At 59.3% G+C, this 138294-nt stretch overlaps 1 protein-coding gene across 9 annotated transcripts; it reads left to right on the forward strand.

Moving 5' to 3' along the window:
* The first annotated feature begins 49382 nt into the window (after positions 1-49382).
* ADGRB2 (adhesion G protein-coupled receptor B2) lies at positions 49383-121557 on the forward strand. Of its 9 annotated transcripts, none has more exons than XM_090057241.1 (31): positions 49383-49551; positions 69059-69872; positions 78250-78333; positions 80826-80990; positions 84318-84482; positions 86929-87093; positions 89978-90142; positions 90396-90497; positions 90692-90798; positions 92791-92985; positions 93898-93966; positions 94516-94624; positions 94837-94983; positions 95394-95469; positions 96320-96422; positions 97011-97054; positions 99985-100111; positions 101861-101964; positions 103558-103660; positions 105906-106056; positions 106573-106642; positions 106738-106804; positions 107083-107168; positions 114563-114734; positions 115906-116001; positions 116522-116561; positions 116913-117574; positions 119460-119495; positions 119879-119983; positions 120258-120311; positions 120600-121557. In XM_090057241.1, exons 2-31 carry the CDS (start codon positions 69074-69076, stop codon positions 120960-120962), a joined length of 4731 nt encoding a protein of 1576 aa, XP_089913367.1. In that variant the 5' UTR covers positions 49383-49551; positions 69059-69073; the 3' UTR covers positions 120963-121557. The 9 variants fall into 9 exon arrangements, with proteins under 9 accessions (XP_089913367.1, XP_089913370.1, XP_089913368.1 ...); XM_090057244.1 differs by having other exon boundaries at positions 120774-121557; XM_090057248.1 differs by lacking the exon at positions 49383-49551 and adding an exon at positions 108056-108154 and having other exon boundaries at positions 69062-69872; positions 120774-121557.
* The last annotated feature ends 16737 nt before the right edge of the window (positions 121558-138294 follow it).

Genomic DNA, 138294 nt, shown 5'->3' on the forward strand with positions numbered 1-138294 from the left:
TGTCTGCCAGGCCTCCCTGCCCAGCGAGGGGCTGGCCCTAGAGGCCTGGCTGGCTTTACAAAGGTTTAGACATCTTAATTCAGTGGCTTCCCTCTGGGCAGCGCTCAATTCGGTTTCACCTCCAGGGCTGTGAGAGTTTTTGCGGAAGAGCCTCTGAAGTGCTTCGAAGGGGATGGTGCCGCGGGGTCCAGGGGCAGGTCCAGGCCCAGGCAGCCAGGTCTAGAGGCCAGGTCCACAATGGTATTTAGGTGGCTACAGATACCCAAGAAGCTTGGCAAATGTCTAACTCCCCTGGTACACTGGCAGTCCCACTAGGTCTGTGGCTTTAAGCACCGGCATCCCCCTGTGACTCTGTCCCCAGCTTCATAGATCAAACCACGTGGGGTCTGCCTGGGTGTCTCCATCAGCATGCAAAATATACCAGTCAGATTGGGAACTTGTGTGTCCTCCCGTGGATGCATTGTGCTGAGGACTGTGCAGACACAGGGCCAGAGTCGAACCCTGCCCCAAAGAGCTTACAGTTGTGCTGGACAAAGGCAGGGGCATCTCCTGCTTATGGGGGGAGGGCTAAAGGGCAGAGAGGTGAAGGGATTTGCCCAGGGTCACCCAGGCAGGCAGTGACAGAGGAGAGACTTGAGGGCAGCTGCTCTGAGCCCCAGACCGGTGCGTAAACCAGGACGCCAGCCTCCTGCTCCAGGAAGGTTCAAAGCAGTCTTAGGCCAGGGTACAATGCACAGCGCTTAGAGCTGTATCATGGAGCCGGGCACTGGGAACATTAGAAATAACCCTTAACAGCGTGTGTGCTGGCAACAAGCGGCATCCAGCTATTAATTCAGCTGTTCTAAGCTTCGAGACAAGCCAGGCAGGGCCAAAGCTGGTGGGATAACCTGGGATCCTGGATGTGACCAAGCTATAAAGCCAGGGGCTCAGATTCTCACTGGAGAGGCTTGGGTCAGAGCCTGTAGGCCACAGGAAAACCAGGGAGAGGAGAGGTGCTGCCGGCAGCTGCTGATGGCGTGGAGCTTCCTTCAAATGCTTTCTAAGCCCATGGCACTTGACCATTTCAGCCTCAAAGCCCCCTTCCTTAGCTTCAAAGTCCCCCTTGAAACATGCCAGCTCCTTGCTTTCACTCCTTTCTCGGCTCCCACAAAGCAGCAGAGCCGTCCCTCCTGTGCGACGAGCAGCAGCCGCACAGCAGGAGGACGCGGTGGATTCCTGTTGGAAATTTCGGGGTTTATCCTGTGAATCACGGGCAGGTGTTTGCACACCTGACAGTGCGAATGCTGAGCCTCCCCCTGGAAAGGATCTCACAGCACCCTGGTGGGGAAGCCCTGCTCCAAAGCAAAGTCTTCAGCTTCACACTGGCTGCGTCGTGCCTGCGCCGTCGTTTAGCACTTGCGTACACAAGTACTAAGTGACTGCTCAGTAGCCGGCGTGAATGCACGGTAGCATCCCCGCGCGGCTTTTTGCGACGCTCACTGCGCAGTGGTGTCACGCCATGCTTCGTGCCACGCAACACTACCGCGCAGCAGCAACAGGCTACTGTGCAGTCAGTGTCTGGTGTAGATGCGGCCACTTGTGGAGGAACCCAGGCTCAGGTATGCTGGTGGGTGGATCCAGGAGATTAGCACTGCCTCCCACTCCTCCCTACTTAGCTGAAGGCTCCCGAGGCTGCTCCCCCTAAGCAGAGCCCGCTTTCCCCAGGGCAAGCCCAGGACTTCATGGAGGCTGCAGGAACCCTCTCCATGGTTGAGGCAAGTGCGAGTTGGCTCCGGCTTGTCTCTGAGCTGGGAACTGCTGTGCTCGGAGAGCAAGCATTGCTGTTGCATGTTGCAAGCAGATGCAGGGGTGTTTTTCTTCTTGCCTAGAGCAGCTTGAGCTCGAGGGGAGGTTTTCAGTGTTGGGGTTCACCTGTATGCGGCTGTTGCAACCGCAGGGTTTGTGTTACACAGCCTGGCTGGCCCCTTCTCATCTCTAAGCTGGTGGCTTCTGGCCCCAAAGGCCCCGAGTGCCTTTTAGGAGATGCCTGCCCTATTGGGAGCTGCAAAAACACATGGTGGTGTTTCACCACGGGGTGATTGTGTTTGCTGTGCCTGCCCCTCCCGGGGCTTTGCTGTAGTGCGGTGCATGCATGTGAGACACCCTGTGCGTGTTGGGAGGCAGAGGGGATATCGTGGCAGGCGGGGGGAAAACTTTCTGGTGAGAACGGACCTTTCCCATCTCCATCACACCTTGCATGGGTTCTCTCAGGAGCTGGGTCCCTTGTTGACTGTGCCATCAGCAACATAGCCCCCTCTAGCCATCCCCCTGAGCCCACGGGCAGTGGAGGGCATGACTAGCTCACATGTGGCTCGGGCCCTGTGGGATGGGGTGTGCGCTATGGCTGTAAAGACTGAGGCCTGCATGGGTGTGCAGCAGGGGAGACGAAGCCCACTGGCCTGGGCAGCAGAAGGGCTGGGTGTAGCCAGCAAGGGGGCAATGGAGTATGGCCCAGTTGGGCAGCACAGCATGTGCAAAAGGGGCCTTTGCCCCTCCTTCATATTCCCACTGCACATCCTGGGGGACAGCAGAGAGACCAATGACACCAGTGAGCCCAGTGCCCCTCACCTCTCTGCAGCCCCCGGCCTCCCCCAGCACCCTCTTGAGCCTGCCCTGCACTTGTTCCAGTTTGGAGCCAACCAAATCTGCATGTAAATGGGGATATTTAAAGGCAGCGCAGGGCGGGGAACCGAAGGAATCGATTTTCTAAGTGGGAGGGCGGTGTGTTATTTTTATATTTTATTGGATACGGAGCTTAAATCCGGTCTCTGCCAGCGGAAGGGTGGGGGAGGGAAAGCCAGGCTCAGCTTCTCCCACTCTGCCTAAATACCAGATACGGCTCCGTGCAACCAGGAGAATTATTGCAGCCTCTTTATTCCCCCACCTGGCCCCCCTATGGTAGGGAGGGCTTGTCTGCTCCACTTCCAGGCAAATGGAAACACTTCTCCGTGCCCCCCACCCAGCCTCATTCTCTGTCTGCAGACTAAAGCACGTGTCTCCTTTGCCCGTGTGGTGCAAGGCGCCATGTGTGGAGATGCCATGTGAGACGGTGGAGAAGACACTGGGCTGGGAGTCGAAGACCCGCTGGAGACCTCTCTCCTATTCTCGGCTCCTACGTGGCTTCAACGAAGTGGCTGCAATATGTCGCCTCCTATCCTTGTCTGGGTGTCAAATCTCTTTGGTCCCGGCAAAATTGTCTGGAAACAGTCCCTCACGGCAGCACCCAAGAGCAAGCTTCTTATTTAAAATGCCCAACTGGGGACCAGACAATTTTGCCGACTGGTATAATACGGGCAGGACCTGCATTAGGGTGCTGGGAGGCCAAACTCGTGTTGACACAACAGTGTTGGTCTGGAAAGGGGAATAAAGACACCAGCCAAACTGGAAAGCTTTGAGAGGACAACATGGCAATGCGGGCCTGGTCCCGCAGAAGTCGAGCCTTGCTGGGAAAACTTCCTAGTGCAGACCAGAGCTGGGTACATAGGCCGTGTTGTGGCATGGCACAGCCATGGGCTGGGGGGTTTCTGCTGCAGTAGGAGTAAGTGGCCGACCGGTGCTGGCCTGGCCAGAGGGTAATAAAGAGCACAGGGCTGTGGGGCACGGTTTGGCTGCCCCGTGCTAGGGAGAATCAGAACGGCTCAGCTGTGTCCTGTGCCCTGTACTGCCCACAAGGAGTTTGGCCTTCCTAAAAGATGCAGCTGCAGCCCTAGAGCAGCCCCGGTGGGTCGTAGCGTGTTCAGGGCAGATGAATGAGGCTCTCTGCAGCCTGCCTCTAATCTCCCGTCCAGGGAGGTGAATGAGAGCTTTCCCCAAAGCCCGAGATTAGGGCATCTGGAGCTGCTGTGGATCGGATTAAAGTTAAATAAAGTGCTGATTGCTTGGGGTGTGTCAGGGGCACGGCCAGCTGGAGAGGCAAAGCCCATTTCTCCAGCACGGGGCAGAGGGGCATAGCTATGGCAAGGTGCTGCCCTCTTCCACAGCGTGGGCAGCCTGGGAGCCGGGTTAACAGAGAGGAAGCCCTGCAGCGCTGTGCATGAGTGGGTGAGAGGTGCAACCCAGGGAGCACCGGGTAGGGCTTGCTGCGAAGGAAGGGAAAGCAACTGTGTATGAGCCTGGGGGTGGGGGGTGGTTGGTGGGGGGGAATGGGACAGGAAGAATTGATGCTGTTGCCAGCAGGGCCTTTATCACTGTCTCACAAAAGTGAGGTGCATAATCAGCTCCCAGCTCAGCCAGGATTAGCTGTTTCTTAAGGGATTCACTAAGATTTCCGGGAAAGAATTTTTTTTGGGGGGGGTGGAGGGAGAAAGATGCAGCATCAGTAGCCTCTGAGTGCTTGGAAATGGCAAGAAATATGTGTGGATGCACAGGCAGGTTCCCCCCAGTCTGAGCTGGGTGCAAACAGCCTGGCAGCATCTGGGGTGACATGTTGATTCTCATCTTCTTCTCTCCCGGAGCTAATGGGATGTTTTGGCACCTAGGTTTTCAAAGCCTGCCCTGTCTGTGCTGGCCCCGAAGCTTCTTGTAGCAGTGCCTGGTCTGTGCTGAATATCTCCTGCAGATCTCCAAAGCCTCTTTCCATATGCTGTGCTTGAACTACTCTCTCTCAAGAAGCTGGCGGCAATGCTGACACTTGAGGCGAGGAGACACGCACACGCCGTGCTCTCTCTGGGCGAGCTTTGCTTCTGTTCATTTTTGTTACGTCCTTGTCCAGAATAAGTCAGTTGGGCTGTGACTATCTGCCTGGTTTCTGCAGGAACCTTATACAAGAGCTGGGGACGTTGCTGCGGCAGTGTCCTCCAAAGCCCGGTCTAGACTATAACGATAGCCCTTCACTCGTCGCTAATTCGTTTGCTCACTCATCGCAAGCGGGTGTACCGGGGGGTCAGATGCACACTAGCAAAGCTATCCCAGTGCAGCCATGTCAGCTAGAGGCCTGACTTGGTTTTTTTTTAACCCTGATGCAGATATTCTGATATACGCCTTAGCGTGGGTGTGCTGGTTATAGTGGTCCAGTTGTTGCCTCGCACTGGTTGAATTCAAGCCAGTTCTTTGAATAGCCACTGGTTATACTGGGCTGAGCACGTCTAGAAGCGAAGCCACAGCTGGACCCACTGCATTGCATAGGTTGGGTCGGCAATGCTTTTGGGTAGTGCCAAAAATACCCACAGCCTCAACTTGTATTGGTGTGCCAGGGGCGTACAGCAGGAGAGCTGCAAGGGGCCCAAGCCTTGTTGTGGCAGTGCAGCCTTGGCCCTTTCCCCACTGCCCACCCCAAGGCGCATGTGCCAAGCAAAATGCCGTCACATGCCGTGCTCTGGCACCCATGCTGGGGGTTGCCTAGCCCGGCGTAGATCACAATCTGGAGCTGCCGAAGCGTTTGAGTGTACGCAAGCTGGGTTGCTGCAGGACCTGGGGCTCGTACCAAACCTATGTCCTCCTTCTCCTTGCTTTTAAATCCTCCTCCTTTGTTTGCTTGCTGCTCTCTGTGCCTTTGGTTCACGATCAAACAGAAGGAGCCTAAGTTGTTCTCTCAAGTGGTTCCCTCTCTGCAGGCAAATTGCAGCCCAGCCCTCTTCCCACGTCCTATTAATCTCCAAAGGGCTGAGAATAGTGCAGCCTTAGAATAACAAGGAGGGCAACCCAATGCCGTCTGCAGCTCTGCCATGGGCTGGGTGATCTAGGCCCTGGCACTGAGGATCCCTCTGCATGGGGAAGCAATGGTGCAGGAAAGGCTGGGTGGGAATTTCCAGGGCCCTCCCGCCTGCCTGGAGGCCGTAAGTAAAAGGCCCTCGATATGAAACTTATGGGCCAAAGCCGCAGCGGGAGCAAACTCCTGTGACTTTTCTCCGCAGTTGTCCTGATTTCCACCAGCTAGTGCAGATGAATTGAATATCAGGAGGCGGCAGTTTGGTTCTCTGTCTCCAGGCAGAGAGAGGTTACCACAGCAGGGCACAGGCTATGAGTTAAGTGGTGCTTCCAACCTCCCTGTTAAAACGGAGAGCATCTATTTCTTCCCTCCGTTCCTGCATGAACAGTAACAAACAGCCAGGGACGTGCATTCTAGCAGCTTTCCAGGGGTTTTTTTGTACTTAATTAATTAATGTTTGTAAAGCTCCGAGATCCTCAGCTGAAAGGCGCTATTAGAAGTGCAGAGCGGTATTATTAATAATTTGCATAAGCCCTTCTTTTGATTGCATTCAGCTGCAGCCTCCGAGCCCCATGCCACGGTCCCTGTGCCCTGAATGGGGTATGGCAACAAGTCAGGGCTCCTGAGTTTGTTCTTCGGCTGAGTTTTGAACCCGCTGGCGTGTCGCCGGGTCTGGAAGTTCAGCGGGCGAGTTTCCACAGGCAGGGGGAAGAAAAGGCGGCGGGGAGAGCCGGGAAAGCAACGACAGATAACGGCGTGGGGGATAGCAGGAGTGTGCAAGGTGGGGAGGGTCAAGTGTGCATGCACACGCGCATGCTCGCTTTGGCTCTCCGCTCTGTTTGCAGGCAGCAGCTGCTGCAGGGACAGGGCTGGAGCCTGCTGCTGACGCCCCAAGAGCAGGGACTGGTACCAGTCTCCTTTCCCATGAGGCAGCAGGGAGAGATGGCAGAGCTTAGCTGGGTCCCACATTCATGCAGGATCAGTCCCCCTGTGGGTATGAAGCAGGATAGGGAGGGCTGCAGCCTCCGCAGCATTGGTCCCCTGGTCTCTGAAGGCTAGAAGCTGTAAGGGGAAGAGGGGCCAGGCCTGGCTCAGTCTGGCTGTCCTTCCCCTTAGCATCTGCCCTGTGCCAGCGGGATGCAGGTTGGGGGCAGTACGGTGTGTCTTGGCCCCTCGGGAAACTACAAGCTTCCCGTAGTGGTTAAAGGGAGGTCCCAAACTACAGAACTGAATGCGTGGGAACAAGAGTAGGGCACTTCTCACGGGTTGATAACACGGGTGCCAAGGTGAGGTGTTGAGCAGAGGACATCTGCTGCCCCGTGAATGCACCTAAGGCACCTGGTGCCCAGTGAAATTCTGGCTGGAGACGTGCACGGATAGGTGAGTTCTTGTCTGCCTATGTCCTGAGACCAACACGGCTACAACCTACACCCCAGATGGGTGAGAGGAAGATAGCCCCACAGTCACCTGGCTTCCCCCTGGCCAGCTCCTGCTTCCTGGGCATCCTAGTAGATGGAGGGCTTGGCCAGGGCTGGGAGGGCATTGAGCAGAAGGTCCCAAGACTTGGTTGGGCTACAGATAGGGAAAGGGCTGGGGAAAAATGCTGTGTTGCGAGGCTGCTGCCTGGCACAAGGACTGGCTGACCCAGTGTGGCAGCTCTTATGTTCAGAGGGGCACGTTCACTAGCACAGTGAGGGTGACTTCTGCTGGTATCAGGGCTTCGTGCTGGGCGTTGTACAAGCTCACGCGGAGATCCCAGCTGCGTCCTCAAAAGGCACGGCATCAAATTTCGGTTCCTGAGGCCACCAGTAAAATGTTGCTAAAAGAAGAAGAAAGAATCCCCCCCCCCACCCTTCTTTGGTGCATAAAAACAGGGAAGCGCATCGGAAAGCATCCTGCTAATACCCAGTTGTGCAAACTTTGAGGCTAAACTCGTTCACGTCGTTCTAATTTCCGACGGATTAACCCCCAAGCCTTCCCGGAGGCAGGAGCTAGGAAGAGCAAGAAGAGTCACTGTAAGGAGGTTAGCTCTTTATCTGTGAAATAAAATTGTTTTACAGTGCAGCGTCTCTTCCCAGCTACTTTGCGCTTGTCTTCAGCTGCTCGGAGAACAGACCTCCGGGAAGTGGGCTGGTACCCGAGCAGCGGTACCCGAGCAGCGGTACCCCGGGAAATAAAGGGCTCGAGCTGTTGTAATGCAACCCCCAGAGTGGCCGGGGGTGCAGTGACAAGGTGCTGGGCTGCTTGATAAAGCAAAGGGCTCCTGCGATGGGTGCTGGAGGGAGAGGCTGAGCTGGCAGGGAAGGGGCTGGCCTCAGGCTCCAGAAAAGCTGGTTCAAGCCCTGGCTTGGGTGCAGGCTTGCCTTACTGTTTTAGGCAAGTTGCTTCATTTGCCTGTGCTGGAGTTTTTCCATTTGTCATTCAGAGTAATGATGCTTGCTCTCCCCCATTAGACTGTACGATTTTGGAGCAGGGGACAGCTTTTGCCTGGGTCTAGAAAATGAAAGGCGGCCTGAGTCTCTGCCACTCAGGCCCTGGGTGGGTAGAAATGGCACCCTGGGAATATCTTGCTAGCTGGCATAATGCTGGCGCTGCTCTCAGCTGCTTTCTGTGGATCATAGGAAGCAGCTTGTCATCTAGAGCAGCCCAAAAGCTGCTCTCACTGGCAGGCAGCTAGGCAGAGAGTCCCTTTAAACAGCCTTCAAAATCAGGAAGCACCAAGGTGATTTAGTCCCTCTCACCACCCAGCCCTGCTCCAGGTACCGATGGAGAACTGGGCTGGGGGTGCTGACGGCCTCCCGAGGGGGCCTCTTGTCCTTTGGCCCCTGTTATACCGCGGGGGGGAGAGCAGCATGCCGCAAGTGGCACAGGCAGCCTGCACGTGTGGTACATGGTAGACCAGGGAGGCGGCCCGCAGCACAGTGGCAGATCCAGTGCGGGGGCGGAAAGCAGAGCAGCAGATCGGGCAGAGAGCAGATCAGGCAGAGAGTATGAGGCAGGGAGCAGGCAGCAGAGCAGCAGATGGTGCAGGGGAAGGTGCTCAGATCAGCCCTTGGCAAGGGAGCAGGGCTAATTTGGAGCCCACCTGCCCAAAAGGATGACCCTTGCTGCTCTCCAGCGATCGGTGTCACTGTGACTGCTGGGGTCTGAGCTTTGCCTGGGCCCAGAGAAGCCCCCTGCCCCCGGCTTAGCCGCCAGACACACGCTCCCTGCACAGCTGCCGGCTGTTTTGTTTTTCGAGCCGGGCAGGAGCTTCCTTTGTGCTTATTGCTAATTAAATGGCTTCTTCCAAGCTGCTGGTACTGTACCGTGTATTGTCTTCTAACAGTTTAGATTCTGTCCCTGCGCCAGCGCCCATTTAGCAACACAAACCACTTATCTTGTTCTCTGCTATCTCCTCCTTTTATATTTTTATCCTCCCTTCTCCCTGCAAGCCGTTTTGGTCCCAGCACTGCAGTCATAATTCTACCCGGCATCATCTTGCTTGACAAAACGCTGTTGATGTGACAGCTCGGAGCTATGAAATCTCGGTTACCGCTCGATAATTAATTTACTAATTGCGTGCTCTTCTTCACCGGGCTTCTCCAAGAAGGAGGCACGGGCCTTGGCAGCGTGGCTTCGACATTTTGGGCCTGCATGCACGTGCCATCCTCGGGTGGAGAGCAAAGTCCCTACGTGGTCCTGGGCAGGTGTCAGCTTGTGTCGCAGGGGCTGGGATTGCTGTAGCTCTGTAGCAGGGAGGTTTTGCTCAGGGATGGGGCTGAGCTTGGAGAGGGGCAGCTGGGTAGGGAATGTCATCCTTGAGGTGTTTGGGGAGTTTGGGTTGCAGTTCTTAAAGGGTGTCCTGCATTTATGGGCATAGGACTGGAAAGGGCAGACTAGAGAGGGGACAGGCAGCACAGCAGCAGATAGGGCAGGGAGCAGAGAGCCCAGCAGCAGATTGCACAGAGAGCACGGGGCAGGGAGCAGAAAGCCGAGCAGCAGATGGAGCAGATGGATCTAAGACTTTGGCACAGGTCTCTTCTGCCTCCGGGCTTCAGGGCTGGGGACTTTGAATAGCTCTCGGCTTCTGTGAGCCTTTTAGCAGCTCCAAGGCAGAGGGAAAGGAGGTGATGGCGTTACTGGAAACCTAGGGCCTTTTGTTATGCATTAGCGAGAGCTGAAAACAAGCTGTTCCCCATGGTTCGAGCACCCCTTGTGTTACAGACTGGCTGGGAGAGGGGAGCCCTGCCGGCCAAAACCCCAAATGTCCGAGGTTTTAGCCAGCAGGGCCAAGCCCAGGCTTGTAAGCTGATGCCCGGGGGAGTTTGGCCTGTTAAGGGCACAGGATGCCTGGGCTGCACATCTAGCCCCGTGCATGCAGGGAAGCTGCTCTGGTCCTTGTTCCTCTGCCCTGGGAGAAGAACTAGGGCATGAGGTTTGGACGAGGACAGCGGTGCACTGCTGATCTTGGCAGGAGAGGCTTCGCCGGGGCTCCTTCACTCCCTTGCCGTCAGCTCTCCCCACGCCCTGCCTGCTCCTCAGCTGCTCCCGGGTGCTGTGTCCCCGCTCCAGCTCCCCTTGGGGTGCTGGGTCCGCCATAACCGGCTGCAGCCTGGGCAGGGCTCAGAGGCCCCTGGTCTGAGAGCAGGGATGCTTCCCTGCTTCTGAAGCCAAGGGGCACCCCCTATTAGCAAGGGGGAGCCCTTGTCGTGCAGTGCTAGCATAGCCAGTAGTGGGTGGTGATGTGCCTACACAGTGCCCAGCCCCTTGCGGCGCTTTAGAGGCAGCCGATGTGCCGAGAATGGGTGCATTAGAGGAACAGCTGGTCAAGGGAGCTGGGATTGTGGAGGCTATGGTTCTGCCAGGTGAGACATTGCTCTGTGCCTCAGTTTCCCCCTCCTGTCTCTTGTTTCAGAGTGCAAATCCTGCTCTGTGTATGCGTATGTGTTGGGGAGAGGAGGGTGGGGGAGTGTTTTTCCAGCAGCTACCCTGTACATAAATCCATCTGCAACTCAGCTGAATCCAGAGAAAAGCTCTCCCCGCTATGCTTGGGAAAAGCAGCCCCTCCCGCTCCTCCCCCAGGGTTTACTTTCCCTCGCTGAGGACCCCAATCCCGGCTGGCTCGCGTCTGGCTGCTGCTGCTCCTCGCAGCGCAGTCGGGGTCTCTGGAGCCAGGGCTCCTGGGAACCAGCGCTCCCCTGAGATGCAATTAGTCCATCCACAAGCCAGGCTTGGAAAGCGTGAGTGCCACACAGGCAGGGCCACCTCCTGCAGCTGCTGTGGCTTAGCGGGACTCTGCAGCGGTAGCCCCGGGATCTTCAAGCTGCAGCAGGGGAGCTTGCTCACTATTAGCCCTTGCTGACTACCAGTGGGGAGGGCCCCTGTGAAAAGGGCCAGGCCCTTGACTGGGAGCAGCTGTAGCTTGGAGGCCCTAAATGAAGGGATTTTATTAGAGGGGAAGTGACGGGCTTGCTGGCTGCACTGTCAAATGCGGTGATCCCCTTTCCTGAAGGTCTGGTAGGAGCTCAGAGGCTCCTGGCTGGAGGATCTTGCCCCTCCACTCGGGGTCAGACTGACGGTCAGGCAGGAATTGGTCCCCTCTATCAGACTGGCATGGCCCAGGGGAGTTTTGCCCACCTCTGTGGCATGGGCAGGAGCCCATGGTCATATATTAACTGACTCCTTCCCTGTTGTGAGCCCTGCCTTTGTCTCTCCTGCTTTGGCCTCTGGCATGCTGCTGACATGTCTGGTTTGGTGCCTTGCAGTTGCACATTGCTGTGGCATGTCTGGGGAGTGCTTGTGGAAATGGTTGCCTCGCTGCCAGCTTGGGCATTTGTGGTCCCCTGGCTGGTTGGCTTGGGGACCAAAAACTGTACAGACCTTGGATCAGCTTGGAGGCATGTTGCTAAGAGGAGGGGAGGCATGCGCATGCCTCTCCAGCTGTCCCAGTCCCACAGAGGGACCAAACCCTGCTCCTTCCAGGACTGCCAGTCCAGTTCCTTTCACTAGCACGGAGATGCAATCATTGTTAAGTGGCCTCACAGGCCAACTCCAGGCCAGGATCCACCAGGCTGAGAGACCCTCCTGCCCTTGGTCACAGTTGGATGACACCTTGGGCCCACCTGCCAGTGTAAGCATCAGGTGCTGGTTGCTGGTGCAAACAGTCACACCGTTGCAGTGCAGGAAGGGGCAAAAAACGTGACGTGTACAAGCGCTCCTTCTGTAGATTCCCACTAGGCTGCAGCAGCTGCAGGAGGTGGCAGTGCCCGGTGCAGTTTTCATGCTTTCCAGGTCTAGTGCCCAGCACGTGGGGGCCCTTGACCCTGACCAGGGACCTTGGGAGCCATGACAACAAGGATAAATGGTGTTTCATCATTTGCATGCTGTCATCCTGGTTTAGCTTATTAGTAGTAGGCACGGCTAATGGCATGTTTAGATGGTGTTGCCATACAACAAATGTGGACTCACTCACGTAGCTGCCACACACTGAGTTTTGGGGCAAAGCTGGGGTTTCCCAACTCTACCAAGCCTTGTCAAGATTCTGCTATTCACATTTGTTTCATCCCAGAGGGGTGTGAGGGCAGAGCGGTTCAAGGGTCAGGCCGTGGCTGTGGAGGAATGAGTTCAAGTCCTGCTCTGGATTTGTGCTGATGGCTCATCTCAGCTGATCCCACTGTCCACGGGCACTTGGCCTTGGCAAGCCTGGCGCCTGGATGTGATGCTGTGATATGTGCCATTGGCTATGAAAGCTGCTCTGCCTTTAGCCATACTTGTCCGACAGACCACTGAAGCCAGGGCAGACTGTTTGACTGCCTTGGCTTGTAGCTACCGTTTTAACCCAGGAAGTCCAGATGCCGTATACAGGATCAGGTCCCTCTTGTCTGAAGCCTTGTCCAGATCTGCAAAAACGGCTTCCCTGCCTGGCCTTGGCAGTGGGCAGACGGCACCGAGCACAGCCCGATTCTGGGAAGCAGCGGTGCAGGAGCCAGAGCTGAATGCGTCAGAGACCGTGGGAAATCAGCATGTCGAAAACAGCCCATCAAAACAGTCAGCTGGACCTTTATCTTCAAATAGACTTTCTCTGGAAATCTGTCAGGGGCTTCCCCTGCCCGCCTGGATGCCAGGAGGGAGTCCGGAGGTTTTAGGCCTCGGAAACGGAGGCAGGGAGTAGCCGCTGGGCATGTGACCTGGTGATGACCGGTGGCTGCAGAGGCAGCGGGATTTCCCCCGCGGTCTCCTGGGGCCTTGGCACTGAGGAAATCGGGCAGCGTCCCTCCCAGAGCAGCTTGCCTGAGGACTCCAGTGTACTTTTGACGCTCGTTAAGCCTGGCAGTAGCAGGGGGCAGCAGGCAGCTTGACGGGAGAGGGAGCGGCGTGGAGAAGTTACATGCCTTGCCTGCAGAGCTGGAAGGAGGAGGGGAAGAGAAAGCCCAGACATCCTGCCTCTCAGTCCGGCTGTGACAGCTGAAATAGCCAGTGGAAGGAGCTGATAAATGGGTACAGGCCCCAGAGGTGTGGTGTGTGTCCCCCCGCCCTGGTCTCTGCCAGGCTGTCATGCCATGCAACATTGCTGCCTGTTTCTCTCTGCCTCTGGGTGCCAAGGGTGGCTATCGGGTGCATTTTGACCCTGGCACCTGGCACATGGCACTCCCCAGATGTACTGAGCAGGTGGCGAGGAGGTCCCCACTTTTGCAGCTGGCACGGTCTCGTTGCAAAGTCTCTTGTCAAGCAAAACCGTAGCGCTACCAGCTCGGGCCTGCCTTGGTACATCAAGTTCTAGGCAGCTACAGATCAGTTTGTTGCTGTAGGGAACTTAATATCGCCAAGACGTTTCATCTCTGTCTTCAAAGCCCTTTCCAAACTAATTAGTTACTAATTGCAGGTTAACTAATGAATCTTCCCACGCAGGCTCCCTGATGAGGCCGGGAAATATGCATTAGCTTGGCTTTAGAGAGTGGGGAAACTGAGGCAGCGAGGGGCACGCTCAAGGCTGTAGGAGGAGAGCTGTATTGGTGCTGGGAGCTGGCGCAGGGCTTCCCGGCCTGCTCTGAGCAACTCAGTTATCCAAAGGCAAGTAGGACCCGCTCCGCGTTTTTTAAGAAAACTTTGCATGGCTTGTGTCTTTCGGAAACGAGGGGACACGGGTTTTTATGGTAAAACCAATGCGCGGTGAATTCAAGTGAGGGGGTGGATTCGAACAAAGGCCTGTCACGATTTAAATGTCAAAGCAAGGGATTAAAAAAAATGAGAGAAAAGAAAAGCCCACCCAGCTCTGTTTTTCCTGAGATGTGGATATAATGGGTGAATACTTGCGACCAGCTGAAAGCTACAGATAGGCCCATGAGGTGGAGATAAAGGGACTCAGCGGGAGACAGGGCCATGCGGAAACTGGAGTCGCTCCACTGGAGCTGAGGGCAAGGTGCTGATCAATGCCGGCTGCGGATCCGGCCCCGAGCCTTTCAGAGGGACAAAGAGGACGAAAACGGCCGCTCATTTCAGCTCACAAAACCGCAAGCGTCGCCCGCGCTCAACAGGAGAGACATTGTCCGATCCTCTCGCCTGTTAACTTTCCACTTGGGCAAGCCGCCGTTATCGGCCAGCCCCGTTTTAATACTAATATAAATACCAGGCGGCAGCTCGATGCTGAAATGTCTGAATCAGCCGCCATCCTGTCAGAGAGCAGATGCAGACGCAGCCGATAGTTTGCAAGAAAAAAGGCTCTCGCTTGCCTGTCTCCTGGCCGATAAATCTGGGTGGAGGGAGGAAAAAAAGGTGCTTTTTTTTTTTTTTTTAAATGTTTTATTAAAAAGCAGAGGTTCAGTGTTTGCCATTGTTCCAGGCGACTCTGCTGCCCGGCGAGAGATAAGGCCGGGAGAAAATAGAGGGAAACCAAAATGAAATTCTCCCAGGTTCATAACCATCAGATGCAGCCTGGCTGTTTATTCACAACATGTAAAAGGCAGGAGATAGGATTCAGTGGGGAGAGGCAGGTGTTTGAAACGTATCCAGGGAGATAGGCAAAGCTCTTGAATGCACCGTGTTTCCAAGGTGTGCGTGTGCGAGGCGGAGAGAGTGTGCGAGCAGTGTGCGTTCTGCACTGACTCATTAGTGCGAGAGTCTGTTCACAGGTAGCGTGTGTGTGTTGGGGTTGGCAGGGCAAAGGATTGTGTGCGCCCATAGACAGGGGCACGTGCCTGCAGGTGAAATGGGAGCAAGCTGCCGTTTTTGTCAAGGGGGCCCGGAGGAAACCTGCCTGCCTTCCTGCCGGTGCCGGCGGGGTCTGGGGATGGTCTAGGCAGGGGCGGGCAATTATTTCAGGCGGAGGGCCGCTTACTGAGTTTTAGCAAGCCATCGAGGGCCACATGACAGGCAGCCAGGGGCAGATAAATATTCATTTTCAAAATTTTTTAGGGGACCGCATAGAATGGCCGGGCGGGCTGCATCCGGCCCCCGGGCCGCATTTTGTCCACCCCTGCTCTAGGTCCTCGGGATGGTTTACGGTTTTTCAGGACTAGGCTGAAACCTCAGGGCTGAGAGGGAGCAGAATTCGGTACCTGCACCGTCAAACCTCTCCCAGCCCTAACGTCGTGTTACGTTGCGAGATGCAAAAAGACACGGAGAATGGGTGGACTGAAAAAAACCCCTCGCGCGTGCATGAGCACCTGCCCTGCGTAGTCTGACTCCTTCAAGCTCCTGCCTGAGATCGATCCCCGGCTGCAGGCTGCGCCACGTGGGCAGAAGGGGGTTGAGGTGGGACAAGGGGAGGCAGGAGGATCCATGAGGCTTTACAGCCAGCCACCGCGAGGGCAGGGCTTGGCACGGATACCCATGTGAGGGACGGAGCCGTGGCCAGCTGGCTGCCCTGCACCCGACGGCGCAGGTGTCGGTGAGCTGAAAGGGAGCGTCGTGATTTATTGCTCGTTGAGCGCTTTTTCTCCTGGAGGCCGAGAGCCAGCGACAGGTCTTTGGGCACGTAGAGCCCATCCCCTCTCTGTGGGGAGGAGGGATTGACCCCAGGGGCAGGGTGGCAGCCCTTCCTGACCTGCCCCTTGCTCCCCATCGGCCAGCTTGGGGTGTCCTGCTGGGCACCCCAGGCAGTCTTTAATTGCTCTTTTTCTTTACACTGGTGTCAATCTGGAGTAACGTCCCAGCTTTGCATTGCATGGACTCGGGCTGTACCGTTGCCCCTGCCCCTTGCCCGGGCCTTGACCAAACTCCATCACGGAGACTCTGAGTTTCCCTCTTCCATTTTAACAACTTTTTTTCTCTGCTTCCTCCCTGCTCGCTACATCCCTCCAGGACCGCAAGCAGCAGCGCTGCTCCCTGCACAGGTTGCCCTCGGGCGAACACAAGCACCGGTTGCCCTTGGGCTAACGCAGAGCTCACGCTGCCTTGCCAGCCTTAGCTCTGTACCCGGCAGTCTCTCTTTCTGTTCTCAGGCTGCTTCCTGAGTCCTCTTCCTCCTGCCCCTTCCTCCAGCTGGAAACTTGCCCCTACGTATTGCTGTCAGGCTGGAGTGGGGAGGGGAGGCTTCCTGGAGGCTCCCTGCCTGGGATGATTTGCAGCAAATCCTTTACTCCTGTTTCTTTTCTCCTAGTGCTGTTCAAGCCTGTGCTAGGCCACACCGGTTTCCCCCTTGCCTGTAACAGCACCATCTGTTATTTATATTTGAGACTTTGGAAATGGGAAAGGAAGAAGTTGCTTTTTTTTGGAAGCGACTTGAAGTCCCTCCATCGCATCCTGGTGCCCTGTGCTTGGACTCGAGTGCTTGCGACCTTCTAGAGGTGGCTGCAATTCTTCATGCAAAACTTCCCCATTGGCACCCGCGGCACTGTGGAAGCTGATGTTTTCTGCGGGGAAGTTTCTGTTTCGGTGAAACATTTCGATTCCCCCCCCCCCCCCCCCGGCTCTTTGGAGAAAGAACGGCATTTTGGATTGACGTGATGAAGCAACGCTTCTTGTTTTGACACCAGGAGTGATTTTGTTTTTGGAAGGGGAGTGCCAGTAGCGTTTCATTTTGACATTTCAAAAATTTCCAGGTTTTATTCGATTTTTATGTTGTGTGAAATATCAAAAATTCATTGATTCTGAATGGAAGCTAATTGGGGAGTGTCACAGTTTCTCACGAGCTGAGTATTGATGCCATTTGCAGAGCCGTTCCACTAATGGCAAGAGGCTATGCCAAGTCATTATTCATTTTCCTCAAAGTTGACTGAATCCGTCATGCCAGCTCTGTGGCAACAATGGTTTCATTTACTCGTAGCTGTAGAGGGCAGAAAGGGACCGTCGGATCAGTCTGCTGTCTTGCCTCGCATCAGATCAAATGATGGACTACCCTGCTGCGGACCAGGGCTCAGCCTTAGGGGTCAAAGAGAGTATGGTGGGAGTTGATTCAAAAAGCTGTAGCACTCCCTGCTGTCATCTGGGCTGTACCCAAGGCTGGGATGTTGCCTGGGCTATGCCGGTGCTCCTGCTGCTGGGGTGGGCAAAATGCAGCCCGCCCGGCCATTCTATCCGGCTCGCGGCGCCCCTAAAAATTTAGAAAATTAATATATATCTGCCCCTGGCTACCTGTCATGCAGCCCTTGATGGCTTGCCAAAACTCAATAAGCGGCCCTCCGCCTGAAATAATTGCCCGCCCGTCCTGCTGGGACTTAAAGGTGGGGGTTCCTGGGTCTTGCCCCTCTTCCCGGGGTTGGGCTGATCACCCCATTTGGGGTCAGGAAGGGATTTTACTCCACGGTCAGAGTGGTCTGGACTCTTGCCTTCCTCTGTAGTGGTGGACGTGGCCCTCTACCTGGGGTCTTTTGAGCATAGATTAACCTTTGCACTGGCGAGACGTTGAGCACCCGGGCGTCTGCTTTACTTAGCGCGTTACACGGTGTGTCGTGGCAGGGTTGACAGTGGTTTTACTAAGAGGTGAGATGGCAGGTTTGGCTAGGGTCCCTTCCAGCCCTACTTCTTTCTCAATCATATTCGTATAGGCAGCCCCCATTGAGGCTGTGTAGGAGAACATGATTATTGCTGTCTTGGACAGCCCAGCTTGAATGGCCAGGTGCCCACTGACGGTTGCATCAATGAGGGATGGCCTTTGGCGTGGGCCCGGCAAGGGCTTGAATTCATGCTTCCAGTCTGTAGTGAGATGCTTTTAACTGTTCAGCTGCTGTGCCCTTTACTGCTGGATGGTGAAGCTTGTGTGTGCCTCTGGCACAGCTGCTGGGAGAGGCAGGGCACGCGTTCGCCTGAGCTCCCTGGTGTTACAGCAAAGCTGCTGAGCAATGCGGCACGGTGCTGGCAGCCCCGTGAGCTACGATTAAGCCTGGGCACAAAGTCACCACGACTGTGCCACCCGGTGTGTGGAAGTACAGGCTATTTCTGTGTAGTTGAGGTGGGCGGCATGGCCGCAAATGAGCATTTCTGGCTGTTGGGATTGGGAGGTTGTCCGGGAGGGTAGGGGAAGCGCGTGGTGCTGTTCCTTGTCCCATCTCTGCAGTGGGTTTCTTTTTTTTTGTGGGTGGGTAATCAAGAGAGGCCAGAATTTCCTTCTGGTGGCTCAGGGGGCAAAAACTACACGGCAGGGTAAGCAGAAAGCCCAGCTCCATTCACGGCAGCAGGTGGAATGAAATGTTACACCTCAGTGGGCCTGTCATTTTCCAGTCGACGGCAGTGATCCCAACACAGACAAGCCAATAAATCTGGGTTTCTCCGATCAAGAGAGCCGTGCTGAGGGCTAAATGATGGGTAACGTTTTAAAAAGGTTGATGTTTTAATCCAGTGCTGAGTTACGAGCGGCAGCCAGGTGGAGGGAAGGCGGTCGGGAGACTCGGGGGTGGGGAGCCTGATTCCAGCCTTGCCACTGATTTATCTCTGCCACCTTGGGTGAATCACTTTGCCTGCCTCGGTTTCCCTTTGTGGACAGTGATGCTTGACCGGTAGGGGCTGTTTCTCTTGCGTACTTCAGTGGCCTGTTGTGTCTGAGCTCCTTGCGCTCTCTCATGCAGGACTGTCCAGCTCCTGGGTGTCTGGGGGCACCACGCTCGCACTGCCCAGGGGGCACCCTCCTCCCCCTACCCACACCGTACTGTGTGGGGTCCCCAGGTCCCCCCAAGCCAACCAGTCACAGCTCTCTCAGACCCGTGGGCTGTGCTACACCACCCTTGGGAGCCAAGGGAAGAAAGAGAGGGCGCCTGGGGTCTCTGGACCAGCAGGAGGAGCGGGGGAAGCAGATTAACCTCTCAGGGGCTGGATGGGGCCTCCAGACCACACATTGGACAGCTTTGCTCCGAGATATTCATCCTGGGGCAGAGGAGGGGGTGACTCTCCCTGTTTTACTCATGAGGGGGTTGCGGCGGGAGGGATGAAGTGACTCTGCCAAGGTCACTCAGGACACATGTGGCATAGAAGGGGGGTCGAATCCTGGGCTCCCAAGTCCATGAGATAATGCCTGGTCTCCTGCAGCCTCCCTCTTGCTCAATCCTTTCAAGTACCCAAATGATTCACGGCCCTAATGGCAATGGCAAGGCTAATGAAGAAGTCTGAACCAGCGGCAGTAGTAGAAGCTGCTCCTTTCGCTCGGGCCCTATGCCAGAGATCGTGGGGTTGAGCTCACCACCGGCGCGGGATGGGAACGGCGCGCGGCCTGCACCGGCCCGGGGCGCTCCGAGAGGGTGGCCGGCTGTGCCGGAGGGCGGAGGACATGCATGCATTGGTACTGGCAGAGCTGATGCCCCAGGGTCCCTGCCTGGCTGCTTAGGCGAGGTGAGGTGAGCCCCTCTATTGATTAGCAACCCAGGCCCAGATGGAGGGATGTGATCGGAGCTGCAGCCGGCGCGGGGAGAGGCTGGAGCTCGGATTGAATTGTCACAGGGCCACAAGCTGCGGCCGGTCCTGATAACCCTCTTCCTTGCAGATTTGGGGTCTCCCCTTGCCCCGAGAGTTTCCCAGGGCTCCTCCAGGGTTTCCTGGACCAGGCTGGGCAGCAGGTTAATGTGCAAACTGAGCCCCTTTGCCCTCCTTGCCTGATTGCACTGCCAGATATTTGTTCCCCCCTCCAGCCAGAGGACAAGGCCATGTCACATGCTCCATATCACAGCATCGCTTAGCCTGCTCAGCCCACAGCCCTGAAGGAAAAGAGGTCCTAGCTAAGGGGGATTGGGATCTACACATGGGACACTTGCCGGCTCGCACTTTACAGCAGGGAGGAACCGAGTGACTTGTTGCTTTAGCAGCCCTTCTCTCCCCCCGTTTGCTCACATCCAGGGGTTTGGGCTGGCGCTCCGAGCTCGTGCCCGTGGTGTTGCCACGCTGCCAAGCAGAAGCAGATCTCAGGCCTGTGCAGGGAAGCAGCTGGCAGCGCTGGCCATGTACAGCAGCCTTGGAGCAGCGGTGCCCGCAGACAGCTGGGGTCGGCTCGGTATCAGAGCCCCGTTCCCTGGGAGCACCTTTGCCCTGGGAATGCATCGAGTCGGAGAGAAGTAGGGCTGCAAGGGACCTTCAGAGGTCATCTAGTTGCACCTCCACTGGGGCCAAACGCCAAGAAAACTCTTCCACTGCCTTCACAGCTCCCCTTTCCCACCCCTTTGTATGACAGAACTGGCACCGCATCTCTCCCCAAGACTGAACACTTGTTCGCGCGGGAAGGACGTGTAACAGCACCGCCTGCCGACACCGGCTACAGCGGTATTTAGGACAATTATGCACCTGCTTATTCTAGCCGGGCAGCGCAGACTCCAGGAGCTCAGAGGCTGCTTCCAGCAGAAGTGTTTGCACTTGTTATTTGGGAACTCTTCGGTCCTGCGAACGCCTAGTTTTTCTCCCTGGTGCTGCCCGTGACTTCATTTTGAGGACAGGCCCATGGAGGTGCAGCGTGGCAGCCCCCGGTGCCTCTCTTGATTTGGGTGTTAAATATTGGAAACGTGGGTGCTAGGGCAGCACAGAGGACTGTTTGAAGTTGTCGAGATTGTCAAATGCATCCTGATACATCCATAGGAGGATTGCAGGTTTTCCAGCAGAAAATGGGGTTTGGACTTTAATGATTCGTCTTCACAAAAAGCGCCTGCTTCCCCCGAATTTGTTCTTTTTTCAGCAAAAACTTTCAAGCTTTTGAATTTTCACCTGAAAACTCCAGTTTCCACGGGGGGGGGGGGGGGGGGGGGGGGGGAGGGGCTCTAGTAGCCGCAGGGGCGAGAGAAGTACCCGGAGCCCCCCGCGCCGTGCTCCGTGCAGTGCAGACCCTTAGCGAGACCGTTCCTGCTCGGAAGAGGTGATGAGCTAACGAAGACAGGAGCTGGGAACATCACCCAGGCCTGTGGGCTCCTAGTCCAGCCTCCCGGCCAAAAGACCTTGCTCCCATCTCCTTGGTGAGATGGTTCATTGGCACGCGGCATCCGAAACAGCCCAGGTGATCCTACTTAGCCAGAAAAGAAAGGGCCTCCATGGCCATATTAATTGCAACTCTGCCTCCTTTGCTTTCCCTTCACAGTCTCAGCGGATGTGCCCAGCACTTTTGCTTGATGTATCTTCCTTGCCTGGGTTATTAAGGTGTAAAATTTACATGCAGCTCCGTTTTTTTCTGCTGCGCTGGGCGAAATCCCAGCCACGGATCTATAAGCTCTCTCTAAAGAGGCCCAGCTGATGTTAAGTGAGTGAGAGACAGTGTTTCAAATTAACCTTTCCATAGCTGAGATGCCAGCCCCGAGCATGCCCCAGAGGAGCGCCGCTCTCCAGATTCGTTGCCCGCAGCCGGTGGGGATGCTGGCCCCATCAATGGCATCGGTCTGGGGCAGCCCTGAAAGGGCAAGCAAAATTCCCGTGTGCCCCTCTGGCTTCCCGGCTGCGCGGTCCAGGCCGTAGCTGATCACTGGACCATTCAGGGTGCAGTCGGGTGCTGCTCAAAATGGCACTCATTAAACTCAAAGTATCATTCCTGGGAAGATGCACTTAGTTCAGTCCAGAGCATGAATAGGAAGGAGAGGGAAACAACTCGAGCACTGTCCCTATGTCTCGGCGTGTGCAAAACTGCTGCAACTTAGACCCCGCCTGACTCCGTGGCTGCCTGTCGTAGCATCTTTCTCAGCGGGGAGATGGAGGGCAGGGTGTTCATGCCCAAGTGCTCACGCCTGGGAATGGTGGGGCTTTGCGATTGCCGCCGAAGGCCCCTGCCGTGCTGCCGAGGGAATTTTCGGGGTTGCCATGTTGTTACCAGGTAAATAAATAATGTATTGTCTCCGGAGCCGCAGAGCAGGTTACGTGGTAATTACTTTTTTGGAGATGCAATTACCGGGCAATGTGGCGGAACATGTAATTTCTGTGTATTGACATAGTCCTTTTCCGACAGCCGGCTTTGTACTTAAGAAGGGTCAGATCCAGGCGTCCCTTTGAAATCTGTAGCTAGAAGAGTCCTCCCACGGATGGGGCATCCATTTGGCCATATGTTTAAGGGCCCTTCTGAGACACTTATGCCCTGTTATTGAAATCCTGGCCATGAAGCGTGATCCGAAGGCAGCCTGGCCAGCCGTGCATCCCAGCTAATGACTCGGCCGTCTGCTACCCTCCCGGTTCCTTCTTTCTCTGTGCCTTCAAGGGTCTGAAGACCGAGTCCTGACCTCATGTAGGGCCTGGGTTAGGAGGAAGGGTGGGTGAGCTTGTTCATCCAGAGGATCTAGGTATGTCCCTGGCTCTGCCGCTGACTCTTGGGTGACTTCGGCCAAATCCCTTAGCCCCTCTGCATGCTTTAATACCCTGCACTGTGAAATAGGGCTGAGAGCAGCTCCTTTCTCCCAGCATGAGTCCACTGTGGGCCAACCCCACGTGCTCAAAAATCACATGGCAAAGCCCCTAAAATAGAGACAGGCTTCAATACTGCAAAACTTCAAACAAACAAACAAACAAGCGAGCCTTCATTTAAATGAACTGCCGTCTGTTTTCAAAGCCTTCCGGATGCATTTTTTGCACGTCCTGTCTGCAAACGTGACGATTCCACAAGAAGTTTCTAGTTCTCCCACGACTCCAGGTGTCTGAGACTTGAAAAACAAAGCGGAATATGAGAAACGGTAGCGACGATGCCTCCATACTGTCCCCAGACACAAGGTGCATGGCTTTCAGTCTCTCATTGTGTGCTCTGTTGGGTTGCTAACGGTAGCCGTGGCCACCCCACCTTAGTTAGGCAGCAGTCCCACGCACTGTTTTTGTGTTGGTTTGGGAATGCAAAAATTGCCGCAGCTGCAGCAGTGGCGGATGGTGCTGCTGCAATTGGTGCTTCAGCAGCTGGTGCTACTCTGGGCATCACAGGGCTTCCCAGGGGACACAGCTGCCCCTGCCCGGGGTCTCCGGTCACTCCTGCAGTGTCAGTCCTCCCAGGGATTTTGGTGAGCTTTGTGTATGGCCCTTATGCACCACCCTGTGGCTTGTGCTGGGTTGGGGCTGTTCCAGCAAAGTGGAGTCTGGTCAAACAGCTGATTTTATGTCGGGATTTGGCAGCAGGGCAGAGGGGGGTGAGAGAGGACACAAGCTGTTATGTGGTTTGGATGTTCCAGGAGCATGAGCGATGGGTTTGAGTGGAAAGGCACTGCCCTGCTCAGCCTTTGAAGCCCTGGGAAATTTGTCTTTTTGACTCTGCAAGGTGCTCGGGCGGGCTCCGGGGGAGGGGAATTGCACTGAAAGCTGAAATGATTTTCAAAGCTGGGAGCTGGGAAATGATGCACGATTTAGTCCGTACCCCGCCAAATAAAATGAACCTGATTAATGCAATATAGAGTACTGCTTCCCTGCATTTATATGGCACATTAGTATTATTTGTTGCCATGGCCTTTAGACACCTCAAGTGAAGCCTGCTAGGTGCTGTATAAGGCATTGGACAGGAGATGTCCCTGCCCCAAAGCATGTACAGTCTAAATAAAGCAGCCCAACAAGCGGGAGAGGAAGGCTTTATCTTTGCTAGCAAGCCATTCCTGTTCTCAGCCCCCCACACATCCACTCCTCACCCCCCTTCCCCCCTCCAGTCCTGGCTCCCCTCCCCTCTTTCACCCCTTTTCCCCTCCTCTTCCTTCTCCCCATCTCCACCCACTTGCTGCCCAGCTGTTCCCAGCATTCAGTCCAGGGCCATAGGGGGCTGGATGATAGCGAGTCCACTTAGTACAGGGGCGGGCCATTATTTTGGGCAGAGGGCCGCTTACTGAGTTTTGGCAAGCCATCGAGGGCCGCATGACAGGCAGGCCAGGGCAGATAAAAGTTAATTTTCTAAACTTTTTAGGGGCCCCGCGGGCCGGATAGAATGGCCTGGCAGGCCGAATCTAGCCCTCGGGCCACATTTTGCCCACCCCTGACTTAGCAGTAGTGTCTCCTGGAGTACTAGAGGACTGCAAATTAGTAGTTTTATCTAGATGAGTACCCAGAAGTTAACTCAAGCTGTGTAGCACAGCTCAAAAATAATCCTCACCCAAAGTGGTTAACTTTAAGATGCCTAAAGAGCACTTAGCGCTTGTTAATGAGCCTCAATGTGTGATCATTCAAGTGTTAAGTGCTCTTAACATGATGTAATTGTAATGTGTAATCTCACCTTAAGTGAGGGTCTCAAACCACTTAATTAAATCTTACAGCCCTTCCATCCTTGGATGCATTTTCCCTGCCATCTCAGTGCTGGATGGTGAAACTGAGGCAGGGAGTTGAAGCCATTTGCCCAAGGTCATACAGAGAAACAGCGCGGAGACTAAAATAGCTCTGGATTGCACTCTCTTAAGTATACGCTTCCCCACTGGCTGAGTTTGGCAACCCTGCATGCCCCATAAGGAGCTGAGACTAGAATCAATGGTGGTTTGTTCACAATAATAAATAGGAGCAGATCCCTAACGGTGGGGAAATGACTGACGAACGACGGCGGGCTTAATGTCCTCACAAAAGACCCGTGTGTAAATGGGACTTTGCATGAGTAGTTCTATACATTTTTAATGGCGGACCCCGGGGGAGAATCAATCACGCTGTGCGCCTGCGTTTCCCTAATACAATATATAGAACACAACGCAATTTCGCCTGATAACGCCGTGTTCGGTACAGCTGCTTCCCAAGGTGCAGCACTAACAGCGGGGAGGAGAAGGGGTGATGGGGCGGGTGGGGGGGGCCTGGCCAGGAATGCTTTTTGACAAGAAAAATGTCCCAGGTTGTATAGGGAACAGCCTCGTCATCTCATCAGGCAAGAACATTTGGTGCGGATGTGTGTTGGGGTGGTTTTAAAGGCCCGGGTGTCCCTTTGGATTTGCTGGGAATAGGCTGGTAGTTCGGGGGAATGCATTTGTGTGCTCAAAAGGTTCAGATTCTGCACGAGCTGGAGAGAGCAGGGACCTCAATCTTGGCCTGTATCCCAGGTAAGGACTGTGAGTGCCTGGCCCCTCGCTGTTCCAGTTTAAGGTTCTGTCTATTGGCTTTTTGGGTGGGTCCTTGCCTTCCCCGTGTGGTGCCAAAGCACATGCCAAATTTCAGGGTTAGGGGTTTTTTTTGCAATATGGGATTATGCTTTCCAGTGAGGTGGGGGGGAAGCAGTGGGTAAGGCCCAGTATGCAGGCTAGGGAAGAGTGACTGAAAGAGCATGGCATTTGTGATGCATGGAGGAGGAGGAGGAGGGAGCGCAGTCACTGAGTCAGAGCAGGAACAGCTGAGGCGAGCAGAAGCTGGAAGCAGCGAGGGCAGTTCCTGGAGCGTGGAGCAGGTTCGGAGGGAGCGAGGCTGGGTTCTCCTTTCCTGCCATAACACCCTGCCAGGAGATGAGCTGTGTTTCCCCCGTGAAGTGTGGGCCTGGATGCTGGAGCTGGCACTGGAGAGGGCCCACGAGGCAGATGCTGCTGCTGGCCTCCCAACCTACCAAAGACTTGGGGTGGGGACAGGGCCGAAAGGTTTCCCAGCCAGCTGCCGTTGAAGCTCCTTGTGACCAAACACAGACGGCGGGTGGGTTTGACTGCTTTGACGTTCTGTATCACCAGGGTCCCCAGCACCGGACCCATATCTCCTTGCACTGCTGCAAGGTTAGACAGTGCCATTTCTCCCATGACATTGATAGGGAAGAAAGGCAGAGAGACAAAGTGAGGCAACCAGGGTTACACGGGAAGTCTGTGGCAGAGCTGGGACTCACACCTGGGTCTTTCAAGTCCCAGGCAAGCACCTGTGTCCCTACCCCTCTCTGACCTCATTGGCTGTCCGTATAGCAGTCTCTGTGCTGCCTAGCATAACTCTCCTCGGCGCTCTGCAATGGAGAGACTGGCAGGTATTTCTAAGAATAGCTCTGAGACGCACTTATTGGTATTCTGCACATTTCTGGCTCCATACATCTACGGGTGTCAGAGCGCTTAATAAATATTAGCCAAGCCTCACCACCAGGCCCTCGGAGGGAGATGACGGATAGGGAGCTTGTGGCTCTGCTGAGAAGTGGGCACCGCTGGGGTGCAGGGAGAGGCAGGGAGATCAGGTGTGGGCATTGAGGATGGGGAGCAGAGAGGAGGGGATCCAGCAAGCAAGTCCAGGGAGGATAACGGGCAGTTGTGGACTGGGATTTGGCTCATAGCACCTAACTGCTGTGGACAACACTGGCTTCTACATGGCCAGAAATATTGAGGACCTCGGCTTGGCAGCATCTCTGCCCACAGCCACCTAGTACCATATTGGTGTATCATGTCCTGTGATGGTGGTGGCTGGAAGAGCACAACTTCCCCTCCCAACCCCTGCACTTCCTTTGGAGGCCTTTGAACATCCCTGGGAACAAGACCCTTTATTGGCTGGCCCAGGGTCCTGCTTTGGATGTGAAGGCAGCTTGGAGACCCTCCATCCCTGCTCTTCTGCTGAGCATGCAGCCAGGTAAAGCAGGGCACTGGTGAGTACTGCATGCAGGGCAGATGCTTGCCAAATGCTGCTCTTCCTCCTCTTCTTCCCCGGGTTTTTGGCTGCATTGCTAAAAGGAGCAGCTGCTGTCTTAGGGCCCTCATCATCCATGCATCAAGTGTCCCGGCCTCGCCTGCCTTGGCTTAGGAGGTCACCTAGCAGGCAGGGCAGGTGCAGGCGAAAGTGGCTGATATCCATTTGGTAGCAGTGAGGTATGCCAGCAGGTATGACAGGCTCTTCACTGAGTGAGTGAAGGTGACAGCAAGCCTTGCACGCTCGCAACCCATCCGCGTTGGGCCACCAGTGGTCAGCACTGCTGCATCAGTGCAAGCCCCACGCTTGAGCAAGGAAAGCTCCATCTGCATGGGTTGAGCTTCCCCCAGGTTCAAACCAGTTGAGATGTCCCAGCTGTTCAACCTGGAGCTTGCATCCGCGCAGCAGCCTGGCTTGCTGACAGCGGGCGGCTGAACTCCCAGCGGAGACCTGGCTGCCTCCGCCTTTCCTGTGTGCCGTCATAACCCAAAGCATCAGGACTTGCTGCCCCCCCGTTCTGGTTATAAAGAAGAGGAGGGTGGCCGTTAGCTGCCCTGAAGCCCTTGCTGGTTGTGTCCCTCCACATTGATTTGCAAACCCACGATGGGCAAAATCACCTGTCATGGCAAGTGTTTTCAGATGCCCACCTCAAAGGAGGCCCGACTTCCCAGAGGTGGTGGCATCCAGTGATGGACTTAGGGGGTGCATTCACACTCACCCCCGCCTTTGATTCCTGCTCCACCGAGAGTTTCAAACCAACTGCCTGGAAACGACAGCAGCACGTCTAGCTAGGCAGCACTGAGGATGTCACTTGACTCCGTGCTCCTTGTCATCGACTTCTAAACCCGTCATCCCACCGGTGTTAACGATCCTCTCCTTTGTCATTGCCTTGATGCACCAATCCAGCTACCCTTTGCTCTGCCGTGCCGCAGTCTGTTGGCTGCTCCTGGTCACAAAGCTCCTATTTCACAGCCCCACAGGTCATTTTTTAACTCAATCCAGTGAAGGCCTATTTGTTTTTGCTCACTTTTAAATGGAAGACTCCAGCCCTCAGCCTCTAGCATGAGACTAAAGTGTCTCGTTTTTAGTTTTAACTGGAGGAAAAACGCATATTGTTTTATACGAGAAGATGCACCTTGCAATTGGCACCCTGCTTTTCCAAATCCCACATCCGCCCGTGCTGAGATCCTGCTAGTGGGAATCAGCCCAATTAAGGCATCTCTGGTTGGCAGCTGGGACCCCCCTTGACACCCTCTGCATCATTTGACCCAGGCGTCCAGGCTCACGTGCAGGCATGTGCTGAGAACAGCGCTGTCTCTCTCCCACCTGCCAACATGACCGAGTGTCTGCGCCTGCCACGCCGGCACTCTCCTGCGATGGCCAAAGTGGCAGAAACCTCTTTCTGCAAGGACAAGCAGAAAACATTAGCTCTTTATGATGGAAATGCTGCCCGGCAGGAGCGAAAGGCTAATGTTCTCTGGGTAGCTGCTAAAACTTCTAACGGGGATATATAGCACATCATTTAAGATGATATTTTTTTTTATGCTGAAATGGAAGAAAGCAGCTGCTATCTGTACAAACAAAATTAGGGCAAAGGAGGAAAGTAATTTTGTAAAAAGGAATGGGGAGATGCAGGAGGAGATGGATAGGAGACAGATGAATAAACACAATCTACATAGAAACAGATAAAAATTCAATTTCTCCATACACATTCCCTGTCTCGTTTTCTCCCTTGCGCTCACGCGGTACGTACCCACTCATCCCCTGTCTGCAGCTCTCATCCATCCATCTGGAATGTGGGAGGCAAATACAATGATCCTATTCTGTTGTGAGAGCACAGCAACATTTTCTTTAATTATGGTTTTAATTCCTTTAGCTTTTAAGCTTCATCTTAACTAGCATTCCTTTTTTTTTCTTTCTTCCCCCCCCCCCCCCCGGCTGGTGGGAGACGCCAGTTTAAAAGACCTGCAGAGCGAAGGCTCCGCGTAGCACAAAGTAGGGGCAGGCTCTACAGGCCCTAGCTGAGATCCCAGCCACACTGTGCGGGAAGCCGCGTGTGACGCAGGGTTTTCTGGAGTTGACACTCCAAATAGGCAGGAACGCAATGGGATACGACCTCCCATTTTTACAGAAAAGGCGAGGAGGCCTATAAAGACGGGTGCTCAGCTCTTCTGCCGAGGAACCCACATTAGGCATATGGTGGGGGTGACTTTTTCCATGAGTTTCGTGCTAACCAGCGCCTTCCCAAAAGTCCCAGCTCCTGGAGTCATGTGCTTGTTAGACTCATTTCTATTTTTTTTTTTTTAAAAGGAAATAAATCAGTAGTGTTCGCAATGGCAGGAATCTTGGAAACCTGAATCCAAAAGGATCAGAAACCAGCAGAAATAGTGGGAGGAAAAAAAATCCTTTAAATCGTATTAATATTTTATAAGCCCAGGGTTGACTATATTGCACAAAACACCCTTTCTGGCCTCAACGATGGGAGACATTCCTGTTTGACTCCCAGTCATGCCAAGAAAGCATACCCCAGGGCAAAGGCAGTGCCATTTGTTCAGGTTTTGCAGGATTGGGTTAGACGAGTTGTAAGGTGGGTCAGATTTTTTTTGTTCACTGCTTGCCAGCCTGTCACACGAAGCCAAATTAAATGGAAATTGAAATCTAATGAGACCAGGTACATGCTTTTTTTTTTTTTTTTTTAAAGAAGGAAAAAGAAAAACCTCTCTAAAAAGTGTTACATTAAAATCAGCTGACCTAGAAGTAATTCTTTGGCTCAGATGCCGTGAAATAGCAGTTGCTGGGAATAGCACAATGCCTACTGCACGTCCGGAGCATGAGCATCAAAACCGGTCACCCACAAGAGAGAGATTTCCCGACTTTGGGAGAGAACGGGCTAGAGCAAGGCTGGGTTTCTAAGCAAGGGGGATCATGCCCCTGAGATACAAGCAGGCAGGACTTTTAATAGCACTCGAGTGATTTATGAGCAGGAGTCCAGTGGAAAGACCGTAGGGTTTTTCTTGGCCTCCTTTTTAAAATGCTTTGGGATCTGCCGATGAAAAACTTAACAACAAAAGGATGCCTGCTGTTGTTATACACTCATTTAGGTGCATTAAAATCCCACCCTCTGTGCAACCAAGGGACTGAATTGCTCAGACCTCCCTTCCCCTCTCATGCAGTCGGTCAATATTGGGACTGAATGGCAATGAGAGTTAAGCCTCTAAGTCACCCAGGTGCTTTATTGTGAATCTCCCCAAGATGGTTTCCTTGCCCTCCCCCTCCACCCCCCAACTCTGTCTTCTGCATTAGTCAAGGGCTTTGAATATAGCAATTTCCACGGGTCCCAGCTGAGATCTTGGCCTTCTGGTGGTAGGCATGTAGTAAGATACGGTCCACGTGTCAGAGGACTTGTAACCCAAATGTTTGAGACACAGACAGGGGAGAAGGGAGGTATCCTTATTCTCCAGTTGTGGAGCCGAGGCCCGGAGAGCCTAAACGATCTGCCCAGGGTCACTTGTGGTAGAGCTAGAGTTGAACCCAGGTTTTCTGGTCACCGGCAAGCCTCATGCCTGTTTTATCACTCCCGGCACTCTTCTGTAGGCAGCAGTGACCATTGCTCATTAATTAGTAGCTCCCTTCCCTTAGCTCCCATCAAGGATCAGGTGTCTCCGTGTTAATCACCGTGAGCACAGCCCTGCACCTCATCAGCAGGGACTTAATGACTGACCGTAGACCAGCCTTGAGGCTAGAAGTGGCTTATATGTCATCTTTGATCCATGGCACATGGGAAATCTTTCCAGCTGACCTACTGACATTGTCCTGCCACCAGCCCCTTTATTCAAGATCCTGCCTGGATTTCCACACTACCAAATTCTCCATTTCTTCCAGCCAGTCTATGAGGTGGGGGGGAGAAATAAATCAGAAAAGGTAGAGGCATTTTTTTTTTTAAGCCTCATGTCTTTTTCCATTTATCCTCCAATCACATTTGGAAGCATTTAGCCTGCTGATGTCGGGCCTAGTCGTGTATGGACAATGGTCCATTTAGGTGTATTTTTTCAGTAGGCTGAGTGGGGCATCAGACGCGATGGGCTGTGTTTAATATTAATAGCAGTGCCTGGCCCAGCGTTGCAGAGCCGCGTGCTGGAAGTTCACTCGGCAACATCCACTCCACCAGGAGAGCGATCCTCATGGTGATGCGTTGAAAGGGAAATGAATCTCGCATTGCAATGTGTATGCAGCACGCTTTGTGCATGGGGACGGAGCAAAGGAAACAGCGATCTAGCTTGGGACCCAAGGGAGGGACTTAATTGTCAATGAGTGCAGCATTTACTCCCGATGGAAAATGGTGTGTCATTAAGTCCATCCCCCTTCCCTATCTGACCCCTACCGGAGCATCCCCTAATGCCCTTGTGAGAGAGGGAATTGCCTTTAACTGCCTGCACAGGTGGGAGCTGAACTGCTGAGAGAGGAAGAGAAGACCTGCATGGCACATCGGCACTGAATTCCCATGGAAATCAATGGGCATTTCATGCCAACATAGCTTGTGGGCTCAAAGAGGGTTAGGTGCCCAGAGCCAAGCCTAAGCAAGCTAGTGCCGTGGGCTACCACGATAAACCAGTTGGGAAGGGTCATGGAGGACTGGACCTGGATGGAAATCAGGGTGGTGGGGTGCGGGTGGGACTGGCCCAGCAGACTGTGCCACCCTGTAGCTATTTACAGGTTTTTGCTGAGCATGGAAAGAGTCGGTGCGGAGCCACGGGGTGATGCCAGCTCCCGGGGCCCCTCCTGGCATAGACGTGGGTGGCTGCTTTGGTTGTTGTGGCTTCATTCGCACGTGGGTCGCGGGCTCCTTCGCTCTTCATGGCGCGGTGGTGGGCTGGGCAGGAGACCTATTGTCTCAGAGGCTGGGCTGGAGAGAAGAGGGGGCTGTTGAGAGATCGGAGAGGCGGGGAAAAGAAGAGAAAAAGCTTGTGACAAGCAAGGGAAGAAATTCAGGGGCATGGGGGGGAGGCTCAGATGTGTCACGGCTGAGAGGGCGCTTGTTAGCGTTCTCCTCGCATGCTGGGGGAGAGGGTTGCTACATGTTGGAGCCACGTGCCATGTTTTTGCCTTTCCCTTCGCCCCCCTTGGGAAGCTCTGAAATAAAACTTGTCATTGTTCTGGGCAGAAATAAATCAATGAAACAAAAGCGACTACGTTTTCTAATCTGTTTAAAAGGCAATGGAGCATGGAAATGGGCTCCCTGGGCTCCCACTGATGGAAATGAGTGCCGTGCGCTGCTGGGAAGGGACTCGCCAGCGCTCCCACCTCGGCAGCTGGGAGGCCAGACCCGCTCTCCTGGGAGAGGAGGGAGAAGGAAATGGGGTGGAGGGGGCCGAGGTTTGGATTTGAGGGTCAAGGCTTCCCCACCCATTTGAAACCCAGGGGGATTGTGGGCTTGGTGCCGGAGATGGGTGGGGAGCAGCCACAACTCACCGGCGAGGTCTCTTGATCCTTGGGGTGTTTCCCTGGGGGCACTGGGCTTAGTGGGTGGCTCTTCCTGCAAAGCACCCTGAGCAATGAGCCGGCACAAAGAGGCTCTGGGGTCTGTGTCAGCCCAGCGTGAGCAGCTCCTGCTTTCCAGGGTTGTTTCCTCTGCTGTTGTTACAGGCCAGAGACGTGGGCAGGAACAGAACCGGGACCCCAGGGCAAGCCATGCGCACGGAGCAGAGGGGAAGGGGCTGGTGGTTCCCAGCTTTGCCAGTCTCGCAACACGTGGTGTGTCTTTTCCTAAGAGTCCCCAGCTCCCGGGGCCACTTGATTACAGGAACAATTGAGCACATGCCTAGCCATAGCAATGCCAGGGTCTCATCTGGGACACTGCATATAATGACATTTGAGAGAGGCCATTTGGGCCAGGCTGGTTGGGGCATGGACCTGGGTGCTTTAGCTTCAACTGCAGTAGCTGAGAGGGGTGCGACTGCCACCCAGAAATGCCTTGGGGGGAGATGGCATGAGGAGACAGCTGAGGGGCAGCCTTGGACCAAGAACAAGCAGTACAGATCCACTGGGAATAAGGGTCGGGGGGTGGAATTAGAGGCAGGGGTCTCCCAGCTGTCCCATTAAAAGCAACAGTGGAGTTGGGGGGAGGACGGGATTGTCCTAGTTCAGTCCTGGGCTTCCCCACAGCCCTGCCATTGCCTTCAGCTTCCCTCGGTCCCTTGCTTCAGGTCATCAAGAGGCCTCTTTGGACCAGTGCCACTGGGTGAGAGGAGCAGTCCCTACTCCTTGCATAGGCCACCTAGTCCTGGTCTGGGATTCGGGGCTCATCTGGTGCCGAAGAAGTGGGTTCATCCGCTGTGTTTCCATCCCTCCCATTGTCATCGCCCTCACGAACGCAGCCATGGCTAGCTCACCTTTCAGGAAGCTGGTGGCTTTGCAAGGTTGCGCACCGGGTTGTTATAAGAGCTAATTACAGAAAGGAGACAGACTTGAATGCCATCAGGCTTCACAAGTCTTTTATCTTCCACATTTGGAGGGGAGAAAAGGGGGGGTGGTGGAAGAAAAAGGTCTTAATTCCACCATGGCGTGTGATTATTCATGCTGTAGAACGGCCCTATGGGCGTGACGAGATTACAGCTTGCTGTACTTGCTTAAGGAGCACTTGGTCGGTAAAATTTTATTGGCAAATGCTGGAGCAGCGAAGGAGAGAGCTGCCCATGTCTGGGCCAGGCTGCAGCCTTTGCCTTTTATAGGTTCATAGATTGTGAGGCCGGAAGGGACCTCGGAAGATCATCGGGTCCAGCCCCCTGCACCAAGCAGGAAAGATAACAGGGAGCAAGTGACCCCAAGCCTTTCCTGCTTGGGGCAGCTTCAGAGAAGAACTAGGAAGAAATCATCCATTGAAACTCCCCAGCGATGGGTGATGTGGCCTTTTTTTTTGTTTTGCTATGAAAACTTTATATCCAGTCCCCTTTGGGGACTGCTCGTCTGCCAGCCCTCTGTGGGGCGGTGGTTTCTAATACAGGTCCACCAGAGCCGTGTTGTCAGGAGTCTGGGCACCAGACCCTCTCCCTGCATCTCTGTCCACAGCTTTGGGAGCAGTGCATGCTGTCTGTAAGATCTTGCCTATAGATCCGGGTTAATGGAGCTTGAGGGTCTCTATCTTATGTCACCAGCTAAGCTGGCACAAAATCAGTCTAGCATGTTGCCATTGGGCTTGCCAGTGTTTCATGTATGCTTTGTGCTGGTAAATGACTATGTGCAAGGGGATGGGACAGTGGGCAACGGAGCCCAGTGAGTCTTCACGATGACCCGTGTAAAAGGGCGGTGGAAGCGGGTTTCAAAAGTGCCTGGGAGTGTCAGGTGCTTAGCATGCCTTTGGAAGTAAGTCCCACCATATCTAGAGTTGTGTGCACATATGTATACAGATATGTAGGCATGTATGTGTGTGTGTATCACTTTCTTCCTGGACCCTGTCTCCCCAAACCCCAGGGCCACACATGGCAAAGTCGTCAGATGTCTATGCATGTGTGTGTATGTTATACATGCAACAACATATATATGCATATATTGTGTACATATTATAAGTATGCACACAATATATATATGTACATATGCATTTACTTGCATACACATACGCATATATATATTTTGTGTGTGTGTGTCTATTAGAGGGATGCTGTGGGGCTGGAATGGGGTTTGGAAAAGCCCAGATCATGCCAGGTGCTTTCCACACTCAGTGGTTATTGCTGGCTCGAAAGCAGCATGCCCACCCTACTGGGACTCCCGACTCTCTGAAGTGTTGCTCTTTCTACCAGAATTAGAGCAAACATGGCCAGTATTTCCTGGCGTGAAAAATCTGAACGGTTGCTGCTCAGAGACATAGCAACAACCCTAAGGGAAGGTTTGGGTTGGGTAGTGTAAGAATATAGTGCCCCGAGTCCAAATGAAATGGTTTTATTTATCTAACAGCAGTCAAAATCAAGAAGGTTGAATTTGCAGAAAGTGTCAAGCATTGTTGAAACTGGTGCATTCCCAAGACGCAGTTTGATTTTAATTTTTCCATTGTGCCCTGTGGAAAATCTCTGACCAGCTCTGATGCTTGAAGGGTCATTGGGTGACATCCCAGCCCCACGGATGCCCTTGACAAGGGCTTCCCATGGCCTCTCTGTCATCCCCGAGGTCTTCAGCGGGCTTACTTTGCTATCCACGGCGTCACACAGGATTGGCGCAGAGATTGCTGTGAACCCCACTGGGCTCAAAATCATTCTGTCTTTACCTCTTTTGCACTTCCTTTGTCTTATCATGGGTTAGTTCAGGGTCTTGTGCGTGCCTCTTGCCCTGGCAGTGAAGTTAGAGAGGGCAAGTTTGCATCTCTGCTCGGTCGATATCAGGACCTGATGCTAGGAGATGCCTGACCCCAGAAATTCCCACTGGCTTTGAATGAAAACGGCAGGTGTTCAGGGAGGGTCTGGATCCGGCCTTTCTACAGCAATCGGCTTGCACAGCGCTTGTCTTGGAACCACTGCAGGGCCATGTTCATGTGTTTGGGGGGGGGGGGGGGGGCGTTATTCAAAAGAAAATAGTTTCTTCTGACTTCTGAATCTCACAAATGCTTCCAGCGAGCTTAGGTTCTGTGAGAGCCTGTGCGTGTGTGTGCATGTGCGTGAGTGTGTGTGCATGTGCGTGTGTGTGTATTTCCCTTTTAGTTAACATTTATACACTGGAGGGCAAATTCCTTTGATTAGCCAGTGTCACTTGGGCGCCTCTGGAGCTCCATCTGCTTGATCCTGGTGCTTCAGTGGGGACCCAAGTGGCAATGCGGCTGCTCTGTGCCTTAGTTTCCCCACTGCTAACTGGGGGAGGATAATTCAACTCTCCCATTGCAAAGCACTCAGCAGAGAACAAGGCCCCTTGTAAAAGTTGGGTATCGCTCATAGCACGGATTTTAATATTGCTGCATATGCATCCCCCCCAAGCCAGCTGAAGTCTGGAGAGGAAGGAGCTTCCTGTTCTAGGGCATCAAGGAGACCCAGAGCAAAGCCCTTGCTCTGCTACTGATTCCCTCTGTGACCTTGGGCATGTCCCTTAGTCTCTGTGCGGCAGTTACTCATTGGTACACCGGGGAGCCTAGCGCACTCCTTCTGGGGGATGCAGTGAGAATAAATAGACAGATTGCCAGGGCCTCAGATCTACAGCGACGAGGCCCAGAGGAGTGCCATGGACAGCAGCAAGAGGCGAGCGTGGCGGGGAGGCAGCTCAGACCTGCAGTCTGCTGCTCCTCTGCCCATCCCAGGGGGGTTTGCTGTCTGTGTGGCAAGTGCCAGGATGATGCCTCTTTCTCCAAGCCCTGCTTGGCCCCATCAGGCTGCCCTTGGCAGCCTGCCTGCGTTTTTCTTGACACCTCCACCCCCCGTGGCTTCCCGCATCACTTTCTTCCTGGACCGTGTCTCCCCAGCTCCTCTTCCTCCTCCAAGCCCAGGGCCACACACAGTAGTGAAGTCGGATCCATTTGCGAGGCTGCTCACTCCGACTGTCGATAATTCCCCTCCAGGCAATTAAGGGGAAGCCATTTCTCCTCAATCATCCGTATTTGAATATGGAAATGATTTTTAATTACTCGGAGTCAATATCATTTTATCACTCAAATGTGTTTGAATTAGGTTTGCCTGTATTTGCAGGGAAGCTAATAAGCTGCATGCAAATTTGCTCTGGTCCGTGGTCCTTAAATGTTGTTGTTAGCAGAGGCAGGCGCTGCCCGTGGAAGGGGCGGCACCGGGCGCCGGATGGAGCATGGCGGAGCTGCTGGCGGCGCCGGCGCTGCATGAGGCTTGTCGTGCATGGCACTAAGTGTGGAGGGGGGAATTTTCCATCCTCGCAGTGGAGGGAGACTGTTGGGGATGCCTTGAGCCTGCTCCTCCATCCCATCCTACACCTGGATGAGACCAGTCTGTGGGTGCACACCGTGAGACTGGAGGTGACTCCCTGGCCATATCGGGGTGAGAGAGCACCTGATGCAATGAGCTGCTGCTCGAGGAAGCTCGTGCATCTCTGTTTCAGTTGGTCTCTAAGGTGCAAGTCTACCCATCTTTTAGTCGTCTCCTACTGAGCTTGGGGCAGTTGTTTCTGTCCGTTGAGGGGTGACTGGGAGCAATGGGGGCAGAAGTAGCCTTTGACCCCAGCAGGCCCCAGAGATGCCGGTTGCTGCAGCACTGGCACGCGTGGCGAGGTCTGTGCAGCTTGATTTCCACCAAGGCCGGTGCTGTAAAAGCTCCCACACCCGCCATGCACGGGGGCGGGATGTCCCCCTTCCTTGCCCTGCCTTGCACCCCTGCGTCGTGCATGCCCCCCCCCACAGCCCTGCACCCTCTAGGCAGTTGTCACGGCGACTTGTACAAAGGGTGGGGATGTCTCCATGGCAACCTGCATGATGCCAAGGTTACCCACAACCCCCTCCCGGTGTTTATGAATGTCAGCTCCGTGCAGAGCTGGTGGGCCGGGCTGTGCCAGGGAAGGAGGGGGCAGTACCAGTGCATCTTCCCTCCCTTCTCCTTGCTCTCTGGCCCTCGCCGAGCCTGCTGGCTGGGCTCCGCGGTCCCCCTTCCCATCACCCGCCTGCCGTGCCGTTGCCCTGCTCGGTGCCACTCACCCCGTTCTGCGCTTCCCTGCCCAGCCCTGCTTCCCCCATGCCCTGCAAGTGGTTCCTCTGACCTCTTTCTTCCTCTGCGAGAGCAGGTGTAGGAGAGCTCCTTGCCCCCTTCCTGCTCGCTGCATTATTCACAAGGTCGGAGGGTTTCTGAGCCCGGGGATGCTGCCGAAGGGGCTCCGGGGCGGCAGCAGAAGTCTTGGAAGGAAGCGGGAGCACGAGGCAGGCTCTCTGCATCTCTCTGCATCTGCCCTAAATATCTCCTGCTCTCAGGGCATCCAGCCAGCTGCATGCACCAGGTGGGGAGGGAGAGCGCCATGGGCTCCACTCCCCCCCCAGCCTCCGCCCCACAGGATGGGGGGCCGGTCTTCCCACCTGCTCATGCAGCGCCTTGCACGAGGGGCGGCCAGTCCCAAAGGATCCGGAGAGGGGTGAGCGCCGGGTGGAGGCTGCCCCGGGACCAAGGAGCCTGGGCTCGATTCCTGGCTTTGCCACTGCATGCCTGTGGGATCACAGGCAAGTCACTTAACCTCCCGGGTCTTCGTTCCCGTTGGCTGCTGGCACTTTCTGTAGGTTTCTGTCCATGAGCCCTTCAGGACAGAGGCAGCCTCTGAGGATGTGGCAGTGCAGCTCCTGGCACCGCGGGGCTAGACCTGACCCCCAAACCCTCCAGATGCTACCGCCCTCCAGGTCAAGACTACAAGGAAAATGGGCATGATGCTATTCTCTAGGAGGGGCCGCTGGGCACAGAGAGGTGATGCGAATGGCCCAGTGTCCCTCAGGGAGCCAGAGCCGGGATACAAACCCCGTCTGTAGGCGTTTCACCCGGAGAGCAGCCTGTCCCTTCTGCTTTCAGCCCCTCCACGCAGCACTGGGCATTGGAAACTCTTCAGGCAGGAAGGACATTTAAAGAGGAAGCAAATGGCCTTTATTAGGGTGTTTGATGGCCAGCCGGGGCCTTTATGATCAATCTGGTCCTAGCAGGGCTGTTGAGTTTCCCTGAATTGTCTCCTGACTGGGTTGAAAGAGGCCGGAGGAAACGTTTCTATTGTGAAATCGCTGCTGTGTAATTACCCAGGGCTGGGCCTTGCGCAGCCCTCCCCGGTCCCCTGCCGGAAACTGGAATAACGTTGCACCTGCCGGAGGGCACGAAGCGCTCTCCCCTTGCCCTGCTCAGGTCTCTCGTGCCAGGGCTGAGGTTATGGGAGTCGAGGGCATTTTGCGGGCTGTCGGGGGCCGTGACGCTGCACGTGATCCCGAGATGCTAAGGAAAGCCGACCTCAGGTGCGCGCAGGCCTGCTGCTCCCCAGGCGGCTGTTACAGACTAATGGGGCTTTGTTTAGTGCCGCGTCTCTCCCAAGAAACGCACCTGATGGCACGGGAGCTGCCTTTGGCTACAATCTGACGGTGCATTGCTCGAACGTCGGCTCCGTCCCCTCTCTGGGGAGGATGCCGTGTTCTCCCCCGGGGAGGAGCAGCTCCTGAGACGTGCATCTCTCCTGCTCCGGGCGGCTTCGATCCTGTAATGTGATGTGGAAGGAAACGAGCAGGCTCCGGAGGAGGCCGCCGAGAGGCAGAGAGCACAGGCTTGGGGTTTTTTTGCATCGGGGTCATGCAAAGCAGCGCTAAATGCTACCCCTGCCAGGCATGGCTGTGATGCTATGTGGTTCTGCAGGGGCTCACAGGGGTGGGAGGGAGCACGTCTAACAGGCCCCTACCCCTCAATGGGCCCAGGGAGTTGTGGCCTGCCCAGAAGATGATGCGTCTTCCAGGGGAGGGATGAGTCCCCGTGCCTGGCTGGGCAGCGAGGGTGAGAAGAGCTTGTTCTCTCTCTCAGCCTGGGTGTGTGATTCATGGCCCAGCAGTGTGCGGGTGGGAGGCCCCCCATCAGCACTCTCCTTCCCACGTGGCCCAGGTGTTGGTGCCCCGGGAAGCCTGCAGCTGCCGGTCCTCAGGCCCCCGGTCTGTGCCATGGGCTTGGCTTTCACCACCCAGGAGATCCCGCCCTCGCCCCGGCGGGCAGAGCTCCTCTGCCCACAACAGGCATTGTGGCACCGTCAGCTCCACGCAGCAGTAATGACAGCTCCGTGGCCTCAGATCCCCAGCTCTTGTCTCCTAATTAATTTGCTAATTATGTTGCGCTTTCAGTGAAGGGGCCTGGGAGCAAGGTGGAAATGTCAGGCATCTTTGTCTCCTCGCTTGGAGGCTGGTGCTGGGACAATGCCCCCGTCCTGCAGGGAACTTTTCTGTGTGACATGCAGCAGTGTGAGCTACAGGCAGGACCGTGCGGGCACTGGTCTCTTGGGTGCTGAGCCACAGTCGCTGCGTCTTTTCCACGTTCCCAGGCTGCTCAGGAGACTCACGCAGGCAGCGATGTGCACAAGCCATATGTGGAGCCTGGCAGCGTGGGGTACCGCTGTGCCCAGCCTCTCCTCCATGCTTCTCCCAGGGTTGGGGGGAAGTGATGCCGGGAGCACGACCCACTGTGCTGCTTGTTCGGCGCGGGACGTCCCACGGGGTTTGCCAAGGACGTGGCCCCCTCCTCTGCTCTCTGGCTGGGCAGGCTCGGTGCAATGCAAGGTCAGGCCCAGTGGAGCCAAAGGGGTGATGAAATGGCTGATCCAAGTGCAACCCGTCCTCTGCAGGGGTTGAGCCAGGACCTTCCTCTCTCCAAGCCAGAGCTGCGCCTGCAGGACCGGGCTTCCTGGCTCAGAGGCTGCAGCAGACCCGGTGCTCCCCTGCCTCCGTGCCTTGTGTCGGTGCTGCCAGAGGGGTGGCCCTTTCCACTGGATGGGCACTGGGACACAAGGCTTTCCCCAGTGGCCCACTGAGTCCACGTGGACAGGCTGCTAGAGGGAGATGCAGGTCCACAGTAATGTGGGCTTCCACTGCTAACCCCGGATGGAGGAAGCCTGCATTTTGCACCCCAGGGTGCTGAAACTGGGCACGTTGGGCTGGTTGGTGCAGGGCTGGAGGGAAGCCAGGCTTAGGGGCTCCAGAGAAACTGCTGCAGTCCTGGAGACCTGGCCACTTCCAGCTGCATACATGAAGGCAGAGAGCTAAGCCTTGCTAAGCCAACACAAAAACCCCTTGGCTTTGGCTTATTGCTTTGAAAAACCATCAGGGTTAGCTGGAGAGTGCTGGAAAAATCCAGGCTGCAATGACAACGTTCCCATTGCCGACTCTCTCCAGTGTAGCCCTCATGTATATTAATTGGGGAGGATGTTTATGCCACGTTGCTTGCTCTGGACCAGCCACTTGTGTTGCCGGCGTGTTCCCTGTTGAGCTGTTATCACCTCCCATGGGCAGGGGAAAAGCCTCTGTGTTCATCTCATGTCTCGCAGCACCTACCTACCCCACCAGAGGCTGCAGAGCCCGAGTCAGCTACATTGGCAGCTGTGGGAAACCAGTGTGATGGGCTTGGGGAGAACATGAAAGGGGAAGAGGGGCATGGGGGAAAGCCAAGAGGAGGATAAAGCAGGAGGGGATTGGAGTCAAACAAGGAGTGCCTGGGTTCTGTGTTGCTGCCCTCCCTCTGCCTCAGTTTCCCTGTCTGTCAAATGGGTCATGACACGGCTTTCCCTAGGGTGCAGCTGCTGACCAGGGTCAACCGAATACTTTAAGATCCACGGGTGATAATGGGCCAAGCAGGAAGATGCTGCTGCTGTTGCTGCCCTTTTTTAACCCCTGAGTGGCCATCTGGCCTGGCTAGCCGCTCGTGCACTCAGCAGCGAGCGTGTCTTTTTCCAGAGGAGACAAAAGACAGGGCCCAGCTCTTGGGTGGGGGGCCGGCCCCTGCTTTGTAACTCTGTCTTCAGCTGCATCCTTAGACCCTGTGAGTAGCCCCGAGGCATCTGCCTCTTGGTGCCTTTGCTCAGTGCTGGTGTGGTGCAGTGTGTGTGTGTGCGCGTGCGTGTCCATTTGCTCCTGTTAGCTGTTTCCAGCTGATTCAGCAGCCGTCCTCTGCTGGGATGGGCCTGGCACTTTCCCCACCGCCTGGGCTGTTCACTCCATTATTAGGGTCTAATCAGGTGCTGGGGAACGTGCTGCTGCATTTGCACAAAAGCCCTGTGGAGCTGCTGCCTGAGGGCTGCGGAAAAGGGAAAGCAAAGCTGGTGGAGGAAGCTGGAAAACCCTATCTCCCCCACCGGAGTGAGGGGGTGAAATAAGGCTCTGTGAATCCCTCCAGGCATGCAGGGGAGTTAAATCTTTAATGGAGTTGCCCTCGGGACACCCCTGTGGGGCAGGGCAGGGCTATTACTACTAATGGGGAAACTGAGGCAGAGAGACTAAGCCACTGGCCAGGGTTATTCAGGGAATCCAACCTGGCTGCCATGAATCCAAAGCAAGTGCTACACCAGCTAGACTGCCTTTCCCTCTCCCTGTTGGCATTGCTTTCCCAGATGGCTCTGCGTGGCCCTTGCTGCTCGCTTCCTGGGGTTGCACTAGCAGAAGACCTGCATCAGGCTGGGAGGAGGTTTCCATTTCTGGTTTATCCTTCAAGCATTCATGCTCAGTTGGACTCCTGGCCCCATCTTGCAGGGCTCCTCTCTGCCCCCACCCAGCACCTTTGTCTTCCAGCAGTGCGGGTTTTTTTGAAGTAACAGAGTTGTGTTGGCTTGGAGCGGGGGTGCTTTAGCCTTGCACGAGCCATCTGGGCTGAGAGAGGTGGAAGGGGTCAGGCTCCAGGTAGCTTGAAGAAAAAGGTGTTGCTACAGCAAAGAAAAACACCAGGGTGCTGGAGAGAAATCCAGGCCCTGGGAAATCAGGGGGTGGGTGGGTTTTGCCTTTCACTGCAGTGAGGCTGGGGTATCATACCTAGGCAGAGATGCTCAGTCTAGGTGCGGGGTGTAGGGTGAGGCTGGGTCATATATAAGCCTCTGGCTCTGGCCCCTGCTGCAGTAGCTAGCTGTGGGGCGATGCCACTGCTCGATGGAGAGCAGATTGGGGCTCCCAAGGCAGCAGGGCAAGAAGGGAGGTCTCTGGGTCTGGCTCCTCTCTGGCAAAGCTGGACAACCCACACGGTGCAGCTCTTGGACCGCCCGTGGTGGGGTGGGCAGCAACGCTCTCCTTTCCCTGCGCACGGTTCCTCCAGATGGGCTCCCTGCCTGTGGCCCAGACCCCTTCCCCAAGCCTCTCTAGTGCAAGGACATGCTGTTCCCATGCTTGTGGTCATAATTCAGGGGTGTAGGAGACAAGACTGGCGGAATTGGGTTTGCAAGGGGCTCTAAAGCAAACACCTCTTGACTTTGGCCACCACAAGAACGAGGTGGGCCTGGAGAAAACAACAGCCCTGTGTACACCGCTCCCTGCCTCCCTCAACCATGCTGGGGACTCTTAGGTCTCAGTGCACTAAGCACAGGTTTGTCCCAGTGGCTTCATTGCAGCCATAAGGACCCAGTGGCAAAGGCTTCTGGGTCCCTCAGGGAGAATTCCCCTTCGGTGCTGGGTCCAAGGTTTCCCCCTTTGGCAAGGAGCAGCTCTGCTCCCCTGGCTCTCTGGCTACAGCCCCTCTGCTCCTTGCTGTGGAGCAGGCACTGATATAAGCCCGGCCGCCTTGGGCACTGTGCAACCCGCCAGCCTTCTTTGCAGCAGCACAGGGCAGCCTTTTCAGTGCCAGCCAGGGTGTGTTAATCAGCCACACGCAGCATTGTAAGGTCCTTCAGGGAGAGGGGATGAGCAGAGCTTACAAGTATGTCTGTGCGTGCTTGGGGTCACCTCTCGGCTCAGCTCTCCACACAGGGAAGCCTCGCACTCCACTCCCTGCCAAGCCCTGGTCTCACTGCTTTCACACGCTCCATCTCCCTCGGCCAGCCTCTATGAATACCCACTTGTCGGCCTGCCTTTGTATTTCTGAGCTAACCCCATTCACGCGGAGGCAGGCATTGATTGCACTTCCCTCTCGCCCCATATGCTGGCTGCCTACCTGTCTCTTCCCCTAACCCTTTTCAGTCTCAGCAAGTGACAGGACAAAAGGAGGCCGGATAAACCGAGTCATGGAGGTGACTCGTAAACTGCTGTATTTATTTATATGCCACCCTCATCTTTTCCCCTAAAATTAGCTACTGAAAATCAGGCCGTATGTCTTAAACCTGAACCTGAACATTTTGGTTGAGAGAAAAAATATCTTTTTTCTTTGTTCTTCTTTCCCCAGACAAGGTTTGTGTCTTATTGGGAGGTGTGTGGTATATGGGTAAATACAGGACAAGGTTTGTGTCTTATTGGGAGGTGCATGGTATATGGGTAAATACAGGACAAGGTTTGTGTCTTATTGGGAGGTGCGTGGTATATGGGTAAATACAGGACAAGGTTTGTGTCTTATTGGGGGGTGCGTGGTATATGGGTAAATACAGGACAAGGTTTGTGTCTTATTGGGAGGTGCGTGGTATATGGGTAAATACAGGACAAGGTTTGTGTCTTATTGGGGGGTGCGTGGTATATGGGTAAATACAGGACAAGGTTTGTGTCTTATTGGGGGGTGCGTGGTATGTGGGGAAATACAGGACAAGGTTTGTGTCTTATTGGGGGGTGCGTGGTATGTGGGTAAATACAGGACAAGGTTTGTGTCTTATTGGGGGGTGCGTGGTATGTGGGGAAATACAGGACAAGGTTTGTGTCTTATTGGGGGGTGCGTGGTATGTGGGGAAATACAGCAAGGCAGCGATTTCCCATGTCCTCCCCGCGTTACTCGCTGAGCCACAAGGAGCAAGGAAAGGGTTTGGTTCGTGTTTGCTTTGTTCGGGAAGTTTGGCACTGAAGATGAGGGGAAAAATACCCCCCCCCCCATGCCAGAAGAAGCCTGCTCTGAAAGGCTGCTGTTGCTGTGAGAGTTATTTTTATCGCAGCCAGCCAGGCGCGCGGCACGCCGACCTCCTGAGCGAGGGGGAGCGGCGGGGCACAAGGCGCTCTGGGGACGCAGGGCGCTGCGGATGTGCTTCTCCCGGAGGAGCAGGAGACATCTGGGCCTCTACCGAGGCAGACACAACGCTGCTCCCCTGCCTCCAGGGCCAGGCAGGCAAAGCAGGGGCAGCTCGCACAAGCCAGGCGGGTTTGGAGGATCCTTTCTGCGTTCCTCCCTGGCGGGGGGCCGCGCTAGTCTTGTGGGCACACAGCACTCAGCATAAAACAGGCCCCGACCTCCCAAGTGCTGACGGTGGCGTTTCTACGACCCGCTGGGGAGAGCAGCATTGGGTCGCGCTGCGGCAGCGTTCTCTGCTCCTTTAACGAACCCGTAAATTTCCATTTGTCTCAGGGCATTTCCATGCTCCCACTCTCCTCTTTAATGCGTGCACTGCACTTAAGCTCCTTGTATTTTTTTTCCTCCCTCTTTATTTTTCCCCGCTGGAAAAACCCCTGTGCTGTAAATTGCTGGAGTCAGGAGCGTCGCGTGGTGGATATTCAGCCATTTGTATGCGCGGGCAGGCAGGGGCACAAGTGACCGGGCATCATAAATTTCCTTAAGGTGACTGGCTAGATTCCTTCATGGGGTCCCTTATTACCTTTCTCCATTACAGCAGATCATCTCGCAAAACAAATTTCCCCTTTTATCGCTGCTTTTGTTGTTGCATTGGAACCAGCCTTGCTTGCAAGAGATGCTGGGAGGAGGCTGGTGGGTGAAATACAGAGGGGCCGCTCTTTGATTGTACCAGGGGTGACAGGGGAACCCAGCAGCCCTGTCACAGATCAGGGCCCCACTTCGATGGCCTGGGAAAAGCCAGGCTTATTTTCGGGTCTTCAGTGGGAGCTGAGCCCTTGCAAATTTGGCCCATGCCTATAGCCAAGCAAACTAAGGGAGATGTTGGAGACATTGATACAGATTGAAATAGTAGGTGTAAGGGAAGAGCTCCTTTCCACGCATGCGTCTCTTCCTGCCGGCCCGCTGATGCAGCCAGATTGAATGGGGATTTTTTTTTTTATTTTGCAAGAATATTTTTATATATGTACACACGCAGACATCCGCCCACCCCTATACCTCTACTAACCTGTCCTGTGCTCACTGTTGTTCAAAAACACACCTTTACAATTACACCAGTCTCCTTCCCATTACAGACCTGCACTGCCTTCTTGCACACCTGTCACCATCACCTTTAATGGTCACAATTACACAAAGGACCACCTCAGGGCCCTCCCAACTCCCCCACCTGTTTCCCCAGCCCTTTCACTTGTCGTTACATTTGTCGTCATCTCCGTCGTCGTCATCATCGTTGCTCTCTTGGGGGGGCCTGCCTCTGAACAGTCTGTGCCAGCCTCCTCTCTTCCATATGATGCCCCTGTGGTCTTCTACCATCGTCCTGTAGTACCTATATATCCCCCTCAGTCCCATTTTGATGCATGCCTTGACTACGAGCTTGGTGTGTCTGTTCATAAGCAGTTTCCAGGACTTCCACTGGGTGTTCCTGAAGCAGGAGAGGAACTGGTTGAAGCGGGCTGCCGGGATCCCTTGCAGCTTGGCCAAGTCCCCGTACAGAACTGCTGCTCTGGTTAGAGGATGGGCGCTTGAGAAAGAAATGCAGGGAATGGGTAATAATGTGGCGTGTGGATGTGCCGTGTAAACTCAGCTGTTATCGGTGCTTTAAGGGACAGGCCAAGTTTCCAAGTACCCCTTGAAACCCAAATGCTCTCACCTGCATCAGCAGTGTTGCTGTACTAATTATGCCCTTTGTGCTGCTATGGTTACCTCCCCTACGCTGTCCCTTCGAGCTGGCAGGAATCTGTCAGGGACGTGCTGCCGAGAACATTCATCCTCCGTTTCCCCCTTCCCTGAAAAGCGTTCAGCGCCAGCATGAGGCAGGGCTGGGCCTGGCCGGCCTCCGTCACAGCTGCAGGCTCTGGGAGGCAGCACCAGGAGTGAGAACGATGCTTTCCCTCTGCATCCCCTCCACTGCTCCTCCTTCGAGGCATCTGCTCGCTGTAGGTGAGGGGATGCTGGGGTGGATGCGGGCTGGATCCGGCACGGATGGGCAGCTCTTTGCAGATTGCAAGCCTCCTGGGCCAGTCTAGCCGAGTTCGTGGGGCCATGGTGCACTGGCACGCTTAGTGGTAGAGACCCATGTCAGGCAGCCCTTGCTGTACTCAGGAGGGATGCAGCGGGGGGCTAGGACTGCGCCGGAGAGCCTCTGTCTGCCGGGTGGAGATGGGGGTGTCATCAGAAGTCAGCCGCCTGCGTCAAATCATTTGCATAAGGGAGGGGTGGGGGGAAGATCAGGGGCCAAATTCTTTGCAGGGGCAAAATGGAACAAGCTCATTGGCTTTTTACCAGCTGGGAGTTTGGCCCTGGAGTTGCTCAGCCTGAAGTGAGTCTGCGTGCACACCAGGCCAGCGCTGCTGGCAAGACCCAGTGGCCTCTCCAGTGAAGGATCAGGACTTCTGACTGGGAGTACTGGGGTGAGGGCCTGATCTGGAGTGGTGCTGGGCACCCTCTGGCTGCACCGCAGCAGGAAGTGCTCAGTGCCTTGCAGGATGGGGCCCAGGGATAAGGCATGGAGGGAACCCAGCGTTAAACCTGGACCAGAATGCAAACCCTGCTGTGCTGCCCTGGACAGACTTTGCCATCAGTGGTGCACGCGCCAAGCTGTCCCATTGCAGATGGTGCCCGCCGGGGAGAGAGGGTAGTGGTGGTAGTGGGGTAATAGCTCCCAGTGTTGATGCAAAATAGTTTGGAAGACATATGAGACGGGCAGGGAGTCACTGCACTTATCTGTGCGACTGTGTGTATGCGCACGCGCGTGTGATATTCCCTCTGCTATCACTCCACGAGTTGCAATTATCTGCATCTGCATGTATTTAACATGCGAGATTCGTGCTCTGACAAGTGTATTAACCATTATTTTTCCCCTCGGTATTCATTTATACCCCTTCCTCGCCCTTGGGAGGCAATGTTTTGTTATACACTCCCAGTGCCTTTATTGCCTTGGGGTATGAGGCCCAGGTGGAGAGACACCATCTCCCAAAGGGATTTCACAGACATTTGGGCTGGAAGGGACCCCAGAGGATTAGGTGCCCGACTCCAGTTTTGGAGCCTAAGTCTCCTCTGGGACCATTGTGAAGTGAGGCACTGAGCACCTTTGTGGTTCAGGCCATAAATGTGGAGTCCCAGATCAGGCAGGAGCCTGGCTAGGAAGAGAGTGAGAGAACCCAGTTGCCCAGCTGCCGGACACATCTTCCCCTCTGCGGGGTGCGGGTAAAGATGTAAGATGGGTCAGGTCTCTCTCTTCAGCTGCAGGGAGACCTCAGCCCCTCCGCACGGTCTTCACAGACTGGTCCAGGTCAAACTTTATGTCCCCTGCAAAGCACCTAGGCCCTGGGACTCCAGCCGACCAAGACCTCCATGCCCATGCAACCTGCGCACACCTGTAGGTGCCCGAACACCCAAGGCATTCATCTCCCTGTCATACACGTGATACACTGGCATGTTCATCTAAGCCTTCTGCCTACCTGGGGGACATCTCGTCCACAACTGCACAGACCCTGTCTGCTTGTGCCCCATGTGCACTGCCACACTGTTTTCACATGTACAGATGCACGTGTGTATGCATGGGATCCCACAATGCCCACCTTTGTATGCCTATGGGCATGTGCTTACACTGCCTCTTGGTGCAGGCATGTGCGCAACTCTCTCTACCCCGCTGGCCACAGCTCTGTGCACAGTGTGTGTGTCCGTGTGTGCACAAGTGCTGGGAAATACAAACCTCGCACAGTCATGGGTGGATCTAGGATGTTGAAAAGGGGGGTGCAGATTGAGATGCATCATCCCATATCAGATATCATGCATTTTTCCTCCAGTTAAAACTAAACTAGAAGCTCTACTCACATGCTAAGGGCCTAGGGCTGGATTCTTCCTTTTAAGATTGAAGCAAAAATACATGGGACTTCACTGGGATGAGTTAAAAACAACCTGCAGGGCTGTGAAACAGGAGCTTTGTGGCCAGGAGCAGCCAACAGCAGCCTGGCAGAGCAAAGGGTAGCTTGACTAGTGGAACATCAAGACCGTGCCGAGGAAGAGAGGGGCATTAACACCTGTGGGATGAAGGGTTGAGAAGGGATCGGGTAGATGACAGCAAACCATGAAGTTGAGCAACACCCTCAGTGTTGCCTAGCCAGGCATGCTGCTGCCACTGCCAGGCAGCTGGTTTGAAACTGGGGGTGGAGCAGGGATCCCGAAGTCAAATGTGCCCTTGTGAAGGAGGCTAACCACAGACGGGGAGTGTTGCCAGCAGATCAAGGGAAGGGATTCTTCCCCTCTCTGGCACTGGTGAGGCCTCATAGGAAATGAGGGTGGAAGGGACCTCAGGAGGGCACACCTAGTCTAACCCCCTGCTCAAAGCAGGGCTGGCCCCGCAACATCATCCCAGCCAAAGGCCAAGGCTTTGTGTAGCTGGGTCTTACACACTTCCAAGGATGCAGATTTCACAACCTGTCAGAGTAACCTGCTTTAGGATCCTCCCAGGGAGAAAATTCTTCCTAATCTCTAACCTCAACTTCCCTCGCTGCAACTCAGGCCCGCTGCTCCCTGTCCTGCCATCTGCCACCGCCGAGCGCAGCCCGACGCCATCCTCTCTGCAGCCCCTGCAGCGAGTTGAAGGCTGCGGTTAAATCTCCTCTTGTCCGGACGAAGCCCAGGTCCCTCAGCCTCTCCTCATCAGCCACGTGCCTCAGCCCACTAACCATTTTCGTTGCTCTCCCTGGACTTTCTCCAGCTTGCCCACATCCTTTCTGCAGTGGGGCCCAAAACCGGACACAGGGCTCCAGGTGTGGCCTCCCCCGTGTTGAACGGAGGGGAATCATCCCGAGTCCGGTGTCCAGGGACGGACAAGTTGGAGAGAGACCAGCAAAGGGCAACAAAAATGGTTTGGGGCACACGATTTATGGGGAGAGGCTGGGGCAACTGGGCTCATTTAGTCTGGAGAAGAGCCGGGTGGGGGGAGGATTTAACAGCAGCCTTCAAGGCTCTGCCCTGGGGTGCGAGAGGAGAGCAAGGGGGGGTTTAACAACTCGCTGCCGGGGCTGCAAAGAGGCCGGGGGCAGGCGGCAGGGCGAGGAGCACGGGCACCAGGGCAGGAAGGGAGCTGGCGAGACCCGCGCGTGCAGCCGAGGCGAGCGGCTGGGAGGGAGGAGGGGGCTGCCCCCGCCGCCGCCGCGCGCAGGCTCCGCGCCGTGCCCGCGGCCGCCCCGCCCCCCGCCGCGCCGCCCCGCCCCCCGCCGCCGCCGCCGCCGCGCGCGCACCACGCTCCGGGCCGCGGCCGCCGGGGCCAGCGCGCAGCCCGGCCGTCGCGCCGAGCCCGCGGTGCGGAGCCGCCGCCCCCGGCGGGCCCCGGCATGGCCAGCGCCGCCCCGCGCCGGCGCTCCCAGGGCTGCTAGCGGCGAGCAGGTAGGAGCGGCCGCCGCGGCGAGCGGGAACTTGGCGGCTGCCCTCGGCGCTGCGGTCCCTGCCCGGCCCCCGCTGCCGGGTGTCACGGCACACGGGCGCCGCGTGCCCCCCACCCCCCTTCGGCCGCGCGCTCGCACACTCCCCCCTTCGCAGCCGCGTGTTTCACACACGCGGACCCCCCCGGCCGCGGTGTGCAATGGCACACTCGCACGATCCCCCTCTTGGCAGCGGTGTGGATCACACGCACACACTCCAACTCCCCCCACCCCTCCTTTTGCTGCTGCGCGCGAGTGCACACACTCACACTGTGTGTGCCCCCCCCCCCCCGGGCTGCTGTGTGTAATCGCATACACACACAACTGCCCCCTTTGCTGCGCTGTTTCCACACACATCCCCCCTTTCCCGCTGTGTGTAACGACACACACACAACTCTCCCCTTTGCTGCTCTGTGGAATCGCACACACGCACGCACACGCACATCCCTACCCCCTTTGCTGCTTTGTGTAATGACTTTCCAGCGCGCCTTGGAAGCACTAAGAGAATTGCGCGTGAATCGGTGCCTGCGCTGCACTTCCCAGGGATTGCAGCTCGGGCTGCGTCTTCGTAGTTGCATATTCAGTGGAGAGGCTTTTCCCCCCTCTGGCTCCTTCGGAAAGGGGAGGGAGAGCAGATGCCTGCTTCTCCCAGCAGCGAGGGACAGCCGTATGGATTTTTTCCCCCCCGCCTCATTAGCTAATCAAGTTGAAATCGGATTAAAACAGCTCCAGTAGTTTCTTAATTGCTTCACTTTGGAGGGTGGAATATTCATGCTGCCGCGTTCGGAGCAGGGACCTGGTGGAGCCCACCGCTTTGCAGGTCCCTGTGGGCTGCTCGATTGCATTGATTTCTTATTTTGGGGGCGGGGGAGAGGGAGGATCTGGGAGCTGAACACGGAGGGTCTAACTTTGAAGGTGCTTGGGTGGCCAGGGGGAGAAAGCTGGCTTCGTGAGCAGTGCCTTCCTTGCTCAGAGCCACTTTCGCAGTATAGCAAGAAAAAAGAATGGCTTGGACAAATTTTCTTTCGAAAAGTGTTCTCTGGCGCCCGCTACGAGCCAGCAGAGACATGGCACCCTCAGACACCATTAGCTGGAGTGTATGTGCGGGGGATTTTTTCTCTTCCCCGCTACCCAGATCCTCTCGCCAGGAACGGTGCCCCTAACAAGTAGGACTCGGATCCTTTTCTGTGGGGGGAAGGAGCGCGAATCCGAGCGAACGGGGATCAAAGGCGTGTGGGTGCGAGCCGGAGGTGCGGACGGGCAGTTCCCAGCAGCCAGGAGAAGAGCGAGCCGAGCTGTGGCACGGGTAGAGATGGGAGCGACTGGATTCCTAATGCAAGGTGGTTTAGCTCCGCGCGCGTGAGTGGGTGAGTTGCCAGTGCGGTGTCGTGTGCTGTCCTGCCTGGCACGTGTCTGTGAGTGGCAGGCTAGCGAGATGGTGCTAAATGCGCTGGCACGCCACAGGGCAAGGTCAGTGGCAGTGCAAGTGATGGGCGCCCTCCTGGAGCTGCATCCTTTTCCAGCCGCGGTTGCATTTCGCTGTTTGTGCGCAACTGGCTGTGGGCTGGCAGGCCAGGTTCGGATACTGGCTTGGGGGGGCTCTGCTCTCCTAGGCCTGCCTCTTAGTGGCGTTACGGGCGCTGCCCAGTGGGCATCTTGTCCGCCGGCACGGGCATGCAGCTCGGTGCGCGGGGCTGTGCTGGTGGGTGCCTTTGTGCAGATGGATTTATGTGCAGGGTGCTGGCTCCTTTTGCACGGGTAGAGTGCAGGCGTGCGGTGGGCAGGGTGTCTTCAGGTCGCCTCCAGTGTGTGGGTGTGTTCGGGCCTGTGGGCACTGGGATGTGCACATGGGTGGGTGGCAGCCTTTCCATTTGTTCATGTGACAGCAGGGGCTTGGGCACTCCTGCCTGTCCATGCAGGGGCACTCGCACCCTTGGTCTGCTTGCCCCGTGTGCGTGCCGTGGTGGCTGCACCCCGTGGGCTGGTCTTTGCCAGGCTGGTCCCTTTGCTCTGGTGGGTTTGTCTCAGCGCCAGGGCGCGTGTGCTGCTGGGGAGCATCCGGCGTGCGTGTGTGCCATGGGGTGCATGCTGGGGAGCTGTTGGTCAAAGCAGGGTTTGATTGGGGTTTGGAAGGAGGTAACTTGTGCCCGCCCAGCCAAAACAGCCCTGTGCAGTAACAGGGCATCAGAAAGACCTCTGGGTTTCTGGGTCGTGCTGTAGCCATCTCAGCACCAGAGATCTCCATCCCACCACGCGGAGTCCCTACAGTGCCTTGGGCCCCGGGTATAGCTGTGCCGTCAGGGGACGGATATTTATGTGCCTCTGATGCACTTGCCTCCTCTTTCTCCGGGGGAAAGGCTCCTCTGGAGGGCTGCGCGGTGCCGCTCCACGCTAGTGGTGTCGGGCTCCTGTCCGGGGATCATCTCGCTCTGCCCCATTCGGGGACCGCGGCACGAAGGAGGCTGCGCCGCGTGGCCTCGGCTGCCCAGCGGAAGTGCCGGCGCCGGGTTGCTACAATCTGCTTGCTGCAAGCTTCCCGGTGGGCGGTGGGGGCTGCGCGTGAAAGCTATTTTGGACTCACCTCTCCCCACTCGAGGGCAGCGTCTTTGCAGAAATACGTCGCCACCGGCACTCGGAGACGGGACGGGGAGGGCTGTGGAGGAGCAGGGCCGATCATGGGGCACCCAGGGGCCAGGCCGGGCCCTGAGCCCCAGCTGGTCGGTGGCGTTGGCCCTTGACGGCAGCATGTGGCCCTGCTGTGTGCGAGGGGGCTGGCAGGGTCTAAACTGGAGGTTGGTGGTGACACCATTTTGCTAGAGGCCTCCTGGCTTGGAAGGAAGTCTCCCCTCGCGGTTCGGTGGCTGGTTGCTCTAGTTTCTGCCCCAGGGAGTCGGCGAAGCAGCCGGGGGTCCTGTAGCTGGCCCGAGCGAGGAGGATGGAGGCCACGAGGGACCCCGGGTCACTGGCGGAGAACTGGCTGCACCTCTGAGCTGCTCCGTGGCTCCCAGCATCGGGCCGCTCTCCAGTGCAGGCTCCTCTCTCTGCCCATTGCTTCCTTTACTTCTCGCCCTTCTGCCCGCCCTGCTGCCATGCCCACATGCCTTTGCTTGGGGTTGAGGCCAGTGTTGTCTCGGCAGCCTGCTTCCCCGCGGGAGCTGAGTGCCTTCTTGCAGGCCCGTGCAGCTCCGCCAGCCTGCTGCTAGGTCTGTGCTGCCCGTGCCTGGCTGCGAAGCTGGAGGGAGGTGGGGGGGTCATTCAGCCGAGTAGGTGCAGTCATGCCACATGCGCCCATTGCTTCGGCGTCTGGCCTCAGGAGAAGCCCCTGGAGCAGATGAGGGGGGAAGAGGGCTGTGGGGAGGGTGGTAGGTCCGGTGGGGAGGGTGGTGGGAGCGGGTGCCGGGATGGCAAGCAGAGGGAAATGACTCGCGAGCCACTGCTGCGTGCCGGCTCTGGAGGGTACGGGTCCGTCTGCCACTCGGTGTCGTGCAAGTTACCCTGTCCCCCCGCCCCTGCTCGGGGTGAGGCCCTTCCCCAGGCTCCCCGGCCCTTTCAGCCCTTGGCTGGCCAGCCCTCGTCTCCTGCAGACACCTGTCCACAGGGAACCTGGCCAGAGGCCCAGCACGCTCGCTTCCTTTCGCCGCCCTGAGCCGCCATCTCATGGGAACGGGGCTGGATCGGAGCCATCCCCCGAGCAGCCGGATGCTCCCCACCTCCTGTGCCGGGGCCCGAGCCTTCCCATCCCCCTCCCCCCTCCCGCTCCCCGTGTGCTTTCCCTACAGCCTCGGTTCACGCCGGACCCCGAATCGTTCCTCGGTGGGGTGCAGCTGCAAGTCGGTGCCCTGCCGAGCCTGAATCAAGCTGACGGCAGGGGAGCAAAGCTTTCTGGGGAACTCCCCCCATCCCCAGCCTCATGCCAGGGCTTGCGGGGGGGCTGAGCCACGCTGCGTGCCTACCCAGGCATTCGTTAGCATCGGGGCAGCTCGTACCTTGGCCCCACGCAGGTTCGGCTGGCTCTGAAGTCGGCGGGAGGTTTTCCAGGCACTTCCACTGCCTTTGAATCGGCACTGGGTCTGCTGGCTAGAAGCAAGGCTGAGAAGATAAAGGGAGGAGTGTTTTGGAGAGGCAGGCCGAGATTACCAGGGAGGCGAAGACAAGAGTCACGGTCCCTTGGGCTCCTTTCAGCCCCCCTTCCCACTCCGGGAGATCCCCCCTGCCCTCCTCCCGCAAAGGGCTCCGGGCCGCGCTCCTCGGCACCACCGGCCCTCATCCCGCAGAAGGTGCGGGCAGGCTCCTGGCTCCGTCGCGTGGAGTAAAATAAATAAAAAGGGCCGGGCCTGCCAGGCCAGCGAGCCCGATCCAGCGATTGGCAAAACAGCGCCATTAATTAATGCTCGGTGGTGCTGCCAGGACGTGTTCTTCAGGAAAGGTAGTGGCAGCGTGCCGGGGAAGCCAGAGGGAGAGGGGGAGCGGGAGGGAGAGGGAGAGAGATCACGCATTTGGCTCAAGGCGCCGTGAAAGTAATACAGTTCCTGCTGGAGCCCCCACAACAGTTGTCGCCGACCACGCATGCACACGCGTGCACACACACATGCGCCCCCTCCGCTCCGTGGAAGGATGTTGTCACCGTAGGGTTTAGTGTCGGTGTTGGCTCGATCCCCCCCAACCATTTCGGTGGATCCTCTCCAACAGGAGCAGAGCCAATGAAGCCGGGAGCATTAATTACTTTGTGTGGAGGAGCTCTATGCTGGTGTGCGCGATGCCAGAGGGGCGCCAGGCGTGTCAGGCGCGGAGCGAGGGTGGGATGCAGGCTCCCCCACCCACGGTCCCCATCCCAAGAAAGGTAAAAACCACGTGGCTTCTCACTGTCGACTGGAAGATGAAGGAGTGAGGGTGTAGATGGAGGATTTGACCCCGGTGAACATGGGACAGGAGTGGGAAGGGAGTCCGCCTGTGGCAGAGGGGCCGAGCAGTGAGGCAGGAGACCAGAAGTGGGGGGAGATTCTTGCAACCTGAACCGCCAGAGAGCTTTGCAACCCTGAGAAGAGCTTCATTCTCCCACCGCTACCTTTGGGCAGCCAGATGGATGGTGGCATTATGAGCACCTGAAATGCAGCCACACAGGACATCAGTCACCTATCCCTGCCATGCAGTCTGGACCTTCCCTGGGGATGCTGGGAGCTGTTAAACAGAACGGCATGCTCCACCCCAGAGGTGGCTGCCTTTTTGCAGCCATTCCCAGAGGCTGTGGAGGTTTCTTCAAGCTGGAAGGGCCTATGCAAAAGGGCACCGTGCCTTTTTGTCTTTCTCCTGCTTGTGCCCTTGTCTGTAGCCATCCTTGTGCTAGGATATGTCGTGGGCTGTGTGTGTTTTATACACCTTTTTCAGAAAATGCTTTTTGGGTGAAAACTGTGGGGTTTAAAAAAAAATCCCATTTGCTCTGTTATTAATCATTCCTTGGATTATTAAAACCAACACATGTTAATGCCAGCCATTTATCATTCTGTATGCAGTTTGTGCTTTGCTCTGCCTGAGCCCAAACTGCTGGAGTTTCCCCCTGGTTTCTGCTCCCTTTTGCTTCCAGGTGCTCACCTGCCTGGTAGAGCGGCCCTATCTCCCCACAGGTTTTTGGAAAGGCTTCTGAGTCGAGGCTGTGGGGTGTCTTTTTGAGGCAGGGTTTGTGTTTGGTGTCTTTCCAGTGCCCGGCACAGAGGAGCCCTGCTCCATGCCTGGCAGCCCGCGTGCTACTGCTGTGCAAAGGAAGCAGATGCAGTGTTTGGGTTTCACGCGAGGGCTTTCTTTAGGGGGCCACCTTTCAGATTGCAGGGATAGGTGACTGAGGTCCTGCACTTGGTGCAGCACAATCCTGTTCTTGTGCACAAGCTGCTGGTCCGTGGGGCTGGGGCGTGTGAGCGACTCTGCGGGACCATGCCTGCACCCGCCTGTGTGCATGCTGCAGCTGGGGCCTGTGCTGTGAGCTGGCTTTTGATCCAAGCCCTGCTTGGTGCTGCCACATCAGGGAAGCAGAAAGTCTTTGCTCTCCCTGCTTTCTCTCCATGCCTCAAGCTGCGCTGGTAGAAAGAGGAGATACCCGCTGGTGCCAGACTCTCCCACTGCCACACTTGCGTGGTGTCTAGCAGGGGAAGCGGTGGGCGATGTTTCTGTGGGTCAGAGCTGGGACAGATAAGCCACAATCCTGGTGGCTTGTCTGTTGGCGGATGAGACCGTGTAACCTGGAGACTGTCTTAAGAGCACCGTGAGCATTTCCTCTTTGGCCAAGACATGGTCCGAGGCTCACGACACCAGTCCTTTCCGTTTGTTCCCTTCCTTCCCCACCAACCATCCAACCAGCCCACAGATACCACGAGCAGAGCTGGGTACCTCCACAAGGGAGAAGTAGCCCAGCTTCCTTGGCCTCCATGGGGGGCTCTGCTGGTGCAAACTGATTTCACCTGGGAGGAGCCCAGACCCAAAGGGGATGACCAGCAGTGGCAAACACCTTAAGTGCATTGGATGGTAACAGCCTTAGTGCTTTGGCCATTAGGCCACGCTGCTAGATGTAACGCCTTTGCCCTGTGCGCCTTGGGAGGGGTAGAAACTGAGCAGCGGGGAGGTCAATGCATGCGCGTCGAGGCTGATTTATATGGATATTACTTGATTTTTTTAAAGGCGGGTGATTATTGACCCCTGTGCTCTTAGATGACTTAGCCCAGAGCTCTCGGCCACAGGCTGTCTACATGAAAGCAACATTTAGGGGCTGCATTTAGGCTCTGAATCTGGGGGGATAATTTCCCAGCAAGTCGAAGGTTGCTTGCTGCCACGTTAACCTTGCCTTTCTTGGGGTGTCTTCTTGGAACGGGCTCACGCATACTGGATCATGACCCCGGTGGAAAGGCGATGGCTGCTGCTATGGGGAAAACACTGGTGAGTCTGTCTTCCGGCTGAGCCAGCAGAAAGCTATCTCCTGCGCTCCCCATGCCTCAGCTGGGAATAATTGTGCATGAGGCAGGTTGTTAACATCTTCCCTCCAGAGACCGGAGCCCCAGAGACACTGGCTGGCTTCTCAAGGTGCGAGTTGCTCTCATCCGGGAAAGGAATTGCTGGAGAGTTAATTTGCTGGCATGATGCATCCTTCCATGTGAGTCAGGCTGTGTGAGTCTGCTAGGCAGGGCGGTTCTTCCTTCCTCTCCTTCATTACCTCTGCTAGTCGTGAAAGGTTTCCCGGCTCCTTTTGCAGGGGTTGGGGTGTTCCCACGGGTGTCGTGCAGGGGCAACGCGGTCCCTCCCTCTCCGCCCCCCGCTGCAGTGTCAGGCAGTCACAGTGCTGCTCGCGTCCTGGCTGCATGGCGAGAGAACAGCTGGCACGCTCCACCCCAGAGACGGTTGCATTCCAGCTGTGGGTGATGGAGCTCTGAGCTTGAAAAATGCTTTGGGATCCTTCAGGATGAAAGGGGCTGTCATGAGAAGGTCCCAAGCCACAGCTTGTTTCAACTCAGGCTGCTTTTCCATTGGTGGCACCTCTGATTTCAGGAGCCGCCACCATCTTACAGCTCTGGCCTATCTGTCACCGGGCTCCTGAAATATCCTCTGCTTTTTTTTTTTCCCCCCTTTCAATTACTGCTGACATTCAAGACACCTGCCTGCACACAGCGCTCCTCCTACTGTCTTAATGCACTGTTAGCTGCTGGGCTGACATCTCCACCCCCAGTTTACTACTGGTGGGGTCTGCATTAAGTGAAGGCAGGAGGGAGCTTGATGCAGAGCCTTGGAGAAGTCGCAGGCAGCAGGGGGTTACCGGCATGCGCGTTTGGCCAGGGCAGCAAGATCAGGACCAGGAAGGATCAGGCCTTTGGGCTTGTGTCTCCTTCAGAAAACAGCAGTCGTAGTGATCCAGCCCCCCTGCAGCGCTGCATCAAGGCACTGGCTTAGCACTGATTCACATACGCAGCTGCTGAGGCTGCTCCTTATAGCATCAAGCTGGGGCACTGAGTGTTGACTCTGAGGATGCTGGGTCTCGTGCAGAGTTGGTGGAGGTTTTATACCCCCTGGATGCAAATAAGGAGGAAATAGGGCCTTGGTGAGGGTGCTGGGCCCTTGTCTACTTGCCAGGATGAGGCACTGCCCCTGGGCACTTACCACCAGCCAGCCGTGGGGGACTGTCTTCTGCCCTCCACGGGCTTTCCAGTCTCTATCCAGACCTCTCTGTGCCTCACCTGCCCACAGGCTCTGTGCAGGGTCCTGGTGTGAATGGTCCAAGTTTCAGGCCTTCCACCCATTGCAGCAGAAAATCCCTTCTCCCAGGCTAGCAGCAGCCGCAGCAAGTCGCAGCCCCCCACCGAGCTCCTGCTTGACCTTGGGTCAGTCACTTTCCCTCTCCCTGCCTCAGTTTCCCCATTTGTGAAGGGGGTCCAAGGAGGAGGGTGGAGAAGGGCAGTGGTAGTGCAACACCGCCTGCCCCAGGGTTGTGGGTGCTGCAGTAAGGCATGGTGTTAGACAGCCCTGGAGTCGCATCGTGGAGCTGGCGGGGGGTGGGGCTTGGTACCGCTCTGCACTGTTGGGTGGGGCAGGGGTGTCGATGTATTGATAGGGTCAGATCCAGCCCTTCTCTTCCACCTCTGTGCCCCCATTGATGTAAAGCAGGAAGCGTCTCTGCCAACGGACCAGCTCCCCAGGAGCCGGAGCTTGCTCCATCCACTCCATGCATTGACCTGGTATTACAGTGCTTCCAGGACCGGTGCAAAAAAACCAGAAACCCCCCCCCAAAAAGCTCCCCGGGAGCCTGCGGGTTGTGCTTTAAAGACATGCTTTGAAGGCAGCACCTCTCTGCAAGCAGTGCCTGGATGCTTGCCGCACCTCTAATGGGGGGGTTGTTTGCTCACATCTCTGCAGCTTAGGCCAGGTGACTCTTCTTCCTCCTCGTGCATCTCCAGGGGAAGAGCAGAGCTCGGGCAGCCGCACCGCGGGAGGAAGCACAAGGAACCCAGGTGTCCTGGCGAGTTTGTGGCCAACGCGTTGCCCCGCGATCTGCAGGCAGGGCTGCTGCTTCGCTCTGGAGTTGTCGGAGAGAGGGAAGCGGGAACCCTGGGACGCCAGCATGGGTAGAGCTGCATGCCTGGCTTTTTAATGGCTCTTTAAATGCTTTAATTAAAAAAAAAAAAAAGTCTTTCCTAACCTGTGGCAGAAGAAGAAAGGGAGATTTAAAGAGACAGGTGCAAGAATGGTGAAGCCCAGGATTAGCAGCTGCCAGAGGCACCCTGGGATCGAAGGCACCCTGTTAGGGTGCAGGGGAGCGGATCCATGGGACAGGGCCCAACTGGAGGCAGGAAAATGAGGGACAGGAGGTGGATGTGGTTGGATCAGGCACTTGTTGCAGGGTGGAGGTACGTGTGCAGCTGGAGCAGCCCAGTCCTGGCATCCCCCTTTGCCAGCCCTGCTGTGGTGAGGCCAGTGACTGCAGGCCCCCACGTGGGCTCCTGCCCCTTTGACATGGGCTGAGTCCTACCCATTGCCTCTCCAGTGCCTGCTGGAACGGCTTTCCCCTGCCATCGGTGTCGGCAGCTGCATGGGAGCCAGGTGCTTGGCGCTGCTGGGGATGTTTACCCCGCACCTCTGCCCGTTGTTGGCCCAGCGGCCCGTCCTCCCCGTAACGGTTTGCTGTCCCATTGTGGTTCATGGCATCGTGTCGCCAAGACCAGGCTGCCATGTGTCACCCCAGTGCGTTATCCAGCCCTGCCAGGACCCCCAGAAGTGGCTCCCCTCCTAGGAGCGTCACACCGGAAGGAAGCCCCGTGCTCCTGCGTTTGCAAACACTGCATCACGCGGGCCCGCCTGCCCGGCAGACTCCAGCTTCTTCGGGTCTCCTGCTGCATTTCCCAAGCTGCCTCAGCCGAGGCTGGATTGAACGGCACCTGCAGCCCTGGAAGCTGTTTCTGGACAGGGCTCTGCACACCGAGCCCCAGGGAGGCCCTGCTGGACTGCGCAAGCAGCCTCCCCCAGGCTGGCTCCCTGTCCCCAGTGATACCTCTGTCTACGCCTGGCGTGGATCGTGGGGAAATGTTTCCTGCTGGAGCAGGAAGCGGGGGCTGCAGGTGGCGGGGCCAAGAGCTGAATGGCATCATCGAGGCGGATGTGGATGGCTGTTCTAACAACCAGACCAGCAAAGAGATGGCTTCCTAGAGCCTTGCAATGCTGGATGTGCAGCACCCCCTGCCCAGCCCTGGGCTCCTTTTGGGCTTTGTCCGTGCTCTGCCGGCTGCTGCTTCCCCACCTCTGCAGGGATCTCGGTCATTGCCGCCTGCCAGCCAGCCCGCACACCTGGATGCAGGAAGACCTGCTGCTTGCCTGGAGAGGTGGCATCAACTTTGCTGCAATGCCCTAGGATGATTCAGGGTTTCAAAGAGCAATTCTCCCCATCTTGTGCCAAGCAGTTGCATTGCTGAGCCCCGTCCAAGCTCCCTTGTTCTCCTCCAGAGGTGGCGGGGTGCTGCACACGCATGGCAGTGACATGTGTGCCTGCACCGTGACGATGGACCCGGGGTGGCTGCAAGCTGCGGCACCACGGCAGTCGGGGGATTCAGGCCTGGTGGTGTTTTTGGAGAGAGGCTCTCTGCAGCTCCTCGCTCCACATCGGTTTCCTTCCGGGAAGGGGGGTGAGTGGGGGACGGCTGCATCTTGTTCTCCCACCAGGATACAAGAGCGCCGCTTTACTGTACCAAAGCCCTGGGAGCTCTCTGCAAAGCACGGAGCGTGTCCCCATCTGACCCGCCTCTCCATAGGCTTCCTGCTGCCTTTGTCGCACCATGCAGCGAAGAAAGGAAGTGATCCCTCCGGGGACCCAGGCCCTTAATGGAGGCTTTAAAAATATAAACAGAAAATTAGTCTCCTGTGCCCCACATGCCTTTCTGCTTCCCGTTATCGCTCCTGAGCAGTTGGCTTCGTATCCATGCCAGGCTGGGCTCTGGCTCCATCGCCACCTGCTGCTGTCTGGCGCGGAGAGGTATGGAGGCCAGGCTTGGGATGGAGGGCTGCGTGTTGGGCCTGGGAGTGGCACTGCCTTGCTTGTGCCCAGGGTATCTGCCCACTGGGTGCCAATCCATGCCCTGCAGCTGCTGGGGTTACCTCCTTGCAGAGGCAGCAAGAAGGGGAAGGGCTTGGCTTAGCTCCCTGATCGAATCGGGGTGCAAATTGCACCCACCCAAGGCAGGCATCCTTCCTACCCTGCTGCACACGTGAGGATGCTGTTGCCAGCTTTCCATATTCTTTCGTGGTGTGTATGTCACCACAGCGGCTCAGCCAGCTCGGGGCTTCGCTGTCCAGATAGGCACTCTCTGTCCTGAAGAGTTTGCCGTCTGAAACCGCCTTCCCTTCCCCTCTCTGCCTTGGCCCGGGTTTGAAATGCCCGTGTTAAAGCTGTGTCGGAAAGCGGCAGAGGTGGGAACATGTAGGCAGAGGCTCTGAGGCAATCCCATGACTCCAGGAGCTGAGGCGTAAAGGATGCATGCGTGGCGAATATGAGCAGACAGCCCCAGATGCAATGAAGAGGCGTTGTCGCTCTTTCTGGCCACCAAATGGAGATCGTCCTGACCACGTTAGTTATGGTGGGACAAGCAGCGTGGGCCTTGGCTACTGGGCCCGTGGTTTTGTGGTGCAGGCGTTGCTCGGCCTCGGCAGACGTTGCATTCTGCACATTTGGAGCATGAGGGTGCGGGTGGGTGCTTATCTACTGGTATTTGTGAGTAGGAAACCTTTCCCCACTGGATGCTGGTTGGGGTGGGAAGGATCAGCCTTCTTAGCATCAGGCACATAGCACTGGTACGTTTTAAGTGGTGATTTGAGGTAAATACTGGCTTTAAATAGAGCCTCCAGCCCTCCAACCTGCTCGAGTGGTGCGGTGATTGCAATTGCAGGGCTGGTGTTTTAGGCTGTGTTGTGCGCCCAAAACAAAGTTTGCACGTGTGTGTGTTGGGTGGGCGCTTCTATAGAAGTGCATGTATAGGGGGTTTATATAGAAGAGCTGGTGTGTATGCGTGTGTATGAGGGGGCTTATATAGAAGTGCTTGCGTGTATGGTTTTATTGGGAGGTCCATAAGGGGGCTTGCCTGATTCCTCTGTGTGTGTGTGTGGGCCTGTATAGAAGTGCTTGTGTGTTTTTTGTTTTTTTTTTTGTGGGGGAAGAATATATAGAAGTGCTTGTATATGTGTAGGGGTTTATATAAAAGTAGGGTTTATATAGGCGTGCTTGTGTGTGTTCTTATCCCGTGCCTATATAGAAGGGCTTGTGTGTGTGATTTTATTGGTGGGTCCATAAGGGGGCTTGCTCTGTGGGTGTGAATGTTCTTATCTCATGCTTGCCCCAGAGCCTCTGAGCATATGTGCGCTCCTGGACACGCCTGCATCCGCGGTCCATGTACTTGTGCTTGTGCAGAATCACCAGCTCGTTGTCAGCTGCAGCCCCCCGCTCTGTTCATGAGGATGGCCATCGGTTGGCAAGAGCCAGTCTCTCGAGAGCCGCGTTATTTTTAGCTTTGCAGCCTGTCCGTCTCGGGCTGGGGCTGCAGGAGGAGAATCCTGGCTGCTTGCTCCCCGCAGTCGCCCGGTTCAGTGGTGGACGGCGGTGGGAGTTCTTGTCTCTGCTGTGGAGCAGGTCTCCGGCGTGCCAGGGCTCTGGACTGGGGTGCAGGGCAGAGCGGGAGTTCAAGTCCATCTCATCCGCTGTAAACTGGGGAGTTAGGTGCCTGGAGGCTCTGGGCTGTAGTCTGCACCGGGATGGAGCTCGCCAAGTGTGCGAGCCTCTCGTGAGAGCAGCCTTGTGGGGACAGGTGCGTGAGAGGCCGGGAGTGTGTCGGCGATGGGTAGAGGGGAGCCAGGGCAGGGGGAAGGAAGCCACACGTCTCCACCAAACCCACCCTCACGGTGACAGGAGCCGGGAGCACTGCCGTGACCTCCCCGCTGCCCCAGCACGGGCCCGCGCGTGTCTTTTGCTGGGCCCGTGCCACAGGCACCGGCAGCGACAATACTGAGATGTCAGGAGGAATAAACTTCACTGGTTCGCTCTATTGGAACTAATTAAAATGAAGAGACAGGGAGTTGGAGAATCATCCCCCAAGGGAGCACTTTACCCCCAGCACGTGGGGCCGAGCGCGGGCCCGCCTGACAGCCGAGAGCGGGACTCCATTACTGTCTTGTTAGCTCTCGCGCCCGGGCTCCTGCCGCGGAGGGGACAGCCGGGGATGGAGGCACCGAGGCCAGCCCAGCTCTGCACCGCGCCAGCCACCACCCCGTGGCATCTGCAAGCCGGGAGGGCATCTGAGACAGGGCCTCGTGTCAGGGAGAGGCAGCCCCTGCGGTCCTGGCTGTGAGCGGCGTGGTGGCACCCTGTGCGGCAGCAACCTTGTGGGAGGGCGCCTTGAATGGCTGTGGCCGCTGCCACGTGCCAGGTCCTGGGATGCGTCTGGGCCTCCAGGCATGAGGCTCTTCTATCATGCAGAGGGTCTCATGTCCAGCTCCCCGGGGCAGGACGTGATGGGGGCAGTCGCACCACATGGCATGGCACGGCCTGACCCTCCTTGGCTTGCATGGAGCCCTTTCCGGCTGCTTTCTAGGGCAGCGTCCACGCCAGTCGGGCCACGGGGTGCATGCAAAACCCAAGAGCATTGGAGCTGCGGAGGTCTTCAGCCACAAGCAGCCATGGGGAGGGGTCTGCGGTCTGCGCTGGGGGTGGTTGGCCAGGCAGAGAGGAGTCACTTTGCTGGCGTCCCCCAGGCAGGAGCAGGGACACTGAGCGCAGGGCGGGCAGGTCACGGGACTGCCCCCTCGGCTGCCATTCACGGAGAGGAAGTCTGGCCCTTCAGAGCCATTGTGGGAGCGTCGTCCACCCTGACCCCCAAGCAAGAGGTGCTGCTGGCGTGGTGCCCCTCCCGCCAGGGTCCAGGAAATGAGCCGCGTGGCCATGAAATGGGCCTGGTAGGTGGCGGGGGACGAGGAGCCGGGAAGGGGTGCCTGGGCTCGGTGCACGCAGCAGCAATGGTTTGGCAAGGGAAACGGAGCCGATGCTGCCTCTGGAGATGCCGCTGTCTCCTCCCCCACCCACGGGGCTCAGCGACAGCGGGGAGGACTGGGGAGAACAAAAGGGTTTTGTTCCTGAGGAAGCTGCGGCAGTGAAGTTGCAGGAGGCGGAGGCGGGCGGGGGCAGAGAGGCGCGTACATCAGGCCTCTGGGTAACGGGCCCCGGCTCTGCGGCACTGCCAGATGCTGGGCCCTAGGCTAGCGGGAGGGTAGGATGGGGCAAGAGGCCTGGGCTGGCAGCCAGGACTTCTGGGTCCTCTTCCCCGGTGGCCTGATCTGTCCCTGGGGCTAGCAGTCAGGCTGTCCTTGTGTCCTGTATTTGTACAGCACCTTGCACAATCAGACCCGGTCTGTGCTGGGGGCTCTTGGATGCTGTGCTAATGCATGTAACTGCAATGATGGCAGAGCGGAGCTCTTTAACATGGCTGTGGCTGTGGCAGGTAGCCCACGGGCTCGTGCACCGGCAGGGAGGGTGATGGCAGAGGCCCCCATTGTTTCCAACTGGCAAATGAATTGGCCTGTAATTGTGCGGGAGATCCTTACCCCGTCCCCCACATCCTGTGCCTCAGTTCCCCCATGTCCCTGGATGCTGCCGTGGATCTCTGGTGGCTGACGTAGGCCGTGGGCAGCCTGCTGAGGATAAGCCCCTGTCAGCTGAGATCTTGTCCTGCCCTGAGAGCCCACGCCCGGGGCGTCGGGTCAAGCACCCCCAGCTTCCCGTGAGATACAGGCAGTGGGGCGGATGCCTTTTGCAGGGACGAATGCTGGGCTGCTCCCAGTCTGCTACCCTCTTGGAAAGACGGCTGCTGGATCCTGGGGGGGCCCCAGCCCTGGCTGCACCCAGGCAGGACCCCACCCTGCCCGGGCTGTCGCTGCTGGAGCTGAGCCCCTTGCAGGAGAACTGCAGCGACTGGGATCTTGCAGACCCTGCTGGGCCTGCTGCCTTGCACCAGCTCCCTGGCGAGCGCGCTTGCAGATCACGAGACTCCTGCCTGTCTCTGGGGCATCGGCAAACTCTCTGGGACATGGGGTGGCTCCAGCTCCTTGTCCCCAAGCCCACGGCTGCCTCTCTGCTCCAGGACCCATGCATGGCAGCACTGGACGGCCGGGGCTGCTGTGGCCATGGCAGGCTCTGAGCTGGAGCCGACAGCCGTCATCACTCCTGCGTCCGTGTTCTTGTGCTGCGCACGCAGCACACGCAGAGGTTATTGCTGTGCTGCTGGTGGAGATGGGAATAAAGCAGCCCCCCAGCCTTGGGATGACATCCAGCCCTGCCTGCCACTTCCCCTCCAAGTCCCATGGGTGTCTACCCGCTGAGCCCGCGCTTTTTGCTTGCCCCATCCTGGCTAGGGGCATGGGCTGTGCTGGGGTCAGCCTGTGCCTGTCCTGCACCCTGCTCCCCCCCAGGAAAGCTCGCCTTCTGATTTAATAAGGTGCCCGCCGCTGGTTCTTTTATTAATGAGTTATTAAAAACCCATCTGCAGTGATGCAGCTGCGTGTCGCGGGTAATTCCCAAGAAATATGTTCCTAACGAGCGCTCAGCTCCTGCTTAACCCACGGGGCCTCTGCTCGGCACGCGCCACTGAGGCTCTATCGGCGGCTCTGATGAGGGCCCCAGGGACCGTCTTGCTCTCCCTGGCCTCCATTAGAAGGCCTTCTCCATGTCTCCCATCCCTGGGGTCGCTGGCTCAGGATGGGGTGTGAGGCGTGGTGGACGGTTGTGGTTTCTATCGCATCAGAAGCAGGAGCGGCGTGGCTTCGCCAGGACCCGTGGGTGCAAGCACTGGTTTTCCGGTGCCACCTGTGCCAAGGCCTGATGAAATCGTGCCAGGTGTTGTACGAACAGAAAATGGGCGTCTCTGCCCCAGACACAGACCACAAGAGAACGAGAAGCAGCAAAAGGAAAAGTGAGGTGCCTTTTTCATGCTCAGACCCCTGTGCTGTAATAGAGGCTCCCCATGTGGATGGTAGCAGGGGGATCTTTATTTCAGTGCGCTGTATTCAGTGCTGCTGCTTGCGGGTCACTGCGCGCTCAGAGCTGTTGCCCTTTCTCCTAGTACATGGAGGTTCCTGATGTCACCCTCCTACAGCTCCTGTTCGCAGCAGCTGCTTCCCTGCAGGTTGCTACAGTGCCCGAGGTGAAGGGACAGAGCTGGAATAGACCCCCTGCCTTTCTCCGGGTGCCCCACGTGCCTGTACCATCATGGTGCTGGTGGAGGAGCAGAGGAAGTCACGGGGGGGCCCAGTGGGGAGAGGCAGCCAGTGCATTTAGGTGATCTGTCAGTGCTGTCCCAGGGCCCGTCCGACGGAGCCCGAATAACCCTGGCTAACGGCATCAATATTTATGGCTCCCCATGAAAATTTAACGGGCTGAAGTAATGAGGTCGTGAAGGGTGATTCGGAGCATGCCAGGGGCCGGCGGGGCTGGCTTGGCAGTGGCCACTGGCCTGTACGGGCAGGGGGACGTGCACGTGCAATGCATGTGTATATGTGTGTGTGGGTATGTGCATCTCTGACCACTGACACCAAGGAGGGTCTGACCCAAAGGCCTCTCCAGGGCATTATGAGGGGGTCTGCACAGCCACGTCCCGGATCAGCAGGCTGGGGCTTGTCCCTCCAGTGGGTAGGTGCTGCCTCCCAGCAGCCGTGGTGTCTGGGGAGTGCTGGGGCTGGCCGCAGCCCAGCGCTCTGGGGGCATTTCCTGCCCCCTGCCTGGGCCTGGGGAGTGAGTGATGGCCAAGCTGAGCCACTTCAGGGCATCTGGCTGCTCATGCAGTGCGCTGAGCACCCCTGGTGAGGGGCACAGTGTGGCTCACGATGAGGACCCAGCCCCCAGGTGCATAGCTCTACCCAGCCCCTGCTGGGGGGCTGTCCCCCACCCCTTCTCAGCAGGATTGGAGCTGGGGAGTCTTCCACCTGTCCCCTGGGGCACGGTGAGGAGGGGAGAAGCTGACTGATGGCCCTGGGCACCTATGGCATGGTCTGCGGCTCCCGGTTGGGGCCCATGGCAGGACCCACCACGTGGCTCAGAGCCAGGGATGCTTGTTGCTTCGGCTGGAGCAGTGGGGCAGGGGGGGCAGGCGGGGCTGGGACTGGGATCGCTGCAGGTCAGGGCTTCAGGGCCTCGGCAGAGCTGGCTGTGGGGAGTGTGCCTGGAAGGTGTTGGTGCTGCACGCAGCACCCACAGGTGTCTGCATGCAGCTCTTCCCCTGGCCACTCTTCCCCTCTCCCCTTAGAGAAGCAGGGCGTGAGGCAGCGGGGAGGGCTGTGCATGGACTGGAGTGCACACGCAGTAGTGTTCTGTGCGTGGATTGATGCGCACATGGGGACTGGTGTGCGCACAAACTAGGGTCCCATGTGCGCTTGGATTGGTGTGCGCACACGCTAGGGTTCTGTGCACGTGGGTGGATCGGTGTGTGCACGCACTAGGGATCTGTGTGCATTTTGATTGGTGTGCACATGGACTGGGATTCTCTGTGCGCGTGTGTGGATTGGTATGCATGCATGCTAGATTCCTGTGTACACGTGTGGATTGGTGCGCATACACACTGGGGCTCCATACACGAGGATTGCTATGTACGCACACCACACGCTGACTAGATTCCTGTGTGCACGTGTGGATTAGTATGCATACACACTGGAGCGCGGTGCACATGGATGGGTGTGCACACGCACTAGATTTGTGTGCATGTGTGGATTGGTGTGCACGCACACTAGAGTTCTGTGTGCATGTGTGGATTGGTGTGCACATGCACTAGAATTCCGTGTGCACGAGGATTGGTGTGCACTCGCACTAGAGTTCTGTGCGTGTGGATGGTCTGTGCTCACAGGCTGAGCTTGGAGCACTGGGTCTTGGAGGGGAAGCGCGGCTCCTCCGCTCTCCGGAGGCTTTTGCCGTTCCCAGGAAAGGTAATCGGGGGCTTTGCGTGTGGAGCCCACTTGCTTCGGCTCCCGTTTGCTGCTGGGGAAGGTGAGGCCTCCAAGGGCAGGCTGCCTCCTAGCGGTCCCCCAGAAAGGCATCTTAGAGCCAGGAGAAGAGCCCGGGTGTCTGGTTCGTGCCCTCCAGCAAACTGAGGAACAAAACCCAGGCAACCTGATCCCAGAGCCTGGCTCCATCCCTGGCCGCTCTTCTGCCAGGCAGGGACCCAGGCAGCCTGGGCTCCCACAGCTGCCCCGCTAATGCCAGCCCATGCTGACCCACAGTTTCCTGCTCTTCCAGCCTTGCTCCTGTTGCAGCTGTGTGGGGTTTGCTCTGCTTGGAAGGTGGCAGAGGATGGCGGCTCTCTGAAGGTGGCCATCGGGGCCAGGGCAGCCAAAGATGGGCTCCAGACCCCTTGCCCACCAGCTCCCAGCAGTAGAAGAGACCTCAGGCCAGCAGTCTCTGTGTGCCTCAGTTTCTCCCGTGACAAAGCAGGGTTGAGGGTGCCGTGTCGGCGGTTGGGTGATCCTTGGGTTTGGGGCACCCAGTCCACCGCAACAGTATCTCGAAGGAAAGGGCATTGCTAATGAAAATGTGCTGAGCTGGTAAATTATCCTGGGCCTGGGGCTGCAGCTTCATTTCCTCTGCACGGTCGCCTGGGACTGGGGGGAGCTGTGGCAGGAATTGATAAGCGCAGGCAGCACCAGAGGCTCGGCCTTTTCCTCCTCCCTCTCGTTGGAAGGGCGACAGCTTCCCCATCGCTCGGGGGTGCGTGCAGGGCTGGGGTCTGGGGGTGGCCCAGGCAGTGGCTGGACCCCAGGGCACGGGTTTGGGCATTATGTGTGTGGGTCAGGGGGTGGGGAGAGGAGTTGGTGCAGACCGTCCCAGGAAAGCTGGGTCCTCTCGGAGAGGGGAGCTCCGGCTCGATGAGCCCCGGGGGTGAGGCAATCTGGTAGGACCTATCCGTACCCCATCCCATGGGGGTCCTTCATTGCCAGCTGAGACAGGACACCCCCGGGTCTGTGCCAGGCAAGAAGCCCACGTTGGCTCCCTGCACCCGGCCGGTGGGTGCTTGGAGAGGGGGTCCTGGCCCCCCCATGCTCCTGGCCCCTCTGTTCTCTGCCCCCTTCCAGCTCCTGTCTGAGCCTGGGGTGGAAAAACTTTGTGAGGGCCCTGAATGGAAACCCCAGCGTAGGGGGCAGAAACCCACCCCTTGCCCTCCAAGCTGCCCGGGTGCTGGCCACACTGCCACGCAGACTCCTGACCCCACGCCAGCCTGCCTGTCCATCCCAGCCTCCGGGCACGGAGCCACGTGGTTCCCTGGCAAAAAGAAAAAAAATTTCAATTAGCAATGGTCGCACCGTGGATTAACCTCATTGCCTACGCTCCTGCCACGACGCGGCGCCTGGGGCATCTCCGGGGCTTCCCGGTGCTGCTCAGTAACCCCAGGGCATCAGTGCCCGGTCTGACTGTGCCTCTCTCCCCCTTGCAGGGCAAATGACATAGGATGACCCCTGCTGGTCCCCTCTTACTGTCTGTGATATCGTCTCTCTTGTGGCTCACGTGGGGCTTCGACCCGGCTCCCAGCGCCTGCTCAGCTCTGGCCTCCGGGGTCCTCTACGGCTCTTTCTCGCTCAAGGACCTCTTCCCCACCATCACCTCCGGCTGCTCGTGGACCCTGGAGAACCCCGACCCCACCAAGTACTCCCTGTACCTCAAGTTCAACCGGGAAGAGCAGGTGTGCACGCACTTCTCCCCTATGGTGCTGCCCCTCGACCATTACCTCTCCAACTACAGCTGCGGCCCCCGGGCCGAGGCCGGGGCACCCCCGCCGGGCGAGCAGGCCGGGGACGAGGAGCTGGAGGCCCAGCTGGAGCTGTGCCAGGGCGCCGGCCCCTTCACCTTCCTGCACTTCGACAAGAACTTCGTGCAGCTGTGCCTGGCGGCCGAGCCCGAGGCGGCCCCCCGCCTGCTGGCCCCCGCGGCCCTGGAGTTTCGCTTCGTGGAGGTGCTGCTCATCAACAACAACAATTCGAGCCAGTTCACCTGCAGCGTGCTGTGCCGCTGGCTGGAGGAGTGCCTGCAGGTGGGGGGCCGGGGCGCGCCGCACTGCGGCCTCACCCAGACGGGCTGCAGCTGCCAAGCCGAGAGCCCCCCGGCTGCCGCCGCGCCGCCCCGGCGCAACGAGACGCTGTCCAACGCCCTGGCGCCGCCCGCCGTCCCCAGCAGCAGCAGCAGCGAGTGCTGCGTGACCGAACTGCATTCTGGGAATGCGAACGATTTATACGTGCCGGAGATTAAATACGGTAAGGGGGCGCTGGGGCGGGAGCCGGGGGGGGGGGGGCTGGGCCTGACGGTTGGTGAGGTTTGGCTTGGGGGAATCTCCCTTGGTGGTTTGCGCTATAGGGCTCCTGTGCATTGGTTGGGGGGTCCCCACGCGTCAGTAGCAGGCTGTCGTATGGGGTATTCAAAGGGTCGCGGGCCCCTGTGCTGAGGCTGTATGGATGGGGGTGCCTGTGCCATCTGGGGGGTAAGGGCTGTACCCTTCCCCAGCTGCACCCCTCGCTCCAGCTCCAGCCCCCGTGGGTGGGCACCACGGCTCTGGTCTCCGTCCGTCTGTGTGTGCCGAAACCTCAGCCCCGCCAGACGGACGCATGCTCCCCGTTCAGTGCCTGGGGGCACCCCACTACCTCCCCCAGCACCCTGCTCTCTACAGTTGCCCCAGCCCAGCTCCCTTGCTCAAAGGCTCACTGCCCCCAGCTTGCCTCACGCTGGGTGGAGGAGGGTTAAAGGCACCGGTGCTTGAAGTCTGTGCGCCCAGACCCCTGGCATTTGTCCTGCCCCTCCTGCATGCCCCTCAGGGAGTGGATGTGGGCATCGGCCCGCGCTGGGTCTGACACACTAAGAGCAGGGGCTGTGCCGGGATTTGACCTTGGATGAGGCATGGAAGAAGCAAGACCAGTCTGGTCTGGCCTGACCTGACCCTTGGTGCTGGGGCCAATGGATGCCCAGGACGTTGTAGCAAGTCCCCAAATTCTGTTTGGTGAGAGGATGTGTGAACTGAAGGCATCTTTGCTTTCCCTTCTCTCCCACCAAAGCCCAGGTCACTGGGTTATTGCCTTCCCCTGCATCCCTCACCCAAGTTTTCTGCTGGCCCGGCTGGTGGTGGGAGCTCCTGGGCTTCCCTGTCCCCTGGTGCTGCAGCAGCTGGTGGCTGATGGAGCGCCCTGGCGCTGTGGCCCTGTCATTCTGCATCGGTGCCGACACTGAGAACAATTTCCAGGGACAGTGACCCTTTCCTGTGGCAAATTCCCCTTGACGGCTGATGCCCAGGTGCCTGCTACTGCCGCCAGCGTGTCACAGCACCTCAGCAAGGCTGCGCTGGGCTGTTAACCCGGCAGCACGAGGCCACTGGCTGGTCATGGAAGTGCATGAACCCGCCGTGCGGTGAAAGCTGCCTGCCTGGTCAGGGGGAGCCACTGCATGCTCCTTGGCACGCCCAGGTCAGAGCTACCCTGCTGCCCTCTTGTTCCAGCTCTGCACTGCCCCCCTCCATGCACCTGCCCCTCATCCTGCCCCTGGGCTTCCTGCCGGTCCAGCCTGGAGCTGCTTCAGCGCTGCCTCAGTCCTGACCCTTCCCTCCGCCTTGCCCACAACCCCAAATCCTGCCCAGCTGCCCCCTAATCCTGCCTGCCTGCCGCCTTCTGTTCCTGCCCTGCCTGCCACACAGGTCAAGCCATGTGCCAGGCTCCATATTGGCCACTGGACACAAGTGAGGTCCTGAAGGACAGAAGCCCAGTGCACTGTTCACTGGGGCAGCTGGTCCTTCTGGCCAGGGGCTGGTGACTGGAGCCACCCAGGAGCACCCCAGGCTTCTGCTTAAACAGGCCTCTTCCCTGCAGGGGCAGGCACTGTCTGCATCTCAGAGCAACTTTCTCCAAACGCTTATGGAGCATCAGACCCTTGGGTGTTGGGGTATGTCAGGGGCTCTCTGGGGATGTTGAGAAGTGTCTGGAGGTTGTCAGGAGTCATCGGTGGGTGTTGGCAGGATGGTGAGAGCTGCCAAGGGTGTGTCTAGGGTTGCTGGAGTGTGTTCAGGGTGGCAGGTGTTGTCTTGGGGATGTCCAGATGTGGCTGGGCGGGATGGGGGGTGGGGGTACCTGCACGTTGGGATGGGAATGGTGCTGTCTGTAGCACATCGACGATACCATGCCTGCCCTGTATTGCTTAGAGGGCCAGAGCTGGGAGCTGTGACCCATCAGCTGCCCTGTGCCTCACAGCTGGCCAGATGTTCCCCCTTGAAGCCTGACAGAAGAACAAGAACGCAGCTGTTCCCAGATGTGGGGCTGGCCTTGCTGTGTTCTGTTCTTCTGTCAGACTTCAGCATTTCTGTCAGGCCCTAAGTGTCTTTATGGGCAAACCCCGCAGACTCAGCTTCCAGCTGTGCTGGCCACAGGAACATATAACACCATGCCCCTTGGGAACTTTTTTGTTTCATGTGCCTTGGCATGGCTGGTTAGGAGCCCGAGGGAGCATGAGCCTGCCCAGCCAGTCTTCATCTGGGAGTGCTGGGGCTGCAAGGGAAGGTGGCTGGGGAAGGAAAGCTGGGCTGGGCTGACTCTGCCACTGCCTGCCTTGTCACCATGGGTCACCCCCCTCTCTCAGCCTCAGCGCCCCCATTATAGAAATGGGGCCAGGAACTCAGGCCTGCTTAGGCTGCAAGATCTTCCCCCTAGAGCCTCTCTCTGTGTCCAGCCCTGCTGGGGTCCGTGCAGGGCCTGGCACAGCGGGAACCCAAGACACCACTGTTAGCCTAAGCAGCCCCGTTCGACTTCGCTGGGTCTGTGTGTTATCACGAGGTAGCTGAGCTCTCTGTGCCGAGGGGCCGGTTGGAGAAGGGAGCCATTTCCATGCCCCATCTTGGCCTTTCTGCTGCACGGCATGTGAGCTGAGACCTTCCAAACTCATCGCGCGCTGCATCCTCTGACCTGGTCCAGGCGGTAACAAGCAGCCACAGGAGAAGGGGTCCCCCACTGAACGGCCTGGCCAGATGGGACTTGTGCAGGGTACATGCCTGCCCGGGGGTGTCACCTGGGGCCGTGCGCGACTCCCGTTGAAGCCGGCTGCGCGGCGGCTTGTTCTGGAAGGGCAGTTGTTTGAACTCCGGTTCCCTCCGCCAAATTATGTTTGACATTCAATTAAAACCCTGCGGCACCTGGATGGGAAATGTTAGCGCAGCAATGAAGTCGTCGGGGGTAATTCATTTCTCTCGCAGCCTTGTCGCTGGCAGGGACGGCGGGAGAGGGGCTAGCACGCGGGAGCTCACCGCTGGGGCCCCAAGAGGCAGCAGGACTCGGCTGAGCTGCCGCTCCAGCCTGGGGCTGCTTCGCTGCAGGCACTTGGGCTCAGGGCTGGACGAGACTGGACTGGCAGGGTACTGGGCATTGCAGGGTGCTTGCCTGGTCTTGCACACCTTCCTCTCTCTCACCAGTGTTCATGCATGCTTCTTTCCCCAGCTGCATGCTTATGCATGCAGCTGCACCCTCCTCCTCTCCTGGAGCGTGATCCCAGCTCTGCCCCCTTTGGACCCAGTGCACTGGCCTGCACATGTGCTGCAGTATCACATGCTTCTCTCTCTCATGCATTTGGCACCTCCTCTCCTGCTGTAGCACCATTGGGCAGGACTGGCCACTAGCACACAGGCCTGTAGGCACGCTCAGCCCTTGTGCGTGTGTGCTGCAACGCTCTGCCGGGGAGAGAGGGTGAACACACCACCACATGGCTGGCGGTCCTTGCCAGCGGGGATGCAGCTCTGCTTGCCGAGACAGCTGATGGCCCTGTCTGCAGAGCCCCGTCTACACTAGGGATTGTTGTCACCAGGCCAAGCCACAAGACTGCGAGTGCTTTGGTGCGCTTAGTTGTGCACACGTGTGCATTTGCATGTGGGTGCACACCATCCTTGTCTGCCCGGCCATGGTTGGGCTGCTCTGATGCCTCCCTCTGCCACATCTTCCCTGGCATGGGAGCGGGCCCTGGAGGACAGAGCGCCGTTGATGTGCCAGGCTGGCACAGACGGGGGAGGGGGATCCGCTGGCCTGACCCCTGCCTGGCGCCCCCCCAAGCCCCACTGCCCCACCATGGAGAATAGCCGCCTGTTCCCCTTCCAGGTCCCCCTCGGCAGGCCGGGCTCCGGGGCTGAATGCTGCGCCTTTGATTCGGGGTTGGCAGGCACCCAGCTCTGAGCTCATCGGGCCTCCTCTGAACAGAGCTCCCACCACCCGCTCCCCACGGGGCTGCCTCCATCCCCCTGGGGCTGTGGGACCCTAACGCTGCCCAGCCACCACCCCCACGGTGCCAGCCCTGGGCTCAGCTTCCCCACTCTTTGGGCAGGAATTGGGAGCCACATAGCAATGCCGCAGAGACCCATTCTTTTGGCTGTAGTCCACGAGGTGGGGAGCAGCAGCCGGGGGCTGGCCCTGGCAGGAGGGACAGGTGCCTGCAGAGCCGAGACTTGGCTGCATCCACCTGCCGGGCAGGTCTTTGCTGCTCGAGTAAGGGCAAAGGCTCTGGTGGGAGGGTATGCTGCGCTCCTGGGCTTGCACCAGCATGCGTGTGCACGCTTGCATGTGCAGACGCGCACCGTTTGCACACATGTGGGTAATCCCTGGGTGCTTGTACGCATAATATGCATGTGCACACGTGCAGCCCACTGGCAGTGTGGGTGCGCACACACCTCACGCATGCACACCTGCTCAATCCCCGTGAGTACCTGTGCTGTGCCTGCATGTGCCCTGTGCTGTCACCTCTTGCAGCCGGACCAGTTCTGTGTGCTGGGAGGGGGCAGTGGTGCTGGAGAGGCAGGGTGTTGGGCTGGGGGGGTCTCATGTGGGGCTATGACACTGGCCTGCTGGGCCCTTTCTCCTCTTGCCCTCCTCCTCTTTGGCTCTCCAGCCTATTTAGACTGTAAGGGGAGGATCCTCAAAGGGATCTCAGTGTCTAATTCCCATTAGTTCCCATGGGAGTTAGGCACCTCAGTCCCCCCTGAGCCAGGAGTCGTGTAACTGCATGTGGGCCATTGTGTGAAGTGGGGCACTCTGCACTGCTGGGCAGAAGGTGAGTTGGCCTGACCCATGCTAATTGGCCTGCCCCATGCTAATTCACCTGCCCCTGCTAATTAGCCTGCCCCAAGCCTCAGAAGCAAGCAACTTATGGATCCTGGCACAGCGCAGGATTGTTACTGGGCACGGGGAGGTGTCTAAGCCATCCCCGTCCAGTGCTGGCATCCCAAACTGGTCCACTGCAATGCACAAATCCCGTGGTGTCAGGAGCTCGTCAGAGTAGCCGCATCCCAGGGCAGCCGGGAGCACTCGGGCACCAACTCCGGGAGCACTGAGCCGTGGGGAAAGGGTCAGGCGACTCCTGTCGCTGCCAGGGCCCTGCGCCCCCAAGGCGGGCAGCTGGGGAAGCTCGGGCTCTGTGGGTTTTCATCGGAGCATAGCACGCAAGCAACCTGGGCAAAGCTGTAGCCGTGTGGGGGTGGGCAGGACAGGGCTGCATCCATGGTCTTATCTGCAGGTCTCCGGGTCTGTGCCCTCACCCTGCTGCGTGCCCACCCCATCCCCTGCCCAGGAGAGCGAAGCGTCGCCTCCGAGGTGAAAACAGAGGTGGCTGCAAGCTGCCGTATCTCCATGGCAACCTCTGCGCTGCGGGGGAATTGACTTATGGAGGATGATTAAAAAGAAAGGCGCCGCGCATAATTTGGGGAGCAGGGAAGGGCAGGGAATGGAGATGCGGCCGCGTGGGGGGCTGGCAAGACAGGGCGGCCTCAGGGTCGCAGCCCCGAGCCGGAGACTTGGGTTGCGTGCCCAGCTCTGCCGTGCCTCGGTTTCCCTGTTGGCGACTGTGGATGCCGCCCCATCTCCCCTGGGGGCCTGAGCACCAGGTGAGGAGCCGCGTGTGTTTGGCATCGTGGGTCGCAGGGCGGTCTCTGGCTCGTGCGGTTCCAGCATCTCAGCCTCCGCTTTGGGCAGAAGGTGGCTGGGAGCCCCGAGGGGGCTGGGGAGTCAGGTCTTAGCTGGGCTGGGTGCTTCCCCAGCTCCTTCCCAGCGGGGCACCAGCTCCGAAGGCAGGAGGGCACATCCTGGGTACCGGCAGCATGCGGGGCACTGCCGGCACGTGCTGATCTGCCCCCTCCTCTCTCTGGGGCCGGGGCAGGGGGGGTTCATGACAGTGCCAGCGTTAAGTACTTCTCTGTCCTCATCTGAGCAATCAGACGGAGTGTAAATTTGCCTCGCAGGCCCCCTATTACTGTCGCTAAAATACAGGCTGATTTCCCTGGAGGCTGATGACTAAAGAAACCACGGACAGCGAGCTGGCGGAGGGGTGGGGGGGCCAGCAGAGACATGGCCGGGCTGGCAGCCACGTGGTTCAGCTCCCGCATGGGACCCAGGGGCAGGACGATGGGGGTGGCTGGTGTGTGTTAGATGCCTGGGGGAGCTGTGGGGGCAGCTCTGGAGTGCCTGGGGGGAGGCACATGGGTAGGGGGCACGTGGGGGTGTCCTGCGTGGGCAGGAGTGCATGGGGCTCACGGGGGTGATTGCAGAACAGACCTGGCTTAGCTTTTCTACCCATCCCCATCATCTCCCCAGCATCACTGCCTCCTCCTCCCCTCCCAGCACTGTCCTTGGCTTGCCCAAAGGCTGGAGCTGCCCTAGGCTCTTTCTGGGCCCACTTGGCACGGGTGGTCCTGGCCAGAGAGAGACCCCTGGTCAGGCCCTAGCCCCGGGCAGAGCAGCGGAGACACGCAGCGTGCGGGGCGGTAGTAGGCGACGCTGGGGGCAGCTCCGTGGGGCCCGACAGCCTGAGATTTACTGCTTTCAGGAGGAAATTGAATTTGGTTTCTTTGTCGAACATAACTGGGGGAAGTGCCCTCGTATATCCCGGTGATTTATGACGCTCCCTGGGTGCACGCTCTAACACGCATAATTCCCAGGCATTTCTAATCAGGTGCGCATGGCTGTCCCGCTTCGGCCTGGATGCCCATCTCTCCGGGGGCCGGGGGGTGGCATGCTCTTGGCCCCAGCTGACGGCACGATCCACTCTCTGTGCCCCGGCGTCTCCAGGGCTGCGCAGAGGCTGGCAGTGGGTGGGGGGAGGCAGCTTGCGTGTGCCGTAGCTGCGTGGAGCCCTTCCAGAGGGAATGCACCGGGGCATGGATTATATTAAGTCCGATGCAAAAGTCAGTAAATTTGGGACCTTTTTATAGAGCTAATAAGTGTCAACACAATCAGCTCTCGAGCCAGGGGGCCTCATATATTACAGGCACCGCGGGGATATCGATAAGGAGGATGCGGAGTGCCTGGAGAAGATCGCGGAGAGGGACGGGCAGTGCCAGAGCCCAGGGCATGTTTTGCCAGGGCCTGGAGGGCCAGGCAGGGGCAGGAGGGTGAGGACTTCTGCCCTCCAGGCTGCCCCGAGCATGGCTTTTGGGGAAGAAGCTCATGCCAGCCTGGTTATTGGCCACACCGTGCCCCTGCTTGCCTCCCATATTTGCAGCTAGTTTCAACCGTGCCCCGGCCCCTTCTCCCCACCGCCCTGACCACTGGGAGTGCTGAGATGCTAGGGACCATGCCTCCAAGCCCAAGAGAGGCGCCTTGGCCTGATTGGCATCAAGACCTGAGATTAGCCCGGAGGGGTTGAATGCTCTTGCTTGGTGCCAGTGGTTTGCTCTGCGCGGGTTGTCCGTGTGTGAGAGCTCCCAGCCGTGTTGGTGGCTTTCCCCAGGCTGGCGTCTGGGTCCACCCGCGATGCGGGGCAGTGATCCTGTCCCCTAGGATGCCTCGCACTTGTGGGGCTGAGAGGCAGGGCTGGAGGGTGGGGGGGAGCTGCGTGAGGGTAGGGCCATGCCAGCCCCCTCCCCTGCCGGCGGTGGAGCACGTGCCCACGGGGAGTGCTGTGCACGCCTGCTCGTTTCACGCCACGTGCCCGTGATGGATCTCTTGTTATTTCTGGTGAGCTGAGCCATACATTTATGCCATCGTGCTGCAGCGAGCGGCGGGGAGGGGGGGTGGGCAATGCGTCGGCTAGCGCAGACGCCGGTGCCAGGGCAGACCTGCCTTCCCCGCTCCACCAAAGGGGCACTCGGTGGGCGCAGAAAGGTGCCGGGAGGATGGCGCTGATGTCTGAAGAGATTGGTGGGAGCTGGGGATGCACCAGGTGGATGCACTGTGTGGACTGGCCCCTGTCACCTCCAGCTCCCCGTCCCCATGGCAGTGAAGGCTCCCCCTTGCCCAGCCCTAGCTGCAGCAGCCAGGCCTCCATCCCTCCGGGCAGCTGCCGCAGAGCCGTCCTTGCTGCCCTCACTCCAGGACCAGAGGTCCGTGCTCCATGCCACGACCCAGCCAGTAGGCCAACCCTGCCCCCCCAGGCCAAGCGTCCCTGGCATATCCTGCTGCACGCCCCCATGGCTGCTCGACCGACCAAGGGCAACAACCCACAGCTGCAGCCAAGGGGGCAGGGGCAAGGGTCAGCATCTGGGGAGCCTGGGATGATGCATTTCCAGGGGGGCCGGGGCAGGTCAGGGTCCATCCCTGGATGTCTGCCCAGGGTGGGGCTGCACACACGCCCGGGGGGCCCTGCCCAGCTCCTCTGCTTTCTCACCGGCGTCCTCTCTCTGCTTTTCAGGCAATGACGTGGAGGAGAATCAGAAGGTGAAAACGCAGTGGCCAAGGTCCGCGGATGAGCCTGGGGTCTACATGGCGCAGACAGGTACGGGTGTGGTGGGGCCTGTGGGCCGGGGGGCTCTGTGCGCCGGAGGATGGGGTGCCGCGAACCACAGAGGGCGGGCGGGTGGTTTTTGGGCCTCCAGCCTTGGTCCTTCCCATGGGAGAAGCTGTGCGTACATAGAGGCTTACGTATGTATGCGTGCAAGAACATGCAGTGACACGTGTGCGTGTGCTTCCCTCGGTGGACCTGGGGGCTAGCCGATGTGCCCCACGCAGAGCCAAGATGCCAGCAGGTTCTGCGGCCGGCCCCACGTGGCTATAATGAAACCCCTCAGCAGGCTGCAGCTGGGGGAGGAGGGGTTAACCCAGAGCGGGTTGCCAGGTAGGACCTGCCGGGCAGGGGTTGGGGCAGCCGGGCTTGTCCCCGAGGTTGGTTGTGCAGCTGCCGCACTGGGCTGGAACTCAGGGGACCTGGGTTTGACTCCAGCCTCTGCCACTGGGTCCCTCCTTGCCCTTCTCCCCATCCTTTATTTGTATGCTTTAATCCTTTTTGTGCCTGATGAGGCTGCCACTGGTGGAGGCTCAACACAATTAGCAATAACACCGGGCGATTGTTAGCTATCAATCTCTGCAGCAGGCCCTGCCCCATAGGGCTGGCAGGAATGAAGGCAGCGTGCTCAGAGGGGGAGCTGAATGTCTCCGACGGGTGGGGGGTGTCGCAGTCCTACAGCACCCCGCGAGTCAGCCCTGGGGTGACAATAACACAGTGCATGCTAGCAACCCGGGGAAGGTTTCCACAGCCAGCGCCCGCCTTCCCTTTGCAAAGCCCTGGGCAGCTGGAGATGGAGCGAGTTCCCCCCCGTCACTGCCCGTGCTCTGAGTTAATTTGCTCCATTTATATATTTTCTTTGCACCTTCCTCAGAGGGTGATAAAGAGAAAAAAATCTATTAATTGTTTAGCTCCGGAGTATTTATTTAGCAAATTCGCCGGGGTAATTTGAGCCCAGTGTGCTTCCCCGCTGCTGTGATTGATGCGCCCCGGGCCTCTCTGCGTGCTGGAAGACGGATGGAGCTGGCAGCCAGGAGAGTGATTGGGGCCGGCTCTGTCTACCTGGCGTGCCGAATCACCCAGGCAGCTGCTGGGCAGGCTCCCAGGGCTACCCTGCGGTCCCTGCCTGCCCTGTGGCCCTGGTGTGTGCTGCTGGGGTGCCCCTGGAGTGGCTTCGCCGGGGGGTGAAGTGTGCCCTCCCTGCACATGCCAGGGAGACGTGCCCTTTGGGGCCACACGCTCCCCAGGGGTTGAGGTGGTGGGCAGGGACCTCCATCTTAGCTCCTGCTGTCCCCTTCCCTGCTGGAGCGGCCAAATCCCCTGCTGGCAGGGAGCTCCACACACCACCTCCAGCCCGCTCTGATGGTCGACCCTGTGCCAGGTGTGAGGCCAGGCCCTTTGCACCAGCTAGGAACAGCGCTGGCTCAGACTGACCCCCCCAAGACTAGGGAGGGGAATGCATGGACCTGCATGTATCCGGCGACCCCGGAGGACCAAACCCGAGTGCCCTGCACGGGTGGGGAGTGCCCCAGACATCCCTGGGGGACCCTATAGCCACAGGCAGTGTCTGATGCTGAAGCCAGCCGGCCAAACACCCCAAGAGACAGGACTGGGAAGATGGTGCATGTGCTGGGCAGGGCTACTGTGATCACAGCCCCCCTGGGGCGTGTGGCCCAGTATTCACCAGTGGGCCCAGTGCTAGCAAAGCGGCAGTACCCGTGTTTCATGCTGCTCTGTGCCTCCTGCACCTGCCTGATCATATCTGCTCCCTTGAAGGCAGTGGAGTGGGGTTGGGAGCTCCCCCGCTTCACCCCAGCATAGCAGGGAGCAGAGCGGCTGGCAGTGACTCGGTACCAGCCTGGGTTTCCCAGGGCTGTGGGACCCACCCCCCGGCTAGGAGCCCTGCTCCGGCAAAGCCTTGCTGTGCCCCTGCTGATGCTAGACTACCCGTCAGCTGCCTCCTTCCCTGCTTAATTCAAACTGATGTCCCCACTTCTGGCCTGTCCAATAACTTCCAAGAGCTCATCAAGCTTCATCAGAGCAGCCTTGTTGGAAATGTCAATAGCAGACCTGCTCGGGGGTGAGAGATGGAGCTTGCGGCCTGAACCGTAGGCCCGATTGGACCGGTGGGGCTGTGGAGCCAGTGCCAGGGGATGGACGCCCATGCCTGCCCAGCCTGGAGGGTGCTGACCCCTCTGGAGTCCACCTGCTCCCCCCCAGTCTGTACGGCGTGTGCCCTTCCAGCCCCCTTCCTGCTCGTCTTCTTGCAGAAGGAGGGAGAGAGCTTGCAGGGCTTGAATCCTACCCTCGTGCATCGTGCCCAGGCCCTGCTCCCTCCTTCCTCTCCATAGGGCGCCCAGACCCATCTCCCCTCCCTGCAGCCTCCGTCCCCTTAGCTCCAGCTGCCCCTGGGTGCTGGAGCCCAGGTGGGTGGTGGCACCGAGGGAGGCCGGGACTAACGTGATGCGTGTCCCTGTCTCCCCCAGGGGACCCGGCAGCGGAGGAGTGGTCGCAGTGGAGCGTCTGCTCGCTGACGTGTGGGCAGGGCTCCCAGGTGCGCACGCGGTCCTGCGTCTCCTCACCCTACGGGACGCTGTGCAGCGGGCTGCTGCGGGAGACCCGCGTCTGCAATAACACCGCCACCTGCCCAGGTACCGCGCCCGGGGGGAGCAGCATGTCAGGGGAGGCAGGGGTGGTGTCACATCCAGAGCTGGGGGCACTGTCTTCTGTGCCCCGCAGCCAGGGGCCCCACGAGACACACGAACCTTCCCTTTCCAACGGGGTTGCAGAGCCAGGCTGTGGCATGAGCTGGGGGCATCCAAATGCCCTGGCACTAGGTGGGGGCAGGGCAGTGCTCTGATACGGCGGGGACGTGGGTGACCTTGAACTCCTCTCCCCTCCTGAGCTGGGGTAGTGCAGTGGCCCTGCTCCCCCCATCTTACCCCTGGAGGGACTCACCTTCTCCTGCCCTTCCCCTCTGCCTGCGGAGCTGTTTCTGGGCTCCCCTCAGCTTGGGAGCTGTTTCTAGCTCTGGGATGTGCCTCCAGCCCCCTTGCCTTCCAACCTGAGCTGTGCCAACCTGGCACGGAGCGCCCTTGCTCTTGCAAACTCTTGCCTTGTTTAAGCTGATGCCTGTAGCTTGGTGTGAGGGGTCTGGCAGGGTGAGGGAGAGTCTATCCTGGTCCCTAACATAGGGCCAAGCCTGGATCCCATTGGCAAAGCAGAGTGCGGTGCCAGGCATGATCATGGGGACACCCCTGGGAATCCCCTTCCCCCCATAGGCTGGTGTGTGGAGCGGGGGCTGCCTGAGAGCTGTAGCCTCCGTGCTCAGGGGCAGGGGTTTCCAGCAGCTGTTCTCGGTGCACAGGGGACCTGCAGCGCACGTAGGTTTGAGTCTGCTTTGTCTTCGCGTCTAAGACTTTGCTGCTTGTCCAGAGCCTCGGGGGCTTCCAGCAGACTCGGGCATTGGTGCAATGAGTCTGCGGGCTTCTCAGCCCAGCTCCCAGTTGGGGCATGTCATAGTAACCATCAGTGACTTTGCAGGGTCCAGCAAGGGCACTGGCCCTTGGAGGGCATGGGAACTGTGCTGCCTGTGACTGTGTGATGGTACCCGCTAGGGGAGAGTGCTGTTGGGCGAGGGAGGCACAGCAGCTCTGAGCGCGGGCGACCCAGTGGGAGCGCCTCTTTGGGCTGGCTGGGGTGTGGATACTGGTATGCATAAATTGCGGGGTGTCGGGGCTTGTGGTTCCAGCCTGGGGAGGAGGGTGGGGAGATCAAGGCGTATTTTCCATTATTGCCCATGCAGCTGTGAGTCAGGACTCCTCAGTTCTGTTCTTGGCTTCCCTCCCCCCTGAACTGAGTCACCGCCCCCTCCGTGACTCAGTTTCCCTTGGAGTGAAGCAGAACCCGTTTTGCAATCCGCCTTTGGGCTCCTGGATCCTTAGGGTGGGGACGCGGGCACGCTGAGATCGGCCTCCAGCGCTGGGGAAGGCACCGTGCCCACCTGGCAGGCAGTTTCCTCTGCGCCTAGGGGGATCTGAGCCCCCTGCACTCCAGTTTGGGGGGGTCGGTGCCTGCGTATGGGGCAGTGGGGGAGGCTGCTGTCCACAGCCCAGACTGTTCAACCTGTGTCTTTAGCTGTATTCAGAGGCGGGGGCTTTCCTGGTGTGAGCAGTCGTCCTGGATAGTGCTCCCATGGGCACCATGCTCACCCTCACCTTACCCATCTGGGGACGGGATGGTCCTGTTTTGTGGCCAGTGCTGAGCTGTGGCATCAGTTTGGCAGCTCCGTCTCTGAGCACCAGGCTTGGAGCATCTCGGGTTTCAGCGGTGTCCCATGCAGCGGCGGCTCCTCTCACCCTGGTTGGAAAGCCCCAGTGGCAGAGGCAGTGAAGGCTGCACAGGTTCCCCTCTCTAAGGGGCATTTTATGTTGTACCGGATCTCTACAGAGCACTAAAAAACACCCAGGCGCCAGAGTGTTTTGATTGGTATAAAAAGAGCCCATGCAGACAGCGTCCAGGCCACTGGTCAGCTGCCACGAGGCTGTGCCTGCCATCGGGCCTGGAGAGGGTCCCACGTGCTTGTGCGTGTCCCAGCGACCCCAGCGGGGTTTCACTTGGGTCTGGCGGGCTCGTCTGCACAAGTCCGGGTGCGGGATCCCGGCTTCGGGCCCTGTCTGCCTGGAGGCAGCTCTGGTTTCAAGTTGGTGGAAATGGTGTGAGATGCGCTGGGGCAGTTTTGGGGCCAGGGGCACACGGTGGGACTGAACTGGAGCTGGGCTCAGCTCTGCCACTGAGGAAGCTTTGCAGCCGCTTGGGTCACTACCCAGCATGTCAGCTGGCACACCTGGTCCCTTGGGATGCCAAGGCAAAGTGCTGGTTTCTCTTGGAAAATCCCAGCCTGGAGGATGTCCTCCAGATGCCTGTTGGCCATTGCTGGCGCCACTTCACTGCCTTTCTGGTGTGACCTGCAAAAGATGCGAATGTGCTAAATGTGCACGTGAGAATCTCAAGCCACTCCGTGCAGAATCTGTTAGCAGCAAAGAAGGCGTAGCTTTATTTTATGTTCCCCATATATTCTGTGCCAGCCAGCTCTTTCCCATGCTGGTGGCTGGAGCTATTTAATTCAGACTGTCCATATCAGGGCCACCTGCCTGGCTGGCTTTTGCAGGAAAGGGCTGGTGGCATGACTGTGATAGTAGGTTGTGTGCATGTGTGCACAGGTGTATGTGTGGGTGCATGTGAGAATGCTGTGCCAAGGAAAGATGAGGTCTGCTGGGCATGGGAGAGACCTTTCCCCCTCAGTCTGCTCCATGGGTTTCCCCCGTTATCACTGCCCCTCCGCGGTCCCACAGGGCAGCTGCTTTACGTTATACAGAGCCTGGCCGATGACGCTCCTGGCTCTGCAGGCCAGGTCAGCGGGCAGACGGGGCAGAAGGTCCAGCCTCAGATCTGCCCATGGGAGCCTTGGGGTAGGATTTGGGGCACCCAGGCAGCAAAACCCACAAGCCTCTGTCACAAGGGGGTTAGTCAGAGCACGGGCATTGGTGTCAGGACCCATGGATCCCCTGCAGCTTTGCCACCGACTTGCTCCATGACACTATTTCCCCATCTGTGCCTCAGTTTCCCCGTCTGTAAGCAGAGGGCAGGAACCCCTGCCTGGTCACAGGGCATTGAGGCCTCAGGTCACTGCTGCTTTGGCCCCTTTGGAGCAGAGGCTCAGCTCTTTTCACAACTTCAGGGCAGTCCTTTGCAGCAGGCACGTGTGCCTGGGGCAGACCCACGCCCCACAAGCCCCCCGATCTGATGCCATAGGCCAGCAGTTCCCACGCTGCGTGGCTCTCCCCTGGCCCCATGTGCCTTGAGAGGGCTGCCAGGCAGTGTCTGGGGGGGGGCACGGCACCCCCCTGCCAGCCCCCCGACCCCCCGTGGCGGGCGCTCGGCAGCATGCGCCGTGACTGCTGTGTGCTGTATTGCAGTTCACGGTCTGTGGGAGGAGTGGTCCCCCTGGAGCCTGTGCTCGCTGACCTGTGGGCGAGGGGTCCGGACGAGAGCGCGGCGCTGTGTGGCCCCGCAGCATGGAGGGAAGGCCTGCGAGGGCCCTGCGGCGCAGACTAAGCCCTGCAATATCGCCCAATGCCCCGGTTAGTACTTGGATCTCACCCTCTGCCGCGTGCCCCTCGCCGCTCCCCTGCCTGCACCCTGCCTGGGGGGCTCCGGGGAGGCAGGACCAGGCTCAGGGAATGCCTCCCCCCTTCCTCACGGCAGGGCTTCCCACAGGCTGGGGGTCCTGGGCATTGCACCTGTCCCAGTGACCTGCAGCCCCCTTACCCCCAGGGTGGGAGGGCATATGGAGAGGGCCATAGCTCAGGATGGGGTTGTTGGAGCATCCCAGCCCAGGGCTGGAGTGGGGTCCCCTGGGCAGACAGGGCTCGGGCGTGGGGCCCTCCATGCAGGTGTATGGGTGGTCTGGAAGCTGACTTGGGGGGGTAGCTGCCTCAATAAGGGCAGTGCCAAGGCCAGAGGAGCTGGAGTAGGAGGGGGTCTGCTGGGGAAGGTTTCGCACTCAGGGCTGGAGAGCAGGTAGGGGCTGGGTTGAGCTGCTGGCCCCACGTCACCTCGGACATGGAGGGGAGCCTGGGGACATGCAACACAGTGATTAGGGAGCAGCAGGTTCAAAGCTGGCACGTGGCAGCTATTCCTTACCTGGCACATCCGTCACCCATCAGACTCATCGCCCCAGGAGCAGGCAGCTTAATCCAAATGTTCCTGGGGGAAAGGCCCATCCGTGGCAGCTGCAGGGGACAAACTCTGTCAGCTTCCTAAATCTCTGGGAGCGGCTGTGGTAGGGGAGCAGGCTGAGGCGTTCACCCGCCCTATCTACCCACCCATGAGACAGGACTCGGCTACGGGGTCCAGGCTCTGTCCCAGTAAAGGCAGCGCTTGTGAGGCTCCCATGTCACCCAGGAGGGCTTGCAATGCTGAGAGCACTGCTGCCGCTGGGATTGCTTTCCTGGGCCGGCGCTGGGGCCAGATAGTCTGTGACCAGACGGCGTGTGTGCACACCAGTGTGTATGCTGGAGGGAATGTGTGGGTAGGTGTGTGCACACATGCCGGAGGAAGCATGCATGTGTGTACGTGAGTGTGTGCTGGACAGAATGTGTATGTAGGTGGGTGCACACGTGTGCTGGAGGGGAGTGTGGGAGTGTGCACGAGTGCATGTGCCGGAGGGAGCGTGTGTGTATGTGGTGGAGGGGGTTGCCTATAGCTTTGCTGCTCCGTTAGGGCTTGTTCTTTGCTCCCGCCTTGGCCTTGGCTTGAAGACTGAAGGGAATGGCACATGAGAGTATTCCTGACCTCAGAGCTGCCAAGTGCCCAGGATTGGGGCCCTTCTGCCAGCTCTGGAGGAGCAGAGGCATCCCATGATGTGCTGGGCTCCAGGTGGTTGTGGCATGCCCGTCGTGGGTCTGTCCCTGGCTTCATTCCTCCCCCTTTCCCTTCTCGAGCCGTGTCTTGCAGGGGTGCATCCATCTGTCTTTCTGTGGCAATGGGTTTCAGACAGGGGTCCTTGCTGGTCTGCCCAGAAGGAGGGGGCATTGCAGGGGTTGGGTTTGGGCTGGACACCTCAAATGACAGCAAAATTATGCTCCGCCGGCCTGTGCCCCTTCTCATCAACTTGGCGGCAGGAGTGTGGCTCGCTAAAGGGCTGTATTTTCCTCTATGGCACCTGTCCGTGGGCAGTGGCTCCCCCAGCCCCTTCCCAGTGGGTCCAAGGTTGGTGCCTCTGCAGGGCTGAGTTGGTGCCCCTGCCCTGGCTGAGTCCCAGTCGATGCGGGTGTGAGGGGTGGCATTGCCATCCTGCCTTTGCCAGGGGCCTGTCCCCATGCCTGGGGACATGTTGGACATGCCATGCAAGCTGCCAACCGGGGTTTCCAGCTCTCAGCCTGCTCTTCTCCCTCCTCCATCCTAACCCATATTCCCCCCTGGCTACCCCCATGCTGGGCTTCCCTGCACCCTCTATCCTGTCCTATAGCCTTAGACCCCAGGGTCAGCCCCGTGCCCCCCAGAGCTGTGTCTCCAGTCAGGAGGGCAGGATGGGGCCAAGTGGGCCATGATGGCTGTGGGGCTGTGGTTTAATGCAGTTCTGTGGCTTGAGGCCCTGCAGTGCTCCCGGACACGGAGCCGCTGGCCTGGGTGGAGGTACCAGCACCCTGCGGCTCTGCCCGTCAGTGCTTTGTGGGCAGCCTTAGCCTGTTCGCCAGCAGCCCTGAGCCTCTGGGGTCACTGTGGTATGAGGAGCAGGAGACTGGGGGGCAAAAAGTGCCAACCTCACCCCCTCGCTTAGGCCCCCAGTGCCCATGACCAGGGCTAGGGGCAGCACTTGGACCCAGGGCTGTGAGCTGGGCAGCCTGGCCCCAGCTGAGCTGCTTCTTGAGCTGGCAGCAGTAGTAGGCTGTTACCTTGGCGCAGACAAGAGGCATAGTTCCCCGGGGGAGTTGCCAGGAGGCCCCCGGATGTACTGGGGAGATGGCAGCAGCTCCATCCCTGTGGCCCCCTCGCTAACCGCCCCCTCTCTGTGCTCCCCCACAGTGGAAGGCCAGTGGCTGGAGTGGGGCGCGTGGAGCCGGTGCTCGGTGACCTGCGCCAATGGGACCCAGCAGCGCACGCGCCGGTGCAGCGTCGCAGCCCACGGCTGGGCTGAGTGCAAGGGAGCCCACGCTGACGCCAGGGAGTGTGCCAACCCCCCGTGTCCAAGTAAGCGCCCAGGTGGAGGTGGGGGGAAGGGGGCATGGGGCAGAGAGCTGGGAGCAGTGGGACAATGCTTAGGGGCCCGGCTGGTGTGAGGATGCTGGGGGGGAACAAAAGGGCTGGTTTGTGGGATGGTGTGCTGGGGCGTCACACTGGTGTGAGCAAGGGCCATGACAGGCTGCCCCTGTGTCACCGAGTGTGCCCTAGAGTGTCCCTGTGCAGTGGCCGTGGTGATGTCCAGGTCCCCGTGTGCTTGCTGCGGCCCTGTTGGGTGCCCAGGCGCTTGCTGCGAGTGTGAGCAGCAGGGCGGCATCAGAGTGTCCCCGTGCACTCCCTGCAGCCATGACCCCGTGCACTCGCGGTGGCTGGTCCCCACGTGCTCGCCGAGGCTGCGTCAGGTCTGTGTGCGCTCACTGTGGGTGTGAGCATCAGGGCAGCGTCACCGTGTCCGTGTGTGCTTGCTGTGGCCACGTTGGGGTGCCCACATGCTCCCTGTGGGTGAGCAGGGGGCCGTGTTGGGGTCCCCATGCGTATAGTGTGGTGTGAGCAGGGGGTCTGGTTGAGGACAGTTTGCCCAGCCCGTCTGTGGACCCCTTCTCCAGGTGGGAGGGCTGGTCCTGTCCTCTGGCTTTGCCTGCTGGGCAGAGAGCCACTGTGCGCGTTGGCCTGCCCCATGGCTGTCGTGATGGCATCTGGAGTCTCTGCTGCATGGAGAGACACGGCACAAGCCCTGTTCAATCAGGCCCGGGGCTCCCGATCTGTCTGGGTGACAGCTGTGCTCTGTAAAACCCGGCTCTGAATGCAGGGGCTGCCAGGCAGCAGGTGACAGGGACAGATGGGTCCCGGCTGCCTTCCCCGACAGCCTGGAGCTGGCAGCCCGGATCAGACAGCCAGAGAGGAGCTGGCAGGCTGGGGGGGCACACGGCCCTCCTGCTCTCTGCTGTAGCGGGACTTGCATGCCCTGATAAGCTCTCCGGGTGCCCCAGCCTCCTCGCACGTACGGCATCCTGGAGACTGCGGGCAGCGCGCCAGGGCCCCTCTGTTATGGGAGGCTGCCTCCGTACCCCAGCCCACTCGTGTCCCAGGTAAGCTCACAGAGAGCAAAGATCCAAGGTCGGACCCCGTCTCCAGGGCTTTCACATCAACACGGACACGCGCCCTTTCCCCGTCAGCACGGGGCTGTGAGGCTTGCAGGAAGCTGTAAACACTCACTCTTGCTCTGACGGCTGCAATGGCCTTGTGTTGCCAATGGCATGGCAGCCCCCTCCCTGCCTCGCTCCCTGCTTCCAGCCAGATGCGGCACCGCGGGGCATGGAGCAGCTTGCACGCCAGCGATGTGGCTTTGCGTGTGAGCGCTCGTGGTGGGATGGGGAAATGAGCAGCTTTGCAGCCCAGGACTCTGTGTATAAACGTGGGTGTTCACACACGTGTGAGCACTTGGCACGGGGAGTGAGCAGGTATGCGCACGTGGAGTTGGCATGTCAATATGGCTAGCCATGTGCCTGAGCAGTCTCTGGGATGGGGGCGTGAGCAGGACAAAGCACAAGGACTCAGCCTGCAAGCACGGGAAGTCACACTTGTGTGGTGGCATGGAGGTGGGGGGGAATGTGCAAGTCTCAAGGTGAACACACATTTGCACACGTGTGTGAATACTTGCAGTAGCCCTGGGGGAACAGCATGCTCTCAGCCAGGCACTCGCATCCCAGCATGGATAAGTGTATATGTGTGAGCACTGCCAGCCACGCAGAGCAGCTGGTGTGTGCAGCCCCAGGGACAGGTTTGCACATGCTGAAGGGGAAGCACGCGCAGGGGCGCAGTGGCAGCCAGGCCCCGGCTTTCCCTACGTACCCACAGAGCTGAGACCAGAGCAGGCACAGCATAGCTCCACATAGAGCCCCCTCTCCCCGCCCTGCCCCAGGCCAGCTCTGCCCCCCTGGCAGCTGGGCTCTGCACCCCCCACCATCATGGGGCAGCCAAATGCCAAGTGATGGCAGTGGAGTCACGTGGCCGATGACCTTTAAATGTCACTTGGCTGCCATCGCACTGGCAGGAGCGGGCAGGAAATGTCAGAGGCTGGGTAGTGTGATGATGGCTGGATCGTTCCAGGGGGGTGTCAAGGCCCCTCCCTCCCTCCCCTGAGATCCTGAGCTTCTGATCTGGGCAGGAGGCACATGTGCTCCCCGCACGCTGCCCTGCCACGTGGGCAACTCAGAGATGCCACAATAAGGAGAGAGCTGTGCCCACACCAGCCGTCTGAGCAGAGCTGGCCACGCGTGCAGGGAGAAGTCCGGACACCTGGGTCCTGCCCTTGGGCTCTGCTCTGGAGCCGCCATGTGTCCTGGTGTAAATCACTACCCTTCCTGCCCTGCGCCTCCGTTTCCCCTCCATGTGCAATGTTGGGAGGCAACGGTGTGAAGGCTGGGGCACTGAAAGCAAGTGTGTGTGTGTTGGGGGGGGTGAATGGATGGAGCAGATGAATGGAGGGAGGGTATACAGGGCTGGGAGATCAGGGCTCCTCTGTCCCAATGCCTCTTCCCCTCAAGTGGCTGGCACACTTGGGTGTCCCTGGACGGGGCAGGCCCTGACTGTGTCCACATGCTGCCCAAATTGGGCCCCAGAGGCAGGAATCCAGGTCCCTGGGTGCCAGGCAAGGTTAGTTTGTGTGTTTGGGGGGGCTGTGATTTGCTAAGGGCAATCTTGGACCACGGTGGGGGCTGCATGTGGGGATTGATTAATGGGTTTAATAACCTGTGGAGTATTAGAGTCATGTTGTCTTTGGGCAGCGCGACCCAAATCTGCTCCCAGTCCGTGCCTTGCCTGTTTCTCCGGTGCACTCCCATCCCCTCCGGCTGCAGCCGAGCTCTGACCCCCGTCTCTTGCTCCCTGGCAGGTGACAGCAAGTGGGGCCCGTGGAACCACTGGAGCTTGTGCTCCAAGACGTGTGACACAGGCTGGCAGCGGCGCTTTCGGATGTGCCAGGGCACAGGCGTGCAGGGCTACCCGTGCGAGGGCTCCGGGGAGGAGGTCAAGACGTGCAACGAGAAGAAGTGCCCAGGTAGGGGGCTGGGCAGGGAGGAGCGAGGTCCCTGCCTTGCCCAAGGGTCTCTTGAACCCGGACTCTGCCCCCTGCGTCCGTCTGTCTAGCTGATCATTCTCTTGGGGCACCAAGCCCGCCCCTTGCCAAGCCCTGGCTATGCCCCTGTCCCTACCTGTGCAGAGCTGCCATCTCCCTGTGTGCCCACCCTGGGGCATGGGGCCAAGGACAGGACCCCCTCCCCAGCCCCCTGTCTGTTTGCATCCTCCCGTAGCCTACCATGAGATGTGCAAGGACGAGTACGTGATGCTGATGACCTGGAAGAAGACGGCCGCTGGAGAGGTCATCTACAACAAATGCCCACCCAATGCCACGGGTGAGTGGGCATAGGTGCCCCAGCTGGAGGTGGGGTGGGACAGGGGCTCTGGCATGTGGCTAAGGGGTCCGGCTGCTGAGGGGGCACCGAGCACTCATGGCTTGTGGGCTGGGGCACGGGGCTGTCAGAGTATGGGCAGGCGCCGGAGCTGCCCGGGCCAGCTGCTCCATGCTGCTTCCCCTTCTCTCCTGCAGGGTCTGCCAGCCGCCGGTGCCTGCTGAACGCCCATGGTGTGGCATACTGGGGCATACCCAGCTTCGCCCGGTGCATCTCCCATGACTACCGATACTTGCATCTCTCAGTAGGTGCACGCTCGGGCTGGTGCCCCCCTGCTCCCTCGTGTGTGCTCGAGCTGGTTGGTGGCCAGGGCAAGCCGTGGCAGTGGGGGGCAGAGTGGGTGCTGGTCAAGACCCCAGGGGAAATCTGCTATGCCCTGTGGCTGGTTTCTGGCCCCAGACTGGCTGTGATGGGGGCTGGCTCACCACATGCTTGCTGCAAGCAGAGATGTGGCTGCTGGGGGGCATCTGTGGTGGGGGCGGGGAATAGCCATTCCTTTGGGTTTCTAAGCTGTGTTTCATAGATTTATTTCATAGACATTAGGGCTGGAAGGGACCTCGGGAGATCATCGAGTCCAGCCCAGCCTGGGGGCTCCTGGGTTTGCAGGGCAGGAGGGTGCGGGCTGGGGGCCTGGGCTGTGGCTTGCAGCAATGCTGGTAACCCGTAAAACTCCCCCCATGTCACTGGACCCGGAGCCCTCTCTCAGGCCAGAGCAGGGCTAGGGCTAGGGTTGGGATCACCAGCACTGTCCTCTCCATCTGTCCTGCATCTAGCACAGAGGATGAAGGAGCTGCCTGGACCCCAGCTCAGTTCCACCCCCTGCAGTTTGCCCTATGGGGAAACTGAGGCAGGGAGTGGGGCATCACCTCACTCCCAGGTCGGGAGGTCAGTGGCAAAAGTGGAGGAGGACCCAACCATCCTGGCTCCCTGCCCTCCCTACTCTGGCCTCCCTGTCCACGCTAGCCTGCTCCTGGTCCTAATCCGCATCCCATCGCTTCTGGAGCAGGCACCCACTGGCCACCACTCCTCCCTCCACCCCCTCCTGGCTCGGCTGGCATGTTAATCAGCCCCTGTCATTAGCACCCCATTAGCAGCAGGAGATGCCCGCCTCATCCTTAGCTCTTTAGGCAAAGGGCAGAGGCTAATGACTGCATTGCCCGGCTGGGTGCCCTCTTTACAGGACCTGTGCCCGGCTGTCACCCTGTGGCTGGCAGGGGGTCTGGGGCTGGGCTGCTAATGATGGGATCAAGGTGGATCTGGCGGGTAGGGCTCTGGGCAAGAGAGGCGGGGGTGGCAAGTTGACAGGAGCACACCCCCCCCCTTGGATCACAAAGAGATAATGAGAGGAGCTCTGCAGCCCGGAGCAGGTGGATATTGGAGAGGACTGTGCTCAGCTGCAACCAGCTTATCTAGGAAAGAAGATTAGAGCGGCTGGGATCAGATTATGGAGGGGGGGTGGCAGGAAGGGACGTCTGGTGCCCAGTTCGAGGGGATGAGGTGTTGAGCTCTGCTGGCCGTCCCCAGATTGCAAAGCGGAGAGGAGGGTGGGTGGTGTGTCCCAGCGTCCGGGCTTTGCTGGGTGCCTTGTGGGGTCAGAAGGGAATATTTTCCCTTGTTGCTACAGGGTTTTTTCATCTCCTGCCAATGAATTTTGACGGGGTTGTGCCAGTGCCTCTGCTGGGACTCGAACCCAGAGTTTCCTAGCTAAAGGGTCTTCTTCCTCTGCTCGGGGTCACACGGACCCCATGTTTGGAAGGGATTTGACCCCATAGCCAGATTGGTACAGACTGGGGGAGGGTTGGTGTCCTCTGTAGCAGGAGGCCTGGCCATCTTCCCGGGATCTCTCCAGGGGGTGTAGGTTGTAGCTGTGTTGGTCTAAGGACATAGGCAGGCAAGGTTTTTTGGGTAAATCCGATATCTTTTATTAGACCAACTCAAATGTGCGTTTTAACACGCCTTGCAGTGGCAGGACACTGCCAGCCCTCGGCCCCGTGCTTCACCCAGGGCAAGCTCAGTGTTTTGGGTGTCTGGTGCCTTGTAGGTGTGCCTCAGAGTTGATCGTGTAGTTTTAGAAGAGCTCAGAGCCTCTGGGGTGGCTTGGATGGGGACTGTCCTGTCCTCGGGCAGAGCATTGGCCTGGATGTGACCTCCACAGGCCCCTTGCAGCCCTGCTTTCCCACGACACGCGATTCTAGGGGAGCTGCATTTTGCAACCTCCCCACCCCTGTCTCCGCAGCTCCGGGAGCACCTGGCGAAGGGGCAGCGGGTCCTAGCGGGCGAGGGCATGTCCCAGGTGGTGCGCAGCCTTCTGGAGCTCATGGCTCACAAGACCTACTACAGTGGGGACCTGCTGTTCTCGGTGGAGATCCTGCGCAACGTCACCGACACCTTCAAGAGGGCTACCTACACCCCCTCCTCTGAGGACGTGCAGGTACCGCATGGGGATGGAGGCTGCTGGCACCCTGGAAAGACGAGGGTGGCCTCTTTGGAGAGGTTGCAATTGTGGGGCTCTCCTGCCCTGATCGCCATGTGTCTTGCTGGAGGGTGGGGGCTGCTTTGGTGCTACCCCGTGAGTGCCTGGAGCTGTGACCTCGCTGCCGGTTCCAGGCGTGCTGCATGCCCAGTGCAACCGCTGTATTGGCACTGAGGGACACAAGGTTGACATGCCCTGAGTGGTGTGTGTGTGTGTGTGTGTGTGTGCCGGTCCATGCGTAGGTGTAGCAGGGCAGCATACATGTGTATCTGGTCTGGCTGGGTTGGGGAGTGGGTAGGTCTGGTGTGCTAGTGTGTATATGTGTGTACAGCGGGGCCTGATGTGGCTGGGTGGGAGTGTGTGTGTGTATGAGGGTCTGGCAAGGCTCTGTGTGTGTGTGTGTGTGCGCATGTGCAGGGGGCCTGGTGTGGATATTTGGGAATGTGTGTGTGTGAGGGTCTAGCAAGGCAAAGTCTGTGTGTGTGCATGTGCAGAGGGCCTGGCACGACTGTGTGGGAATGTGGGTGTGTGTTTGTGTCAGGGTCTGGCAAGGCAGTGTTTGTGCTTTGGGTATGTTTGTGGCAGTATGTGTATGGACATGCAGGAGGGCCTGGCGTGGCAGCATATGCACTTTATGCATGTGTGTATGTGCACGTGTGTGCCTGGTAGTGTGTGTGTATGCATGTAGGGGGGCAACCTGAGTGTGCATGTGTGGCTGCCTGTGTTGGGCATGGTGGCATGCATGTGCGCATCCCTGTGCATTCACTTGTTCGCACAGTTGAGTCTCGGGGCTCTGGGATGGGGCTGGGTCAGCCCCTACCTCCTCTGCCAGCTGCCCCTCACCCCTGCCCTGCTCTGCCCTCCCCACAGCGCTTCTTCCAGGTGGTCAGCTACATGGTGGACGCGGAGAACAGGGACAAGTGGGAGGACGCACAGCAGGTGAGCTGCCTGCCAGGGGTGCCAGGGCTCCCGCAGGGCAGGGAGGAGGCACACAGGCTGGCAGGAGGATGAGGAGGCTGGGACCCTTGTCTGGAGGGGACCTGGGGTGACAGCTTAGCTCGGAGCACCGGGCAGGGGTCTGTGGCCCTGGGGAAGTGCGGAGGGTTGGGTGGAAGCCTTGCCCTCCTCCCTGTAGGTCTGCTGGAAGCGGGAGGGTGGAGGGGAAGCCGGGGGTAAGGGTCTCTGACCAGGCGGGCTGGGCAGGGACGGCAGGTTGGCTGTCCCTGCCGTGGCACCATGGAAGCGGGCATCCCCTGCTCAGAGCCCTGCATGCAGGTGCCCAGAGCCTGGCACTTCCTGGACACACTCAGAGGGGCTGTGGGGTCAGAGGCTTCCCAAGCCCGGACAGAGAGGTCAGGGCCAATGCTCGAGTAGGAAGATCCCCCTTGCTCATGCCCAGGGACGGCGGGGGCCAACCTCAGGATCCCACCCCATGCCCTCGGCCGGGAAGACCCAGCTACAGCTGCCCCGTTCTCGCTGCATCCACAGGTCTCCCCCGGCTCTGTGCACCTGATGAAGGTGGTGGAGGACTTCATCCACCTGGTGGGGGGTGCGCTCAAGGCCTTCCAGAGCTCCCTCATCGTCACCGACAACCTGGGTGAGTGGGCTGGGCCAGCGTGTTGCACACCCCCGGGGTGTGTCTGGGCAGACAGGAGAGGCCTGGGGATGAAGGATGGGGCAGGTGGGTCACACTTGAAGGGTTAACCGTGCCAACTGGAGCCATGGGAGACGGAGGGGCTGGGCACTGCTCAGTGCCAGTGTGCCCAGGTGCTGGGAAGTGACCGCGTGCCCCTGCTCTGCCCCTGGCAGTGATCAGCATCCAGAGGGAGCCCGTGTCGGCTGTGTCCAGTGACATCAACTTCCCCATGAAGGGGCGCCGGGGCATGAAGGACTGGGCCCGCACCTCTGAGGACAAGATCTTCATCCCCAAGGACATGCTGAGTCTCTCTTCCTCCGGTCAGTGAGGATTTTGATGGGCACCTTCGAGGGTGGGTGGGCAGGTGCTGGCTCATGGGTACGAACATCAGTGTGCATGCTCCCATTGTTCACATGTGTGTGTGCAAGGGTGTTTGTGCATGCATGTGGAAGCAGGTATGTGCATGTGCAAGCCCCTGGGGAGCTCATACAGAGATGGGCTGGGGCAGGTGAGGACGGGGCCTCTCTGCCTTCCCTGGCTCCTGGGGTGTGGGGAGCAGCAGGCGCGGGCTGGCAGCTCTTCCCAGGAGGACCCGCTATCCATGTGTTCATCTGTCCCTGCCCTCTCCCCCAGCAGCTGGGCTGGGGGTGAGGGGTAGGGGGCTGGACCCCAGCCACGGGCACTGGCTCCATTCACAGTGGTCCCTTACAGTCGTGTCCTCTCTGTGCAGAGATGGACGAGTCGTCGCACTTCGTGGTGGGGGCCATCCTGTACCGCACGCTGGGGCTCATCTTGCCTCCTCCCAGGTGGGTGCGTGGCTGGAGCCAGGGTTGGGGGTGCCATGTCCAGGCCTTGTGGGTTGGAGACCCCAGCGAGGGGGGCAGGACTTGCCCCGATCAGCCCGTTCAGGAGTCCCAAGCTGTTCGTGGAGGGACCTGTGCCCTTGGGAGCCAGCCCCTGCCCTGTGCCTACTGATGCTGCCGGGCCCTGCGCCCAGGTGCATGGCACCAGCTGGCTCTGGATGAGGGCTCAAGTGTGGGTCAGAGAGCCTCAGGATGAGTACAGGATAGCATGGGGGCAGAGTGGGGTGCCAGGAGGAAAGTGGGCACCATCTGCTTGGGGATGAGCAGCCCATGGGTCCCCCTGCCCTCCCCTCTGCTGGGAAGGATCTAACAACTGGAGAGGAAGAGCGGGATGGAGAAGCAGAGCCAGGTGTGGGAGGTAAATCCTGTTGGGAACACGGGGGCTGAGAAACCGTCTGCACTTACAGGCATTCGCACACGCATGCGCCACGCAGGCAAGGCATGTGCTTGGGGACAGGGCCACTAGGGCACTGGCCACCCCCAACACACACATCCAGGCAAAGGGCAGACATGATCTTGGGCCAAGAGGTGTGTGTTCTTCTGCGTGTACACATACACCCAATAGCCCAGCACTAGACAAGCTGAGCATATTTGCCTGCGTGCACACCACTGTCTGTACCAGAGCTGGGCTTACACGCAGAGCCAGGACACCTGTGATCCTGTGTTGCATGAGAGCAGCAGCCAGGCCTATACCAGAGTCGCAGGCACAGGGGCAGGACACTGGTGCTGTGGATGTCCAAATGGCCCCTCTGCTGCCTGTGCCGTGTCCCAGCCAGCACCCTCCTCTCTGCAGGTCCCCCCTGGCCGTAACATCCAAAGTGCTCACGGTGACGGTGCGCCCGCCGCCCAAGCCCACGGAGCCCCATGTCATGGTGGAGCTGTCCTATGTGATCAATGTAAGTGCTGTGCCAGGAGCAGGTGGGGGATGCTGGCATCCTCACCCTGGCAGGGGCTGGAGGGCTTCCCTAGCCCCTGAGTGCTACCCTTGCCCCTCACGCCTGTGCCACCTCCATCCCAATCCACAGCCCCTTCCTACACCGAGGTCCTCCTCCAGTGCCTCCTGATCACCCCCATAGCCCCCTTTCCCCTCAGCCTGCACAGCTCGACTGATGCCCGCTGCTTCTGAGCTGCAGCCCTCCTTGCCAGCCCCTTGGCAGTGCCCAGGAGATTGCTTGGAGCTCGGGGCATGGTATGAGTGGCTCCTGCTTGGCTTGGTGCAAGGGAGGCTTCAGTGCCAGGGGTCCCCAGTGTGGCAGTAGATGCCCCAGCCTCCCTGTACCCCCCCCAGGGCAGGGGTGTCCCCAACACGGTAGTAGCTACAGGCCATGCTCAGGTCACAGATTGTGTCCCCATTGCCTCCCCCAGCCGGAGCACGTAGACCCCAAAAGCAGGGCTACAGCCGGGACCTCCCCATGGGGTGGGGGGGTGGGACAGCCCTGCCCTGGAGCCTCTGCTCTCTGCTCACCAGCTCTCCCTGCCTGCAGGGCACCTCGCACCCGCAGTGCGTCACCTGGGACTACTCCAAAACGTGAGTACAGCTCGTGGCCTGCCATTGCCCCAGGGCAAGAGAGGAGGGGGGCGTTTAGGAAGAGAGGCTGGGGGTAGCTCTGCAGGGAAGGGCAGCATGGGGTGAACTGAAATGAGGTACAGTGTACCCCAGGTCCCCTGCCCCTTGGAGCCCACCAGCCTTCACAGACCCGTGCCCACTGGACCACAGTGGAGCAAGCTGTTTCTCGGCCCCTTAGGCGGGCTGTGCTCCAGCCCCCCCGGGCTTTGTCGGGGGCACCCTCACAGTCTGCCAGCCCCTCGCTTCCCCACGGTGCTGGCCATCTGGTCCCGAACCCTGGCAGGTGCTGGTGCCCGGGCCTGTTGCTGGAGCCTGGGCTCCGGCACCTTTGCAGGGCAGGTAACTGCATCGTAGCCTGCTCCAGGCTGGAGTCTGGGTGCTCGGGGGGGGGGGGGGGTCTGACCTGGTGCTGGGAACTATCCTCCTGCCACAGAGCAAGGGATACAGGCGTAGGCTGGGGCCGTGACCCAGGTGCCTCCCCTCCTGGCAATGGCAGCAGAGCTGGCTATTGATGTGCGATGGGTATGGACACGGACAGGGCTGCCACCCAGCCTCCCCTCTGTCCCACCCTTTCTGGGCACGGCCATCCTGGGTGCTGTACCCCATGCTGAGAGGTGGGGGGATTGGGGGGGCATATGGGAAGAGCACACTTTTAGGGTGCCAGGGTGCTGCTCCAGTGTCTCATTAGGGACTTGGGGGTGGGCACAGCATGTGTTGGGGGGCACAGGGAGGGAGGAGGGCAGGGTAGAGAGATCTGTTGCTGTGCAGCATGGGCTGCTCCTGGGTGCTGAGAGGCAGACCTCCCTCATTCTCCCGCAAGGAGGGATGTGGCCCTATTTCCGCAACAGCAGCCTGTGCTGCAGTCGACCCCCTCTGCAGCCGCGGGTTAATTTGGCTAATACAGGGATTGATTGGTCTCCGCTTGCAGCCGGAGATTGATGCCTCCATCCTGCCAGACACAATTCATTAGCGCGGCGCTGGGCAGGGACAGGGCGACATAGGACAAAAGGCCACGGCGTGGGCGAGCGGCGTCCTTGGGGAGGGGGTGACTATGACCAGGGCTAGGCCATGGGGGGTGGGGATGGGGTTGCCCCTGTTGCACCCGTCTGCCAGCCTGGAGGCCTTAGTGTTTGCTCCCAGCGTGGCCTCCCTTCCCTGCTGCCTTCCTCCGGGTTGCCAGAGCAACCAGGGGATGTACCGCTGTCGGCCTTGGCATGCCGCGGCACCCGTGGCTGATGCTCCTCCCCACTCACCCACCACCCACGGTGGCTGGGCCCCCCCTTGTCTCCATAGATGGGGCTGGGGGCTCACCCACAGCAGGCTGGTCCCAATGCAGCTCTGCTGGGCAGGGACCGGGGACAGTCGAGAGAGGTGGCTTGGCAGGTCTGTGATGCCCGCCCCACTGCCACAGCCCCTACCCTGCAAGGACCCAGGGCGTTGGGGCCCCCTCACAGTGCTGCTGAAGTCTGAACGGCCCTGCCTCGTCTGCCCCACGTGGCCTTGGCGATGGGGGTGCTGTGGCAGGGATGGGCTGGGACCTTGCTGGGCAAGGAGTGTGTTGTTGAGCCTTAGGCGGTGGGGCTTCAAGCACAGAGGCTGCCTGGGGACCAAGGGCACTTTCCAGCCATGGACATGGGCTGTCGGTCAGGGAAGGTTATGACGGCCAGGCGAGGAGCTGGGTTGCACCTACTGGGATGACCCACGTAGAGGATTCAGCCCTGGGCATAGCTCAGAGGGTCTCCTGGCTCACAGCTCAGCTCCCCACTGGCTTTGCCCCTCAGATGCAGGGCCTGGTGTGCCCTTCCCTGCAGGGCCCCTTTGGCGTCCAGGATTTTTAAAGTTGATTTTATGGCTTGGCTGTGTGGCGTGAGACACAGCAGCCGTCCCGCTCGCGCTGGGAGGAATACGCTCTGGCAGTGCATGTCTGTGTGGGTGCCAGGTCTCTGGAGGCCGCTGGGTGATGGCTGAGCATGTGGGGAAGACGGTGCATTTGGAAACCACCCTCAGCCCTTGTGCATGGTAGCACTGATGCTGCCCAGAAAGGCTGACAGGTGGGCATTAGGTGTCCAGGTCAACTCGGAGACCCAGACACGAGGGAAGCTGATTCTCCCCATTGCCCGGGGGAGGGCCTTCCTTCGCCACCTGCAGCTGGGGGCTCAGCATGGGACAGCCCTCACCACCCCTGTACCTGTACTGGGGGTGCAGCCTGGGATGCTCCTTCTCTCCCTGCTCCACAGCGTGTGGTGCCAGCCACATGGGCAGCAGGCACAGCTCAGGCTGCAGCAGGGGTGGAGGGGGTGATGGCTGGGCAGCTGCCCCTAGTGCCTCCACGGGGCGAGGAGGGCACTAGCTGGAGAGGTCAGAAGTGCCTGCTGGAAGGGGATGGCTCGATGCTGGGAGCGCAGTCAGCTGGTTGCAGGGGAGCCCAGGCACCCCAGGGCACCTGCTTCTTCCCCTGCTTTCCTTAGTGCCTTCAGGCCCCTGATGCTCACACTTGCCCTGTACTGCCCTGAGCTGGGCAGAGCAGGGCCTGGCAGGGGTGCAGGGGCTCCCCTCCCCTCCTAGCTGGAACTCAGCACCCCCTAACCCCGGCTGGCAACCTGAGCCTTCAAACGAAACCCGGCACTTAGCCCCCCTGGGAGATCAGGGAGGAGACCGCAGAGCCGGAAGCCCCCGCAGCCCAGGCTGGGGGAAGCCCAGGCTGGATTTTACCCCAGCAACTGGGTCAGCCTCCCCAGCAAGGGCCAGAGCCGAAGGCAGAGCTCCCCTCCCGGCAGGCGGGCGGCGCCAGCAAAGGGTTAAGCCGGCACCGGAGCCGAGGGGCTGTGGGTTGTGTGTGTGTGTATGTTTGATCATTGCGCTCTCTCTCGCCTTCCCCTTCCATTCATCAGGGATCCTGGCGCTGGGAACTGGGACACGGAGAGCTGCCAAACGCTCGAGACCCTCCCGGCTCACACCAAATGCCAGTGCAGCCAGCTGTCCACCTACGCCGTGCTCGCCCAGCTGCCCAAGGACCCGGTGAGTGCCAGCAGCTCCGTGCCCCCTGCTCGCTCGCTTGTGGCTCTCGGCCTCTGCTCTCCTGCAGCCCGAGGCAGGCGAGAGATGGAGAGGGGAGGGATGGGACTGCGGGCTGGGGGATAATGGGGGGGACCACTGGTGGCTTGCAGGACAGGTGGGTGGGGGGCAGGTCTGCCCCAGTAAGGCAGGGGAGGGAGTGATCTGAAGTCACGTGAGGGATGTTTCTGTGGTGCCAGGTGGGCATGGGGGAAAGGGACCCAGCAAGGCACTGGTCTGTGGGCTTGGGTACCAGTAATCTCCACATGTGTGCACGTGCACACACACATGCACACACAGAGCAGCCCCGTGGTGCTGGGAGAGCATGTCTGAGCTGCACGCAAGCTCTACACATGCACACACAGGCACAAATGCAGGCGGCCTTCCCCAGCGGTCTGGCTAGGGCATCGGTCCCGGTGCTGGGTGTGAAGATGGGGCTGAGGCTTCGGGGGGGGGATCTGCCCTCCGGTCCCTGCTTTCCTTCCCCTTCCCTGTACCATGCCCCCAGCCCAGCTGCTCCAGCCCCACCCCCCGCTCCTCGCCCAGCCCTCGCTGCCTGGCTCTGCTCAGCTCTTCCCACTCCCTCCGCTTCCCCCCACATCGCTGGCGTCTGGTTGCCAGGAGCCCGAGGAGAAGCTGAATAGGAGAGCAGCATCCCCTCACCCACCGCCCCCTTCCCGCTGCCCCTGCCGAGGGGCACAGCCCCCGGCGGGGATCACCTGCGGCTGCCCCCGTGGCCAGGGCCGTGGGGTACAGGGTGAAGGGTCCTGGCTTGTTCCCCTCCTGGCAGCTGTAAGGCCAGGGGAGGCTGCGTGTTGGTATCCCCGAGCCCAGGAGGGCATCAGGCGTGGGGGAAACCCCGATGCCTCGGTGGCAGATGGTGAAGTGGGGGCATAAGCCCTGTTCCCATCGTGCAAAGTACAGTCCCCCCCAATGCGCAGACCCCATTGGAGACCATGCACTGGGGGGAGCAGCAACTGGGGAGCCAGCCCACACCTGCCTCCCCCGGACTCCTCTCTCCTTGCTCCTCTGCCTGAGTCACCCCCGCCCCCCTCGCGCTGCAGTATATAATGGAGAGATGTGCTCTGCAGCACAGGACGCCTGCCTGGGATTTATAAGGCTCAATTAACAGGCCTTCCGGGCATTAATATATGTGCATTTTGCGGGGGGGGGGCAGAGCAAGAGGAGCCATCTTGGCATGTGCCCGGGCGTCCTGCTGTCTCCTCCGCTCTGCTCCCGTCCCTCCGGCACGCTCGCAGACGGACGCAGGGACAGACAGACAGGGCTGCCCTGCCCCCTCCATGCCCCACGCCAGAGCGTAACCCAGATCCCGGCAGCCGGGTCTGGCGATTGATATTCTGGGAGCGTCTCTGGTTGGCAGGGAGATGGAGAGGCGCCCCCGGGAACGCACCTCGGCAGCCAGGGGCCGTCGCGGAGCCCGGGAGAGCGATGGGCCCTGGGAGGGGGCACCAGGCCTGGTGCTGAGGGGTGGTGGGCTCTGCCCCCCTTGCCTTCCCCAGCGCCTCCCCAGCGGTGTCTGGCTTTATGGCCTTGGGTGGCCGGGGCCTGGCGGTATCACCCGGGGCAGCCCCCAGCTTCTCTCTGCCCTACGCCTCTTCAGGCCAGCTGTGCGCGCCTTGCAACGGCAGCCTCCATCCCTCAGCTCTTCCTTTCTGGGATCATCTCCAGAGCATCTCTCTCTCTCCCCATCAGGCCATGGACCCCTCGGGCATCCCCTCCGTGCCACTCATGATAGGCTGCGCCGTCTCTTGCATGGCCTTGCTGACCCTGCTGGTGATCTACGCTGCCTTCTGGAGGTAGGTTGACCCCACTGGGGACCCCGTGCTCCCTCATACCTACCCCAGTTGCACAGGGATAACTCCCCCGTGCTGAGCCCAGGAGAAGCCAGCCAGGCTAGTAGCAGCTGGGCCGTGGCCATCTCGGAGCTTGAGCCAAGATTTGCAGCTGCAAGAGGCCTGCTGTGATGAACCCCAAAGTGCCAGGCCCCGGTGCCACCCCCCGAGCATGAGATCAGGCTGCCTGCTTGCGTGGGTGCCTGGCTCTCGGGGGGTGTTAGGAAGTGCCGGCTTTGGACCTGGTGGCTAAGCCTTGGCAGAGGTCACTGCCCCTGGAGGGTGCTTTGGGGCCCGTGCCAGCCGAGGGGGGATCGGAGTGGCCATGCAAAGGAGGGTGTGGGCAGTTGTGGGCTGCAGCACCAATGCCCTGCAAACAGGGGGGTGCCCTCACCCTCTGCACCCCAAGCAGAAATGGAGCCAGCCCCGAAACAGGCAGCCGGGAGAGGCAGCAGGGAGATCCAGACAGCAGAAGAGGACAAAATACGTGCCAGGCATTGGCAGGGGGGAGAAAACAGCTGGTGGGCAGGAAGGGGGCAGGGGAGGCTTAGCCGCGGTGTGATTAGGCGGAGCTGTTCCAGGAAGGGGATAAAGGTCTTATCGCATTAAAGGTGGCTGTGGGCACAGCAGCACCCGACTGGCGTGGCCCCAGGCACGTGGTGTGGACAGGAGGGCCCCACCGGGCCTGATGCTGGCTCCACTCACATCAGCCTGGCAAGTTCATCAAGGCTACTCTGAATTTACACCGGCACGTGTGACACAGAGCCAGGCCTTTTGTCCATGCCACATGCCTGAGGCTGTGCCAGCTACGAGGTCCCCGGGGCTGGGGGTGTGGAGAGATTGGGGCAGATGTCCACTTCCCTTTCCCCCAGAGAGATTCAGGCAATGCTCGATCCGTGCTACAGTAGTGCCTGGGAGCCGTGGCAGGGCTCAGAGCCTGGTTGCACCAGGAGCTGTACAAGCAAGTGATGGCAATGGGAGCTATGTGCCTAAATCCTTCGGGCAGCTTTGCAAAGCTCCATCCTAGTGGGTTCTGTCACCCACAGTGTGTCCTGCAGACACATCCCCACAGCCATGACCCAGGCATGCAGGGGTAAGCGCATGCAGACGGGTCTGATGGAAGACAGCCTGCGACCCCGGATGAGGGCAGGGCAGAGGCGCATCGCCCGCCTGGCGCAGAGGCCTGCTTGCCATGCTCCTCGAGGCTAACGAAGGTGGAAGAGCTCCGACTCTGAAACGGCTGCATCCCTGCCTTAGGGCAGAGTGGTCCCTGTGCCCCAAACATCCTGCCTAGGGGGGCCAGAAGCCTTAATCCAAGTCACAAGCAGAAACCCCCCTCCCCAGGCCAGGCTGAGGAAGCAGCCTCTCACCTGCTGGCTCACCCATGCCCTCTTCGGGGTCCCCTATCACCTACTGTTGGGGACGGGCTACCAGCCTGCTGAGGCTGTTGGTCCCTTGAATCATGAGGGCTCTTGGCCCCCAGGCTAGGGAGAAAACAAGCCAATCTCCAGGCACAAGGACTTTAAACCTGCCTCTCTCTGCCCTCCACCATGCCAGGTTCATCAAGTCAGAGCGCTCCATCATCCTGCTGAATTTCTGCGTCTCCATCCTGGCCTCGAATGTGCTAATCCTGGTGGGCCAGTCCCAGATGCTCAGTAAGGTAAGAGCCCTACCAGGGCCTCTGCTCCTCTTCCAGCTGCCAGGGCCTTGCCAGGGCACTGGGCAGAGAGCTGGTCGTCTCCAGTGGGCACCTGCCCTACAGCCAGAGATTTGGGAGTAGCGCAGACACAAGTGGGACCCGCTTATAGGAGCAGATCTGGCCTGCGGGGTTCACCTGCACACCTGGGTTTGCCTTCCCTTGGTGGGAGCATTGTGGCGGCTGAGGCCTCTGCACATCTGGGGGCATTGGGGCTCTTTGTGCTGAGACGCTTCCCTGGTGGTTACCTCAACCTGGTGGGTTGAGGAGAACCGGCGTCTGTGCTGCATCTAAGCTGAGCCCAGCCAGAGCAGAGGGTTCAGCCGTGGGGCTAAGCTGGAAAGCTGGGGAAGGAGCAGGCTGGCTGGGCGGTGTGGACAGACCCTCCTCCTACAGCACTCTGCCGTGTTGCTGGGAGCTGATGTAGTCCTGACCATGCAGCACCCCAGAGGCAGCTGCACTTCAGCGCCGTCTGACTGGCTCCAGTTTTGACAGGGCTGGGGAGGGCTTTAGGCCTCCAGATCGCTCTCCTGCTCCAGGCACCCCCAAGGGAGCTGCCACCAGCCCTGAATGACCCCGGCTGGATGTCTCTGTGGTGTCTGCATGGGGCTGTGGCACCTCTCTTCTCCACGGCAGCCCAAACCCAGTGGCAGGGAGGAGCCAGGGAGAGAGGCAGTGTGGCCAGCGGAGCAGTGGACTGTCTTGCCCCTTCCCCACCTCTGGATTCCCCTCAGCACCTCTCTGGAGAACAGGGCAGTCCTGGCAGCCCTCTCCTAACCCAGGGCCTTTCCTCCTTTCTCTTCTCCTTGTGGGCAGGGAAGCCCACGGGCACCTTATTGCATTAGCCATCCATGCCTCCTGGTTCCCCCATACACCCCAAAGGGAGAGGGAAGCTTAGCATTCACCATGCTCTTCTGCCCTGGCTGAGGCTCTGCCAGGGGGAGCAGATCAAAGCTAGCCGTGGGCAGTATGGCAGCTTCCTCTTTAATGAAGGATTGCTTCAGGGTGCTTCTTGCTGGGAGCGGGGCTTGCCTGCAGGTGTCTGGGAGTGCATCAGGTGAGCCTGGGGGGCTGCCTGTGGGCTGGGGTTCAGGACCAGCATAGGCATCCCCATCTCCTAATGGCAGGCAGCCCTGGATGCCCAGGCTGCCACCTCCACGCTGGGCTCTTAGAGGTGGTGGCTTCCTGCACTGAGCTTCTGATGCATGGCACTGGTAGCATCCGGAGCTGGGATCAAGCCCTGGCCAGGGCATCAAGCCCTCTGAGGGCATCCTGTATGAGCTAACGCTGATGCGCGCCGTGCCTAGGACATTGCTGTCCATGCACATCGATGGGTTGTGCCTGGATGCGGGTGAGGCCCAGTGCACGTGTACACTGCCTGTCCCCACGCTGGCTGTGCTGTGCAGTGGCCGAGAGCCGAGGCAGCTGAGCACTGATGACTGCAGCGAGATAGGGGCCTGCTGCGCGGTCTGGGCTCAGCGATAGCGTTATCTCCCCTCTCGGGCTCCCGGGGCGGATTGGCTTTGGATTAACTCCATCTCAGGATTAATTTCCTTGCGCCAGTGGCTCAGGCAGAGACCAAGGCCGGGGGCAAGAGGTTTAACCCATTGGCGGCTGGGCAGCCTTTGCTGTTCAGGGAGGGCTATTTTGGGGGGCTGAGGCCCTCGGGGTTGTGCTTCTGGTTCTGCCACTGCCTTGAGTGAGTCACTTTATTGGCGTGTGCCCCAGTTTTCCCTCCTGAGCATGGGGGCTCAGGCATCATCATAGCCATGGGGGCCTGAGAAAAACCTCCCACGTGGACCCGTGGTGCTCACAAAGGCCACGGCTAGGAAGGAGCGTGCAGCTCCCTTGAGGCCAGGGTATGCCTGGTCAAGCAGGGCAAACTTTATGGTGACAGCACAGAGCTGAGCCAACCCCCCCCAGCCCCAGTGCTTCCCCTATAAACACTACAGGGAGAGGAGGGGGCCCCACGCTGGGTCCATCCACATGCCATGGCCCCAGCCTGGAGCAGCTGGTTCAGGCTCCCAGCAGACTCAAGCAGCTCCAAGCACCTGTAATGGGGAGGGAATGGGAATCTGATGTGCACCGGGGCAGAGCCCACCCCATTGTTGCCCATGCCTGGGTGTGAAAGGTGCCAGCTCACCGGCGGTGGTGGGCTCCCCGGTCTCCATGTGCAGGCCCCACATTGACCATGACCCATCTTGCACAGGGTGTGTGCACCATGACAGCCGCCTTCCTGCATTTCTTCTTCCTCTCGTCCTTCTGCTGGGTGCTGACCGAGGCCTGGCAGTCCTACCTGGCGGTGATCGGCCGGATCCGCACCCGCCTGGTCCGCAAGCGCTTCCTGTGCCTCGGATGGGGTAAGTGCCCATCGCTCACCAGCTGCCAGGAGCGCAGGGCCCTCGGGGAGTGAGGGGCAGGATTAAGCGGGCAAAGCAGGGGGGTTCAGTCACGTCACACTCAGCCCAGCAGCTGCAGGACAGCTAGGGGGAAGCACCCCATTTTATAGAGGGGAAAACTGAGGCACAATGCAGGATAGGGACATGTCAATGGTCTCACAGGAAACCAGTGGCACAGCTGGGAATAGAGCCCAGATGTCCTGGTACCCAGTCCTCTTGCTGTCACCGCTGTGCCCTAATCTCTTTCCAGAGCTGAGAGTAGAGACCAGGTGTCCTGGTCTGGACGTGAAAGGTTTGCTCACCTGGGCCCTATAATGGAGGTCTTGTGTGTACCCTGGCATTGTGTGTGCCAGGGGAAGCCAGTGTATGACCTGCTGGGCTGTTACCCCTAGCTCCATCTCCTCCCAAGAGGGCATGGCTCCCAGGCATCACTGAGCCCCCTCTGAGGGTCCTGCCCCTCGTCTCCTCTCCCCTCAGGTTTGCCGGCCCTGGTGGTTGCAGTCTCTGTCGGCTTCACGCGCACCAAAGGCTATGGAACAGCGAGCTAGTACGTGGGGACGCGGCTGGGCAGAGGGTCTGGGGGTGGGGGGGCATGAGCAAGGCTGCGCTGGGGTCCCCTGACAGTGCTGTGCTCCTCCGCAGCTGCTGGCTGTCCCTGGAAGGTGGCTTGCTCTACGCCTTTGTTGGCCCGGCTGCCGTCATCGTGCTGGTAGGTGCAGCGCGCTTGCCCCATGGCAGCAAACCAGCCTTGTCCCACCCTTTGCCCTCCCTGTTCTCACCTGTCCCCCCCTGTGGCTCCCCCAGGACTCGCCCAGCCCAGCCCAGCACCCACGACTGAGCCCTGCCTACCTGGGGCAGGCTAAGGTGCCACATGCCCTGCCCAGAGCACGGGGCTGGCATGCAGAGTACTGGCTAGCATGGGAGGGGGGTGCTGCAGGTCAGGGGGCACCAGCTATTTCCCTGACCCCAGGCCCTGTCTGTGCCTAGGTGAACATGCTCATCGGGATCATCGTGTTCAACAAGCTCATGTCCCGGGACGGCATTTCAGATAAGTCCAAAAAGCAGCGAGCCGGGTAAGTGTCTGCTTCTCTCAGGCCCTGTACCCACGTGTCAGCTGGCGGGCAAGTTTACCCACACAAACAGGGCCCTGCCCCATGCCCTCTCCAGCAGGCTCAGCTCTCAGCCCAAATGCAAGATGGGGAGCGGGCTGAGGCCTGGGCAGACTTCACTTCACTTGTGAGCAGCTGGAAACACAGCAGGGAGGCTGCTGGCTCATCCAGGTCCCCTTTACTCCAGACAAACCCCCAGACCTCAGTGCTTCAGATCCCCTCCCTGGGGTGACCTTTGCCCCATGGCTGCACCCGGCAGAGGGACACCCCTAGCTTATGAGATCCATGCCACGTCCACCCACGGGGACCCCTTGCTTGCTGCCCTAGCGCTCCATCCCAGCCCTGCCAGCTCAGCTGCACCCCGAAAAGGGCAGAACAGGGCTGGCACCCAGCTGTGCTGCTGCTGGCATCAAGCATCACATTCATGGTGACCCAGAAATGCCCGGGGGCTCCCTACCCAGCACCCGGACCCCATTACTTGGTGGGGGGGGGACAGTGACCAGCCTGTGAGCCTTCTCGCCTTGCCCACGACCTCCCTGGGGACAGTTCTGTCATGCCAGGGAAAGGGAGTCCCACAGCAGAGCCCCTCATGTCGCGGGGGCTGAGCCGCAGACCCGCCCCCCCAGCCCTAGCTGCCTTGCTCGGCTTTTGCCCCCCGCCCCAAGCTAGCCATTAACAGCCCGCAGCAACTAACCCATCTCTCCCTTTCTCTCTGTCTCTCTCATGGGCTTTGTGTGTGCGTCCATCTGTCCCCTGTGCCTCCCGTCTGTCTCGCGCCCCTGCCGCCTGCCTCCCCTCCCCTCTCTGCTCCCGTGTCTCCGGTGTGGGGGCCTCGCCGGGGGCGGGCGCAGCTCGAAGCAGCCCCCCTGCGGCAGCCTGCTGCTGAAATGCACCAAGTGTGGCGTGGTGTCCAGCACGGCCATGACCTCCACCACCGCCAGCAGCGCCATGTTAGTCTCCGCCGCGCGCTCACTCCCCAGCCCCCCCCCCGCGCGGGACTCCAGGGAGCAGCATCCTCCAGCCTGCCGGGGCCCGGAGCTGCCCGCCAGGCCCCTGGGACTCGCTTCGCAGGCGCCTGTCCCCAGCCCCCTGCCCCAGGGCCGCACGCGCGGCTGTGCCGGGGACCTGTCCCCGTGACCACGGGTCGGTCATGGGCTGAGCAGTGGCAAAGTCGGAGGCACTGGTTTGGGCACGGGCCTCAAGGGCTTCTGGGTATGGGACACCTAGATGTGGCGGGTAGGCAGGGGCCACGGGGAGCAAGGTCACAGGGCCTTGTGGGTACTGGGTAGTGGGTGCAGGTTCTGGGGTGCTGCAGAGGTTTGTGGGTACTGGGTAGTGAGTGCAGGTTCTGGGGGAGCTGCAGCGGCTTGTGGGTAATGGGTAGTGGGTGCAGGTTCTGGGGTGCTGCAGGGGCTTGTGGGTACTGGGTAGTGGGTGCAGGTTCTGGGGTGCTGCAGGGGCTTGTGGGTAATGGGTAGTGGGTGCAGGTTCTGGGGTGCTGCAGGGGCTTGTGGGTACTGGGTAGTGGGTGCAGGTTCTGGGGTGCTGCAGGGGCTTGTGGGTACTGGGTAGTGGGTGCAGGTTCTGGGGTGCTGCAAGGGTTTGTGGGTGATGGGTAGTGGGTGCAGGTTCTGGGGTGCTGCAGGGGCTTGTGGGTGCAGGTTCTGGGGTGCTGCAGGGGCTTGTGGGTAATGGGTAGTGGGTGCAGGTTCTGGGGTGCTGCAGGGGCTTGTGGGTACTGGGTAGTGGGTGCAGGTTCTGGGGTGCTGCAGGGGCTTGTGGGTAATGGGTAGTGGGTGCAGGTTCTGGGGTGCTGCAGGGGTTTGTGGGTACTGGGTAGTGGGTGCAGGTTCTGGGGTGCTGCAGGGGCTTATGGGTAGTGGGTGCAGGTTCTGGGGTGCTGCAAGGGTTTGTGGGTGATGGGTAGTGGGTGCAGGTTCTGGGGTGCTGCAGGGGCTTGTGGGTGCAGGTTCTGGGGTGCTGCAGGGGCTTGTGGGTACTGGGTAGTGGGTGCAGGTTCTGGGGTGCTGCAGGGGCTTGTGGGTAATGGGTAGTGGGTGCAGGTTCTGGGGTGCTGCAGGGGTTTGTGGGTAATGGGTAGTGCGTGCAGGTTCTGGGGGAGCTGCAGGGGCTTGTGGGTACTGGGTAGTGGGTGCAGGTTCTGGGGGAGCTGCAGGGGCTTGTGGGTACTGGGTAGTGGGTGCAGGTTCTGGGGTGCTGCAGGGGTTTGTGGGTACTGGGTAGCGGGTGCAGGTTCTGGGGTGCTGCAAGGTTTTGTGGGTGATGGGTAGTGGGGTGCAGGTTCTGGGGGAGCTGCAAGGGTTTGTGGGTGATGGGTAGTGGGTGCAGGTTCTGGGGTGCTGCAGGGGCTTGTGGGTAATGGGTTGTGGGTCCAGGTTCTGGGGTGCTGCAGGGGTTTGTGGGTAATGGGTAGTGGGTGCAGGTTCTGGGGGAGCTGCAGGGGCTTGTGGGTACTGGGTAGTGGGTGCAGGTTCTGGGGTGCTGCAGGGGTTTGTGGGTAATGGGTAGTGGGTGCAGGTTCTGGGGTGCTGCAGGGGTTTGTGGGTAATGGGTAGTGGGTGCAGGTTCTGGGGTGCTGCAGGGGTTTGTGGGTAATGGGTAGTGGGTGCAGGTTCTGGGGTGCTGCAGGGGTTTGTGGGTACTGGGTAGTGAGTGCAGGTTCTGGGGGAGCTGCAGCGGCTTGTGGGTACTGGGTAGTGAGTGCAGGTTCTGGGGGAGCTGCAGCGGCTTGTGGGTAATGGGTAGTGGGTGCAGGTTCTGGGGTGCTGCAGGGGCTTGTGGGTACTGGGTAGTGGGTGCAGGTTCTGGGGTGCTGCAGGGGCTTGTGGGTAATGGGTAGTGGGTGCAGGTTCTGGGGTGCTGCAGGGGCTTGTGGGTACTGGGTAGTGGGTGCAGGTTCTGGGGTGCTGCAGGGGCTTGTGGGTACTGGGTAGTGGGTGCAGGTTCTGGGGTGCTGCAAGGGTTTGTGGGTGATGGGTAGTGGGTGCAGGTTCTGGGGTGCTGCAGGGGCTTGTGGGTGCAGGTTCTGGGGTGCTGCAGGGGCTTGTGGGTAATGGGTAGTGGGTGCAGGTTCTGGGGTGCTGCAGGGGCTTGTGGGTACTGGGTAGTGGGTGCAGGTTCTGGGGTGCTGCAGGGGCTTGTGGGTAATGGGTAGTGGGTGCAGGTTCTGGGGTGCTGCAGGGGTTTGTGGGTACTGGGTAGTGGGTGCAGGTTCTGGGGTGCTGCAGGGGCTTATGGGTAGTGGGTGCAGGTTCTGGGGTGCTGCAAGGGTTTGTGGGTGATGGGTAGTGGGTGCAGGTTCTGGGGTGCTGCAGGGGCTTGTGGGTGCAGGTTCTGGGGTGCTGCAGGGGCTTGTGGGTACTGGGTAGTGGGTGCAGGTTCTGGGGTGCTGCAGGGGTTTGTGGGTAATGGGTAGTGCGTGCAGGTTCTGGGGGAGCTGCAGGGGCTTGCGGGTGATGGGTAGTGGGTGCAGGTTCTGGGGTGCTGCAGGGGCTTGTGGGTACTGGGTAGTGGGTGCAGGTTCTGGGGGAGCTGCAGGGGCTTGTGGGTACTGGGTAGTGGGTGCAGGTTCTGGGGTGCTGCAGGGGTTTGTGGGTACTGGGTAGCGGGTGCAGGTTCTGGGGGAGCTGCAAGGGTTTGTGGGTGATGGGTAGTGGGTGCAGGTTCTGGGGTGCTGCAGGGGCTTGTGGGTACTGGGTAGTGGGTGCAGGTTCTGGGGTGCTGCAGGGGTTTGTGGGTAATGGGTTGTGGGTCCAGGTTCTGGGGTGCTGCAAGGGTTTGTGGGTAATGGGTAGTGGGTGCAGGTTCTGGGGGAGCTGCAGGGGCTTGTGGGTACTGGGTAGTGGGTGCAGGTTCTGGGGTGCTGCAGGGGTTTGTGGGTAATGGGTAGTGGGTGCAGGTTCTGGGGTGCTGCAGGGGTTTGTGGGTGATGGGTAGTGGGTGCAGGTTCTGGGGTGCTGCAGGGGCTTGTGGGTGCAGGTTCTGGGGTGCTGCAGGGGTTTGTGGGTAATGGGTAGTGGGTGCAGGTTCTGGGGTGCTGCAAGGGTTTGTGGGTGATGGGTAGTGGGTGCAGGTTCTGGGGTGCTGCAGGGGCTTGTGGGTGCAGGTTCTGGGGTGCTGCAGGGGCTTGTGGGTACTGGGTAGTGGGTGCAGGTTCTGGGGTGCTGCAGGGGCTTGTGGGTACTGGGTAGTGGGTGCAGGTTCTGGGGTGCTGCAGGGGCTTGTGGGTAATGGGTAGTGGGTGCAGGTTCTGGGGTGCTGCAGGGGCTTGTGGGTAATGGGTAGTGGGTGCAGGTTCTGGGGTGCTGCAGGGGTTTGTGGGTACTGGGTAGTGGGTGCAGGTTCTGGGGTGCTGCAGGGGCTTGTGGGTAATGGGTAGTGGGTGCAGGTTCTGGGGTGCTGCAAGGGTTTGTGGGTGATGGGTAGTGGGTGCAGGTTCTGGGGTGCTGCAGGGGCTTGTGGGTGCAGGTTCTGGGGTGCTGCAGGGGCTTGTGGGTACTGGGTAGTGGGTGCAGGTTCTGGGGTGCTGCAGGGGCTTGTGGGTAATGGGTAGTGGGTGCAGGTTCTGGGGGAGCTGCAGGGGCTTGCGGGTGATGGGTAGTGGGTGCAGGTTCTGGGGTGCTGCAGGGGCTTGTGGGTACTGGGTAGTGGGTGCAGGTTCTGGGGGAGCTGCAGGGGCTTGTGGGTACTGGGTAGTGGGTGCAGGTTCTGGGGTGCTGCAGGGGTTTGTGGGTACTGGGTAGCGGGTGCAGGTTCTGGGGTGCTGCAAGGTTTTGTGGGTGATGGGTAGTGGGGTGCAGGTTCTGGGGGAGCTGCAAGGGTTTGTGGGTGATGGGTAGTGGGTGCAGGTTCTGGGGTGCTGCAGGGGCTTGTGGGTACTGGGTAGTGGGTGCAGGTTCTGGGGTGCTGCAGGGGTTTGTGGGTAATGGGTTGTGGGTCCAGGTTCTGGGGTGCTGCAGGGGTTTGTGGGTAATGGGTAGTGGGTGCAGGTTCTGGGGGAGCTGCAGGGGCTTGTGGGTACTGGGTAGTGGGTGCAGGTTCTGGGGTGCTGCAGGGGTTTGTGGGTAATGGGTAGTGGGTGCAGGTTCTGGGGTGCTGCAGGGGTTTGTGGGTAATGGGTAGTGGGTGCAGGTTCTGGGGTGCTGCAGGGGTTTGTGGGTAATGGGTAGTGGGTGCAGGTTCTGGGGGAGCTGCAGGGGCTTGTGGGTACTGGGTAGTGGGTGCAGGTTCTGGGGTGCTGCAGGGGTTTGTGGGTACTGGGTAGTGGGTGCAGGTTCTGGGGTGCTGCAGGGGTTGTGGGTAACGGGGTGCGGGGGTTCCCCAGTTCAGCACATGGGCGAGTGCTTCCTGTGGCAATTCCTTCGGCCCCAGGCTGCTCCCAGGCGCCCCTGCCCTGGGTCCCCGTGGTGCCCCTCCACTCTGGGACCCGTCCCCCCTTGGGCCGGCTGCTGGAGGATGCTGCCCACCCGGGGTCGCTCCACGCTGCATGCCTGCTGCGCTCGCTGGCTGTCCGTGTGTCCGGGGCTCTGTCAGGCTGGCCGGCACGGGCCCTGGCTCTGCCCCTCCATGCACGTGTGTGTGCAGCCCCATGGGTGCGCTGCCATTGCTCCTGCATGTTCACAGCTGCTCAGCAAGGACCACCATCTCCTGGGGACACTTCTCCTTCCTGGGTGGGGGGCACGTGAGTGGGGCACCCTGCCACGTCAGCTTTGAGATGTTTGCCCTCTCAGTCTGCAGCCCAGGATGCTGCAGCCTCCAGCTCCAGGGGCCAAATGGGGAGGGGGAGCCAGCCTGCTCTTGGGGGCAGAAACATGCTGCCAGGGTGCACGTCTGGCATCCCACCCCGGGGGCAAGGCTGAGCCCTCTCTCTGGACCTCAGAGCAGGGAGCCTTCCCCCTCAGCGGCTGTGGCTGTTCGGTGGCTGAGCTTGCAAAGTTTGGGTGGCAAGGGTGGGTCTCAGCCCAGAAGCTGCCCATACAAGGCACGGGAGAGTGTCACGGTGCCCGGGCCCCTGCGGGGCAGGGAGGGAGGGTGACCCCCAGGCTCACCTGCCCATGCAGAGCCATGCGTGGGCTGTTTAGGATGCTCCAGCCAGGCCCTGGGGCTGCATGGCTGCTGCTACCACCAGGCTTACGGCTGTGTCACGGGGCCCAGCCTTGGCTGGGATGGGGTCATTCATTCAAAAAGAAGGAAAGAAAAGGCTGTGGAAAACCATCCATAGGGTTACTAAAGCCAAGCTCTGGGCCTGGGCTGGGAGAGCAGAAGTCAGGCACTCCAGCTCTGGTTTCTGCCCCCCATCCCCATAGCACCCCCTCCTCCCCTCCCCTCCCCTCTATCCCATGCCTGCTCCCCTGAGCCAGTTTCCATTCTTGCTCCCATGGCTGTAACTCCTGGCAGTGCCCAGGGACCCTGTCCTGGCCCCCTTACCACCTTCCCCTCTGATGGCTGCTCCACCTCCTGGCAGAAGTCTTCCCGGGGTGGGCTGGCACACAGGCTGGCCACCTGGGCAGTGAGGTCAAGAACTGGCTGGCTGCAGAGACTCCTTCCCAGGCTGCCCAGCGCACCTCCGCCCAGGATGCCAGGGGGCCGGACATATGAGGGGAGGTTTGCCCTGATGGTGCCCAGGCTACAGTGCTGAGCACAGACAGCACTCGGGTCTCTCGCAGACAGCGATGGGATTGGGGCAGCCTTTGTGCTGGGAGTCTGTCAGGTCATGGGACGCAAGGGATGACTGGTGGGTGTGTGTGTGTCTTTATGTGTGTCTATGTATGCATGTATGTGCATGTCTATGCACTTCTGTGTATGTGTCTGCATATGTGTGTGCATGTGTCTGTGCACTTGTGTATGTGTGTCTATGCACATCTGCGTGTCTATGTATGCATGTGTGCATGTCTGCATGTTTATAGGTGTGTGTATGTATGTATGTGTGTAAGCATGTGTGTACATGCATATGTATGCACATACATATATATGCAAGTGTGTCTACAAACACATGCATCTGTATGTATCTGTGTGTCTGTGTACGCACACGTGGGGGGGGGGGGGGTGTATGCTGAGAAGCGGGGGAAGGCAGGACTGAGGCGCTGGGGAGCACTGGGGGCTCTGTCCCATATGTGCCAGAATCATATGTCCATGTCCCACACAGTCTGCAGCACAGCCTGGTCCCCCTGCCCTGAGCACCCCCATGCTTCAGGACCCTGCAGCTCAGGGGAGGGGGCTCGTGCCAGTCCCCTGGCCACAGTCTTCCCTCCACACCCCACCCCAACCCTGTCCCTGCAGCACCCTCCGCTGGGCCTGGCTCTGCCCTCCTCACCCCAGTGCCTCCCTCTCCCGCCCAGGGCCTCGCTGTGGAGCTCCTGCGTGGTCCTGCCGCTGCTGGCGCTCACCTGGATGTCTGCCGTGCTGGCCATGACCGACCGGCGCTCCATCCTCTTCCAGGTCCTCTTCGCTGTCTTCAACTCGGTGCAAGGCTTTGTCATCATCACCGTACACTGCTTCCTGCGCCGCGAGGTAAGCCCCGCTGCCCACCCCGCAGCATACGCTGGCACAGCACCCCGGGGGTGCCACCCCACTGCCCACTCCGAGCTCCACCCTGAAGGCCTCCCTGCCTTTGCAAAGGTCCTGATCCTCTGCAAGGAGAGACTCTGGGGTAACTGCCAGTGGCCTGGCTCACCTTCCCTCTGCCTAGTTGGCAGGGGCATGGGGCTGCTTTACTGCTTACTCAGGGGGGCTCGAAGGCCAGCCGTGCTCTGGGTTTGTTTCCCACCCCAGAGCCAAAAGCTCGCTGCCTGCCAGAGGTGGTTAGAGCAGACCAGGCGAATGAAGACTCAGTGTTGGATCAGATGGAGGTTGCAGGGGTCTGTGGAGGGGGAGGAAGGGGGGTCTATGGGGAGTGTTAGCACCCTCCATCCATCTGGAGACAGCGTCCCTCTGAGGCTGCTCATCTGTGCCCCGGCAGGACAGGCTGCAGGCAGCAGCTTCATTAGCTGAGATCGCAGCCCTGGCCACAGCATGCACCCAGCCCTGGTGCTCCTACTCTACTGGCAATGAGGTGGGGGAGAAGGTGGCTCTGTCCCTGGGGGGAGCCTGAGTCTGGAGCTGGGGGTCCGGAGCAGCTGGAGGGCATGGGCTTTATGGAGTACAGGAGAGAGGCAGCTGGGGAGAGGCAGGACCAGTTTACAAAGACCCGGGGTGCTTGGCACAGCCCCTGCCTGGAGAGCAAGGGATGGGTGAGCTTCCAGCTGGGTGGTAAAGACAGGTGCTACCAGGGGATGACGTGCCCCCACGGGAAGGGAGTTGAGAGCAGAGTGGAAATGCAGAGGCACAGAGTTTGCAAGAGGTCTAGGAGTGAAACTCCCACCCCTACTGTCTGCAGGCTCATGGGTGCTTCTGTTTTGCACTGGTGCCAGGCAGTCCTGGCAGGGAAGCAGTCACTCCAACCCATCCCAGCCAGCTCCATGGTGCCGGCTGAGAGCAAGGCCAGAGGGGCCTGCTATCTTCTGCCTCCACTGTTGCCCTCCCAGACCCAGGTTGCTGGTGGGGCAGGCATGTTGGGCAGAACCAGTGGGCTCGGGGTGGGACATGGATCCTAGGGGTCATCTGAAGGCACAGAGCTGCCCTGGGCCCTGCACCCTTCCTGCTGTGGGGCAGTGACGTTTGCCCCCCTGACCCTCCCCGACAGGTCCAGGACGTGGTGAAATGCCAGATCGGGGTGTGCAGGAGTGACGAGAATGAGAACTCGCCCGACTCCTGCAAGAACGGGCAGGTGCAGATCATGGTGAGCGTGGCGGCCGGGGGCATGCAGCCTGGGGGGTGGGCGCTATGCCAAGGAGTGTGTGGGCAGCGCTGCATTGCAAACATGCCAGCATGAGTGCACCCTGCCCAGGGGGCAGGGTGTGCAAATGCCTGGGCTGCATTGGTGAAGGGCTGGCTGGGTACCAAGGCTCTGCAGGGGTGAGGGCTCTGGGCTGGGTAGCTCAGATTGCCTTACCCAGGCTGGGGGAGACCAGGTGCTTGGCTCTGGGCCCAGCTGGGCCCTTGAGGGGACAGCATCTTCCCACAGCCCAGGGACACAGCGCTGAGAGGGTGCCGCGGGGCTTGCTTGCTTCCTGGCATGGGATGGCAGACTTACTCACTGCCTCTGGGAGCCTTATGGGGAGAGCTGGGGTCTCAAGCACCCCCTTGCATGACGCCGCTGGCCCTGTAGCTGCCTGTGATGCGTTCATTCCCTGCCTCTATCTCTCCTCTCTCTCTGTCTCCCTCCCTGTCCCTCTTGCCCTCTCTCTGTGTTTTTATAGACAGATTTTGAAAAGGACGTTGACCTGGCGTGTCAGACAGGTGAGGCCTGGGGCTGCTTCCAGCAACAGGGCCAGGCAGGGAGGTTCCCAGAGCACAGCTCCCTTGGCATCGGGGCTGCCCCCTCTGTGGTTACAGCCAGACATGAATGGCTCCATCCCTTGAGTCGGAGGGGCTTATGGCTACAGGGGCAGAGCCAAGAGCTCCCAGTTTGGGTGAGCTTCCAAAGTGGAGCCATCCCAGGTGCGGTGGAGCTGGATGGGGGGAAGGGGCTTACAGGGGACACGAAACCATGTGCCAACCCCATGGTGCCCCTCTGATGCTCAGGGGATGCCCCCACTCTGCTGCCCGCATGAGCCTGACCCGTGTCTCCTTGCCTTCCCCTTGCCACAGTGCTCTTCAAGGAGGTGAACACCTGCAACCCAGCCACCATCACGGGCACCCTGTCCCGCATCTCCCTGGATGGCGATGAGGACCCCAAGCTCAACACAAGCTCGGAAGGGGGCCTGGGATTCTCCACCCTGCCCGGCAACATCCCACCCAGCAGCATCCTAGTGCAGGTGCCCAAGATGGCACCCAGCGTGGGCAAGGGCTTGAACGAGCTGAGCGACCCACCCACCAAGAAGAACATGGGCCTGGAGGTGCCGGGGCCCGTGTACTTGTGCCCTGAGAACAGCCTGCGGCAGGTGGAGTACGGCTGGATGCGCCCGCCTGAGCCGGCACTGGAGGGCGACTACATGGTGCTGCCCCGGCGGACGGTGAGCCTCAAGCCCTTCGGCCGGGATGAGGCCAAGCTCAACATCCAGATGGACGAGGTGCCGCACGCGGGCAAGGGGCGCCCAGTACCTGAGGCCGAGGCCTACCCCAGCTTCGTCTCGGTGGATCACATCAACGTGAACTTGAACCAGCCCTACGGGACGGTGAAGCATGCCTACGGCCTCCAGTTCAAGCAGCACCCCACGGTCCGGCAGATCCTGGCCTCCGAGCTGTCAGAGCGCAGCCGCACCATGCCCCGCACGGTGCCCGGCTCTGCCATGAAAGTGGGGTCACTTGAGGTGAGCCTGGGGGCCTGGGGGCAGGGGGGAAGCATGCAGAGGTCTGCAGGAGTGTGCAGGAGAGTGCCCGTGGTGTGCACACGTGCCAAAGACTGCACACGTGTGCACAAGGGAATTTCAGGGATTTGTGTTACGACCTGAAATTAGCAGGTAGGAAGTTGAAAACTTAACATCAGGAATTTTTTTTTCACCCAGCACATCATTCACGTGTGAAGCTTGTTGCCACCAGGGGTGGTGGAAGCTGAGTTTAGCCAGATGCTCAAAGGGCTTGAGCACATTTTTGGAGGAAAGGGGCCTCCGTCGCTATTGATATTAGGAGTGAGGGGCACTGCCATAGCCAGGTCCTTCTCTCTTCTGCCACTGTGTGGCACAGGCCTTTTGATACCCCTTTGGGAAACCATGAGCCTAGTAAAACTATAAGCCGCCCTTGGTGATGGGGGCCACTGAGGGCATATCACCGATTCATTGGGATAAATGATGACAAAATGGAGACGTAGCGAGGGTCATAGATTCAAAACAGGTGCACCGAGGGGGCACAGTGGGCAGAGCACACCGGATGGTGTCCACTGGCTCTCGAACGAGTCCAAGGAGCAGTGGACATAGCCCAGTGAAACTGCCTGGAGGTGTGAATGGATGAAGGATGGGAAAATAGCCCTGCAGTCCTCGGGGGTCCTCCCAACTAGAGTCTCCTTCCTGCTCAGATATATTGTGAGCTTAGCCAGGGCCAGGAGGAGGTTGACCAGGAGGTCCAGGGACCTGATGGAGCCGTGAAAGAAGAGGAGACTGAGCAAGATGGACCTATAGTGTAACCCAGTCAGTGGCAGTTCCTGGGTTCTTACGTGCACCTGTGCACACTTGGCGCTGGAGGGTGCAAGAGCAGGCATGGGCAAACCCGTGCAAGGCCGGAGGGTGCGCACAAATGTCTGCACACATGCAGGAGAGTGCGTGTGCATGAGTGCGAGCCAATGGGTACGTGTGTGTGTGCACGTTGGGTGCAAGAGAGGCAATGTGCAAGTACACATGCGCACAGAGTAGGGTTGTGCCCCTCTCGCAGGGTGGGCACTGTGTCAAATGGTGAGTTAGCTGTGCCATGGCTTGGGGGGGGTTCATGCAGCCACCCTGGCCAGCCTGGGGGTGGGAGGCTGGACACAGCACTCACCCCCGGCCTTCTTGGCCTCAGTGAATCCTCCAGACCGATGTTGCTGCCCATCCCCTGCTCCCCTCGCCGCCCCCCACCCAGTGCTGGGTCCTTCCTAGCGGCTCCGAGCACGGTGCAGGGTAGCGGGCAGGACACCGGGGGTTCACTGCTGCCCTGTGGCTGAAACCAGGCCTGGTCTGTTCCTCCCCACCAGCTTGTAACTGGGCAGCAGCCAGTAAGCCAGCCTTAACCCCTGCCCCATGCGGGTGGAGGTGAGGGCAGGGCAGTGGCTGGGATTGGGTCCCAGCTCTGCCACTGCCTGCTAGAATGCCCTGGACCAAGTTCCTTAACCCCTGGAGGCTGCCCCTCACCAGGATTGAAGCGCTGGTTGGCTCAAGCCCTGTGGGAAATGGTCCCACAGAGGTATCCCAGCTGGCTTCCATGCCAGCCCCATCCCCCGACCACCCCTGCTTGCTTAATTAATGAATGCAAATGAGGGTAGGGAGCTTAGGAGGCACATGGAGCCAGGCAGCCAGGCCAGCGCAGAAGGAGCAGCTATGGAAACCCCAGCCGGCAAGGGAAGCTCTTACTGTCCTTTCCCACAAGCTTTGGCCTGTCCCACCCCTGATGCCAGCACTGCTGGGGCAAGAGGCCTCTGCTCTCCTCTCTCCTGATAAAGCTAGTGAAGGTCCTCTTCCCTCCTTCCTTTCCCATCCGGCATGGCTGGCGTGGACGTTTCACCCCCAGAGGAAGCGGTTACGATACTCAGACCTGGACTTCGAGGTTAGTCCCACGGACACCTTCCTGCCCTGCTTCTTCTGCCAGCAGGGCGTTCCCGGGCATGGGCATGGGTATGGGCATGGGCGGATCAGGGCACTCACTGTCACACACCTGTCTTCTGGGCCAGTGAGCTTGGTGCTGCCCAAAGTGCCGAGGAGTCCCAGCCAGCAGGGTATGGTGGCAGGGTCCTTTCTGTGGGCATTCAAGGGGCACTGCTGATTCAAGCCCCGAGACACTGGCTTGCTGCACTTGCACCATGGCCTCTGTCTGCCCTTTGGGGGTGGCAGGGGGTGGGTCCCCCGGGGAAGGCAGTGCAGGGGAAGGGGCAGGGCGGAGGCAGGCGCTGCCACGCATGCCCGTGTCCCCCATCCCTTGCCCCTTTGCAGAAGGTCATGCACACGCGGAAGCGCCACTCCGAGCTCTACCATGAGCTGAACCAGAAGTTCCACACGCTGGATCGGTACCGGGCACCCGCCACCAATGCCTCCAAGGTACGGACCCCCTCGGCCCCCGAGCTGTGGGCCCCTCGACCGTGGGGTGTCCCCCCCCAGCTCTTTGGTCCCTTGAGGAGTTGCCTGGGGCTCCCTCCCAGAAGAATACAGGAGTGGAGTAGCTGGGAGTTCCCTACTCCCAAGCCCGGGCCGATGCCCTTGTCTGCCAGGAGCTGGGCCCAGAGCTTCCCCACGGCTCACTGGTTTTCCCTACAGTGGGGGCTGGGGGAGCTGGGCTGACGGGGCTTTGACCTCCACGGTGCTTCCCCTGCAGAGAGAGAAGCGGTGGAGCGTCTCCTCGGGCGGCGGGGAGAAGAGCACGTCCAGTGTAAGCGCCAGCATCCTCCCTGCCAGACCCCAGGTGGGGCGTACCTGGGAGGGTTGGGGGGGGGGGTGGCAGGAGTGGTCTGAGCTGCTGTGCCTTGCTCACCTGCCACGGAGCAGCTGCTTCTCCCCCTCCTTCCACTGCCAGGCTGCTGGCTGCTCCTCTTCATCACCATCCTCACCATCACCCCAGTCTCCCCATCCCCATGCTGGACCTGTGCACGCTGCTGGCATTTTAGACCCTGTGAGCTCACACATCTGCCCTGGTCCCTTTGCCTTGCATCTCCTTCAGCCACTGGGTACTGGCTCTCCCATGCCACCGCCGTGCCAGTCTGGCTCTCTGGGCTCCCACTGCTCTCCCGGCTGCCTCCAGGACTCCCCCCAAGCCTTCCCAGGGAGCCAGGAGCAGGGCAGCTGGGGGGTGCTGCTAGCTGCAGCACCATCCCAGCGCCCTGTCCCCTGGCAGGAGGTCACCAGCCCGGAGGAGCAGCAGCTGCAGCAGCAGAAGCAGCGGAGCTGGAGCACCTTTAAGGCCATGACGCTGAGCTCCCTGCCCAGCGCGCAGCGGGAGAAGCTGGAGCTGCACTGCGCCGACTGGGACAGGCCCCACATGAGCCTCGACGTCTCTGAGGGCGATTTCCAGACCGAGGTGTGAGCGGCGCCGGGCACCGCCTGCCCAGCTTGGAGGATGGGAGCGCCCCTCTCTTGGTCTCTGGGGGGGCACCGCAGCTCCTTGCCTCTCTCCCCGTCGGACTGTGCCCATCCCACGGGGGGCACCGCACCCCCGTCTCCTTTCCCGTCTCGTCGTGGGGTTTCTTTTTCTTCTCTTCCCTTCCGCGGCGGCCGCCCACGGGACACGCCTGGACACACGTGCACGCGGACACACGCGCACGCCCCCTCCATCGTGGCTCGCGACCACTGACTCTTGTGCAGGGCACGGTGGCGGGGAGGGGGCGGGGGGAGGCGGGTGGCAGGGGAGTGGGGTGGGGGGGTCGGATGCGTGGGGCAGGGAGGATCTTAGCTCTTTTATACCTGGATATTTGGTCACGCAGTGCACTGTGTGCACCTGGGGAAGCCGGGGACCGAGGCAGCCCTGCCTCCCCGGCCAGCCCGGGCGTTGCTCCAGCCCCCTGCCCCTGCCCCTGGCCCAGCCCTGGGGGGGGGGGGGGGCTGCCTGCCTCGGTGCCCCCTTCTCTCCCCCTGGGGCAGGGGCTGTTCTTTGTTGGAAATAAAAGTTCACTCTGTGTGGATGCGAGCGGCCGTGCGGCCCTGGCTCCTGTGCGCGGTGATTGGTGTCGGCGGGGCGGGTGGTACTGGGGGCCCGGCTGGATGCAGCGGGCACTGCCCGAGGGATACCTCGCAGCAGGCTCTGGTCCTGCCCCATGACCATGCCTGGGCAGAAGATGCAGGAGGAGGAAAGCCAGCAATGCCCTCCAGCCTCCCCTTCAGCCAGGGGGTGAGGTTGAGCTGCCCCTGGCTGACAGCTGTGGAGCGGGGATGCCTTGCTTGCCTGCCCTGCCTTGGCATGCTTGGGGCCGTCTCAGGGTGGAGGCCTGGGGTGCCACGCTGGCTTCCAGTGGGCTGGGGCAGCTCTGCACTGATCCCCGCCCCACCAGGCCTACCTGTCTGGGGGTGCCTCCTGCACCCTCCTGCGGGCACATGTGCTGCTGGCTGCCGTGCCCAGCCCGTGCCAGGTGCAGGGACTTGATTGAGCTCCTGCTGTGGGGCAGAGGCTGCGGAAAAGGATCCTCCCAGCTGGGGAGGGACCAGGAGAAAGCGGGCCTCAGCTACCGCTGCTGGGCTCTGGGCTACACCCCTCTGCCATGCCCGCAACAGTCTTGGCCCAGGCGGGGCCGCTCCCAAGTCGCTTCCCCACAAAGCGGCTTCATTTGCAAGCAGCCACTGAAACACCAGCTGCTGGGAGCTGCTCCTGGGTGGGGGAAGCAGAGCAGAGCTTGGGGCGAGGGTCATGGGGTGGAGGGCCACACCCTTGGCAGTGCTTCCCCCCCCCCCCCCCAGCTTCCCAAGCGGTCCCCTGGACTGCTGCCTAAACTAGTCCAGCACCAGCAAGGATGCGCAGGGGATGCAACTGGTCCAGCAGCTATGTCCCTGCGGGGCAAAGGCTCAGGCCCTGAGAGTCTCCCAGCGGGCTCCTTTCCAGCTTGATTTGGCCAGCACCCAACGTTGCTTTGTAGTGCCAGTGGTTGCTGCTGGGTTGGCAGCTGAGCTCAGTGCCCCAGCCTGGAGTGCTGGGGTTTCGGCAGGGCCCTCCGCTCTCTTCTCTTGCTGGGTCTGCCAGCTCAAGGCAGGGGCTGGCTCAGGACAGGACTTCCTTGCTTGTGGGCATCGCCCCCCTCACCCTAGCGCTTTGCAGGGCAGAGCTGCAGCTGCGAACGCGCAGGCCCTGCCATCCGCCTGACTGCTTCAGGTGCTCCAGCAAAGCATCTCACATTTGCACATCTCTCCACCACCTGCATCCATGCTCACTGATGGCCTGAGAGCTCTCCCCTTGCTGTCTGTGCAGCTGAACACACGCGTGTGTCCATGTGCAGAGAGCGGGTCTGAGCAGCTTGGACCCAGTTCCCGGCACAAGGATGCTGCGAGACCTGGATCGCGTTTGCTGTGCCAGGGTGGAGGTGGGTGCTATGGCCTCTGGGACTGGAAGCACCAAAGCATCAGCAGCTGGGCAGACAGGCCTCCAGCTGCTGGTCATTTGAAAGCCAGCTGGGGCATCCTGCTTCCCCCAAACCCCACGGAGTCACCAGCCAGATGTGGGCACCAAAGAGATTTGCTGTCCAGCCAGTTTGGGGCTCTCAGGCTACAGACCCCATCCCTGACTCCTACTTAAAGGCACTTGTGCGGGTTGGTGCTTTTGCATTGAAACCCAAGGGGCTACACGCGGTGCTGTGAACACAGGGAAACCTTGGCTTGATCCTTGCAGAGCTACCAACCCCACTCCTTGCCTCCCAGAACCGCAAGCCCAATGCTTCGCCCCTCCCATGACTTTTAAAGGCAGGGAGCGGAGTTTCCTGCCCTTCTAGCCAATAGGCTCAAAGCATTCCCCTGTTCTTGGTTCCTATTGGGGGTGGCTCCCAACTCCACCCAAAAAGGCGGGCCTCTGGGTGGGAAGCCTCTATAAAAGGGGAGAGGGTGAGGGGGGCTGGTGCCTGAGGGTCGTGTCTTCTGCGTGGCTGGGGCTGGTCTCCTGATTTCAGGCAGAGCAAATAGAGCATGGTGGGTGCTGCAGGTAAAAGACACAAATGTGGGAAGGCTGCAAGAGGTGCTGGGGGAGAATGGGTTTGGTGGCTATTGGGGGTTCCTCCCATCCTGGCAGTGGTCTTGGCGTGCACTTTCCTGCCTGCTTTGGGGTGGCAGGTGGGTGCCAGTGCTGGGCCCCCAAGCAGCCCCTTGAGGCCGCTCCAAAGATGGGGCTAGCTCTGAGGCTCTCCAAGGACCTGAAAGATCTGTGGTTGGGAAAACTGAGGCACAGGGAGTGGGAGGGCCCTTGGCTGCAGCACAGCTGTGGAAGTAGGGCTGGCACTCATGCTTTCTCCTTGCTGGAGCTGACGGGGTGATAACCAGTGGCTGCCGGCAGCAATAGGGCCTGTCGTGTCCTGTTGGGAGGTGTCTTCCGGCGGGTACCACTGTCCCCGCCAGGTCCCTGCGTTCTGCGCAGCAGCTGGTGCCTGCGGCTGCTCTCGACACGAGGGGGAAGAGGGCAGGGAAAGCTGCGGTCTCAGGGACTGGCATATCGATGGCCCTAGCTATGCCCGCATCCCAGCGCCAGGCCGGCCTCACGGTCCAGCAGGAGCTGCGTGCTGTCTCTGAGAAGGGTCCTGCTGACGCCGCCCCCCCAGCCCTGGCCCGGTGCTCTGTCCTGGGAGGGTGGGCGCGGGGGCAGACTCCATCTTTGGCTTCCTCTGCCTCCCACCAGCCTGCAGCTAAGCTGGACGTGCTCGGGGGCAGCAGCCGCCGGCTGGGCTTGGGCCAGCGCTCGCGAGGGCAGAGCAGTTGGGCTCCCTCTGACTCCGGGGCACTGTCCAGCCACGTGCCCTGCAGCCCTGGTTCTGGTGCACGGCCCTGCTTGCCCCCGGCGCGGAGGTGGGTGCGTGCGCTCAAGTGGGGATCTCTGCTCCCTGCCTCTTGTGCCCTTCACGTGGGGGTCTCCATCCTGAGTTCAGCAGAGCCCCGGGGGTTTGTGCCACCTCCCCACGCCATACTCCCCATGTCACCATGGAAAGAGCTGGCGGGAGGGAGGGAAGCCCACCCCGTGCTGCCACATCACTGGACTGCAGGTCGCCAGCCCAGCTCAGGGCATCGTGCCAGTGGCGGCTCCAGCTCCCCTGAGGAAGAGCCAATTACCCCGGCACCGCGGGGGCCTGTCCCAGCTCATCGCTCTCCTTGGGTTCACGCGCCTGTAGTCGGACTGTCCTCCCGCTCAGCCAGGTCTGGGGGGGAGGGCAGTGGGTGAAGTGGTTCCCGGGGGCCTGGGCTGGATCTGTCGGGCTGGAGGAGGCTGGGGCGCCCTGGTGTCCCTCTGTCCAGGAGCTGCTGTGCTTGCCCTTGGTCAGGCCAGATGCAGCCCCTCAGCCTTTCCTGGCCCAGGGAAAGGTTCCTCTCTCCTGCGTCCCTGGCCTGGCCTGTCCAGCTCTCCATGCTGGAGGCTGCAGAGCTGCCCGTGGGCACCATTAGCCCCCAGCCCCTGCCTGCTCAGGCTTGCCCCCTCTGCCCTGCGCAGAGCAGAGCAGGATCCGCTAGACAACACCAGTTGTCCCTCGCCACCGCCTCTGCCTGCTGCAGTGGCAGCTCAGCCCCTCGGCATCCAAGTTTCTCTGCGGAAGAGCAGTTAGATTAGCACGGAGGCTGCAAAAGAACGAGCCCATTTGCAAGCGGGTGGTGTTGCCAGCTCTGCTCTTGCTGAAATGAATACATTGGTGCTGATGGGGAGGAAGGGGCAGGGGGACAGGGCTCCCAGAGCAAGGGGGAGCGGAGGTGGTAGGACCTGGGGGGCTGGCACCCAGTTAGAGGCATTGTGGGGGGCTGGAGAGGGGGCTTGGAGAGTCCCTGGGGCCCTAAGTAGAGCAGGGCAGGATCTGTGGGTGAACATCATCCTCAAAGAGCCTGGATGCAACCAAAGCGTTCGCCCAAAAGGCACCTCTTGTCTCGGGGAAGGCTGGGAGAGGCGGATTGGTGCCAGCTGTGCCCAGGGCTCCTGCATCTCCCGCCTCTGTGTCCCAGGTGCCTGATCATTCAGGGTGTAGCGAGGAGGGGGGTCACATTTTTATGGGGCCTTGGATCTACCCCAATGCGGCACAGGCCATTGGGCAGGGACGGGAAGGGAGAGGGGACTGAAGGCCCTGCAGGCTGCAGCTCCCGAGTGCTCCTGGTCTCGGAGGTGCCCTCATTGGGCTCCTGCTTGCCAGAGCCGTGGGCCACGGCTGGCACCAGCGCTCCAGTGGCGCTGGGCTGGGACTTCCCTAAGCACCCTGCTGAGACCTGAAGCCGGGAGCTCGCGCTTGGCTCACCCCTTCCTACCTACTCCCCCTGGGCCTGCCGCGGCCGCCGTCTCTGCAGGTGTCGATGCCTAGCCCCCGCGGCGCCCTGCCTGTTGGCGATAACCTCCGCAGTTGCACTTGAAGCCAGTCAGCTCTGGCCCTTGCCCCCTTAGCTATCCAGGCAGCGAGGCCCGGTCTGGGGCCGGGGCCAAGGCTGTGCTAATTGGGGGGGTGCCCTTGGTGGTGATTTCCATGTTGCAAATTAGAGCCTTATCACAAGAGCTAAACGTGGTAAATTACACGGTAATTAATCTATGAGCAAATTAGTGACTTCGGATGCAATTACCGTATAATCTGCCGAGGCCTGTGACGCAGGGGCTGGGGGCACGGCGCCGCGGCTCCCTGGGCTGTCCCCAGCTGCTGGCTGGACCCGGGCCAGGGCTGCCTGCTCCTCCAGGGGCTTGCGACCGCTGGAGACCTGCTGCGCCGGGATGAGGTGCGTTGCGTGGCTGGGAAGCGGCGGTTGCTTTCCAGGGCTTGCGTCGGCTCGGAGCTGCGGCTTGCGCTGGCCTGTGGATGAGCAGCCGGATGCGGCCGGGGTGTGGGTCCCCGGAGAGGCCCCTTGCGCCTGGGCAAGGCTGGTCTCTATGGGAGTTGAGGCCAGAAGTCGCTGTCCCTGGCACTGACCGCCCTGACTCCCCCGACCCCTGCCCGGGGTGCAGCAGCTGCCAAGGCCCATGTCCCCCCCTTTGCCGGAGAGGGGGCTGAGAGGCGGGACGCACCTAGGGCTGGTGGCTGGAGCAGCACGACTCTGGCTTCGGTACGTGACCCGCAGCTCGAGCCTCCACGCCTCCTCTCTCTGCCGCCTGTATCCTGGGCAGGGGGTGAGAGGCCCCCCAAAGCAAGGGGCCTGATGAGCCCCAAGCGCTTTGATGGCGCGGGGAGGGGGCTGGAAGAGCTGGCTCTGCAGCAAGGCAGACACGTGTGCCGATGCCTGTGGTTCCTGCAGTGAAAGGCCCCCTCCATCATCCGCGGGCTCATTACCCTCCCATTACAGCGGCTTCGCATAGCTCATGGGGCGAGGCAGCCCGCGTGCGCCGGCGCTCCTGCAGCCCCTGCCAGCCCGCATGCCCCTCGGGGAGCTCGCTGGGGTGGGGGTGAGGCCTGGCACCCCTCCTGCATCCTCTGCCCCATCCCTCGTGAGGCCCACGGTGCTGAGGTCCCTTTGCCCATGTACATCCCCCACAACAGATATGCTCTTCGCTCCCCGAAGCTCCTTGGATGTCGGTGCCACTCCCTGGACGTCCAGAGCAGGCCCTGAAAGGGATGGGGCCAGGCACAGCAGAGACCGGATCTGGCCTCGGAAAGGCCGTGGCCGGCCTGTTTCCCACCCCGCTGCCTCCGGGGAGGAGCACGGAGGTCCGCCTGCCCCTGCCCCTCCAGGCAGCACCCGGGAAGCGAAGGATGCAGTCTCCAGCCGAGGCTCCCGGGAGCACGAGGAAGTGAAGGCAATTACCAGCACTGGCGCGGGGCCAGGACAGCAGCGCTATTACCCCATGTCTTATGAAAAGTGCCTTGGGATCTTTAATGAGCGTGCAGAGGTCAGGGCCCTGCGTTAAATCTCTCCTGGAAGATAGATCTGCGAGGCAGCAACATCTTTCCTCTTTAAGGCCCTGCTGAGTGAATGAAAAACCTGTGTGCTTCCCCCCCTCCCCCCCGAGGATTTATGCCTCAAATAAACTCCCAAGAAATAGGCAATAATCGAGCTGATGACAGCACGGCGGATAGCAGGAGCTGTGCGGTGGCTGGCTGGGGAGGAGGCGCAGGCAGGGCCCAGAGCACAGCGGCCGTGGGGAACTGGGGGGACACCCTGCTCCTCTCATTGATGGGGGAGCCAGCGGTGGGATCTCCCCCACCCCCCGTGTGCAATCGCTGCCTTCTCTGGGCAGTGTCTGGGAAGGCGTTGCTGGGACCGTCTGCCTCTGCTTGGCTGGAGGAGGGTTAGAAAAGGGGCTTGGAAGGGCTAAGGAGGGGACGGAGGCATGAAGGGGGTGGCGGTGATTCCTGCCCATGTCCCTGGATGGAGGCTGTGCCGCTCCTGGTTTTGTTACAGATGGGCAAGTGCTGGCTCCATCGGGGGTGGGAGGTGAAACCTTTGGCCCCCGGCGCTGGGACGAATGGCTGTCCCATGCACGGGTGCACAGAGCTGAGAGGGGCAGCCCCCAACCGCGCGTGTCCCCCTGCGCCTGCATGGGCACAGGGGCAGTGATCTGTCCTGAGCTCCATCATGCGGCGTGGGATCCTCGCTCCCTGCCGGATGCAGCAGTCTAAAGGGAAAGTCGGGCCCAGATGGGTTTGAAAGCAGCCTCTGGACTGCACGGACGGGTGGGGCTGGGGACACCTGGGTTCGACCCCTGGCTCTGGTTGACCTGCAGCATTGCCCTAGGCAGGTCCTTCCTCCCATCCTGGGCCAGGGGCTGCATACGGCACTTGGTCTGGTAGGTGAGCGGGGTGGGGACCTGCCTGGGACGCGTGGGTGCCGTTCCCTGCTCTGCCACAGAATCCATGCGCCCTTGGGCGGATCCCCTGGCTTCCCTGTGCCTCAGTTTCCCCAGTCGATAACATGGGTTCACCTCTCTCGCTGCCACCCCCAGGAAGGTGTTGTGAGAAGAGAAGCCCCTGGGACGTGGCAAGGTGAACGTGGCTGCAGCTTCCTCCTGGATACCTGCTCACGGGGCACATGGCCCTGGTGGCTGTGGGGCCCTCCGAGCTCCCCCGAGGCAGGCCCAGAGCAATCCCCGGTCCTGTGGGCCCAGCGGCTTCATTCTCTGACTCGTGTAGCTAGTGTCAGTGCCTGGGATGTCATGTCAGCCCGGGGCCGGGCAGCTGGCTGTGTGCAGGGCACGGGGGGGCTCTTCCCTTCAGGGGCCGCAGGTCACAAATAGTTGTTCAGCTTCAATAAGGGCTTAATCAGTGCTATGGACTGTCCATGTCTGGCCAGCCAAGAGGCTGCTTATAACTCATCGTCCTTCCAGAAAGGCGATTACAACCCCTGCTAATGCTCCTAATGGCTCCAGCAATGGGCTTAAAGCCGTCTGGAGCGCGCTATTACCAGCACCTGGAGCACCTTTATAGCCGCCGCGAATCCCCGTTAACCCTGTATGAGCGGCTGCAAAGGGAAACCCGAGGAAGCAGGAGCCAGACGAGGCCTGTGATGCAGCTAAACCAGCTCAGTGTCCCCTGGCTGCTTGTCTGCTGGACACCGACCCTTTTTAAAGCATCCCCTGCTGGGCTCTGTCTTCAGCCTCGGAGCCTGAAGGTCCTGCTAGGAAGTCAGGTGTCAGGGCTCGGGGAAGCCTGGGGGACAGCTGTGTGGCGCCCAGCCATGTGAGCCGTCTCTTCCCAACACGTGTCCTTAACCCCCTTAAGCAAAGCAGTGACTCGACTGGCAAAAGCAGCAGCCCCCTTCCCCCTGCCCCTGCCTGGGAGCCCAGCGAGGTGCATAACTGGGTTTAATAAGCAAGCACTTAGAGCTTAATGGAAGCGCTCCCTTCTGTTCCCATTAGTGCCGGCTCAGTCGAATCCCGCTTACAGCTCACGGGGGCCGATCGGGCCTGACGTCGCCCGGACTCTTTCTTCTCCTCCTCCTTCTCTCCCAGGTTTGCTCTCCAAGTGGGGCATGGAGGGAGAGGCGCGGGGGGGGGTGCTCAGCCCCGGAGCTGCTTGCTAATGGAAGGGAAAGCTCGCTCGCCCTGCGGGCTGGCACACCGGGGAGCTGTGTAATGGGGCGAGGGGGGTTGGCTTAGCAGCACCTCTGGGAACGGCAGGCGGGGAGCCGCGGTGCAATCCAGGCCGAGTTTCTGGAGGCGGGGGTGGAGGACGCCTTGCTGCACCCCAAACGCATGTCTCCTGCACAGGGCTGATGTAGCTGCTGGGGCTGATTGCCAAAAGCTCAATGGGGGGATGAAGGGGAGATGAGGAGCTTATCCCACCACCAAAAAGCATCCAGAGTTAGGACAGGAAGGATCAGGGAGAGGCTTCAAGGCATCGGCCACCTCCCAAATCATTGGGGTCAGGAAGAAATGTGTTTGCCATGCTGAGGGGTGGCTGAAAGGTTTAGCGGCCTCAAACCCTTCCGGGCTCTGCACCCGACATCGGGGGGGTGAGCTGGAGGTGGGGACTGGGGGGACGCTGCAGCTGGCACTTGCGGACTCGGCTTTCGCCTTTGCATGGGTGCTCTCCAAGGAGCGTCTCCGCGGGGTGTCGTTGTGCCCCCCCATCCCTCCCGAGTCATTTGTGCCGTGGAAGCAGAGCGCCAGGAGTGCCAGACCTTCAGGAGCCACGTGTAAGCGGGGACCCAGCGAGGCCATTCCCACGTCTTCATTACCCAGGTTGCCGCAGGTGCTGGAAGCAAATAGGTGTTAACGAAGACGGACGCAGTGCTGGTGGGGTTGCTGCACGCGGGCTCCCTGCGGCAGGTGGAGGGAGCGGGCCAGGCCCGGGGGGGCACGTGGCGCCGAGCGTTCCCAGTCTGCGGCGGGGCAGGCGAACGCTGCATGGCTCACCTGTGAAACGTGCCTCCCTGCGAGAGGGAGCCGAGCCGTGCGTGCTGCCATTGCGGCTTCCCATCAACCGTGCGTCTGAGCAGCTTCGCTTGGTCTTCGTTGTTCCCAGTGCCGGGATGCCCATCTCCATTCAGGCACACGGCCTGGGACACGGGTGTCTTGAGAAGCAGGTGGTTGCGACTGTGCTGGGCCCTGCGGGCTTGGCACGTCTGTCCTTCCCGTCCCCTCCATGGAGCAGCTGAGTCTCTATGTACCGGCCCCGCTAAGGTCTGGTGCTTCCTGCCCTGCCTTCATCCCAGACCAGCCTAAACCCCTGGCCTACATCCCTGGGGCTGCTACTCCCATTGCAAGCCTTCCCTCCACTGCTCTCCCAGGCACTGAAAAACACCCGATAGCCAAGCCTGGCCAGTCAACCCAGGCCCAGCCTGCTCCCAGCCAGGTGGTGACACTGCTTTTCAGTGGGCATCATCTCCCATTGGTATTGAAGCTCATGCAACAGCTTGGGGCTAAGCCCAGACAGCACACGGGGCATGTGGCCTCCCTTGCCATGCTTGGCTGGGCAGCGCCTGGTTCTGCCTCTCCGCCATGCGCTCAGGGCCGGCTGGCCAGAGAGCAGTGCTGTTCTGCCAGCCCTTAGCTAATGGATGATGTTCTTGGGTGAGGATCAGCACAGCCCTGCCTCGTTTCCTTGCCATGCCTCTAGACCCTCCAGTGTGACCTGCAGAGGTCGAGCCAGGCCCTCTTGTTTGCGGTCTGAGCAGCTGTGTCGGTGGGGCGCGACCTCGGGCACGCACTAAGCGTCATTCCCGGGGGGAACACGATGCACTGTTACCCCAGTAGGACAGCTCAGCGTGGAGACTACCCCCATCCCTCACTTGCAAAGGGGTAGTGTAGTGCAGTGGTGAAAGCAAAGGGTTGCAAACTAGGACACCTGGGTCCTGTTCCCACCTCTGCTCCAGGCCTAGACCTTCCTCTCATGGGGATGGTGCTGCTAATGGCCAAGAAACCATGGAAGCCATTTGAAAGCAGCCCTGCCGGTGCTGGGGGAAGGGGAGTGTCATGCTATGATCCCCATAACATTAATGGTGTCTCCCCCCTTCCTGGCTAGGGGAAGCGTGTGCCTGTTGCCAGTCTGTCATGGCATGGAGAACTGTGATGCTTGGTGCTCTGCGAGGACAGGCACGGGCCCAGGCCAAGGCCTGCCCCTTGTAGCCACAGCCCAGGGGTCCTTCCTCTCCCACCCCGGGCATATAACAGCATAATGCCCTGCAGCAGCATCATGCCAAAGGCTTTGCAATGCAGCATCAGGGAGCTCCGACCTGGCACTCTGGGGCCATCAGCTGCCAGCTCTGCTTGTACTAGGGGAGGTGCAAATTTGCATGTGTGCATACACATCCTCTGAAGCCTGGCACAGCCCATGGGCTGTTGACTGTAATCAATTTTGCTAATTGATCCCAGCCTCCTTCGGGCTCACCGTTGTGTTCCTGTACACATGCGGCAGGTGGCTTGCCATGCCGATTCGCGCCCGCCTCCCTTTGTACTAGACGTTCAGGTATAATGCGGTGACTAAATGGTGCGGTATTTGACATGGGGATTGTTGCTGGAGGCGCCGAACCCGCTGCTCGATAATGTTCCCTGTGGATTCGAGCGCGCCGAATGCAGAGCGCGCGTCGTGCCTCTTTCCTGGCGCGCCTGGAATATCACCTGCAAAGTGACACCAGTGGCAGCCTCTTTGATGGAGCCGCTCAGGCCTCGGGGAAGGGGGGAGGCAGGAAAGCAGGAGCAAAATGAAGCACTTTCCTCCTTCCACCTTCTTTAGATCTTCAATGTTTCTCGGGACTTAAAATACCAAGAATTGCGACTTGCATCTAAATCCAGCTTGTGCTGCTCCTGCGGCAGCGTTTCCTGCTTGAGGACTTCTTGCACAAAGGGATAAAAAGCCGTGCAAAAACAGCCTGGGATTTTCCCTTTCCTTGTTCCTTTTCTAGTAAGTGTTTTGCTGACGGCCATGCTACACCGGCGTCCTTGACTTGCATGCGACTGCTATAGGTGCAGTGCCACGGAGCGTCCCCAGCTAGCAGGGGTGCTGGAAGCAGCGTGTCTGAGTTAGCCTGGCCTCGTTGGCAGGATATGTTAGCCTGGCGGGGCTCTCTTGGGGTAGCCATGTGGCACTAGCTATCCAGCATTGCCTTGTGGAGTACAGGGGATGTGGGGCTTGCGGAGGCTAGAGACCCCAGTTGCTTCTGCAGCTGGAGCAATGGGGGAGCGGAGACTGGGGGGAGCTGGGCTTGTGGCCCGTGGGGTTTGCAGTGCCTCGCAGCCCACCTGCCCCATCCCGAGTGAACGCGGGCCTTGCGCCCACCCCATGGGAAGAAACCTAGTGCAGCCTCCTGGCCTGGTGCCTCTGGGAATAGTTCAGCCCTTCAGCCCCATGGCTCCTCTGTGCTGTAACAGCGAGCTGAGCAAGGCCTTGTCCAGTGCTGCCTTTTCTTCCAGGCTTCATGCGTGCCTAAGCATTTCCCAGCTGATCATCCGCTCCAGCCCCACTTCCCAACAGGTCACTGTGCCCAGACCACACTGGCTAATTAACTCCAAACCCCTTCCTTCAGCCCCCACCTCGGCTCCTCCGGCGGGTGTGGAGCTTCCCTCCCCATGCCCTGCCCACCTCCGCTACCTCCCTGCTCCTGGCTCCTCCTGAGGGCCAAGGAGCCTTATTACCTATTTAACCATCAGCCAAGCAGATTAGCTCTTTGGGTCTAATAAGTCAATTAGTGCCTGTTAGAGAAATGCCGTAGTCCCGGGATCTCCAGCTGAGGCATTAAAATTCAAAAGGTGTTTAACACCGCTCTCCTCTCCTGTTCGAGCCAAATGAAGTGCATGTGTGAGCTGGGCAGCTGATGGGGAAGTGCATCTCTCCTGACTTTTCCTTTCCCTCTTGCTGTCTCCCCAGCAGAGCAAAGACCAGTCTGTCTGCCATTCCCGCGGTCCAGGGAGCCCCTTCTGCTTCGCTTTGGTCATTGCAACAGGTGAGAGCTGATGAGGGGCTTAGTTTGGCTGCACCCCATGCATTCAGAGATGGGGTGATGCTCCTGGCACCTGGTCCCTGCCCTGCCAGGGTAGAGGTTGGTGGCTGGGCTTGGGCCTGGGAGATGCAAGTGCCCCCGATCCCCATTGGTGTGGCTAGGTATTGAGGGAACTCAGGGTTGCGCTGGATGGAAATGGCTCTGGGGGCCTGAAGCTCCTGTTCTCCTCCAGTCTCATTCCCCAGACTGCTTCAGCAGTCCTGGCCTGGGTTCCTGTGGGTGCCTCTTCCCTGCACTGATCCCCCCTAAACTTGGACAAAGACCTCTCCCCTCTTCTGGGGACCTCTCATCTCTTAAAGAGCCTCTGCCTCTGTCCTGCCGCGGTGGCTGGGGAGGGTCAGGTGGGGCTGCCACCGGAGACCGAGGGATGCTCCAGGGTTCAATATCTCTACGGCTCCTCTGGGGCATGATGTGCCCTGCAGCCCCTTTCCCCACAGGCTGCCAGCAGCCTCCTCCAGGCACTGGGGACCTGGCCTGTGGGAGAAGCCTGTGGCAGGCCAGTAGGGGGCGCTCCTGCGTTGAGCCGCCTACCTTCCTGCACCCGACCACCTGCCAGGCTCCACATGCCTCCCTAGGGGCGCCTTATGCTCGGCCGACCCCTCTCCCGGAGCACACTCGCTAGTCTGGGGGTAATCTCGCCGCCACCACCCCGAGAAGGGACTGTCTCGGCCCTGTGTCCTCGGGGAAACACAGGCCTAATAGTCCGACGGGTACTTGACCCGGTACAGGCACTTGGGGCACTTCCCCAAGTCAGGGGGCAAAAAGCAAAGTCTCCCTTAGTCTGCAGACCTAAGGGTCTCTTAGGCATAATTTAGACCCACCCCTCAATAAGTCTCCCACACCAGTCACAAAGGAGAACTTTATTGATTACGAGGGGTAGGGGAAACTAGGGTGCAGGGTTGAGCAATATCTTAGGAATCCTAAAGAGCAAACAGTGTGGCTGCGGTAGCCTTTTGATCACGCATCTGTGTTACTGCCCGCTAGATATCTAAGCAGATCTCGAGTAGCTTACTCACAAGCATCTTCCAGAGGCAGGTGTAATTCCCCTCTGGAGGCAGGCGGTTTCTAGCTCGTGAGTTTGGGGGAGAGAGACAACTTTAGATGGTAAAGCTCCTCTGTGTCCCCTGCATGGCTGCTGCTTCACCTCATGACCAAAGAGAAAGCCCGCCTCCTTCCCCCCCCCCAACTTATATAGCCCCTGTGACCTCATTCACCTGGGCCAGTGGAGGTCAGCCCCGGTTGGCTGTCAGCCAACCAATTTGAAATACATCACCTGTTACCGGGCAGATTCCAGCTCCCCAGGTAGATGCCCCTCACCCAGGTACCAGTCAGGTGGGCAGAGGGAACAGGTTTCCCCCCTTCCTCAGGACTGCAGCCAGCTCAGGTTACCTAAAGAGACAGGCTGAGGTGTGACTCCTCTGTGCTGGCCCATCTTGATCACATTGTCGCAGGGCAGAGATTTTGGGGAGAAACCAAAGTGGCTTTCTGCCACAAAGCCCTCCAGGAGAGCTTCTCCAGCCCAGAAAGATAAAGCTCCCCAGGGCCCAAACTTCCCCAACAGTCTCTTGCTGAGCAAGTCAATGCCTCTGCAATCATCAGAGAGGCAGTGATGGGGTGCATGCACCAGTCAGTGGCCTGTAATATGCCCCCTGCAGCAAAGACCTGTGTGGCACTGCATTGCATCAATCACAGACGTGCCTAACAAGCAGGAGCAAACCTGGCCTCAGCTTGCTAGGGGCTGTGCAAACACAGGGTCACAGACCTTCCTCACTCCAAACTGCTGGTCAGCTGAGCAGGCAAAGTAGGTGCAGGTTGGGGCATAGGGGAAAACACACCAGTGGCATGAATCGTGTGAAGGCTGCAGCTGTCCTGTCACTTCTATGAGGGTTTTATTTGGGGAGGGGGTCAGAGCTGGTTGAGAAGGGAAGAGCTAAATACGGTAACCACAGCAGTCAGTACTTCTGAATACTGTATTTGCTCACTTACAACACCCCCTGAATGAGATGCACACCTTGTTTTTGAAAGGCCGAATGAAGGGAAAAAAAGTTTGTTCCCTGAAAATACTGGCAAGGAGCCTGAAGTAACTATGTAAGGGCCGCTGGGGAGCCCAGCCGGCTCCTGGGAAGCACATGCAGTCTTAGTTTTGCTTTCCCAAACAGCAGACACCCTATTTTCCTTGTTCATAACGCACCCTCCAATTTCCAGCCGCTTTTTGTGGGGGGGAGAAAGCTGTGCGTGGTATGTCAGAAAATACGGTACACGCCTTGCAGCAGCTGTGGCTGTCCACGTACTTTCACATGTCGCCTGTAGCATGGGCCTACGCCTGCACCAGCCAGGCCATGTGAACTACATAGACTTCCACTTCCCTGTAATTAATATCCACCAAAGCGGCAACAGCGGAGTGGCAGATTTAATTTACTCTTGGCATCTCGGAAGCAGCTGAGCCCTGGAAAAAAAATTGCAGTCATGATTCATTGGCCCTGCAAGTTAGCTCGATGGCAGATCTCCAATAAACTAACCTTGATCTCCCTTCCCATCCCGCGTGTCTCGGCTGTTCATTATGTCACACCAGCCACCGGCTTCGGAGCGGCTCATCCGGAGAGCAGAGGCAGCTCCCCGCCAGCTGAGCTGCAGCTTGCAAACAAGCTCCCCTTCTCTCTGTCTCGGAAAGCAGCGCTCTGCTTACGCTGCAGGGCAAGTATCTGCTGAGGACTTCGAAAAAGCTAGCGCTCTGGAAGGATCTGGGGGAACCGTCACTCAGCTGGAAAAGGGTGTCAGGAAGTCATCGGCGACAGGCCAGCCGTGGCAACGTTAGCAAAGTTCAGGATTTTCAATTTGCTGCAGGCCAGGGCGTGCGATCTCATCCCAATATTGATGGAGCTGGGATAATAGCATCGAGCTGCGCCAGCCAGTTCAAACACAGCCCGAGATGGCTTCATTATCTGAGCCCGACGCTGCGCCGTGTCAAAGCATTTGAAGCCTCAGCCAGCCTTTTACTAGCTCTGCCCGCCCCGCCGGTGTTTGTAGAGAGGACGCGTGGGTTTTCCGAGCGCTGAAACGCTGAGGCAGCTGCTAGGGGCGGTGGGTGTGCACACGTGGAGCTGGCAGGGGTCTTTTAAACGGGGATGAGGAATACCGTATCTTCCCGCATATGACATGCCATGAAATAAGATGCACACCTTGTTTTGGAAAGGCCGTAAGTAACTGAATAGCAGCACCTGGGGAGTGGCCTCTGCTCATTGCTCTGCTCCCCGGTAGCAGAGAGTTATCGGCAGAGCCTTGAACGGCAGTAGTAGCCGTTACCGTACTTCCTCATATATAATGCGCCCCCCAATCTCCAGCAGCTGATTTTTGGGGGGAAGGGTGTGTGTTGCATGCAAGAGAGTATGGTAGCCCTTTGTTCAAAAGGACTGGCCCCCGGTTTGGATGGCGAATCTGATCTGAAGCACTGAAACGGCATGAGGGAAATGGAATAAGGCCAAGCGAAGCCAACCTACCCTTCCATTTCAGAGGCAGGACTAATCAGTGGGCTCGGTTACCGCCAATTAAATGAAGGCTGAGGAAAAAAAGGCAGGTAGTAGTTGCTTCTTGGCGCCTCAGTTTCCCTGTCTCCTTTTGCAAAGAGCTTTGAGATCAGCTGATGAAATGCACTATGGCGTCAGCGCTTTGAGGATTTACTGGTGTTGGAAGTGCAAAGCCTTATTAAAAGCCCCCTTCTTCCTCCTGTAGCTCTGGAGAAGCCAGCGGTGAAAGCCTTTGAAAGCCTCATCTCGTTCCCTCTCCCCCTGCCCTGCTGTCAGGCTAAATATTTGTACGCGTCTCTCGGTAGGGGGAGTGGTTTCCTGATTTCCCAGCCCTGATCTTTTTATCTGCATGAATCAAGGGCTACCAAATACGCCAAGCTGAGTTCTCTGAGGGTTATCCCAGCTCACCGGTCTGCCGTGGCTAAATGCCACAACTGGCCTGGGACATCAGGCGCTGGGACCATTTTGGGGCTTTTTATATGGAAAATTTCCTTTGGTGAATTTTCAAAGTGACTTAGCAATTAGTGTGTGTTTCTTTTCCCCCTCTCCCCTGGGTGTTTCTTTTTCCTCTCCTCTGTCTGCGTCACCCCTTTGCTGCTATTTGAGCATTTGATTTTGAATAGATGAATGATTTTGAAAAGATGCTGCTTTTTTAGCCTCTGAAGTCCTGGGAAGCCAATAGACGCACTGACAGGCTTGCACTGGCTTTCATGGGTTTTGCACTGGGCCCTTCTGGATGGAGGATGAGGTCCAGCAGGGCCTGTCCATGTTTTTTTAGGCAGGTGACTGAACACCTTAAAGGATTTCAGCATTGATTTGGCTCATGGGGCAGAAACATGGCATTGGCTGTTCCAACCATGCTTTGGCAGAGGCAAAAATGGCTTTTGTGGGGATTTGCATTGTTGCCTCTGGGTTTCAGAAAGGGGGTGCGGTTTGCATTGGTTGCAGTGGGTGTGATGAATGATGACGAGATTTAAGATGCTCTTGGGTGGTGGAGGGAGCCAGGCAGGTGTGCACTGGTTGGGTGCCTGCTCCCCGAGGAGCAGCGGTGATGGACCTTGTCCTGCTGCACTTCTCTATAGCATCTCTTCCCTGCCTGTGCGTGGGCAGTCACTTCCAGAGGCTGAGCAGCCCTGGCTGCACTGGGGTTGCAGAGTCTTTGTGCCTCTTCTGTGTCACTGGAAGCACCCGGGTGACCCAGGCAGTTGCAGGCCCCCACCCACCTTAGCACGCGGTCCCCCTCTGTGCTTGGAGCCATGCATGGCCAGGAACACGTAGATGAAAGAAGGCGATGAAGAGACCCCTCTGATTTTCACATCT

The sequence above is a fragment of the Crocodylus siamensis genome, chromosome 7, assembly GCF_052110815.1.
Source record: "Crocodylus siamensis isolate JL-2025a chromosome 7, ASM5211081v1, whole genome shotgun sequence".
Lineage (NCBI taxonomy): Eukaryota > Metazoa > Chordata > Crocodylia > Crocodylidae > Crocodylus > Crocodylus siamensis.

Excerpts from the sequence above, each read along its gene's own strand:
- ADGRB2 (XM_090057241.1), top strand. The coding sequence starts at position 69,074 with ATGACCCCTGCTGGTCCCCTCTTACTGTCTGTGATATCGTCTCTCTTG. Across the intron at positions 69,873-78,249 it reads CGTGCCGGAGATTAAATACG|GCAATGACGTGGAGGAGAAT; the intron begins GTAAGGGGGCGC and ends TCTGCTTTTCAG. Across the intron at positions 90,799-92,790 it reads ACCGATACTTGCATCTCTCA|CTCCGGGAGCACCTGGCGAA; the intron begins GTAGGTGCACGC and ends CTGTCTCCGCAG.